Below are 125,102 nucleotides of genomic sequence, written 5' to 3' on the forward strand. Positions count from 1 at the left end.
CTTATGATCAATTTTATGTTGCATTTTGAGTACTACCTTGGCATTTAATAATTAATAGCATGGTGAGCATTTATTGGAGGTTAATAAAGCCAATTTAATAATGTTGATTGTGCAATGATATCTTGAAACAAATTGCAGCTTGTGAAACTAGCATTGCCGTAAATATTTAGGTCCAAAATATGCTCTCCCTGGAAATCCTTTCAGAGGAATGGCATGCCATTTATATCATAGTCTAAGCACGCGTAGATAAGTCTGATTGCACAAACATGACTGGACCACTTTTGGACCAGCAGAAGGCAGGACATCTACCATGGAGGCCATGGATGTTTCCAGTGGAGAGGAACAGGAAGCTCTGTTGCAGAAAGTTTAGATCTCAGACAAGGTATTCCAGTGTAAAAACTTTACATTTTGCAAACGCTCTAGCAATGGGGCTAAAAGATTGTAATCTAACTGTACCAAACCTTCAACATCTACAGCATTCTGAACAACTGTTAAGTAATGATAAACTCACCCTCCACCCCATAATGTTTAACTTGCTACAGGAACACCAACAGAAGAGACACTGGAGACATCAAGCCTAGAAGAGAATAAACTTTCATTAAGAAGATGCATGGCCCTTAGGCATAACACTTGCTGTCATGGCAACATCTTGATTATCTTCTGCTAATGGGGACTCTGCTTAACTAACCTAACCAATTCATTCCTCTTGGTAAAATATTTCTTAGGTTCTGGTTTTTGAGGGCAGGGGTTTAGGTCAGAGCTTTAGCACATGTGTCAAAATGAGTCTTGTAGTTTTAAAGGCATTTCCAGTTTAGTTTTGGCCTTTTAAGTGTTGAGACCATTCAAGCTGTACTAGAGTAATTGTGCCGTTCCGCCAGATTAATTTGGGCTGTTTGTGTATTGCTTGGGTAGACAGGGTTCCTTGATGTCATTCTCTTCCTGTTCTTTTAATCATTCCTGGTAATTGTTTGAGAATTTGAGAATTTCAGAGTGTGTCTAGATTTTTTGGAGTGGTCTGCTTGCCAGGTTAGTCAAATCCAGTCCCAAATCGTCTACAGCTTCATTATCTTAACCCTTGAACTGTGTTCAAAAAAGCTTACTAATTATGGTGTTCCCATTCAAAGCTGGGCTGCCTCTCATAACTGTTCATAAAGCAGTTATAAAGTATAGATGACCTAATGTTTTAAAATGTTCTTTTGACCACTTTTGTTCCTACTCATGGTCAAAAGTTCTACACATCTTTTTGAAACTGGTCATCTACAGACCTCATTTACCTAAAATGATACCACTTCTCTGTATACTGTTGAATCTGGCCTTTGACATTCTTTGCTCTTTGTTGTGTCATTTCCTACAGTCAGCCAGATTTGACCACACACACACCACAGATGTAAAAATTGTGAATGAAGCACATAGTACTGAATGGAGCCAATAATAATTAATTTTATGTATTTAGATGCCTGGCATGGAGGATGTTGTGAATCCTTACGGCAATAAAATGGAAGAAACATGACTATTACTGATAGAAAAAATGTAAATGTTTGAAGAGGTTAAATCTGACCAAAACACAATCCTTCAGTTAAGTAAATTATAAGGTATAGGATATTATGCTTGAGGTTAGGCAAGAAACTACAAATGTGTTTGAAAATCTCAAAATCCCTTACAAACCATTGTGCTTCTCACTCCCAGTTGAAAACAGCTACAGCAGACAAGACAGATCATACACGGTTCCCCACAACACTGCGCATATGTGGACCTGGAAAAGATGTCTGAGGCATGGAGGCGATAGGTAAGGAACGTGGGGCACACGGTCTGTCTGTCTGCCAGCAAAAAAACTCATTTTCTAGTGGAGGAGAAGAAATTAACAAAATGAGAAAATAACTCACAACTCAAGTACAGTAACTGTGAAAGGAAGGTTTTGGATCCCATTAAATGTCAGTTTGAATCCCACTGATGCATGTGCTGTACATTTCAGCTGTCACCTCTAGGCAGGTTCAGTGAAAACAGGCTGCTAGAACAACAAGTGCTCAGAACATACTGATGAGGTAGAGTTTCTGTGCCCCTAGGCTGATGCCTCTTGAATAAAGCCTCTCTGATTTTAAAAGCTGAACAAGGCGAAGTCGCTCACACCCACGAAATGGGTGTTGTTGGCATCTGCTGTCAATCATTAACTGATAGGAATCAAACATGGGTCGCTGCACTAGCCGATGTCTCAAGTGGCTCAACGATGAGGCAGCGACAGCATCTCCGCAAGCTGACATGGGTGTGTTGTGCTGTCAGTCGCCCTCACAAATTTCCATGTAAAAATTAAGAAGGTGTGAGAAACAAAATTTAAGTGAAACACACACACACATTGGCTGAAGCCGCTTGTCCTGAATGGTGTCGCAGCAAGCCGGAGCTTAACCCGGCAACACAGGGTGCAAGGCTGGAGGGGGAGGGGGCACACCCAGGATGGGATGCCAGTCCATCACAAGGCACACCAAGTGGGACTTGAACCCCAGACCCTTAAGTGAAACCATAGGTAACAAATTTTTATATATGATGTCATGCAGGGTGCAAAGTCTCAGGTGGCTGTAGCCTACAATAGAAAGGAAAGTTGCATTGGGTTCTTCTTCACTCACATGTTTGCCAGTACTTTGTTGTTAATTTCAATTGACCTGAAGACTTCCCCCAAGGCAACTTAAAATTTTATATACTAAGGTTCCCATTTCTACAGCTTGGTTATTTTTACTCTATCAATTCAGGGTAATATGTTGACCATGAGCATTAAAGCAGGATTTTGAACCCAGATTTTCTAACCACTACACAAACTTAGGATGTAGGGACACTAATGTCCACCCCAGAACCACTAAGCCGCCAGCTCCCTACCCCAGAGAATATATTTATTTAATATTTCTGCCTTGTGTTTCATCTTGTGAGATTTATTTTACTAGTGTGCTTGACAGGAGGGGTACAGTACCATGGTGGGTTTGGCCAGTGTCCGCTGTGTGGTGGGTCTAGGGTTCGAGCTCTCTTGGGGTGCCTTCTGATGGATTCATGTCCTGTCCTGGATGTGTCCCTTGTGCCCTGTGTTGCCGGGTAGGCTCTGGCTTGCCGCAACCCTGCTTGGGACAAGCAGTTGTTGACGTTGGTTTGTCTGCAGGGTCCATCTTCCTTCGCTATCCAGGCCGGGTCGCGGGGGCAGCAGTCTGAGCAGAGTCCTCCAGACTTTCCTCTCCCCGCACACCTCCTCCAGTTCCTCTGGGGAAACCCCAAGGCATTCCCAGGCCAGCCGGGAGACATAGTCTCTCCAACGTGTCCTGGGTCTGCCCTGAGGCCTCCTCCCAGTGGGACAAGCCCAGAACACCTCCCCAGGGAGGTGTCCAGGAGGCATCCGGAACAGATGCCCGAGCCACCTCAATTGGCTCCTCTCGATGCGGAGGAGCAGCGGCTCTACTCCGAGCTCCTCCCGGGTGACTGAGCTCCTCACCCTATCCCTAAGGGTGCGCCCAGCCACTCTGCGAAGGAAACTCATTTCTGCCGCTTGTATCCGCGATCTCATTCTTTCGGTCATGATCCAGAGTTCATGACCATAGGTGAGGGTAGGAACGTAGATTGACCGGTAAATTGAGAGCTTCGCCTTACGACTCAGCTCCCTCTTCACCACAACAGACCGGTACAATGATTGCATTACTGCGGACGCCACACCGATCCGTCTGTCGACCTGCCGCTCCATTTTTCCCTCACTCGTGAACAAGACCCCGAGATACTTAAACTCCTCCACTTGAGGGAGCAACTCCCCCCTAACCCGGAGGGGGCAATCCACCTTTTTCCGACTGAGAACCATGGCCTCGGATTTGGAGGTGCTGATTCTCATCCCCGCCGCTTCGCACTCGGCTGCAAACCTCCCCAGTGCACGCTGCAAGTCTTGACTTGATGAAGCCAACAGGACCACATCATCCGCAAAAAGCAGATGCTGCCATATACATGTCTTCTTTCTTGAAAATTACTGCAGCACAGCATAATGTTCACTGTAAAATGAGCCAAATATAATCAATTATCAAGAAAATATTTCTCCAGCTTTAATATTATTATTTTGTTACATTTCCAATATCGTGGCTCAGACAAACTGCTATAAACTGACATATTTAACATCCAGCTTCCTTTCTTGAGGGTTATCCAAACAAATACCACCCTTTGATGCAAGTGTATTTTCAGGAAGACATTCTTCTTTTATTCTTACTGAAATATATAAATTACCTGGTATATGGTCTAACAAGATCGACTGCTCTCTGCTGGAAGCTGCCAAGTTCATTTGATTAGAAAATACTGTTTGTAAAGCCTTCAGAATGTTTCACAAGTGAAATTTCTTATTCCCAACATAAATGTTAGCAGCTACTGTGCCTTCATAGGTTAACATCTGTCCTGGGACCATCAAGTATGGGTCCACCAAGAACATCTAAATATTAAACTGAACAATGAACCACAGTAACATTCCTGCTTTGTGGTGACTGAAACTGACTTTTTCATTTTGTGCGAAGAAAATACTCGAGGTTGTGAGCCTGAAGTCTGGAACATTTGGTGAAAAGCCAAGTCTCTGACTTAGCTTACAAATTGAGTAATTCAGTAGTTTGAGAAAAGGTTCCATTTGTGGATTAGGTGCAGCTAACACCATAGTGGTTAGTGCTACTACCTTTATGTCTAAAGGCTACCAGTTTAAATCTCTCCTAATGCTTCAGTACCTTTAAGCAATGTCCTGGCTCTAGTCAAGTTCCCAGGCTCTATCAATGGGTAAATAAGTGTAGGTAGCTTAGCATTGTATGTCTCTCTGGAGAGCAGTGTCAGCTCAGTGAAGAAATGTACAGACAAGTAAAAGTATACTGCCAGAACTTTTTGATCCTGTTGCCATGGTCTCTAGCTAATGACAAATACATATTTTTAAAACAGGTGGAAGATAGCAGATTGCAGTTAGCATTAGCATGACCTGCAGTTCTGGCGATGTGCAGGGTATGAAGGCATTTGTGGCAGTCTACATCACGGTAACAGTTCCATTTAACTAACCAATTATTGCTTTGATTTCAATGCAAAAATAAATATTTCAAATGCTTCAGATCCTATATAACACCACTGTGATTTCATTTTACTTATCAATGTATACTGTAAGGGGGGGGTGTGGTGGCGCAGTGGGTTGGACCGGGTCCTGCTCTCTAGTGGGTCTGGGGTTCGAGTCCCGCTTGGGGTGCCTTGTGACAGACTGGTGTCCCGTCCTGGGTGTGTCCCTTCCCCCTCCGGCCTTATGCCCTGTGTTGCTGGGTAGGCTCCGGTTCCCTGCGACCCTGTATGGGACAAGTAGTTCTGAAAATGTGTGTGTGTGTGTGTGTGTGTGTGTGTGTGTGTGTGTGTGTATATACTGTAAGGTCATTGTGAAACAATGCAAAAATTGCTTGTATCTAATATTTGTACCTTTGAGTTTGAAATCGAACTCTGCTTACTCCACATATGCACATACTTGATTGTCAAGACAAAGGTTGGAAATTGCTAGAGTAATGGTTGAGGAAATATACCTGACTCTAAAAGATTCAAACCCTAGTAGGGATGCTACTGCTGTACCCTTCAATTAAATGTTATTAGTTATTAATGTGGTTTGCTTCAGTAAAGCAGCTGAAGGATCTACAAAGCAGGTGTATTGTGTGTGTGTGTTATACACATATAATATGTGTGGCCTTAAAAGCTATTGCTTCAAACAGAAGGATGCTTGGTTCCTCTGCTTCACCACTTTTCTACATGTCACTGCTGGACTGCAAGTCTACATGCCATGACTGTGGAATTCTGCCTGAGCATCCTTATCCAAACGAGCACTTGGCCAGCTGGTAAATATTTATAGATGCTTTATGTCAAGATTTATGCTTCTGTCACTAGCTGTGGCATTTCATAACAATATCAGCTATATATTTAATTATTTCCACTTACTTTTAGCACATTTGCAAAGAGCAAAGTGTTCATATGTTTGTGTGTGTCTGTGTTTGTGTGTGTGCCCGTACATTAGCATTTACAGTGTTTAGCTGAACAGATGATGTCTGCCCATGCCTCGGGAGCACAGAACATGTGAGTCCTATGGCAGTATGTGTGATTTGGAGATTTTTCAGAAGCTGGAAAAAAGTGATGTACTTCAGCATCTGATTGATGCTGCACATCATTAGATGTGGTACTATATGCATAGGGCCTTCAGGTACATTACTAGTTACTGATGTGACTGCTATTGCTCATCCAACTTATCCACATTGTGTAAGATAAGAACTGGTCATCAAACATAATCAAAATCAAACTGGTACACTGCCATACACTCCATAATTGGGGGTTTGGGTTCCAAACACCTTCAGTCAACTGTGCCAAGATGTCCTAGGAAATACAAACTGACCGGCATTTCTTTGGGTGGGTTTGATGTTTAGGGTTCTCTTCCCATCTTTTATCTTAACCCCACCTAAGAAAAGGTGCATCTTGTGACACATACTGTATCAGAGGGATGTGCTTGTGTTCATACTTCTCCAGTTGTCATTGCTTTCCTATGAATAAATGAGTAACAATGAAATAGAATATTTGGCAGTGAGTACATTGGAATAAGAGTGAGCCTTTTTATCATGCCCTGTCCTTGTAGAAGGAAAAAAGAAATGAAAGAAGCCAATTCAAGAGACATGTTTAGTGTTTCAAAAGCACTCCACAGTTTTAGCGGAGGCATGCATGCTGGTGATGCATGTGGATTTGGGTCGGTGGAACCATATTTTTAAGAGATATAGAACTGCACAGCCAAGCATTGTGTCAACTGGTAGTGTAGTGGTTAGAATAACTGCCTTTAGACCCAAAGGTTGCAGGTTTGAGTCTCACCTCTGCCTGTTGTACCCTTGAGTAAGATATTTACCCTAGATTATTCCAGTAAAATTATCTGGCTGTATAAATGGGTGAATAATTGTAACCTTAACACCATAGGTTGCTTTGGAGAAAAGTGTCAGTTAAATGTAAGCTCTGTTTGTGATAATTGTACAAATGTGGAATGTATTACCACTCAAACTGGTTTCCACCCTCTGTGTGCATCAAGTAACTTTTCACCATGCAAGTGTTCCATGTAAATTAGAATGCACACTAAATTGTTTAGTTCAAAGATTAGTAGCCCAAAAATAGTACACATGGCTGATCCAAAGGCAAACTGATCCAAAGTCCAAAGACATGCTATTCAATTGGATGGATGACTCTAAAGTCACCCATTGTGTGTGTGTGTGTGTGTTTGAGTAACAGAAAGAGTGTTTCACTGGTGTATGGATGAGCAACTCATTGTAAGTAGTGTATCTAACATTTGAAGTCACCATGAGTGAATAAGGTTTGGGCTGATAACACTACATAAAGTTCACTGAAAGTCGCTTTGGAGAATGCTAAATGCTAAATGAATAAATGCAAATGTTTATAGAGTGTTTAGGAGCAGTGGGCTGCCACTGGCACTTGCAACCTCAGAGGTTTATTTTTGTCCTCTTTATGGCTGGAAGTTTTTTTGTTTTCCTCTCCTCAGCTGCACTCAGCCATTCAACATTGTTGTGTAACTGTCCTGCTTTAGTAATTGTTCAGTGCTCTTCAGCAAGCAAAAAACAAGCATATACAGTGGTCTAGAAAGAATTTCACTGTGAGGTTTCAATGATAACTATAAAATTCTCAGTAAAAAAACTTAACATGTTTCAATTTTTTTTTACAGAACCATCAATGATGCTACTATTTTTACTGTGAATTTGAACTATACCGCAGTGTATATAGTCCTACGGGGGGCGTCGTGGCGCAGCGAGCTTGGCCGGGTCCTGCTCTCTGGTGGGTCTGGGGTTCAGTTCCCGCTGGGAGTGCCTTACAATGGACTGGCATCCTGTCCTGGATGTGTCCCCTCAAGCCTTACGCCCTGTGTTGCCAGGTTAGGCTTCAGTTTGCCTCGGGACAGGTGGATTCAGCCAGTGTGTGTGTATATATGTGAATATAAGTGCGTTCATCCTTGCTATGGAAATATCGATCTCTTTAGACCTATAGCCTAACAGCATTTGAAACCATCAATGCTCATTACATAGCACACTATGTGGGAACAAGAGTTGGATACCACAAAGTGGTCGAACTTAAGATGGTTCTTCCACACCCCCCTCTATTGCTGCTGCCCTCAGAAACCTGCGCAGAATATAACCTCCAGTGTACATGAGGACTAGGAAAGTGACTCTCCCTGACCACCGTGGTAGTGAACGTGTCACAGTTTGGCATGCCTAGAAAAACAGGTAGCACTCTCCACTCAGGATCCAGGTTTGAATCCCACTTGCTGTAACACTCTTGATAAAGGTATTCACCGTAAACCTTGAATGACCTTGTTGATTGATTGGGTAAATCAGGGTAAGCAGCTGAATTTAGCAAGTCCTTTCTGAAAAATCATCCAGTAAAATAAACTAGAAAGTTATAATTAGCAAAGCATGTTATATTAATTCATATGCAGAACAGCACACAAATCCCAATTGTTCTCTTATTTTCATTTCATTTGTTAAAACGTGCTCAATAATCCATGCATAGCTGTTTCTTCAGTCTGGGCTGTTTTTCTCCTTATCAACTGGTCATGTCACTTTTCAGACACTTTGAAATTCCTGGTTTTCAGCAGATTAACCTAGAGATAGAGAAAGGAAAGAGCAAAACTCTCCCTGCATATCTCTAACATGAAAGATACAAAAATTTCAATCGTCTTTGTCCCTCACAGCACATTTTTATATTTAAGACGTATAACCCGGCACCTTGGTCACCATCAATACATGGATTTGATGGCTGGATTTTTTTAACAATCTCAAAGGAAACTTGGCCACATGTTGTACTTCACTGGAGGGAAAACACTACAAACAGTGACTTCTGGGGAAGTTTAAATCCCCATTAAGGCAAACATTCTGCTACTTTGGCTTTAAATCTTTGGTTCGATCATTAGTGGAAATTTCAAGTATCTGAAAGGAAAGATTTGCACTTGGAACACGCATGTTGTTTTGACACAGAGATTAACAAACACCCTTCAGTCTTTCTAAATACACCCTTTTCGGTATAGCAGGAAAGACCTAAAGGCGATAATCACAAAATCAAAGGTTAATGCTTGATTTGTATAACAGACGCTTTGATTTTCGACAGGTGCCAATTCAGCACTTATTCACATATATAGTCTTAAACTTGCAACTAGTAGGTGACAAAGTGGTTAGAGCTGCCACCTTGCACATAGAGGAGCCAAGTCTCCCATTTCTTATTGTGGTACCACTGAGCAAGGTACGTACCCCGAACTGAAACAATAAAAATTACTCAGGTGTATTACTGTGTAAATCACTGAAACTTAGCATTATAACTCAATCTGTTTAAAAGTGTCAATTATGTAAATGTAAATGTTGATGCTTTAACTCCCCAGAGCGTTTCTATTATTGTTTTCCTGAGAAGAATGCGTAATCTGAATGTTTCTACTACAAACACCCACCTGAATAAATGGCCAAAACACAAAAGTAAACAACAGATAATGAATTTTGCCAAAACTGTAGAAGAATGGTAAAGGAAGGCGACATGATGTGCAGTGGTTAAAGCACTGGCCTATAAAAATTATAAGACACAGCTGATGTGCTCCAGGAGGATGCTCATTTCCTCCCGTTTAGGAATCACGAGAGGTCAGTTATACAATAATAGCCACAAGGCTGGACAGCGGCATCTTTTAATCAGCAATAATGGTCACGGTCATCTAAACCCAAGGATCAACAAAACATTTGGTGAGTAGAAAATGAGTGCTGCAAATTGTAGGATTTCTAAATCAGGTAACAGTAGTGAATAAAGCTTGTTTGTGCTGTTTAACTGTGCTGTTTTTAAATAGCTATACAACAAAAAAAAAACTTTTATCAAAACCCACTGCAAGATAGAATATGGAACTCCAGTTGTAGACTGAACTTAATGACATACCTGTTATTTCTTCCAGACTCTCATTTCTCCCATGATCTAAGTGCATGAAGAACGTGTAAATGTTTATGTTCTATAATTTTGAGATAACTGTTGAATAATGATAAACCTTTATGATGCTACTTATGTGATGTAAATGTTTGTTATAATTTGGTTATGAGAAATAATCTATTATTGGATAATCATTTCTGTAAGTACTCATGTGATGTACATTGCTTCATGTGGTGGAATGTGACAAATTAACTGTGCTTTAGAATCATGTCTGCATCCAAGTCTCTCTTTCTGCTGATGTAATATACTTATTGTATTTTTCTGTGAGATGTACATCACTTTGGAGAAAAGCCTCTGTTAAATGAATAAATGTAAATGCACATTCAGTGTGGATTCAGTTTAGAAATTCTGCCAAATTTTGATGTTTCTGTGTGTCCTGTTGATCGTGGTGCTCAGGGAAACTTCTTGAAACTTCTTCTCTGAATGTAATCATTTAGTTGATTTTACTCAATATGCAACAAAAAATGTGTTGATGTTTAAATGTAACTGCATTTTAAATGAAAGGCTATTGATAGACTAAGGAGGTGTGGGCTTGTTAATTGGGTTCATTTAAGTTTGTGGAGTTGGTGCATTTGCAGCTTTTGATGGTATGTATGGAAGTGTGGTATTGTTTAATTGCAGTAGTTGAGTTTGGAGGTGCTGCATTTGTTGAGGGTAAAGGACATTTAACGTGTGGGGAGGAGGTGGGTCTGGAATTCCAGACTGCACTGTTGACACTTTTGGAGGTGTTATGGGCCGAATTCAACGAAATACTGATGAAGGGATGTGCTGAATTGCCAGCCTCAACGAAATACCCTTATTGGCACCCTGTGGTTGATGTGGTGGTTGGGTGGGAATTTAGCTGCTTGGTCTTGAGGCATGAAGATGTATAATGCCATTGCTGCATGTTTTTTTCTGTAGCTTCACGATGGAGTCAGTTGGATTGGGTCCTTGTGTACAACCGTCGTCATATGTGCATTGGGTGTAACATCCTGTCCTGTGTACGTCGAATGAACACCATATAAATAATATTCTGGTTTTGCATTTTATTTTAGCTTATTGCAGTATGCAGCAGAAGTGATCGTTCCAAAAGGCTTAGCAAATCTTTTAAAACTCATCAGTACTGTAATGCTGGTCCAACGCAACTTCTCTTGTACATTGTTCCATGGAGTCAACCATATATTCACAGACAGAGTCTTCGGTGTGGACCAAAACATTACGATACATTTTCTCGCGAAGTATTCTAGAATATTCAACATATGTTTTCAATATATTCAACACAGTATTCAACATACCTGCTATGCTCCTCCACATTTGCCCGCTTGGTGGTCCCACACATGAAAGGTAATGCACAAAGGTTCTCATTTCTGGCTCCATTGTGGTGGAACGACCTCCCCCTCTCACTGAGAACTACTGAATCTCTATCCACCTTTAAAAAGGGTCTTAAAACTCACCTTTTCCAGACTCACTTTGATCATGATCTATTAAGTTCATGTAATGTTCATGCACTATAACTTTGAGATCATGCCTGTTAAACAGTGGATAAACCTTCACGCAACTACTCCTGTAACGTAACGTAAACGTTTCTATATAATAAAAAAAATAAATAAATAAATAAATAAATAAAAACAACTATGAAGGAAGGGCTGCTGTGGCACACCGGGTTTGGCCAGGTCCTGCTCTCTGGTGGGTCTGGAGTTTGAGTCCTGCTTGAGGTGCCTTGCGACAGGCTGGCGTCCCGTCCTGGGTGTGTCCCCTCCCCCTCCAGCCTTGCGCCCTGTGTTGCCAGGTTAGGCTCCGGCTCACCGCAACCCCGCTTGGGACAAGAGGTTTCAGACTCTGTGTGTGTGCATGGGTGTGTGTGTGTGTGGTGGTGGCGCTGGGGGCTTGGTCAAGTCCCACTCTTTGGTGGGTCTGTGGTTCGATTCCCGCTTGGGGTGCCCTGCAATGAACTGGTGCCCTGTCCTGGGTGTGTCCCCTCCCCCTCCAGCGCGCAATGCTGTCATGACCAACAGCACCTGGCCCCAGTTAAGCACCTGGCTTCAATCGGAGAACTTGGCTATAAAAACCACCACTCAACCACTTCCCACTTCTGGAATCTCACTTGAGACAACCATCCCAAGTCCTGTTCCTCAGTGGTCCCCAGTCCCATTCCATGTCTCTTTGGTAATGACTGCCTGCCTTGCCCCCCCCCAACCATGACTTCAGAACCTTGCCTCTGTTCACTGACCATTCACCTGTCCCTGACCACAAGATCACATCTAATCCTTTGGTTCTGAATAAACAATCCTACACTTGGGTCCAGCCTCCTCCGTGTCCTCTGTTCATCATGAGAGAAGATTCTGCCTTTAACGTGGACCCAGCTGAGATCGAACATCTGTGGCATGTTGGCTCCGCTCAAAGAGCAATCCTCAGATCCCACGAGCAGGCTCTGCAACACTTGATAGAGCCCATGCGGGAGATCTTAAGCCTGCTCTGCCAGAAGAGAGATCCAGAGACTGTGACAATGCCTGCTCGTGTACCAGAACCTGTGTCATCATCAGGCACCGTTCCAGTTCCAGTGAACAAACCCAAGCTCGCCACGCCCAAGCCCTATGACAGCAATCCGGAGACGTGCAAAGGCTTCTTGCTGCAATGAGAGCTGGTTGTCTTGAGTTGGCTGCATGTCTACCACACCAGTTCCAATTGTATAACCTAGCTGGTGTCACTGCTGATGGGCCCCGCCCTTGACTGGGCTACGGCAGTTCTGCACCCAACTTATATGAACACTTGAGGAAGCAATTTGAGGCCGTCTTAATCCACCCTGCTACTGGTAAGACTGCCAACAGTCACCTGCTGACCCTGCAACAGGGTGCCCAGTCCGTCTCTGACTACGCCCTGTGAAATAACCTATTCCTGTGGTGCTGAATAAATGATCCTGTACTTGGGTCCAGCTTCCTCCGTGTCCTCAGTTGACCACGACAGATGCATACATTATATTTTCTATGAGATGTACGTCACTTTGGAGAAAAGCATCTGCTAAATGAATAAATGTAAACGTATAAATTTAATATGTTCCAAAGCCTCGTAAAAAAAGATTTGTGGTGGTAAAACAATAGTACAGAGTGAGACAAATCAAACTTTTGTTAAAGATAATCTCAGTAGCTGAATGGACACTGTTCCATAAGCTTGTACCCTATCAGATTGCGTGAGCTGTGCTTATATTTGAGGGGGGGCACGGTGGTGCAGTGGGTTGGACCTCGTTCTGCATTCCGGTGGGTCTGGGGTTTGAGTCCCGCTTGGGGTGCCTTGTGACGGACTGGCGTCCCGTCCTGGGTGTGTCCCCTCCAGCCTTACGCCCTGAATTGCCGGGTTAGGCTCCGGCTCCCCGCGACCCCTCTTGGGACAAGCGGTTCAGACGATGTGTGTGTGTTTATATTTGAGATGTAGCTGAAAACACCCTATGAAGTTGCCATGGAATAATTCTGTATATGAGCTTAAAAATTTTGTTCTTGGATACCAAGAGAAATTCAGACATATAAATTAGCACATACCAAAAACGGGGAGAACAACAAACCATCATCTGGATACAGAGCAGTATTTGGAACTATTGTCCACAGCTGCTGTTACCGCGACTAGAAAGAATACACTTTCCTCCAACTAATGGACATGCAGTAATTCTGCAGTTTTTACCTCTTACAGCAGTTGAGACATTTAAATTTCTGAGGAAATATGCAGACATAGCCTTCTTTCAGAGTTACACAGTGACTCAAGTCACATTATATGGCCATACATGTTCCAACCTATTGTGGAGTAGGAATGTTATACTGTTGTAAAGTTTCCTATGATAGACCAGTCGTACATCATGATGGAGTTGGGAAGATGGAGCTGTTCTCCTTCTTTTACGTTCCTGTTCAGATCAGACTGAAGAGAGGTCTTCATAAATTTCACTGGCCATGCAGAAACATGTTTTTTTAAGGTGCCACCGGAGAGTGTTGAAGTGATGGATTAGAAGCAGTGTGTGTTCTCTTTGACCCACAGATGAAATCTAGGCTGCTTACTGGTTGGTTGGCTGGACCACCCAACCTTTAACCTCTTCCGTCACACCTGCCAACAGTCTTACAGAATGGTGTTGTGTCTGTTGAATCCCACATGCCTCTCTCAGCAGTTTAGAGGTGATTTAGTGTTCCCAGTGACCCACTTTAGTGTCAGCTGTCTCTCTAGATTTCCTATGGATCTTTATTAAAGTTAAGGTGGTGACTCCTGTTTTCTCATATTTATGGCCTGCAGTGGTTCACTAGAGATCAAGAGGTCAGAGACCCAGCTTCTCAACCCAGTGGTGTTGAAATTTCCAGGGCAGCACAGCACTGTTATCTGCAATGTTGAAGTTAGCTGTTAAACCTGCTGTGAAACCTATTTGGTGGATCTGTCTTTTGATTATAAGGGTGGCAGGCTGGCAAAGTGGGCAGCACTGGCACCACACAGCAGTAGGCCTATGGTTTTGGATGTGTGCTGGTTTCCAGCTCAGTGTTTTTACAGCTCTGCATGTTCGCAACATGTCTGCATGTGTTTCCTCCCATAGTCCTAAGACAGATGCTTCAGGTAAATTGGTAACTCTGAATTGGCCTTTATATGTGAATGAGTTAGTGAATGAGTGTCTGTGTGTGTGTGTGTGTGTGTGTGTGAGAGAGAGAGATGGCCCTCTATAGAACTGACATCCAAACTCGTAATGGAAAATTTGATAATTGATGACATTAGAGTACTTCATCCAGTAAATCAGCTGGGTATTTTTACTGCATCAATAAATGATAACGTCCTGGTTCCAGGGAACTACAGTATTAGAATAGAATCGGGGTTGAGCCAGTAACCTTCAGGTTACAAGACATTTATCTTAATAATATTCCTTCTTCCCAGACTGCTTCCTGTAGTCTTTTTGCATCATAGACTTGTAATTAATAAACATCTACTTCCAGAGCAAAAGAACTGATCTCGTCGCAGCTGAGCTCGATGATCCCTTTGTATAAACTGAAACTACAGTGACTGAATAATGGAGTCTAATTCTTCCACTATACGTCAGCATCTTCAGCACCTCTTCAGTTTTTAAACTGAGGTTAACACCTAGACGGAAAGTAAGACAGTTGGTACTCCAGGTTGTTAACGGAAGTGTCAAACCAGTAAGACTTTTGAACTTTCAAGTTATTCACTCCTGCTGAATTTCAGCCAAGGTGTAAAATTAGATTTCCATTACCTCACCTTGGTTGAACTAACCAAGTCATTTATCCTTTGGGAAAAAGCTCCAGAGACAAGCTGTAGCAGGCTTTTTCCTAGACAATGTCTGGAGAAAACTCCTTAGATGTTTTTGTTGCTTTCTGTTGAGTCATCCCTCTTGGTTTGGCACTCTCCTGGCATGCAAAGCTCATTTTGAAATCATCAGCATACCAAGTCTACATTTAAACCAAAAGTATGTTTTAAAGAATTGGTTAGCTCCAACCTTTTCTTATATAAATCTTACATACAGTATATCTGCAATGCAGAAAATAAGAACACGTATCTGCGGAGGCAACTAGAACCTAGTGATGTGATAAAATTTAAAAACAATGTTGTCATAATTCTAATTAGTAACGCACAATTCTAATTTATTTTTAAAAACTGAATTGTTAAAATTGGTTAACTTTCATTCATCCATCTATCCATCCATCACAATGCAGGTTTTCAGCGGTCTGGAATTAATCCCAGAAACACAGGGCATTTGGCAACAGATGGATTACCACTCCATTGCAGGGAGAGCTGGCAAAAAAGGGACTTTTACTGAAAGTGACCGACAATTTCTTGGTAACAAATCCTAAATCCTCACCTTTTTACAAGATGATTCTGAAATTTTGAGAGCTACATAGGTATAATCCCTACAGGATTAACAATTTGGAAGGGACCTGAATGCTGAGGTTTATAATCTGCCTTTAGAACCACCATACCCAGGTTGTATACAGGTGGTCCCCGATTTACAATGGGGTTATGTTCTGCAAAACCTATCATAAATGGAAAATACCGTAAGTCAAAAATGCATTTAATACACCTAACCTACCGAACATCATAGCCAAGCATACATACAATGGCCATTAGGGGCTTGCCGCCTTCATACTGGGCACTAATCTTTAGTTTCTCCTCAGTAATAATTGACCTCCTTTTCTTCTTCCCATCAGTAGCAGTAGACGTAGATCGGCCTGTCTGTGACATTATCGATGCACAAAACGCAACGTAGATACAGGGAGATATCCCTATAGCGACCGCGTGGCAGACTGGGAGATGCAGATCGCTGCCGCTGTCCAGCGTCGCCAGAGAGTATCGTTCCGCATATCACTTGCTCGGGGGAAAAAAAAATCAAAATTCGAAGTACGGTTTCTACTGAATGTCTGTCCCCAGCCCACCATCATAAAGTCGAAAAATTGGAAGTCAAACCATCATAAATCGGGGACCAGCTGCAGTGCCTTTCAAACAAAGAGATAGATCAAATCAACATAGAAACCTTACTGGAAACACAACTGATGACAATGAGGTTATTGTGCTTTGGACGCATTACAGGAAGACTGGATTCTTTCGGAAAGAAGACGGTGGGAAAAATTGGTGGAAACAGAAAAAGAGGATGACAAGCAATAAGATGGATGGACACAGTCACAACGATGATGGACACACCATTTTCAGCAGTACAGACACAAGTGGAGAACAGAACATTCTGGAGACACTATATAGATGCAGGGACTTCCTTGCCCACTGCTGATTTAAGATGTATTTACCTTGTTCTGTTCTTTAGACTTCTTTTTTAGGCTCATTCTCAGTCTCCACAATTAAAACGAAGAGGCGCTCTTCTGTGCTTGCATAACACTTCCAACATAGTGTTGTTTACACTCAACACTGACAGCGTTGTTTTGGCAATGTCAGAAACTTTCTAACGTGTTTTCTTTGGACAAGAAGATGGACTGAATGAATTAAACATGAACCTCATGCCGAGCTGCATTCCACAGAAGGTTCAGAACCACAGTGATAAACAGTCTGAATTTATGATGGACGGTCCTCGGTGGAGATGTTCTCGCCCTTCCAGCGGACAAGACCTTATGGCTCTTAGTTTCCCGCACCAAAGCCCAGCGCACTACTCACGTGAGCACGGTTCAGGTAGCGGTTGACCTGTATGGCCTGTGGCGGGAGTCCCATATTTGTTCATGTTTACATGTGTGGTGACAGCAGCCATCTGCTTAGCGTCTGCAGAGTTGCAGAATTAGTCTCCAGCCAGGTTGCCGGAGCAGTAATTTTAACATTTTTCACCTGCATCTACATTAGACTAACAGATGTTCCAGTTCTGGAAGTTTCCTGATATTGTTTTTAAGTCAGTAAAGGGTATCGTGCTTGTCTTTGCGCTAAACTGGTGCGTGTGAATTATTTACCCATTTTGCTGTTTTCAAAGACAGCTGTTCACATGTGTAACAGGATTTTGCAGAGATGACATCATTAAAGGCTCTGGGAATGTGAGTAATGAGCCGTCATTCTCACAGATAAAAGACGACCGTGGAAGGAAATGCAAACAGTTCGGTACATAGCACTTTGGAATGTAACGTGCTGCACTACTGCGTGAGCGTCTGTTTGGTCATGCAGCAGAAAGCCAGCAGGTCCCACGCAAGGAATGGAGATGACCTGGTCCAAGCAGGATGTGTGGAGGGATATGGGTGGGTGAATTGGGGCAGTATGGAGAGACGGTGCATTTTCAGAAAATGAATGGAAAACCAGTTACGGGGAAAGCTTTTGAAATCCAGTAGGTCTGATTGACTACAGATGGATCTGAGTAAAATTTAGAAGAAAAAAAATAAGTCTAAGCATTATAAGAAGAAAAGGCTTTGGGAAATGCTTCCTGAGAATTTTAGCCAAACCTCAGCTGAGCTTTTTTTTCATTGACCAATAAGCTCACAGCAAACCTCTGATCTGAGTCTGATTCATCCATTCCCTAAGATCTAAGTGAATTTAATGCTTAATATAAGTAAGAATGTCTTAGGCCATGATGGAGAAAGAGATGCCATAATGTCACATCAGTGTACAGGTTTCCAGTAAATTTATTGAGTTAGTTGACTCACATACACACACACACATTGTCTGAAACTGCTTGTCCCAAGCGAGGTCATGGTAAGCCAGAGCCTAACCCAGCAACACAGGGCGTAGGGCTGGAGGGGAAGGAAACACACGCAGGACAGGACGCCAGTCCGTCACAAGGCAACCCAAGCGGGACTCAAACCCCAGACCCACCAGAGAGCAGGACCCAGCCAAACCCGCTGCACCACCACGAAATGACTAGCAATGTTGGGTTATTTACAATAAGTTTTCCATGTATACAGCTTAGTAATTTTACTGTATCAGTTCAGGGTAAGTACCTTGATCAAGGGTTCTACAGCAAGACCCAGGTCTTTTGAGTGCAACTCCAGTCAAGCTGCTCCGGGACTTGCACCGTGACCGCATGCTTTTTTCTGACTTTTCAGTATTTGTCTGCTTACCGCAGATTTAAACATTTCATTCTGTAACTACTCTGCACCCCTGTTTTTTACCTCAATTGCCCCCATAATTCATTAGCTGTGATTGTTTTTAATGCAAGGCAATTTACATAGCAGATACCTTCACCCATTTGTACAGCTGGGTATTTCAGAGGAGCAATAACCCCTTTGGAGGTCAGAACCTGCAGCTTCTAAGACTAAAATCCAATTCCGTAATCAGTAGAGCAGCTGCAGCAATGGCAGCATGGGGTCTGCTCCATGGCCACCAGATGTACAAAAAGGCCCAGGGCTGGTTCATTACCACAGAGCTCGGCACACCACAGCAGCTGTGGCACTCTGCATGTGCGTCGTCAATAAATCTTCCATCTAGCCGTGTAATGAAGGGGCAGCCCTCAGTTGCCCCAGGCCCCTTGGGGTCCGTGCCGGAGAGGTCACAAAGTGAGACGGCTGTTTCCAGACAACGTCGTCATCTGCAATCGCTCATCGGAATTCTGCCGGCTGTAGCAAGAGCATCGACGACGAGTTACTGGCCACTGGTGTTTGATGTACAAAAAACTTTAATCGTGTCCAGTTATTTTGTAGGGGCTTAAAGCGCCTGTCTTCTCTTCGTCTTACTCCGAGAGCTGGTCTTTAATGTTCGTGGGTGGCTTTTCCTATTTCCCGTTTATCCTCACGTCTGCAGTTCCAGCATGAATCATGTGCCTCCGTTGTTTATGCTCGGGCCACTTTGTGTGTGCTATTTACAGTTACTTTCTTGCAAGAAAAGCATTTTGGTAGATTTGTCAGAAGCCAGGTTATTCCAGACCCCCCCACAGATTTTGCGGTTTCGACCTTAAGGGCTTTTGGCAGCACGGCAGGGTGATGTTACGCGACGGTTGTGAAGATAACGTCCAACAGTTTGCATTTCTATATTTCTCCTATGTCCCTTTTTCGTGACAGTGCTCGATTTAATAATAATCACAAAATACATTCACAAAATACTCACTGGCAATAATCGGCAATAAACTCTTTGAAGGTTGGCTAAATTAAATAGCAATGCCGTACCGGCAGTTGTCTGTAAAAATACCAGTTCTTTAATTAAAAAGTCCTTGATATTTCAAACGTCCTGTGCAATGAACAGAAGAAAAACTGGAGAGCGTGCTGACGTTTCCATTTCTGAATAATTAAAGGTTGTCAGCGTTGTTTGGGTTAAGACTTATTTTTCCTGGACCTCATTCTTGCCGCTTTGTCTGAAAATGGTTTTTTCTTTAGTTTCTTCATGGCACACATTTCTCTGTTTCATTTGTAGAAAGGTCACACTACCAGGAGGGCTGGGACATATCATTCAGGTTGTCTTTTTGAAAAGGCTGCCATTTAGCTCTTACTCAATAAATGATGGAGCAAATATGCATCTTTACAGCATCTCCATTTCTCTCCACTTCCTTGGCTTGGACGTAACCGAATTTCATGCATAGGTGTGCTTTGCCTTGCTTCCATGTAAATATTTGATTTTGAGTATAGGGGGTATATTATGGCTTGCTGTGATGTAAAATTTATTACTGCTAACTTTTATTTAGCTGACACTTTTGTCCAGGTTGGATTTTTATATTAAGCTGCTTGGAACTATTTACCCGTTTATAAAATTGGGTGACTTTCACTTAGTGTTAGTACCCCCTAAGGGAAAATACAGCAGGGGCAGAGATTTGAACAAAAGCACTTTGATTGCCAGACAATGGCCGTAACCATTTTTCCACTAATCATCATCTTTTATGTATTAACCGGATAAAATAAAACTTGTGTGCACTGGTTCTCAGCTAGAGTGTAACCTGTGGCTGGAAATCATATGGCTTTGTATTCAGTATGAAAAAGTACTATGTTTTGCATGGTAGAGGACAAATAGTAGAGCACACAGGTGGGCCCTGCAATTCAGTGACAAAGATTCTGGAGGCAACACTACTGTGATGAATTTTGGAGGATCAAGGCAATGACTGAAGTTGTATCAATGGAAGCCCTTATGAACAAGTCTAACTTGTCTTCCAAGAACATGCAGGTTTTAAGAGTAATGCCTCGTAGAATACTGTATGAAATTATTGTAATTAAGATTTGGCTTCTTTATGAGATTGCTAGGATCATGACCGTTTTTTACACCTTTCTAGTTAAGTATCAGATGAATGACCTGTAGCAGACATAAATATGCTTTGCCACAGCTGTAACAGGGTACTACAATGACTAAGGCCTTTGTAACATCCGTTTTGCTGAATCTGATCTCCTGTTTAGTATATCATTATTCTGGTATTCATCAGGTTTTGTGTACTCTCTCATCAGATTAAGACCTGAGGAAACAACAGGAGTTTAGAGGTCTCAGGTGGTCTGAATTGTCCTGGGTGAGGAGGATCGGAGGAGCCGTTGTTCCGAAGGGCCTATAGGCCACCCCACATGGAGAGAAACCTGAATGCGGAGATGAGAATGCGGATGAGGGAAACAGACAGCAGCCAGGCCTGCATGAATCACCGGCCGGCCTTCAGATACAGTACCACCCAAAAAAGGCTCCAAGCTGGGAAAACCTCAAGAGATGTGGTGCCATTAGTGATTCAGCTTCTCCGCTACATTAAGTGTGCTATGGTGCTCTGGATCACTGTTGCCAATGTGCCGTTAGCTGCCCTGTTCTCCTCCCTCCCTAGATTGAATTTAGGCACGGATGGGGCCGTGTTAAGGAAATAATTTACCAGAAGATGTCAAAACATTCTGGTGGAGACGATCTCCAGCTTTCAGTCTGTTAATTAGACCACTTTAGTAATTCAGATTTTTGTCAAACATCTTGTATGTGATTACACTGTCAAACTATGTTGGTCTGGAAGATATTATAAAATGGGACAGCGATTAATGAATAGGGATTAACCTTTATGATGAGGCATTTTTTTGCTACGCGGTCAGCTTATCAAGGATAATAAATGCATTTCAACATTTTTTCCACACTTTCGGAGAAATAGACTACAAGGCTGTTTCATCTCATATCTCATCAGTTTGTGGAGTTTAGTAGATTGGATTCTTCTGGTCCATTTTATTATCATCATCTTCATCATCAACTTCACCAATGAGACCTACTTAAGATGGTAACATTTCACTTTGTCGTGCAAATTACAAACCATTTTTATAAGATAACTTTCTAGACCTCTAGGGCACATTCATTCCATGCCATAAAACTTTCAAGAAGGTGAAAGGTCACACTCCATTTACATTTATTCATTTAGCAGATGCTTTTCTCCAAAGTAACGTACATCTCATAGAAAATACAACGTGTTTATTACATTAGCAGGGAGAGACACATAGATGCAGATGTGTGATTAAGTGCAGTTAATTTGTTTCTTTCCACCATATGAACCAGTGTTCATCACATGAGTAGCTGCATAAAACTTTATCAGAAGTTTAACGCATCTAGTCGTGTGATGAACATTGGTTCTTTAACACTACGGTATATCGGTGTTACATGACTTTGAAGAGCAGTCTGAAACACCTAGGGATGTCAAAGAAAGAATGTGTAGGGTATTTTTAAATAACCAGAACAGAGGGAAAGAGAGGAAAATAACATTCAAAACTGATGGAAGAGAAGTATTGTAACTACTGGAAGGACGTTTTTGAAATAAGCTAGAAATGAAGTTAGTATAAAATATGAAGGGGCTCTTTAGGTACAACATGCATGATTTTTAAGTTTCCAAAAACATAAATATTAACCTGTACTTATCCTACACATATACAGTGAATGCGGTGAGTCAAGAGATTAAAACTGAACAGGCTGTGTAAGAATTAATGGATGATATGTGAAGATCCAGAATTATTTCTGAATTTATCCATGAATAAAACACAAGTGCACACTGGTGATTTGAATGGAATAAGTACAGTAAGCAAAGTACTTATATACTTAAAGGACTCAGGTTTTAATCTCCCCCCACTGTAGTGCCCTTGATCAAGGTATTTGATCAATCCTCCAACTGATACAGTAAAATTTCCCAGCTGTATATGTTGCAAAAAACAATTAAGTAGTGAAAACCTCACATTGTCGGTTGCTTTGCAGAAAAAAAGAAAAAAAAGAAATAATAGTAATAATTTGAAATCGACATCACAGTTCCTGCTTTTAATGAGAAAGTTCGTCCTGGTTCATAGAGTGTGTTCTCGTTCTGTTGACAGAGTTATTCTGCGTCAAGCCCTGGTTTCAGTCTAATCACACACACGTCCATAGTTATAGCACCTCCCCAGATTGTCGTTCAGGCGCAGGTTCACCATTAAACCTGCTGATTCAGTGTGCCGATCCCCCCCGCTGCTGGCTCGGATGTGTCTCTGAAGGTTTGGTTTAGCACCTTGTTAATTTATATTGTTCCCCATCTGTCTCCTGGTTCTCTTTCACAGCACCTCTGAGAGCCTACGGACGGAATTTCTCAGTTTTGCTCATCTTTGATGAAGTTTGGTGCTAAAAGAGGACACAGGAAAGGCAAAAATGGGCCAACAACAGCTGTCTTGTCTCATTTTAACACCAAACAGGAAGAATTCTTGAGATATATAACCGGTCTAAGCAACAAAGTTAACAGAAAACCAAATATTCACCCTCTGCATTAGTCAAAACTGACTCAGTGTTGGCTTCTTTCAAAGCTCCTGAAGGTGTCAAGCCTGACCCTAGGACCTTACTGGAAAACAATGACTCCCAACTCTGACAGCACATGCAGCGTAGCCCATGTGCACACAGCTTTGCTTTGACAGAAGAGAGCTACTGGGTCAGTTGGTGTGTTTCCGTCAGATGTTTATAGGCGTCTATATCTTCCAGCGTTTTTTTTTAAACTTTGCCTTCAACTTTCTGTCGTCCTTGGAAGTGACTGTTTCATAATGGGGCAAACATAGGCAATTGCCTAGGGGGTGTCGAAACCAGAAAGAGTTCTCACACACACACCTTCTGAACCGCTTGTCCCATACAGGGTCGGGGGGAACCGGAGCCTAACCCGGCAAGTCAGGGCATGGAGGGGGAGGGGACACACCCAGGACGGGACGCCAGTCCGTCACAAGGCACCCAAAGCGGGACTCAAACCCCAGACCCACCAGAGAGCAGGACCCGGCCAAGCCCGGTGCGCCGCTGCGCCACTGCACCTCCTTCTTGCTTAACAATAAAAAGAGAATATGTGCAATCTAATGTATTATGCAAACATCATTTGATGTTTCAGCAAAATGTAGGTAACATTTTTTTAAAAAACAGTTAGTCTAGTGTAAATAAAATATATCTATTTTTTTCTATATTTTATGAACCTCAGTCATGAGAATAAGTTTAGTTTTCAGTCATCAATATATAAAATATGTTCTGTACATGTCCATAAATGTGTTATCATAAATAAATACATAAAACAAACGAACAAATGAACAAACGAACGAGCTTTATTGCCAAGTATGTTCACACATACAAGGAATTTGACTTGGTGACAGAAGTTTCCACAGCACAGACAGAATGACAGTGATAAGACAGATGAGAAGGTAGAATATGTGAATAAAGGATTAAAAAATATATAAAAATATAAGTACCCAATATACAAAAACAGTCACTAGACATTATATGTATGTACAGGTATGTTCTATACAAATGCAAGGGAATATGAGTAAGACATGTGATGTGATAAATAGATATAATTATAAATATAAATAGCATTGTGTATTGCACTGGTTTACTCTCTAGGGGGGATTTAGCTGTTCATGAGGTACCTAAATTACATTTAAAAACACACACACACACACACACACACACACACACACTTTCAGAACCGCTTGTCCCATACGGGGTCGCGGAGCCTACCCGGTAACACAGGGCGTAAGGCCAGAAAGGGAGGGGGAGACACACCCAGGATGGGACACCAGTCCACCGCAAGGCATCCCAAGTGGGACTCGAAACCCAGACCCACCAGAGAGCAGAACTGCGGCCCAACCCACTGCGCCACCATGCCCCCACATTTAAAAACAGAATTTTTAAATTACAAAAATTCCAGAAAAATAATTTATTTTGCTTATAAATTTAAATGTTATTTTCTCTACTTGATTTCTATCTATTTAAATCTTAAAAATAATGAAATAATAGTTTCTTGTCAGATTCACATGCAAGGCTAAGGAGCACTGGACTAATTCTTGCCTAGGGGCAACAAAACCATAGTGCTTGCTGGTCTCTGGTTCTCTTCTTACTTGCCATCTGGCCAGTTTTTACTCATTGTACCGATTCTTTCGTCCTCTCATCTGCTCTCGCCGTTGTGTAACAGTGCTCTAACCCCCGGAGACCAAGTCCATACAGACTGTATTGCAGGATTCTATCCAGCACAGTAAAAAAAATACTTTGGGGAGTTTTATAGCCATAGCTCATAAAAGTGACAAAATCATTCATTGAGACCTTCTTAGAATTTTTTAAAACATGGATAACACCAATATTCAGAGTGTTCCCAGGAGGCTTTGAATTTTGTTGAAGAGAGCACTCAAGTGAAATCTTCCTTCTGCATGTGTAGAAAAAGACTTGCTAATTTACTTGGGAAATGAAGAGGACACAAGATGAAGCACGTATGATGAAGCGCTGAAGTCACGAAGCACTCAAAGTTAGACGGGAGATATTGCAAGGTGTGAACAGCAACCAGAGACAAGTTAAATAGGATGGTCTTAATACACACTGGCCCATAGAGAATAAAGACGACACTCAAACAGTTTACATTCAGCTGGAATTTTCTGTCATCAGATCAGTGGAAAAAAATACTAAATGACCAAATACACACACACACACTAGCTGAATCCACTTGTCCCATACGGGGTCGCAGGGAGTCGGAGCTAAACCCGGCAACACAAGGCGTAAGACTGGAGGGGGAGGGGACACACCCAGGATGGGACACCAGTCCATCGCAAGGCACCCAAGCGGGACTCGAACCCCACACCCACCGAAGAGCAGGACCCAGTCCAGTCCAGCCCACTGCACCACTGCACCACTGCACCCCCCTCATGACTAAATGTTAAAACCTAAATTATTGTTTTTTTTGTTCAAAAAAGACCTTTGTCCAAAACGCCTAAAATTACTATGTTTGCACACTTAGATACTTAAAATTGTCTACAAATTTATACTTCTAGGCAATCAATTCAGGGTCGGTACCTTGATCAGGGGTATTTAGCAGGAAAAGGGATTTGAACTTGGATCCTTTGATTGTGATGATATGGCTGTTACATCTATACTGCCTGCTCCAGCACAGCTGGACCCCACATCCTGTCACAGAAGAAACAAAAAGCAGCTGGGCACAAGGTGCATGAGGATGGAGGTGTGACCAGTGACATGCATGTCGTTCAAACCCTCTGAGCACTCCCAATGAATGCCCCAATCTAACCACAACTCTTCATACTCTGTGATTCCTCTTTCAAGAGCCAGTCAGTGAGGGCAGGGGGTATATCATTTATTTGACTTCACATGTTTTGATCAGCCCTGTTTGTTTATCGGACAGCTGTGTAGCATAAATATTTATTCCCTGATGTTTAAAAATGAGCTCCTTTATATCAGGACTTAATTATGCAGGCGAGCACAGCAATTGGGTTTGCACATGTCGCCTTTTGCACTGACGATTAAACAAGAAGCATTTGGCTTCGCGGCATGGCCTGATATAGCAAAGCCAAACTCCACTCTTCCCCCACCATGTTATCTTGATGTAAACCATTGATGTTTTAGCTTTTTTTTGCTTTTCGGTTTGTTAAATGGTATGTAATGGTGCATAGCCAGACGTGTGTTTGTTTTGAATGTGTTTGGTGTTGTTTGGTAACACTATGTTTATGGCCAGTCCACTGAGAGTCTAAACATGATGTCACCCCGTTCGGGAAAGGGAAACTTTGCGTAAAGTCATACAAAACGTCATTAATCAGCATTGACAAAGGACTGTCCTGTCTGGTGAACCTTGCTTACAGATACGCTATGATAAATTACAGGGATGAAGATATTCATGGGGACTTCAAATGAGGGGTCTTTGGAAAGCATTGGAGAAAAAAATCTCAGATTTGTAGGGGTCTATTGGCCTGGAATTCTTGAAAAAGCACCTGACTACAAGTTTGCTGTGGTGATATATTAAATACCCTGCAGACTAAGCAAATGGATGTCTATTGATTTTGGTTTGTTCGATGTAGATTCACCAACATCTTGTAAAGAACTTCAACCCTGCCTAGTTGCTGTATTTTCATTCATTCAGTCAACACCTTTGTCTGAATGAATTAACTAAGTTTGCATGCTAAGTGTTACGAGGAACCGAGGACGCAGGGACAGCTGGACCCAAGTGCAGGATCGTCCATCTGGAATCAAGGGGTCAGGTGAATTCTCGTTGTCGGGGACCGGTGAAGGGTTGGTTGATCGGCAGGCAGAGTGAAAGCAAGGGTCAAAGGACAGGGTCAGGGGACGAAGCGAAGGGTCAAAAACCGGAGACCGGATACTGAAAACAAGGGATGAGGAAGAGCAGGACATAGCACAAGAGGGCGGTTGTCTCAAATAAGATTCCACAAGTGTACAGGAGCTGAGTAGGGTCTTTCAAAGGTGAGTGGTTAGTAAGGTTTTGTCGACTGAGGTGCGGGCGTGGACGTGACACTAAGCTGCTTGCAATGATTTACCTGTTTATGCAGCTGTGAAATTTTTGCTCTGTAAATTCAGGACAAGTGCAAGAGTGCTACAGCAAGAGTGAGGACCTGAACCTAGGACCGCCTGACTACAAAATGATGGCTCTAACCTTTACACCACCTGCTGCCCCAATGTGCATTAATAAGTGCATGAACTCCTTCTCATTCTGCAGGTCCTTGCCTTTTTATAGTGCCCGTGGTGACTGCCAAACAGATGAATACCATCAATCTGAAAAGCTTTGGTTTCAGGGAAGAAGCTGCTTTTTTCTCGATGGTTCTCACTGTTTGGGTTTTTGGGTAAACTCCTCAAGTGTCTTCCTGAACGACAACTAACAGTGAATGCTGAAGTGGAGAGGAGGAAAAAATTAATCTCTCTAAAAGGGGATGAATAAATTAATGCAGTTTCAGTTATTTATTTAGTAGACACTTTTCTCCAAAGCAACTTCCAATGGATACTATGTAGTGTTATCAGCTTGCTTGTGCCATCGTGTTTCATCATTGTGATTCCAGTGATGGATTGGCATTCCATCCAGACTATACCCTTGCCCTGTGTTCCCAGGGTAGAGTCTGGACTGCCATAGCCTTGCATTAGAATAGCTTTATTGAAAATGACTGATGTATAATATAGCATAGTGAGTTTACTGAATTAACTAACTCAGATTCCTTTCCGACCTTAGATAGCTACACTGAAGCTTTCTTACTAAAGGGTGCAGTGTAAGATTAAGAGCAATGTATTATTATTTAAGATGTTTTCGCATCAAGTGCTGTGAGTTGGTCCCCGTCAAAGGCATGGGATGGTGAGCCCAGCTTTGCGAAGATTAAGGCCTTTGGCAGGGGGGAAAACAAAAGTGCTAGATGAAGGCAATATTGATAGTTTAGGTTTTGGGTGTCAAGTGGCCCTCTTATTAGATGCCTTTTCTTCTGCTGACCCTCCACCCACCTGCCCCTGAGAAACATTCACAGCACCCTTTCTCAGCTACTTGAATTTATACCTGCTGGCTTTTAATTTTTAAGGAGTCAGTGACCTTGTGTCATCCATCAGTTACCTGTAGGCCACTTGAGTCCCTCTGGAGAGAGTTCAGGGAAGGGTGATGAACCTTCTCTGTGATATGTGTGAAGTTATTAGGACTGTTTTATTTTTTAGTTTTAGTTTAGCTATGAGCAAACCTATGTTCGGCACCTCTAAGTCAAATCTGCATTGGGGAAAACCAAAAAGGGGTTCACTGAGAGCATTTTTTCGCAAACAGGTATTTACTTCCCAGCTGCAAAAACCTACATCACGGCAATAAGCTGAAAGACCAAGAGGGTGCTTTGCAAAGCATACGTACATCCTTTTGTCAGGGAAACTCTTCTCTGCGGATGATGTATAGCATCGAGAAAAGGCTTGATGTCACACTGTTTTCTCCAACACCGCCTCCAGGGGTAGCTGGTAGTGTAGTGGTTATAGCTGTTGCTTTTGAACCCAAAAGTCATAGGTTTGGTTTTCACCTCCAGCTGTAGGAGCCTTGAGCAAGATAAAGACCCTAAACTGCTCCAGAAAAATTACCCAGCTGCATAAATGGGTTCATAATTGTAAGTCACTTTAGAGAAAAACATCAACTAAGTTAATAAGTGTGAAGGTAATGTAACCAAGGGGGGTGTGGTGGCACAGTGGGTTGGACCAGGTCCTGCTCTCCAGTGTGTCTGGGGTTCAAGTCCTGCTTGGGGTGCTTTGTGATGGACTGGCATCCCATCCTGGTTGTATCCCCTTCAGCCTTGCGCCCTGTGCTGCCGGGTAGGCTCTGGTTCCTCGTGACCCCGTATGGGACAAGCGGTTCAGAAAGTGTGTGTGTAATGTAATATAACCAGTCTCTTCCAAAAACATGCACATCTATGCATGTTCATGTTCCCCTCCAGGAGTTCATTGCTCAAGACAGGATTTCATGGAGAGTTTGTTATCTGAAAAAAATGTTTCTGTGGGCGAGTCTGAAATGCACCGTACCTGGTAGGATACCAGAGGGACAGGAGGATGAGTGTGCCCCAAAATACCACCTGTGGCCATTGCCATTGCCCATCTACCTGCCTCTGTTAGGTAAAGTCACCAGAGCTCAGGTGCTACAGCTGTCAGCTTATTTTCCTGTGGCTTGCGTTATTATTCTTTATTCATTTATCTCATGCTTTTCTCCATGGTGACTTAAAATGTTTGTACACAAAGCTACTTACAGGGGTTTACTCATTTATACAGCTGGATAATTTTTACCATATCAATTCAGAGTGAGTATTAACGGTACTACAGAGGGAGCAGGAGTCAAAACTATTAGTCCAAGGTCCCCAGGCGCTCCATTAAGTTTCAAGGCCTTGAGCCAAATAGCTCACCAATCTCTACATGTCTGTCCATTCGTGTTTTGCTGTAGGACTTTCCCACAGTTTCGGAGCACCAGGCACCACCAGTGCCCAGCCTGCACACTTCGCAGGAAATTATCCCCCGCTGTTTCATCAGCTGCTCACTATTAGGCCCTACTCAATTTTTGCTTCTCTTTCTAAATGGAGTGGCCTCTTGTGTGGAAAAATCTTTATAAAAGGAAAACTGTGTTATAAATCCAGTCTCTGCAATTGGAAAGTGCAATGAAGGCTCCATTTGAAATGAATGCTGGTATTAATTAGGCAAATTGTACTTTTTTTCTGGTTCTCTGATGATTCTGGTGATAAATCCCAGCAAGCCAGCTGATGTAACTGTCATTTGATTGGTCAGTCGGCATCACGCTACCAAACAGGGAGGCTGGGAACGTTTGGAACAGTTGTCATCTGAGAAGTCACTTGGTCTTGGTGAGATTGAGGGCATGAGGAATGCAACTTGTGAGCTGGTAGTTGGATCCAGAGTCTAGGCTGAGACTCCTGTGGAGATGACAAGTCTCCGAATGTCAGATAAAGTTATCGTGGTCAACTGACAACTCCACAAACAGCTTGAAAAATAATTGCAAGCAAAATAAATCCACACACAAACACACGCACACACGCTGGCTGAAATAAATACAGGTCACTTAATTTCTGGGTACTAAATCTTCCAGTGGTTCCTAAGAGCTGAGAAATACGCTAGAAGACAAAAAAAAAATCTGAGAATTTGAAAGTACTTTGAGTTCGCAATTCATTTGTGCTTGTTTATTCTGTTCAGAGGTGCCGTTCAATTTGAGTTATTGCCATAAACAAGTACTGTTCTGCATCTAAAACACAAAGTGTTCCTTTGTATCTCCTCTCCTTGTATCTCTCCATTGGCTTCCTGTGGCTGCCCATATCAGTTTAAACACTCTGGGTACGGCCTACAGAACGGTCAAAGGATCTGCGCTCCAATAACTACAAGACCTGATCACTTCCTACATACAGCAAGGATGCTATGCTCATCAAATCTTGCTTGGTGGCAGGTGTGAGGGAATGAGTTCCCTTTGTTCCTCACAGTTTGTCTGTAATACATTCATTGTATTTTTCTGAGAGATGTACGTCGCTTTGGAGAAAAGGGTCCCCTAAATGAATGAATGTAAATGTAAAGCTAAAACTCTTTGCTGTTGAATAAACTTTTGTACATTGAGTTGTACATGACTTTCAAGAAAAGCATCTGCTAAATAGATAGATGTAAAAGTTTTTCAAAGACAGACTAAATCAGTGCAATTAGGATAATACCTGTGAGATTAATTGTAGACTAAACTTACAGCCAACACCATGGTCAACAACCACTTCTGTACACAAGGGCAGAACCAGATCAGATTTTGCTCTGCCCTCCCACCCACTATGCTGCGCTCACCGGGGTGTCCATGAGGCATGTTCCTTTGCTTCACTAAGATTTAATGTCTCCCTCAGACATGGAATACATGGATCTGCACTTTGTCTGTGTTCACTGCTGGGGAAACAGTGGTGTCTTACCATGGCCATTTGAACTTGTAATGGCCAAAAGGATTTTTTTCTTCTAGGCATATTTTGTAGTCTGTGATATATCCATCATGGAATTGCACAGTAGATTTATTCTTCAAGCACTGCAGATGTCCTTGCCACTACATAAAGACGACAGGCGGTGCACTCATTAAGAAACAAGACTTTCGGACCAAAGGACCGAGCATTTAAATGCCAAACAGGAACCTTCTGTTTTCAGTAGACGTCCAGCTGTGCAAATGGGGCAAAGGTGTACGCAGGTACCTTTAGATTAAAAATGCCATGCAAGTAAATCAACAATAATAATATATTGTAATAAATCAAGTTAAGGGATAGAGTCAGTCATGTACACATGAACCGGAGAGGGACCAAAAGGGATCTGGGATTCTCCTCAAGGGCTTAACAGCTTCCCTGACTCTTTTTCATCAGCAGCATCTCTACTGGGATACATGTGTCCTGTGTGCTGCTCCTAAATGCAGCGCAATATGCCTCCCAAATACATGCTCTCTCTCCCGCTGACATTCTCTCGCTCTCTCCTTCGCTACGATCTGTCTGTTGTGCACATAAAAACAGGGGCGTCCTGTTACCGGGCAGCAGCCCAACTTCAAATCACTCTGTGTGTGTGTGTGTGTGTGTGTGTGTGTGTGTGAAAGGGGGTGGCTGTTTAACAGCTCTGGTGGGGAGCAGGGTCCGACTGTTATTAAAAGAGAGGGATTCCTCTCTCCACGTCCTCTTTCACTCACCATCTCTCAGTCAGCAGCATCAGCTGGCTCCCCGAGGTGGAAGGAACAGGCAAGTCTCGGAGGGGGGAAAAAAGGGACAAATGAACGGGACCTCTTCAGAACAAAGGGAGAAGCAATTATTCAGAACCATTTCTTTCCACTTCTCTCAGAGATTTTTTAAAAATTTTCTTTTCTTGTACTTCAGTGTTGCCCGGTGGACTGACTGCGGGAGCTCAGCACGAGGTAAGCCAGGGAGATGCTTTTCTTCATCTGCATTGAAGTTCTCTGTGTAGAAACCCGGAATGAAAAGTGTCCTATTTAATGTGAAGAACACTGTATAACAGTGGAGCTGTCCAACTGGGAAAATTTGATTTTGAGCTTTTCCTGCAGGGACACGGAGTGTGTTATATTTTTCCATAAAAAGTAAATATCCGTTTATTAATGCTAATTTCTTGGTTCATTGAGTGAAGTGTTTTCAGGATATCTTACAGCCTGTATATCAAGCTATGTGTGATTTTGGAGAAAAGTGTTTGCCAAATGTATAAATGTATAAATGTATAAATGCAATTCATTATGCATTAAAATGTTTTATACTGAAACTGAATGTATGAATGTACAGTCGAGTCTATAATTAGCTGTTTCAATGAAGCGTGTTGCTGACTCTCCAAATAGTACTAATTATGGTTTATACAGGATGTTGTTAACATATCTGGTGCGTGCTGCAACTCCTTGGTTTTGCCTCCATTCAGAAATGGACCTTTTTGTATATAACTTGATTTCCTTTGTATGTGACAAAAGAAAATGTTGATTTTTGCTGTTGCACACACTGATGGCTGAGAAATGGCCCATGTGGTGGGATTGCCCTGAGCGTCTATCACCGTGGGAGGGGTTCTGCTGCCAAGCAGATCTTGCATAGTTGGAAGTTCTCAGATGGTAGTGTTTTTGATGGCGTCAAAGAGCAGGGCTGTAATGGTATACATATCTTGTGCGATCATGGGGTTTCAGCTGCTGGATCCTGCACACCATGCCCTTCCTGGCTTTGTCACTGCACGTTGGATGGGTGGTCAGATTGACAGGACCATGCTGGATGCAGACTACAGGATTAAGCGCACCCAAATGTCACTCTGAGAGCTCTTAAAGGGAGCTCTGAGTATGGAGAGAGGTATCAATTTTAGATGACATGGAATCCATCCTAGGGTGTCCACATTCAGGGACAGTGGAGTAAATCCACATCGGTAGGAGGATATGGCAGCCGAAAGCCACATAGACAGCTGTAAGGGAATATCATGCTATAAACAGAAAGACATTGATAATTTTATTTGGTTTCATCATAGTGTCAGTTATAATTTGCACACTTAGCAGATTTCCATGTGCAAAGTGGCTTGCGTACAATATCGTTACAATTTTACCCATTTAAGAAGATGAATATTTACTGGAGTTGTTGAAGTGATGTGTATCGCTCAAGGGTGTGACCTCCTTTCTCATTGTGGGAGTGCATTAAAGCTTCCCTTTCAAATAAACCACAGAATTTTCTGGTGCTTTATTTTAACCATTCACATACCACCAGGTAAGCTTTCTATTTCAGTGGCCGTACAGTTTTTTGTATCCATTTCTAATCTATGGATGACTCCACATCTCTGGTACCGCTGACTCAGGCATGAGCCCTGAAGCAGGGAGAGACAAGGTTTCCCCTGTGTAGCATCACCTCTCCAAAAGGTCCTACGAGATCCCTCGGTGGTCACATTTTTACTTTGAAGGAGGTGTTGGCCAAGATGTTGCTCTGATGCCTATGCTCTCACTTCTTCGACTCTTTCATTTTGTTAAAAGGACTTAAAAGTCAAAGCATCATGAACAATCCAGTTTGTGATCAATATTGACTGATTATGGGTGGGAGGGTGTTACAGGGAGTGGCACTGGTGCCTCACAGCCCTGGAATCAGATGTGGGACTCTAGCTGAGTGTGTGGAGTTTGCATGTTATTCGCATGTTGCAGTGGGTTTCGTCTTGTTGCTCTGGTTTCCCCTCACAGCCGAAGGACATATGTTTCAGGTGAATTGGTGACTCTAAAATGCTCGTTATGTGTGTGAATGTATGTGAATGATTGCTCAGCAGTGAACTGCTTTTCCTTCCAGGGAGTGTTCTATCTCACATTGTTTCCTTCTAGAATATGCTCTGGTCCACCGCAGTTCTGTACTAAGCAGATTTCAATAATAGGTTGATGGATGCATGAACAGGTTAGTGTGATGGGGAATGTAAAAAAGTTTGCATTTTACAGTTTTAGATTACACTGCTGTGTGTTGATTTTGAGGTTCTTTCTTTGAACTTGTGTAGGCTTTTTCCAGCTAGTTCATCTCTTTGGAGACAATCTGACAGCCAAGATACAATCGATCAATGAAACCGAAACCTGCTTCTTTCTATCTCTTATCACATTAACAATCTTCCTTCCAGCCTGTCAGCAGAATGTGATGAATTTCACATAATGTATCAGTGATGATCTACAGTGACACAAATCTTCAGCTATGCTGTAGGCACCACACTTTTGTCAATATGTACAGGATATACGACAACACATACAAACAGGGAATTCTGCTGCTCATCCAATAAATCTGGCCGCTAAAAATGTCTTGACAAGGCCGTATAATTTGTTGCACATGCGACCAGGATACAGATGGGGTCATTATGCTTCTGGAGACAAATTTGTCCTTTGTACAGATCTGATATGGGCATGAGCAACAGCAAGCGATAAATAACCTCTGCATTCCACTGCATACAGTTTGAAAGAATTCACACTGCACAAAAGTCCAAAGGTTATTCCCTATTTATTGCACTTAATGCAAAAATGAATTGGTTTTTAATTGTGGCAGGAAAACCTGCTGCTTGACCTAGATTAGTCTCTTTGGGTATGGGAAAAGTTAAAATCCCAACAATAAGATGATCTCTGTGGAAAAGAGTTGATGCAGGTTACCAGTAGTCAAATCTAATGCAGAGACAACAGCATTAAATAGTTACAGAATACTGATTATTTTTAATAACACAACCAGGACCATTTAATACTGACTGTTATTTAACTGATACTTTTGTCGAAGGCAAGTTATAATATTACGCAATCAGTTTTCCAATGATTTACCCATCAATTCAGGGCAGGTACTCTGATCAAATGTCCTACAGTGGGAACAGAGATTTGAACCCAGGATCTTCAGGCTCCCTCAATATCATGTGCATGTGGGATTGAAAACTGACAATTTTTTCCTTTTACTAGAAAATTAAGGATGCACTGCTTTCTTTAAGATTCATGCAGTCGTAAATCTATGTGTAACTAATGTCAGTCTAATATACTGTGATCATCATTGCTGGTCGACAGGTATTTAATTTTTCTATGAGCAGATAATAAGCATTGTCTTGACACAGGTGAACTACAGAGGTTTTTGGCACCGCAGCGTAGGGTTCTGCATGGTCTGCATTATGAAACCGTGAAGGATTTCCCCATGAAATTTGTTTGGCCAGGCTGCACTGTGCAATACCTTCTCAGAAATCTGCGTGCCGCTCATTCGGTTTTATTAGAACACCTCTCACACAGCATCTCCAGTTGTCTTACTGGGCAACTGATGGATTCAATCATTTTTAACAGTTCCTCCTGACTCCCGATTTTTCTTCCAGAGGTGACCAAGTTGACAGGAGGTGCCCAACAGCCTGCCTTGCCTACTGTGGGTAAACTGAGAACTCCCCAGGAGCGATCTTGCATTTCTGCACTGCTAGATGCCCAGATGGTTTTTTTAACATTTGTGAGTTACTAACGTGGGAGGAGGAAGGGGTTTTGACAGACCAAGAGGATCTGAGGTGAATGGGACTTTACTGGAGTGGGTGCAGCTGCGTTATGTATTTGTCTCCAGTTTGAGCTCCCCACAACTTGCACTTCATGGTATCCCCAAGATGGATCCTGCAGACCTACAGGGGCACGGGAGCAGTGAGGCTGGTGAGGCTGTGCCCCTTGGCCAAAGGGTAATTTAGCTAATGGACAGGGCTGCGTGCACTCCTCTCGCTGAGGCCTCTTCTGTAGACAAGGCAAAACAGATGTCTAGAACGTGGGGCCAACATTCCTCGCCCCGTTTCCATGCGGGGAAAATTCTCTCCCCTCTGCCAGGGCAAGGAGGAGTAATAGTGCTAATTCTGGATTATAGCTTAAAAACACACTGATTTTTTTATCATTTTCAGCCTCCTCCTTGATCGATTTCTTTCATGTATTTTGCAGAGGAACACCTTCAACGAACCCAAAATTAAATAAGGATTTCCAATTCAGATCTTATACATTTAAAATGATTACATACTGTGACAAACAAATTAAATACACAAATAATGAGATAACTTTCATTTTACTCCAGGACTTACAGCGTAAAATGAAAGTTAAACCCTTGTGAAATGCAATGAAACACAAGTCATCAAGTGTTCTGGTGCTCTCCATGTTTCTTTTAACTTTACGAGTTTGGGGACCCATGATGAAGGCTGTCTGCCGGGTATCTCTGACGTGAATGCCTGTAGAGCACTTGTTGAGACAGAACAGTTAGCACCAAGGACGGGGAAGATCTTCCAGCGGTCCCAGTCGACAGGCTGTCCAAGGCAGGAGTCGCACCACCCCCCCACCATCTGCTTATTCAAGTGTAGGTAGCCATGCCACCCTAACACATACTCCTAGTCACCCTTAGCAAACACCTAGTTGCCTTGACTCCCCCATGTAAACCCCTGCTTGACAGTGACAAAAGACTTGCCCTGGTGACAGATGATACCTGCAAGAAGGTGGAGAACCTGTCTAATTTGTCTGCGCTCAAATTTCACAAGACCGCCTGAGTGATGTGTTAGTAAGATGTTGAACAGCAAGGATCCAGACTAGACTTTGGCAAAGATCACAACAAAATATAACCAAATCTGCCAGCAAGGGATGCTTCAACTCGCCACAAGGTGGAAATATACACTGAGGGATATTGCTAGACTGGGTTTTACAGCAGGCAGCTGGAACCACATGTCCATCATGCTAGAATTCCCAATAGGATGAGTGGAGAAGAATGGGGGGGTGATTTTCATCAAACTCAGAATGATGCTGGGAAAATATTTTAATTCTGGACTTCATTGTTTTGAGTGGAAAATTGAGTGAAAGAATATTTCTGTCTAGCTAGGAGAGGCTGAGCGAAGAATGGAAGGGAAAGACATCATCAGTTTTAAATTTATGGTAGGGCAATGCAGAGTGAGAATCCTAAGCTGGAGACTTCATTAGTTGGGGTAGGGGTAGAGTGGGGCCATGGTCTTGATGGGCATGTAAAACATCTTAAATTTATCCCCACGAGCCACTGCACTATTTGTTAACCCAGGTGGCTACCTGCTACCTAAAACTCAATCACCTGCCCCCCAGGTTCATAATTCATAATTCAGTTCCGATTATGTTTTCACAGGCAATTAATTTTTATATCCATACGCTTTAGAAATCCAAATTTCATTACCAGTATGAAAATTGAAATTATTCTAAATTCCCATGAGCCTAGTTTGTTTTTTGTTCAGGAAATACGTTCAGTATTACACGGGGCACAGGACTTGGGAATTCCCAGTTCAACAGGCAACACAATCTCAAGTCTCAGAACTCACTCATTGCTGCTGGAAAATTAATGTCAGCCACTAATATATCCACATGCTGTGTGCTGGAATCTTAAACTGTTCCCCACAAGCACAGTGCAAGAAGATACTTGACGACTGCAGGACTAGGTACCGTTGGGGTGTTTACTGCCTTACAAAATGGTCACAGACCCACTAAGGCTGTTGGAACACCACATAGGAGTAAAATTTGCCTCGATCCGTGATATTTACATTTGTGCAATGGATAGACACTTCTCTCCAAAGTGTTTTGCAACTCAGTGTATTTAAAAAAGCATTCAAGAACAAATGAAGAATTTTACATGCAGAAGTAATTGTTAAAGTACACAATGATCCTGCCATGTTTGCCAGAGAACATTACACAAGTGTCTGCGTATGGAATTCATAGAAAATATAAACAACACCCTGAATGATGGAATTTCTGAATGGGTTTCAGCAGCTCTGAAGGATAGAGGGAGTTCATTCCATCACATACACAAACACACACATTGTCTGAAACCACTTATTCCAAGCAGAGTCATGGTGAGCCGGAGCCTAACCCGGCAACACGCAGGGCGCAAGGCTGGAGGGGGAGGGGACATACCCAGGATGGGGCACCAGTCCGTTGCAAGGCACCCCAAGCGGGACTCGAACCCTAGACTCACCAGAGAGCAGGATCCGGTCAAACCCGCTGCACCACCACACCCTCCCTCATTCTGTCACCTAGAGATCAAAAGTGAGAACCAGTGGACTTTCATTCTCTAACTCCTTCTGAGTGGGTCCATGTACCATGCAGGAGTACAGAAGGTGCTGTAATATATGGAGTGATCAGGTCATGCCGGTATCAGGCTGCAAATTTTTCAACCGTCTTGTAGGGCATAACCAGAGTCTTAACAGCAACCACTGACTTTTGCATGCATCTATAATAATGAATCATTAACATGTAACTATGCAAAATTTTACAAACCATTCCATCCATTTTATATAATCTCAGATTCAGTTAAATCTCCAGATACAGAAGGTATAAACATGATTTGCTTCAATAAATACATTCAATGAATAAATGTAACAATTATTACATGCTGCCTAAACATTTTTGCCATCACAGCTTTTTCATTTTCTTCAGAGCTTCACTTTGATGGGTTCCACAGATGCGTAAAGGAGGTTTTTTTCCTTCTTGCTTTAGTCAGTTTTGACTGCAGGCATGTTACAAGAACATTGTGCATTTAAAAGCTTTCACTGTCATGGCTATCCTTCTGTCAATGAATGGCTTTTCATTCAGCACTCAGCAGTGCACCACACAAAGTGTATAGAGACTGAAGCCATGTGTCTAAAGATGACCTACAAAACCACCGAGGCCTGATAAGTAAACTCAGTGCGATCTTCAACAAACTGACTATTAAGGTCAGGCTTTCCTAGTCTTTGTCCACGTGGTTTGCAGATCTTGCAAATGCAGGTTTTTCTTCTGGCTTAAAACCATCATCAGACACTATTCTTTATCTCATGCTTTTGTTTTGTCCAAGGTAAGCAAGCAATGTTAATTTCGTAAACGAAGTTATAACAAGGTCATGTTCACCTTATTAGTTCAGGGTAAGAACCTTGATCAAAGGTACCTCAACAGGAGAATGACTGAAGCCCAGTCTTTGGGGTCTCAAGGCAAAATGTTTTAACCACTATACCAGTTGCTGCCCCTGCCACTGATAGCCAGAGGGTTTAGATAAAAAAAGCTAAATGTGTTCCACCAGGCAAATAATTTGAAAAGTATAATTATATGCTTAAGTGCAGCAAATGAAGATGGATGCATTTTAAGGTTTTTAAGTTTTCCTCTTCACAGACAAGCAAGAATAAAAGAGGTGAACTAGGAAAGCTATCATGGGATCTGTAGGAGCACCAATGAGCACTTTTTGCAGATACACTCTGGAAAGATAAAACAGATGGACTGCTAGTGTATACACCTGCTACTTGTTTATCAAACAGTTCTTTCCAGATTAACTCGCATCACTTCAGCTGGACACGAAAAGAAACATCTCTGGTAAATGATCGATATCCATAACAGGTGTGTCTTCTTGGGATGTCGGCATGGACCTTTCTGATACTGAATGGAAAAGGACAGCAGGGTTCTGAAATAAGTCCTTCTACCACAGATTTGGGTCTAGACCAGGTACAATGCATACCTTCTGGGTTTTCTGCTCAGTGAAGATGTGGTTTTGCCATTTAGAGATGTTTAGCACTCATATCCCTTCTAGTTTTTTTTTTAAATTCTTTTCCCCTGTGTCTTCCATGTGTTATTTCTCCCACTTCTATTGGCTCAACACATAAGAAAGAAAGAGTATTGTGTTATACTAATCTGATTTTATTCTCATCCAACTGGAGTTAATTTCTCATATTAGAATACTGAGAGTGATTTGGAAATGATCAGAACCTAAGTTGGAAAAATGCAAAGTAATCACAGCATAAAGAATTTAGCAACCCATCATTAAAGTTAATTGCTGTTCAGCTCAAGTAGAACAATCAGGTGTCACTGGATATATGTCCCACATCCACACTTTACCGTCTGCCAAACGGTATATTTCACCTCAGCGCAGTAGGCTGCCAATTGGTGCAAACTGGCAGGTGATCTGGATTCCATGACCCATTTTCGAATTACGTGTCATTCCATTGTCGAACCCTGTCACCTGAGAGCCTCCGCAGGCGAAGTGAACAAGCCTGACCTGGCAGTGAAGAAGCGGATGATTTTCTCAGCTGGTGTAACGGTTATAGGTTCATTTCCTGTTCCAGTTTATAGCTTGCTGTTGGTGCTCTGATTTGAGCTTTTCGTCTATAAAAGTGAGAAAAACAATATTGAAAAATATTACCCATCTTTATGACTAGGTAAATAACTAAGTAGCTTAACACTGTCACATTGGAGAAAAGTGTCAGCAAAATGGATAAATATAAATGCAAATGTAATGCTAGAACTAGAGTGCTTTACTTATGTAGAGGTGAATGTGTGCACATAGAATGGGACAGGATAAAAATGTATCAATCCCTGCAAGGAAATTCAAGCAAACACCGGCTTAACATGACACAAAACAAGGTGCATGGTTATACTGAGATAATAATAGATAATAAATATTAACTGTGGCCTGTTGTGGGGCAGAAGTGGCCACATGGGCAGGACCCAGGCGCAGAACCGTAGGATTTTAATACAGGTTTAACTGAAACCAAGCAGAACAAAAACAAAAAAATAAAATTAAAAACAAAACAAAATAGACCCATTTTTGGGCAGCAGAAAGAACAAAACCAAAGAAACAAAAACCCACACTCTCCCTCTCCAAAACACCACAAAACCCTTCACCAGAACACCACCCCCAAAGTCTTCAGACCAGCTGCCTCATAATTCTTGAGCCCTTAAGTTTGCACAACTTGCTGTCATTATTCAGTTAGGATCTCTAGGGTCTCTGGGAGCTATCCTTTTTCTTTCTTTCATCTCCTGAACCGGGTTGGACTGCCCACCAGCTCACATAACAAATAAATAACATAATAACAAATCAACATTTGCAAGTTGCAGTCGTATTAATTTGTTAATAAGTTAAACTAGTGCAACTACTCAAGATTATGAAGACACAACCATGCAGCCCTTTGACTGGCATTACGGAGATAGATGGCAAATAATGAGTAAAAGTCAAGTCTTAGGTAAAGCAGATTGAAAAATAATAATACAATTTTAATAACACAATAGTCTTTGCTAGGTCCCAGAGTCTCTTCATGTTCCTTTTATTGATTGCTTACAAGCTGCAGCATGACACAAAGCTTATCTTTGCAGAGGAGCTTTCTTGTAGGCTTACCATCTCAGGTTATGAAACAAACAATATGTTAAAGGAAAAGCCATGAGAAATATGGTCAAAGGGTCAAGAGGAAACCACCTGCAACCCAGCTGAGGCTTTGATCTCCAGCCAGTTGCTTTGACATTGAAAACTGATGGGATTTTCGAGTCGCCAAGTCCTCGCCTTTATGTCTCTAGTTTCTCGGTTGCAGTTTCCTGCCTAGACCTGTTTGACATTTCAGAGGCCTATAAGCCTCTGAAACAGCTGTCTATACTTAGGGAATTGATCCAGGGAGTCACTATTAATGCTTTCCCAGCAACCCTTCAATGAGTTCAACTTGTGATTTGGGGATCTGGCATGGTGCTTTATACATCAGTCCAGAAACAAATGGGTCTCCCCATGCTAAAACCTGTTCATAGCTAGTGAGAGTTTTTGCTTTGAAATGCTGTGCAATATAATGTTGTAGTGCTGTGCAAATTATCATTTAACTTGACCATATCATGGTCACCTTTAAATCCCATGCAGGGATCTCAGGGTTTTGAACATTGAACTAGACTGTTCATCATGTTGCCCATGAGAGGAATTTAATGTGTCTTCCCAGAATTCAGAATTCTTCATTGGATTAAACACATATTTAACACTGGCTTAAGTGAACAGAAGTGTTAATTTATAAATGAAACTATTTGATTCAAGAAAAAATGTGTAACGTGAATGAAGAGCAGACATGTGTATATGAATTACTGTCCTACTGGGAAAACAGACCAGGCTTGCAAAGCATTCTTGATTTTGTCTAGTTTTCATGACGTCTTCTATCATTCGTCAGCTGCTGGATCAAAACCTGATTATAGGGTCCATTGGGAACAATCGAGTCGCAACCAGAAACCAGACTTTGAGAATAAGCCACTGGCCTGCAAGACTTTCACGGTATATCTATTATGCTGCTGAATGTTTACACATATTAGAGGAACAATGGAGTTGTTGGCTAAGTTATATATAGCCTACCATGAATTTATCTTTTCAGTGTGACAGAAATATCAATAGGCTGTTTTCACTTGTTCTTTTCAAGGACTCAAGTTTTATGTGAGCCTGTAGTCTATGCCAAATCTTCTTAGCTGGGTTAAAAGGGGTACAAGGCGTTTAGGTGCGCTCAGGAGCAGGGTTGTGTGACAGGCAACAGGTGTGGCATATTGTAGTTTCTGATATTTCAAATAAATAGAATGTCCAGGAACATAATAGTCCAAAAGCTGATGGTGCTAGATGTGAGTTTTTTAACAATTTTTTTTTCCTTATTTTGCAGAATAAAAAGGCTACTCTCATCTAAACAAGTTCACTCTAAATTTTCAACTCCTGCTCCTCACATACCTGAAACATAACCTTGGTGGCATCCACTCAAGATGGGGACAAGAGGAATGGTTTTAGGCTGCTTGGCCGTCATTCTTTTACAGCTCGTAGATGCTGGGCTAATCAAGAAGTTGATCCGGCACCAGAGGGAGACCCTGGCGCCACTTGCCAACACCCAGGCAAATGTTAATACTACTATTCCCAGCTCAAACAGGCCTGTGGTGTTCAACCATGTGTACCGAATCAACGTCCCTGCAAGTGCACTGTGCTCCGTCGATCTGGAGGCCCCTGCCAGCTCAGAGCTCCAACCTCCAACCACCCAAACTACCGAGCACACCCTGGACAGCGATAACCAAATTGTCTTCACCCACCGCATCACCATCCCTCGGCAGGCATGCGCCTGTTCTGACAGCCTCCCTGACCTGAAGGAGCTTATGAACCGACTGGAGGTACTGGAGGAGGAGGTGTCCACATTGAGGGACCAGTGTTCTACTGGAACAGGCTGCTGTGGAGCCCATGTCACAGGTGAGTAGGATCACACCAAACCTACTGCTCTGAAACCTATGAGTTGAACCTTCAAGAACTCAGGCCAGATAAGCTTATTAGACAAATGGCTAATCAGCTAAGAGTCAGAGAACTACAATTTCGGGACCTATGAAGGCAAATTCCTCTAGGCCTTCCTACTGTTAAGGCCATATGCTTTCAATTGATAACAGATTTTATGATTTTTGAGCATCACAAACAATGAACTCCTGTTGGCACAGGAGCTTTTTTTATGATTTTTCATGTAGTGGACACTTTTCTCCAAAGTTACTTAGAATATTAAGGCTACAATTAATTACCCCTTTATACAGCTGGGTAATCCCACCAGAGCAGTTTAGGGTAAGTACCTTGCTCAAGGGTACTACAGCCAGAGATAGGGATTGAACCTGTGACCTTTAGAGCTAAAGACAGTAGCTCTAACCGCTATGCTACTAGCAGTCCCTGTACTGTACCTTTTGCATCATCACTTCTGATGATTTTTACATTTCTTGCTAAAACAGTTTGGGAGGCTCTGTGGCTACAAAATGTATTGCCGTCCTGCTGACTAGCTATATATATATATATATTGCTGTTTTCCCTCAGGGGAATTGGGCACCAAGCCCTATTGCAATGGGCATGGTAATTACAGCATTGACACCTGCAGCTGCATCTGTGAGCCTGGGTGGAAGGGACCCAACTGCTCTGTTCCAGCATGCCCCAATGACTGCCAGGACCAGGGGCGCTGTGTGGACGGCGTGTGTGTCTGCTTTGACAGCTTCACTGGACCAGACTGTAGTGTGGCGACGTGCCTTGTGGATTGTGGTGAAAACGCCAAATGCATTGATGGGGTCTGTGTTTGTGCCGATGGCTATACCGGGGAGGACTGCTCACAGACTGCTTGCCTGAACAACTGCTTGGGCCGGGGCCGCTGCGTGGATGGCGATTGCATTTGCAAGGACCCCTGGACGGGCTTAGACTGCTCTGAGCTCATTTGCCCCAACGATTGCTATGACCGAGGCCGCTGCATCAACGGGACCTGCCACTGTGACAAGGGCTTCACCGGGGAAGACTGTAGCGAGCGTAGCTGTCCAGGAAACTGCAACGGCCGTGGCATCTGCGTGGGAGGCCGATGCATGTGCAGCACAGGCTACACAGGTGATGACTGCTCCACATTGACCTGCCCCAACAACTGCAACGGAAGAGGCCGCTGCTCCAACGGCATGTGCATCTGCAACTCGGGGTACCAAGGGGAGGACTGTGGACAACTGGCCTGTCTGAACAATTGCAACAACAGGGGACAATGCATCAATGGACAGTGCACCTGTGACATTGGGTTCCAAGGCGAGGACTGCTCTGAAATTTCTTGTCCCAATGGCTGCCTGAACCGGGGCCGCTGTGTCAATGGACAGTGCGTGTGCCAGGAGGGCTTCACCGGGGAAGACTGTAGCATCCGGACATGCCCCGGTGACTGCTATGGCCAGGGAAACTGTGTTGACGGTAGCTGTGTGTGCTATGCTGGCTTCACAGGGCAGGACTGCAGTGAGCTAACCTGCCCCAACAACTGCCACAACAACGGGCGATGCGTCTATGGCCAATGCATCTGCAATGAAGGCTTCATTGGAACTGACTGCCGTGACAAAACCTGCCCCAACTTTTGCATGGGCCGCGGTCACTGTGTGGATGGCCAGTGTGTCTGCTGGGAGGGATATGGTGGAGAAGATTGCTCTGAGCTTGCCTGTCCAAGAAACTGTAACAACAAGGGGCGATGCATTGGTGGAAGGTGCCACTGCGATGAAGGTTTTGTGGGGGATGACTGCAGGCAGCTCGGGTGCCCCAACCACTGCAGCGGCCAGGGTCACTGCAAGGATGGACAGTGCATCTGTGATGAGGGTTATGTGGGAGAAGACTGCTCTGAAGGTAACCGTAACTCAAAGTCTAAACATAACCTACTCACCAAAAGGTCTCTATAAGCTGTGATGGTTTCTAGTTGCTCATAAAACTAGAGTTGTAAAAAGCTGGTGTACCCTTGCAGGAAGCTGGCTTTTTTGTAATTGACATTGTATTTCCAAGATCGGTGGGTTGAGTTGTACTTCACGTTTTTTCTTCACCATATAGTAATTCTTGCACTACGAGAATGAAAGACTTGTGGAAATCTGGTAGAATGGGATGACTATGAAATTTGCTATAATAGCAATGATAGTTGATTTTGCCTTAGAGTTAGTAAATACCACCAACTCAGTCACCTTCAAAGCCACCCCACAGCATCACACTGTCTCCTTTCTGCTGAACAGTGGGAACCACAGGGGCATAAATTATGCAATCACTTTCTATGTCTTACAAATCCTAGGTGTTTGCATGTACACATTTTTAATAATCAGGCGATAAGGCCAGCATTCACTCCTCAAGGATCCAGGTTCAGTTTTTTGCCCGAAGCAAGTGTACTCAAATTTTTGATTGGTACTGTAGTTCTGGAGTTAGTAATCCTAATTGAAGTGGCCACCACAGACATTGTTTTTAGCTGTTTCTTCCAAGCTCTCAGAGCAACACAGGGACAGAGGCAGACTTACGAGACCTTGATCAAACTTAATCCATTCAATAATTTTTAGATCTTTCATTGGGTCAAAAGCAGCATACAGCTGTGCAAGTCCTAAGTATTGATTATGAATCTGGATCTGGCAGTTCCTCACTGTCTGAATAAGGAAAACATCTGACTGAACCTGCCATGAGAGACACTTTACTCCTACGAAGTCTAGCATTTCAGTCCTGAGTTTTATGAAAAGTGAATTATATTACGGAATATTGTTTCTGACTTATGTAGCTTTTCCCCATCTTGAAATATCATTACTCACTGAAATCAGAGTAGTGAGACAAAGGGCTGTAAGAACAAAGTGTTTTTCATGCGCCTCACAAGTAGATGATTTAAAAGCATTTATTTTAATCTGAAACGTTTTTTCACAGATATAATGAATGCTAAACATACAGATATAGAGCGAAACTTCATCACACATATGAACAATATTAGAATAATGTCCACATGTGAAAGTGCATTTTAAATAAATAGAGACTAAATCAACTCAGAATGTGACATATTGAAATGCAGTGATCTGTTTGGGATGTGCTCCTTCATTAGCGGAGATTCCAGTTGTCTTTGTCCCCAGATTCCCCATTAAGTATAGGTGAATGGAATCTGGGGAGTTTGACAGCATCCTTTCACCCAATTTTTCCTTAGTCTCTCCACCGAAAGACCTGACCGTGACCAAGGTCAACCCGGAGACAATGAACCTCACATGGAGCAATGACAAGATGGTGACAGAGTACTTCATTAGCTACATGCCCACCTCCCCTGGAGGACTGCAGATGGACTTCCGTGTGCCTGGAGACAGGAAGTCAGCCATCATTGATGAACTGGAGCCAGGCATCGAGTACCTGGTCAACGTCTATGCCATTCTGAACAACAAGGAGAGTGTCCCTATTAGTGCCAGGGTTGCAACACGTAGGTTGATCGTAAATACTGACCAATGTTGTGTGAAGTTCTACCATTTCTGTAAACAGGTCCACATTCATATTTTTTTCAAATTTCTTAAATCTCAGTTACGGGGTTAGAAATTGTGAGACAAATGTCCAACAGCAACTTCTCTCTAATCCTCCCACATCACCCTTCACCAACAGATCTGCCCACACCAGAAGGCCTGAAGTTCAGATCTGTGAAGGATACCTCAGTGGAGGTGCTCTGGGACCCCTTGAGCATCCCCTTTGACGGCTGGAATCTCACAGTCAGGAACACAGTGAGTCTCGCTGGGCATTATTGAGGAACTTCTCTGTGGTTAAAGCCTGTCCAGTGGGCAGAGAACTGAATTAGTCACCTAGAGGATGAAAGTTCATATCCCATTAGGATTACTGTTGAGAAAGATATGTAATCATAACCAAGTAAACATTCAGTTTGATGAACAAGTGTTTAAAATTACAAGCTATGCAACTCGAATTTAAACATCTGCTGAGTAGATAAAGAAATGTTATACTGGTTTCTGTCATTTGTGAGTTGACAGTCTGGCATTGCTCTTTTTCACAAGGGAGACACAGTGTTCATGCAGGTAGCCTCTTTCCGCTAGAACCCCACTCACACCAGTGGAGGAACTGGGTCACATTCGGGTGGAAAATTCCTCCAAAGGGCAAAACTGACAGCAGCACAAATTCTAGGAGACCGTCTCTGAAGCCTGAGGTTTATGGCTGTCGAGCTTCCTGAGCAGCTGCTGGCAAGGACCTTGACGGCCATAAAAACCCACGGGGCCTTCCCATTGTTCACCGGCCATCTCATAACTGAATGTGCGAACACTTAAACACCCTGGAGATGAGCCAGCCGCCAGCACAAACAGTCCAGCCTTTCATTGGTGTCTTAAGTCCCTGCCCTCTCATCCCGTCCAATCCACCCTATGCCGTCCACCTACCCTCTTACTTTGTCTGGCGGAGCACTTGGCTTTATTATCCCTAATAAAGTTTAAGGAGCTGCAATCTGCAATAAACATGCTGTATTTCTGTTCCAGAGCCAGATGGATAGTTTATGAGATTTTTATTTTGAGCAACGGTACAAGATACTGGACAATTTAAACACATTTATTTTAGACGGAACATCTGTAACATTTCCAATTTAAAGGGGCATTAAAGAGATAATGCCAGCTGGCACTGTACCCCAGATCTCACACTTATTTATTTTGTATGGCATGGATTTACTTTGTTGCTTAGCAGACTCTTTTTTCTTTCAAACATGGCTAACAGTCTAGCAGTGGGCATGAAAGCAAGATATTTTAACAAACAACTTGAGTTGGGGACTTCTCCCTTGGGTAACAATTTCTCCTGGGAATGGAATGGAAAGTAAAGGCGGTCACTCAGGCAATCCGCATCACGGGACCATTTGTTTCTTGTTCGGCTTTGCAGAAGGAGGAGAATGGGCAGATTCAGACCACTCTGCCACGTGAGAAGACTCGGTTTGAGCTGTCAGGCCTAGGCCCTGGCCAGGAGTATGAAGTCAAGTTGGGGGTATTGAAGAACAACACCAGCGGGCCCCCGGCAGTGAAGAAGATCAAGACCAGTAAGAGCCATTTCCATATCTCGCTCTCTCAATGAATTTTTCATACTTTTGCTGATATGAGGTATTTCTCCATTAAAAAATGTGTTTTTAATAAATACAACCCAATTCCAAAAAAATCAGGACAGTATGGGGTGATTTGTAAATTTACTTTGACTTGTATTCAAACAAAAACAGTATAAAGACAAAGTTTGTCATGTTTACCTAATCAACTGCATTGTTTTTTGAAATGCACTTTTGAATCCCTCCTTTCTGTTTTTATTAGCATTTTTCATACTGTCGCAGCTTCTTGGAATTGGACTTATTTACAAGTTGCACAAAGGCTAATGAGGCTTATCCCTCCATCCATTGTTGCTGACTGCTTGTCTTAAGCGGGGCAGCAGTAATCCAGAGACTATCTCAGAATCACTGGATGCAAGACTGAGGGGGGTTACACCCGGGATTGTATTCCAGCCCATCGCATGGTAACCACATGCACAGCCACTCACACACTACAGACAATTTAACATTGTCAGTTCACCTGAACTGCATGTATTTAGACTGTGGGAGGAAACCTGAGCACTCTGAGGAAACCCATACAGACGCAGACGTGAACATGCAAACTCCACACAGACTGAGCCAGATTCAAACCCTTAATAACCACACATTTGCTGAGGTCTTTCCAGGTTAAGTATGTACTTTCTCAACAGCACATCACTGGGATTCATTGCTGGGGATTTGGTCATTTTTAAATTCAAATGGGACCTCTGAGGTTCTCTGCAAAACATCTGTACTTTCGTCATTAGAAAAGCCAAAAAATTTGTATTGAACAGAGGTGGTTTCAGGTTCTTCACACTTCACTGGAAACAAAATGTCAAATCAAAGTTCAAATATTTAGTGCCAAGCACATTGTTTGCGCAAGTTAAGGTTCAGATGTTGTTGATCTACTTACAAGAACCTGTGGAACTTCTGATAGCTTTTGGTCCTACCAGAGGTTGACCATGGTGGTGACCAGAGGTAGTAAAGAAATCCATCAGTGTAAGGCACTGAGGAGTTTGGAGTGGAGAGACATTGTTGGCAGCTTTCCGATCTTCCTCTGGGAATATAGACATCAATTTTTCACACTTGCAAGTCTAAGCTGCCAGACATCCTAGGAGAGATTCCAAAACATGGAGAAACTTGTCTGTTAAACTCACGAGTTTTGGATGGAAAGACAAGTTTGATTCCACTACCTCTTACTGCACGTTTTTGAGGCAGAGCCGTAGAGAATGAACAAAGCAATGCAGTCCTTCAGGAACGTGGTGAAGAGAAGTGTGTGATCACAATGGGCTCAGCTGCACTTTGTCACATTAGTCTTGTGCTAAACTCCTCCAAACTTCCTACCTGCCCCATTGCACAGCCTGATTAGATTAATCAGAACTGCAATTATAGAGTAAAGGAGCACGTAGCGTCATCAGGGCAAACGGAAGTTGCCCACTAAAGCCATTTAATACTTTCATTTTTAATTTATCTTACATATGTTAGCATCTGAACTCCAAGTTTTATGTTATTTTCCTTAATTGAATTTATGTTTGGCTTATTGCTATTATTAATAACAACCATTAGCTAATACCTGGTGACTTACAATTTTACATTAGCAACTTCATCCATTTAAACAGCACTGAACTCTTACTGAGGGTGCCACAGTGAGTAGCGTCTGTGGAGTTTGTAAATTCTCCCTGTGTGTGTTTCCTCCCACAGTCCAAAGCGATACAGTTTGGGTGACTCTAAACTGCCTTGAGAGTTGTGAACGGCTGTGTGTTTGTCGTTACCCTGTGAAGGAATGGTGTCCATTGCTTCTGGCATAGGCTCCAGATCACCATGACCCTGCTCAGGCCAAGCATTTACATTTATTCATTCAGCTAATGTTTTCTCCCAAGTGAATTATAATGTTAATATACCTATACATTTACACAGCAGGCTTATTTTTACTGGACCAAATTTAAGTTATGTATATTGCTCTGGGGTACTACAGCCAGAGGTAAGATTCAAACCTGCAACCATTGGGTCTAAAGGTAGTAGCTGTAACCAGTATGCTACCAGATCTCCTAGCTACTGAAACTGGATGGATGGATGGATGGATGGATGGATGGATGGATGGATGGATGGATGGATGGATGGATGGATGGATGGATGGATGGATGGATGGATGGATGGATGGATGGATGGATGGATGGATGGATGGATGGATGGATTAAAGTGCCTTTATCAGAGGCAGAGTAGGAGCAGTGGGATTAAATCCCACAATGGAAATGGATGTCATCTCTTATATAAACTGTAAATTGTGTTTTATGAGCTAAAAAAGAAATAACGTCAAAGTTAGGAGACTTTTCACCTAAAGCTTCAAGTCTTACAGAAGTGATTGAAGTGCCAAAATATCTGCAGTATAAAAGCATGATACTAAATGAATATGCCAACAGTTGAAAATTGTCATTAATCCAACTGAATTTCAGAATATTCTGCTGGAACTAATTGCCGTTCTCACATCTTTCCACTATTGCTGGCAGGCTCCTTGACAATCCCCCAGGATATATAAAATAATTAGGAAACAGGTGCTTGGTGAAGAGACAAGTCTGTATTAAGATAAAATGTACCGACAATTTAAAAGCCTTTCAAAGTGAATGACTTTTTTTTCCCAGTAATAACAAAATGATTCTGCCAAAATGACTGTGGTGCAGCCTTTGTAGAAACTGAAAGTTTGAGTGCCTTGATCTCAAAACCTTCTGTTGTGTCAGTAGACAAAATTTATCATTTGTTTTGCTAAACTGAAGATTTTCCTCCAAATTTTTTTTCTACTAGACTTTCAAAGCTTATTTTTCAAAATTCCCTACCTCACACAATGCATTTGACATAGCTAAAACTATTTTAATATATGTAGATTTGTACCTGTAGGTAGAGAGAATATATCTATAAGCTGCATACCATCACTTAACCTGTTCCACAGAGATTGACGCTCCCAGGCAGGTGGAGGTCCGTGATGTTACAGACTCCAGCGCACTGGTCACCTGGTTCCCTCCTGAGGCTCGGGTCGACGGGGTCACCATCTCTTACGGGCCAAGCAACAACCCATCAGAGAGGCACTCCGTGGACCTCTCCCCTACAGACACTCAGTACCACCTGACAAACCTGAAACCCAATACAGAGTACCGTATATCCATGACTTCAAAACGGGGTGGACTGACAAGTGGTCCTGCCCTGCGCACCTTCAACACAGGTGAGACGGGGAGGGATATGATGCCTCATTATACATCTAAACAATCAAGGGTGTCTTTGATTCATCATCAAAACCACAGTCCAGAATATTCTTTTCACAAATGATAATAATTGAATCAAATTTTCTTCTCAAAGAACAAGCGTTTTAGTTATGATTGACATAATAAAGATTTGACAGTATTGGTTTGTTAGTGGTAAATTCCCAAGTCTTACATATTGGGAAATTCTATCATTTTTAGCAAGTTTTTTGACACCAAATGGTCTATTTTATATTTATTAATTTAGCAGATGCTTCCAAGGTGACTTGCAATGATTATTTACTAGTATTTAACTGATACCTTTTCATTCAAAGTGACTTACACCACAGTACTCTACCTACAGTCAACATACCAAGATAACGTAACATACACTGACAAACAAACACACACACACAACTCGTAAGTTAGTCACCAATTCACTTGAAACGCACGTCTTTGGACTGTGGACGGAGGCTGGAGCACCTGCAGACAACCTATGAACATGGGAAAAACAAGCACACAGATTGACACATGTGAACCCTCACCTTATATCCTGTGCTGTTTCTCAGACCTGGATGCCCCTCGGGACCTCAAGAAGGTGGGACAGACAGACAGGACCATAACTCTGGAGTGGACAAATAGTGAGACAGATGTGGACAAGTACCGCGTGAAATATGGCCCCATTTCGGGGGGTCCACACACAGAGGTGCTATTTCCCAGGGGACCCGGGAACACCACCAAGGCCACCATCACTGGTGAGTAAGAAACATCTCTATCCAAACAAAACCCTTTTGGAAGCTGTAATGTAGTGTGAAAATCAATAATTTACACTTACATTAACAATTTTCTCCAATGTGACGTACATCTCAGAGAAAATACAATTTGTGCATTACCTTACTAGAAAGAGACATAGCTGCAGATGTGTGACTCTTAAGTACAGTTAGTTTCCTTCACCATATACACCGACGTTCTTCACACAAGTAGCTGCATACAATTTTACCAGAATATCGCTGATTCCCGATCACCAATAATGGTGGCAATTATATACTTTTTTAAGAGAGGGAAAGAGGATTCATCTCAGAAACATTTGAAATTTCATTGTCTTGTTATTGATAACAAACATTCAGGAACACCAGTGAGAAACTGTAAACACTGTGGATGTGAGATTAATTAAATTCCACCCTTCTATTGTATTTCGGTGCACTTTACTGCCATCTGTTGACTGAGCAGGTCACCACAGGTTGCATTCTGTCTGCTACAGACGTATTTTAGACAAAGTGGCAAAAATGCAGTTAAAACAAACAGAAAACTCTTTGTGCTTTTCAAAATACTTGACTTTTCCTAAGATAAGAAGTCAGTGTAATTCTGTGGTGGATTTTTTATTGTTTTGAATCATATCACAAGCAAATTGTTTATTGTCTTGGAGGAACAGAAGGTCCAGAGGTATATACATCTCAGTACAGAGGGTTAGATGGTATGAAACAATCTGGTATGTGGAAAAAAGGATTTAAAATTCATAGTGTCAGAGATGGTTGATTTGAATTTGCATGAAAATCATTGTTGTGTGTAGAAATGAGTGGGTTAATCAATAAGAAGTGGTGGGATGGGTTTATTACCTTCAGGTGATCAATTGTGTGGGTCATTGTTCAAAAATCTGGTAGGTTAGATTTTCATAACAAGATTTTGTGACATGAGAGGGCTGGGTGGGTTGAGTAGCACAGCATGGTTATGAGTAGATTGCTATGAAGAACCTGGGTTTGATCAGTGACATAATTTTATAAAGGTCTGAGGCCTGGGATGGAGTATGGCATCGGAGTGACGGGCGTGAAGAGAGACCGTGAAAGCTTGCCTGCTACCATCAATACAGCCACAGGTGAGGGTTTCCAGTTGGTCTGCGATGATTCTCATTGTTTAGGAGCAAAGTGATGGTATGTATTACACATTCAATATCTGTTCATGATTTGCCAGGCGTTTACATTTATTCATTTAGCAGATGCTTTTCTCCATCTCATAGAAAATATGATGTATAATATTATATCCATGATTCCTGATCACCTTCCTATTACTATTTTTTTTGAGATATGTATAAACATTTACATTACATTACAGGAGTAGCTGTGTAAAGGTTTATCCAAGCATAATCTTAAAGTTATAGTGCATGAACATTTACGCCTTACATGACCTTAAGAGATCATGGGCGAGTCTGGAAGAGGTGAGTTTTAAGACCCTTTTAAAGAGTTTTACAGAACTTCAGTAGTACTACCACAACGGAGCTAGAACTGAGAACCTTTGTGCTTTACCTTTTATGCGGGGGACCACCAGGTGGGCAGATGTGGAAGAGCACAGCAGTCTGGTTGGGATGTATTAGATGATCAAGTCTTGTGGATAGCTGGGAGCAATTTTCTGGAGCAGGGTCTTAATTTGATCTGGGCAGCTATTGGAAACCAGTGCAGAGAAATGCGTAGGGGAGATACATGGAACGCTTTGACAAGTCAAACAACTCGGGCAGCAGCATTCTGTATCACCTGTAGAGGTCTGATGGCAGTAGCTGGAAGGTCCAGACAGGAGAGAGTTGTAGTAGTCCAGATGGGAAGTCACCATGGCCTAGACAAGTAACTGGGCAGAGTCAGTTGTTAGGAAAGGACAGATCCTGTGGATGTTATGCAGGATGTATCTGCAGGTCCGGGTTGTGGCTTCAATGTGCTGAGAGAAAGATAGACTTGAGTCAATCATCACTCCCAGACTCTTAGCCGAGGAGGTAGGCAAAATGAGTGAGTTGCTCAGTGTGATTGAGAGATCATGACAGGAAGGCAGGCCAGCTGCGAAGTGTAGGATCTCAGTTTTTGAGAGGTTGAGTTGGAGGTGGTGAACAAACATCCATGCAAAGATGTCTGACAGGCAGGCAGCAATGAACATGGAAATGTCTGATATGCTCCAGGTGGAAATGAGAGGAAGAGTTGGCTATCATCAGGATAGCAGTGGTAGTTGAATCCATGGGAGGCGATGACAGGCGGGAGGAGGTGTAGATTGAGAAAAGCAGAGGGCCCAGTACTGAGCCATGCCAGACACCAGTTGAGAGAGGTAGAGGAGAAGAACGGAAGCCCCACCGGACCACTTGATCAAATCTGTCTGATACATAGGACTCAAACCATCTTAGTGCTGTTCCTTTGATCGCAAACTGACTAAGAGAGGAGAGTAGAATTTGGTGGTTGACAGAGTCAAATGCTGCCAGGTTAAATGCTGACAGGTCGAGGAGGATGAGGATGGGAGGAGCACTGTCTTGGTGGAGTGACCAACTTTGAATCCAGACTGATATCCATCAAGAAGATGGTTCCGGGTGAAGAATTCAGATAGTTGATTGCAGGCCACCCGTTCTAGAGTTTTAGACAGAAAAGTGAGGAGGGAGACTGGCCTCTAGTTTTGGACTGAGTTAGGATCCAGAGAGGGTTTCTTTACCAGAGGTGAAATGAGGGCAGTTTTGAAAACAGATGGTAAGCAGCCAGAAGAGAGCGAGGAGTTGATGATCTTGGAGATGAAGGTCAAGAGTTGTGGGGTGATAGTCTGTAGGAGTGTCGATGGGATCGGATCTAGCAAGCAGGTGGTGGCTCTGTGTGATATCAGGAGGTGAGAGATTTCAGTTTCTGACAGTGGCTTGAATTTGGAGACCATGACTTCACACGGAAGTCCAGCATGAACAGGGCAGGGTGATGCTGAGAACTTGTCCATGATTGCGTTGACTTTGTCTTTGAAAAACAAAGCAAAGTCATCAGCAGTGAGAGAAGATGAAGGAGAGGGTGGCGGAGGACACAGTAGGGATGAGAAGGTGACAAAGAGTCTGTGTGGTTTTTAGTTGCAGACTGTATTTTGCTGTGGAAGAAGGTTGTTATAGCTGAGGAGACAGCAGAATGAAAAGTAGATAAGAGTTCTTTGTAGACATCCAGGTCCATATGAGTCTTGGATTTTTGCCATCGTTGCCCTGCAGCCCGGAGTTTGGTCCTGTTAGTATGTAATGCATCAGTCAGCTATGGGGTGGCACTAGGGTGTGCAGGCCTGGAAATTAGTGGACAGTCAAGAGAGGAAGACAGGGCAGAGAGGAAAATGTTAGTAGCATTACCTGTTGATAAATCTGAGAATTGAGCAGCAGAAGGGAGAGCGGACAGTGTAGCAGAGGCAAGGCAGGAAGACAAGAGAGATTTTAAGTTACAGCAGAAGGTGACAATGGGGGCAGAAGAAGGAGAGGAATTAGTGGTTAGGCAGGGTTGGAAGGAGATAAAGAAATGATCAGAGATATGCAGAGAGGACAGGACAGCCACAGTTACGGGAGAAGACAAGGTCAAAGCGATTGCCAGCTTTGTGAGGAGCACGGGATTGGGGCAGGGAGAAGTCGAAGGACTGCAGAAGCGACAGAAGGCCACTTGTATGAATGTCTTCGACATGCAGGTTGAAGTCACCCAGGAGAATCAACTGAGTGTCGACCCCTGGGAGAGAGCTCAGAAAGATGTCAAGATCATCCAGGAAGCGGCCGGGAGGGCCAGGGGGGCGATACAGAACAACCACAACAAGTGTGATTGGAGCAGTGATAGATACAACATGCCATTCAAAAGAGGACTGCTCATGCAAGCGGAGAGGGAGAACAGAATATTCCCACCGGGGAGAGATGAGCAGGCCTGTGCCTCCACCTCTGCCGAGAGGGCTGCAGGTGTGGCTGCGTTGTCTGTGGTAATCCAGGTTTCGGTTAGGGCCAGGAGGTCCAGTGACAGATGGGAGGCGTAGGTTGGTATGAAGTCAGCCTTTCTCAGAGCAGACTGGCAGTTCCAGAGTCCCATGGAGAGGGTGAAACAGGATGGAGGGTTTGACAGACGAGGATAAACCAGGTTGCTGTAGCAGCGAGAGCATCTGAGTCTTTGATGGTGGTGTCGCACAGTTCGGGTGCCATAGACAACTTTGATGCTTGACATGTTTGAAATGTTTTACGTTTGATCCCTCGTGGAACAGGATGTTGATTGCAGAACTCTTGTAGTAGCGGAGACCTCCCTCGGTGGATTCCCGCAGGTAGACTCCCTTATCTTTGCACTCTGAGTCTTCGCACTCGGGGTTGCTGTTACGTGTCACCTGCTGCTATTTGAACCAAGTTAATTCACGTCGGAGTCCAAACTGAAACTGCTCCGACAACAGTAACCAAAACAAACAGACACGATTAATTGAATCGAGAGAGTGGCACTCAGTCTACAATACAGTATTTTTAGCTTTGCAACCACCCTAACAAACCACAAATTAAAAGAAATAAATAAATACATACAACCGACAACTGCTCAAATACACAAAAGACTGCTTCTATCTATCCGTACAACTACATGAGATGAATGTGCATCGGGATATAACAGTAGCAACAAATAAACTTACCGGAATCACAACGAACTGCAGCAACGAACCTCTAACGCAAAATATAATGCACAATGAGATCACAATGCATATTTCTAGCACGATCTCGCTTGGTTTACACATGCGATCATCTGTCCACGTGTCCTGTTATAAACATGCTATAATTTGAATTCTACACGTTTACTATTTTCCTGACCGCATATTAAGTTCTCTATGGGAATAGAAGACGTGGTCCACACTTAACTGAACATAAAGGGAGAGAGAACACAAACAGTGTTGCTGTCTTGTTATAATACAGTGACTGCCACCCATTTTTTTAGCTGATACTGTTGGCGCAGCCATCTACGCATTAGAGAAATGGTAAATTAATCACAACTAACAGAGTACACACTCACACCATCGGTTTCCTTAAACCGGAAGAGAAGAACATTTATTTATATACGTGCTTCATCAGAACACATCACCTACAAAGCTCATGTGATCAATATGAGTACATATTGAATAGAACTCCCAACAGATACCTTTGTCCTAGGAAACTTATAATGTGATGTTTGTATACTGAACCCCCCCCACACACGCACATTTTCTGAACCGCTTGTCCCACACGGGGTCGCGGAGCCTACCCAGCAACACAGGGCGTAAGGCCAGAGGGGGAGGGGACACACCCAGGATGGGACGCCAGTCCATCGCAAGGCACCCCCAGCGGAACTCGAACCCCAGACCCACTGGAGAGCAGGACCCGGCCCAACCCACTGCACCACCACACCCTGTATACTGAACCACTTACTCATATGTACAGCTGGGTAATTTTCACTGGAGAAATTTAGGGTAAGTACTTTTATGAAGGGAATTGCAGTAGGAGGTGAGATTCAAACTTGGTTCTTCGATAACAAGGTCTCAAACAGCTATAATATGCTGTCCCTAAAATGGGTTTTGTCCCTTATAATTAAGTATTGCAGATTTTAACTAGTTACTTAAACTTACTGCACTTCATGGATTGTGTGATGAAGCCCCGGTACGTCCCACACTCAATAGCACACACAACAAGAAAATATATCAGTCCAAGTCTTCCTATATGGCAATAATCACAGTGATTTCTGATGAACATGTGACAGAATTATTAGTTGTGACATTATCCCCTTTTCCTTCACAAAGACCTAGATGCACCCAGAGACCTGGAGCTAAGCGATTCATCAGAGACCAGCCTCACCATCAACTGGAGGAGACCACGGGCCAAGATTGATCACTACAGGTTGAACTATGTCTCAGCTGACAGCCCGCAAGAGGAGGTAGTGGTGCCAGGTGATGCCACATCATACACCATAAACAGCCTGAACCCAGGCATGCAATACAACATCTCCCTGGTGGCAGAGAGGGGAAGACAGAAGAGCAACCAAGCTACACTTTCTGCATCCACAGGTGAGTGTGTGGGGTGAGTTACCATTTACCAAGCCTTGAGCAGACAGTACCTTCTGTTCTAGTACTGTACTGTGGCCTCGCACAGTGAGGTTTTCCCAAAGGGTTGCAGAGTTTTAGTTTGGCAAAATGTTTTCCATTTGTAGGTTGACCAACGAACCTGTTCTCTGATTATGTTTTGAGATAATGCTGTCGGCAGGGGAAAATTTGTAAAACACCGAAAAAAATGCATGAAAATTATTTTTGACTCATGCTCAAGCATGCAGTGTTTCGCAAAACTGTACAATTATAGGAAAATTAAAACGGCATGAGGGTAAAACACATTTGTCTTAAAAAAAGGTCTTTCTTACTTTTATTTCCACTGTGTCTTAGATACAGTACATAGAGCCAGCTCCTGTTGAGCACAGAAAACAACCTGTGATGACTGTTCTGCTGTCTTTGGAGATATCTTTGTGGTCTCCAAGGGAAATATTCACTCATCTTACCTGTTATCATCCCTTGAAATATGTGTGCAATTACTTCATTCTCATTTCTACATACAAAATTTGTGGGATAATTCTACTTTGTCCTTTAGCTGAATTGCAAAAATAGAATATTTGACACCCAATAAATGACATCCAGCTCACAGGGGAGTGAGCCCATGACCCACAGAGTCAAACCTCACCCAAGATCCGTTTCACAGCTGTAGTTAAATATTTTCACAGAATTTACTTGCTTGGAAAATAGTGCTATATAGAATATATTAGCAGGATGTCAGGAGTTACAATTCTGAAAAAGACTCATGGAAATATTTAGACAACAGTAAAAAGGTTTCGCTCACAGTCTACAAATGTTCTGTGGAGACAGATGGAGGACTTAGATTTTTGCTACTGGAGGAGAGTAAAGAAGCAATCTTCTGAGACCACCTTTGGCACACTGCAGACTTGAACTGGATGTCCAGTATGGTGTAACATACCAAACAAACAGGTGTTTCATAAATCATATCAACTATTCCATATGAACCGCAGGGTCTCTGTTTATTTCCCAGAGGGTCGTCTATCACAGAGAAGGGCTACACCTGATTTCATGCTTTCATCCTTGTGATCACCTAAGTCAAACCCTTAACTCTTAGCATCACGGTAACACAACTGCAAGAAGAACAGGGAACTGGGGTCAGTGCCATTGATGAGCCTCAGCTGCTGAGCTCTTCTGTTGATGTGGGGAGAAGAGCACGCAAAGACTGAAAGAATTTTATTTTTACCACAGCTTTACCCAAAGCAAATGTAAAGATGCCTACACCTTAAACTCTCCCTCATATTGATTTGCCTTTTCTGTGTTGTGCTTTTTTTCTTGTAGCATCTTTCACTCGCTATATAGCTGACTCTGTCCCTGAGCTCACAGCTACCAACAGCTCTGAGGAGAATAAGATTAGCTTTCTGTCTATAGATACCTCTGATCCCGAATCCTCAGGGATGGGGCAAGAGGATGAGAAGGGGGCCCTGAAAGTCTCAGGCATAACATCTGATGGATTCCTTCTCTCATGGGAGTCAGAGGCATATGTTGATAGTTACATTGTAGAATGTAGAGACGTCATGGGATTGTGGGATAAAATGGAAGTCAAAATCCATGGAGATGCCACAGGCACTAGAATCCAAGGCCTGAAGGCATCTACAGCATATCAAGTAAGGCTTTATGGAACAAATGGTATCCAAAGATCCTCGCTTCTTGAAACCATTGCTGTTACAGGTATTTACTGTTTAGGCTGCACAACAGCCAGCCTTTTCTTCTGCTCGCCTTTATTACATGAACCAGAGTAAATATGACATTGTTTCTTTGTTTCGACTGGGGGACTGATGCCTTGTATTGAGGCCTCAGCATGACATTCTCGCTCCCGCACGCTGAGGAGCATTCAGCATGGCATGACCTGGAGTAGACCTTGGCTTGCACGCCCAAGGCATTGACCATATCATCAAAGGGACCCGTCAAAAGTCCCCTTAGCTCATCCCCATGTGCATGCCTTAAAGTCCAGGCCTCAGACACAGAGTGGGTTGCTTTTTGTGGTTGGAAAATGAGAGAAATTTAAACTTTCTGTGGACAGAAGGAATCAAGGTCAGTTCCTAATATAAAATGTATGGCTTTGTTATTCGTAATTCAACAGCAGAGACTAAATGAGCAATCACAATGAGCAACTAGTACTGAAATTAGATTTACTAGAATTTTTGTGCCTCTGATTGCTTTTTAAATCAGTGCAGTTGGTCTTTAGGTATCACTTTGAAACAAATGTGGCATTTCCTTGAACAGAAGGGTTTATTTCAGAACTAAAATATTTGCTTAAAATGTGTTCTTCAAAGCACAAAGTGCATTGACTCGGATCCTGAACTCCACCACCAAAATGGTATTAATCCATAAGGAAAAATCCTGTAAACTGAATAGAATGAAAAAGTATGCAAAACAGTAATGTCTTTGAACTTAGAACAAAATGAAGACAATTTCTGTTTTATTTTTTCCCTTAACACCTGATTTCATTAGCTTACCCACTTCAACATGATCTTGGCAAACCATTATTTAAATGGTTGAACTACATGCAGGGTCACTTGCTAAGGTCATTTGCTATCAAAAATGTATCTTATCCATTAATTCAAAAAAACTGGTGGATTAGATCGTAGTATTTTTTTTGTTTCTTAAAACGTTCTCCCATCCCAACTCTTTAAAGCAGCTATTCACTCTGTTGGCCTATCACCAGCCATCCATTCCATCCTTATTGTCTTGACCTACCATGTGAATTCCAGCAACATTTTGAATATGCATCAGAAGGAAATGATTTTTAACTTGCATCTTGCATCTTGAAGCAATCTGCTTGATCGTAAATGCTGATGCCATTCAGCCATGCAACCAACCAGGAAGCAGTGATGATGTGCACATCTTCCTCTTCCTACCTTGAAGTGTGGCGTGTACTTCTGCTGCAGTGGACTACACGGCACCTTCAAAGATTAATGGGTCTTGTTTAGAGCCATTAATAAAGAGCAGTTTGGCATGAGTGGCTGTTGCATGCAGGTATCGGGAATGTATAAAAAGAGGGCATGTGTCAGTTACCTTGGAGGGTGCATTCCGTGTCAATGAAGATCTTGCTCATGTCGCGGATCGAGTGGATAGCGGGGCTTTGCAATGCAAAATACTTTCAAATCTCTTAAAACATCAGTAGATGCCAACAAATACAATGTTCCCTACAGGTGAATATTTTTTCATTTCTTTGGGTAGATCTTTTATCAGGTATGGGTGTTTTCTCAGCAGTGATGTTTCAAGAACTCTTTTCTGCTTTAGATTGCTCATTTTATTCTTCTTTTCCATTTTCTTCTGTCGGTAACCATCTTTTAATGTGTCAAATGTGCTTCTGTTTAGCACCCAAGTCTGGCCCGACTCTGGATATAGTTGCACTGAATGTGAAAAATGCACCCACGCCCACGTCGAGATGGGCACTGAAATCCACAGTCATTCCATCCGCTTCCTTTACAACAGAAGTTCCCTCAGTTCAACCCCTCGTGGGGACCACAGGTGCTGGGCCAAACCACTCCTCCTCAGACTTGCCAGGGGAGGTCATGCTCACTAGTATCAGCAATGTTGGCAGCCCAACTCAGTCGAGCCCAGGCACGACCCAAGCACCTGCAGATGGGTCTTTGGACAACTTCCTGGTGGAGGTGGACCCCAGAATGGAGCCCACTGTAACTCATGAGACCGGTATACCACTGATCACTGGGAGCCCTCCTACTGATGGCTCATCAACAAGCACTTCTTACAACGTTTCTGTGTACAGGATCATAGAGGCGGAACCGTCTCCATCTCCCAAAGCTGATTTTGTTACAGGTATTTGGTCGAGTCCTTGTTCATCTCATCATTCACCATCCAGATCTTTGTCTTCATTCTCCATCCATATCAACTTTCTCATTCATTTCTCAAGCTCTTCTTTCTGTACTCTTTAAATCATTTTGGCAAAAAAATTCTACAATTTGAATAACACAAAAGAGAAGAATAAACAAGTCCTCTGACATGTTTTCGCGATTTAACTTCTTCAGAATTTAAAGCATTAATATGCCCATTACAGTGTTACTTGTGAACATTGATTATTGATCTATTTGGTCTAATGTTTTTGTTAGAATCCATTAGCAGATTTTTACATTCTAGAAAACTGTGCTGCAAGTTTCAGTGAAGAATCAAAGCTCTATGGCCACCTATATACATACGTACGGTATAGGTTACAGGAATATCTTATGTCCTGTAATTATAAACCGTCTCAAAAAAACACCTAAAATCTCTTCTTGAATCTTTTCTCTATATCATCATCATCATCATCATCACCTTCTTCTTCATTCTGATATTGTCTATTATCATTATCATCATTTCACAACTTTCATCTCATCAAAATCATATACAGTACACTGTATATATTTTCTTTTCTGTGTAAGCTGCACATGTAGTTTCTCAGGGCCCTGAGAAAAATGGCCTGAAAAATATGGCCTGAAAATGCCTGAAAAACTACAGGACCTAACTTTATGTACCAAACCCCAATATTGTACCAGCATGAACTGTAGCTATAACGAACAGTGGATGGTTTTGAGGCTCTTAAATGTAGTATATACCAGTATACTATATTATGCTAAAGACCACATTATATGCAGTGAGACCACACGGCAGTGTGTAATGCTTTTGCTTAAATTCATCTGCATATTACTAACACCAATGTCTTTAAGGGCTTTTCTTGAATGTACAAGAGCAGTCAGTGATGTTTAAGGAATTTTAACTTGCAGATTTTTTTTTTTACCACAAGTCCTGCGCCATACATGCTCCTCTCTGTCATTTAGATAGAGTAGATATGTATCTATACACCCCAAATTAACACATTTTATTAGTTTCCTGTTTTGTCTTTTAATTGGCTTATAGCCAGTGTGCAATCTCAAAGTATAACAGAAACATTCTCTTTAAAGTCATATTGGAATCTCTGCGAAATGTTTAAAACAGCTTATGAATTTGCTTGACTAAAACTGTTTAATTTGACCAGTTCTTATTAATAAGCTTAAACCAATACAGTCCTCGGCTTAGGTTCCATGTGGTTGACGTGTGATATTCAGTTTTTGGATGTCAATCAAAATTAAAAAATATCATCCTAAGACTTTGAGGTTGCACCTGCCATCATACACATTGCATGAGTAGCACCTGTCCATTCAAAAGGTCAAGTTGTGCACCTGTCACCTTGATGTTGATGTGGTGTTTTTTGTGAACCAGAGAATGAGGCAGAGCCACTGGTGATGAACCTCACGGTCTCCGATGTGACGTGGGGCAGTTTCCACCTGTCCTGGAATGCAACTGGTGTGGTGGCGTTTGATGGCTTTCTCATTGAGGTCGCAGATTTGGAGGGTACCACTGAGAGCCAAAACCACACACTCTCCGGTGACACTTGGAGTTTGGGCATAACCCATCTGAGCCCCAACACTTCATACCGTATTTCTCTACGTGGGTTATACCGGGGGTCCCTCTTAGAGGCGACCCTCTCCGAAGCTACCACAGGTATTCACTACAACAGGCCCTGAAACTGCACACTTCTATCACACATTCCCTTGCTTCTCAACTTACATTTACATTTATTCAGCTAGCAGATCCTTTTCTCCAAAGCAACGTACAACTTAGACAAAAATACATAACTGAGACTTGTAAATGCAGACACGTGATTCTGAAATCACAGTTAGATTGTCCAATGCCATCATACACATTGCACGAGTAGCTGCATATAGAAGGAGTAGAAAGGTGGTAATGAACTTTACGTTTTTGGAGCAGATAGGAAATGAAGGAAGGATTGGGTCAGACGGAGATGTGTTTTGAGACCCTTCTTGAATATTGAAAGGAATTCAGCAACTCTGAGAGACAGAGGAAGATCACTTCTCCATAATGTAACCGAAACCAAGAACTTTCGGGTTTTTGATTTTGGACCTCTTGTGTGTGGGACCACCAAGTAATTAACTTATTACCAAGTTTTGACATGTTTGGTCCAAACCTGTGGTGTCAACCAGGATGGCTCTTATTCAGACTTGAGCATAAATCAATGCTGCAAAGATCAGGAAGGAAACATTTGGCACAAACCATTACTTTGCCTGTCCTTAAAAATGTGGCTTATTTCAGACATGCATATCTTTCTCATTCTCCGTCTGTTTTGTGCTCACATGTTTCCTGGCAAGTGTATGCGTATGGAGGGATGAGAACAGCAAATCACACACACGTTCTAAGTTGTGTTTGTTGTTTAATGGTGATTATTAGCCTAATTTCCAAGAATCATAACTAACTTAATTTAGTCACAATTTTTAACAGTTCCAAACCGCCCATTTGCCTTTTTGAATCCCTTAACCAGATGATTCTCATTATTTTCTGCGAAAACGTTCAAACATGCTACGACCTGTATACATCCATCCCCTTCATCCAAACCTAAACATAAGTCATACAATATGCATAATTCTCAATATCAAAGTCAAAAACTGAAAAGTATCACAGAGCAAATTGTGGCCATAATTTCTCAATGGTCAGAGCCATTACTTTAAGTATGATATTTAAAAATATACCCAAGAAAACGGACTTTGACCCTGACTGGCATACTACCTTCTAGCTATGAGCAGTTCTCAGCCTGTTTGCATGTTTATCATCTGGATCTAATCACTGATCTGAGTAGTTATTGCATTTGGCTAATGTGCGTATGCTGAGATTTTGGGTTACTGTTACTCCTCAGATTTTGTGGAGACTTTTAAAAGACAAAGTGTAAACAACAGTATTTTCTGCATTCTCTTTATCTGAGAAAAATCTGAATTGTGTTTATTTAGGTATTCCGTCACCTATTACAAGAACTCTATCTGATGTTCTTACTGACATTTTTGTCCTTCAGGTCTGTGTTGCTGTAACACTTCTGAGCATGCTCTATATGTTCCCATAGCAACATTTTAGTTTCACATGCATACCAAATCACGGCATCTTTTTCCTCTGCTGTTAACATCCATATGTATGCATCCATTTCCATATCTGAGCTAATCAAATACAGATGAAACACTTGAAATATGTTGCATAATCTGTTACAGACTACATTTACTTTTTGCCCTGAAATATGTTGAATTCACTGATTTCACAGCTCTGAACATTTCTGATGATCTGGAGGCCAATTTTGTATACATTGTATACATCCATAACCAAATGAAAAGTTGAATGTAAAACAAAATAAACTGAAAAAACCTACTCGTAAAATCACAAAAACCTTGACTTTAAAAGTCGAAAAAAAGAAAAATTGGATTAAAAAATACATGAAGCAAAACACCCAAGTAGGTCGTTGCAAGCTGTTTCCATTCTGTAATGAAACGTCTATGGGTGTTCCATGTGTGAAATATTTTGTGAGCCATCTGCTTTGACACCACAGTATGCTATGAAACGAGACCACCGCATCACTGAAATGCGTTAATAATTAAAGGCCATAAAAACTTTAGCTATAGTCTTAAATTAGCTGTTCAAAAAGTACTTCTAACTAATCCTATAGCAATTTCAGTGTTTGTTTTGGTCATTTGTTGTGTTTTGTCTGGGTGTCAGATTAGTCTGTAAAAATTAGGATAGCACTTCGTTTTTCACAGAAACTTCCATTTTGATGAACTGGTAATTGACGACATTGGTTGGCTTTTACAGGTATGAGTCAACAGCTAGAAGTAGATCGGACAAAAAGGCAAATGATTTCTACACAAGCACTCTAGTTAAAAAATTCACCAGGACCCACGAAAAAGCCATAAACCTTGCATCCCTCAAAGGGCATAACTGGGCATTGCAGATCTACACTGAATTAGAAGAATTAATTAGCAAAAGAAAGTTTTTATACCTTGCAATCAGATGTTTTATTTGCTTTCACAGCAATACATGCCTGGCAGAAAATTCAAGTGACATACTTCATGTTCTGCACTTATGAGACTTTTATGGTGTATTGTACCCCCTTTGAAGAACATTCACTGTGTCATAATGCCCTTTTGTGGCAGCATGCTTAAAAGGCAAATAACCGTTTCTTCCTTCAGTGCCGGAGCCCACAGTTGGTACACTCCTTGTTTCTAACGTAACTCCAGAGAGTTTCACAATTTCCTGGAACGGCACAGAAGGCAACTTTGAGGGCTATGTGCTGGAAATCATTGATTCCAACTGGCTGCTGGAGCCTACGGAATATAATCTATCCCACAATGCACTGTCCCACGACATTGAGGGCCTCAGCCCAAGCACTGACTATATAGCCTACCTCTACGGGGTTCTAAAAGGGGTGAGAACGCAAGCTGTCAGTACCGTTGCCACGACAGGTATTGCAATGCCTTTCCTTTTTCAATTTAATCATTTCCATCATAATCTGCCATTTCTTCCCAACCCGGTCCCCCTTCGATGTGTATTGCATTTACCCAGTTGACACTGAGATTTTATGAAATTTTAAGGCAAACTAAACTACAAGGCCATTTTTACTTTTACCATGATGGGGGATTGTTGGTTCCTTACAGTGGGAAAGTGAAAAATGAAATAATGTGAGTTGGCATGATACTGTAGGTAAGAGAGAAATGAGCTGCCCTGTTCCAAACAAACTCTGACTCTCCTCTCCTCTATTAGCTGCAGAACCTGACTTGGGCAAGCTAGTTGTTTCTAACATTACCTCAGACAGACTGTCGATCTCCTGGAGAACGGGCGCGAAGGCTTTCGATAACTTTGTCGTAGAGATCAGGGAGTCTGCCCAGCCCTTGCGGGCCATGGGGCGCACCCTCTCAGGGGCAGCGCGCTCCACAGTAATATCAGGGCTACGAGGAGACACGCAGTACAGCATCAAACTGTACGGCAGTACTGGCCGACAGAACACACCTCCCCTAACAGCTGTAGCCACCACAGGTATGGCTTGTTTTTTTTAACCTCTCACTCAGATGTATTTGTTGTCTGCCTTTATGCTCCGCTTTCCTGTGTTCGATTTTCTTTATTGGTAGGGTTGGTGATATAGCCTGTCTAGAGCTTGCTGGTGGCCGCTTCACCTTGAATCCCTTAAATTTGAAAGTATTTGGACTGTGTGTTTTGATACAGTCAAAAATGTTGTCTCGTATCCCATTCCACTTAAGTATCCAGTAAATATGAGATTATGAAAGCATTTAAAAAAAAACTGCACCCAAAGTAAAAAATATTATAGAAAATAATGTTTTCCATCGTACAGGGGGTGCGGTGGCGCAGTGGGTTGGACCGCAGTCCTACTCTCCGGTGGGTCTGGGGTTCGAGTCCCGCTTGGGGTGCCTTGTGACGGACTGGCGTCCCGTCCTGGGTGTGTCCCCTTCCCCCTCTGGCCTTACGCCCTGTGTTGCCGGGTAGGCTCCGGTTCCCCGTGACCCCGTACGGGACAAGCGGTTCTGAAAATGTGTGTGTGTGTGTGTGTTTTCCATCGTATGTCTATATCTTTGAGATTTGTGTACTCATTGGTTTTTTGCAAGGGTATTAGATGTTATAATATTGAAATGGTTTTTCCAAACCACTTCATCTGATCACATCCATAATCTGCATCCCCTGTAGTTCAAGACTGTCAGATGTGAACAGATACCTTCTCAAATTCTTCTCAGTTTTATATATGTATAATGTGTATAGTGCTAATGTACCCTGAATAAATGTTGTAAGAGATCACCTAAGTTAAAAAAATGGTATTCTTCTTTTGCTCAGAGCCAGACCCTCAGCTAGGCTCTCTTGCAGTGTCCAGCATAAGCCCAGACAACTTCACGCTGTCTTGGAGCAGCGTTGCAGGTCACTTTGATGGATTTGTTGTCCGGGTCAGTGACTCAGAGCAGCTGTATGATACACTGGAGCTCCAGCTCCCTGGAAATGCCCGAAACAGCACTGTGGCAGGTCTGGTGGACGCCACCGCCTATGACATTGAGCTATACGGCATCTCACACGGCCGCCGCACCCCTTCCCTCTCAGCCCATGCAACCACAGGTACTTTGTAGCTTCTCTAGCTCCCAGCATTTTCCAGTCCAGCATAGTCCTATAGCTCGGATGCTCAGAATCAAAATATTTTTCAGCACTGAAATAGCTACTGGGCATTAACTGATTCTCAGGGAAACCGTTTTCAATTTTCCCTTCTTGTACTGTGCACTTTTATATACTCAGGCTTGCTTTTGCCTTTTTTCTCTGAGCTAATAGCAAAGGTCAACCTTGAATGTGCTTGTACAACCTTGCATGCTAACATGTCTAGTCTGAGCTAAAAGTTAACATTTACTTTAATCCCAGTCACCTGAAGTAGTTTCAGGGCACCACTGCCATGCACTGATTTTATGCCTTTGAGTACACTGACAAAAATCAGCTATTGGAAAATCCTGTTGTTTAAATTACTGGTTCTGTAATTCAGCATTTAATAGCCTTCAATAAACTTCATGCATCAGAACAGCTGACCCCATAAGAAGGCTTTTCTGGATGTGCAACTTGCTTGCTGAGAGCAAACATTCAGAAACGTGCAAGCGTGCGTTGTCTGCTGCATGTTGACAACGCATGAATTAACACTTTCTCGAGATAGCAAAAGAAAAATAACAGTTCACACCTGTCCAGAAGATTATGAGCAAAGCCTTTTCAAAACTCATTTCATCAGGAGGAAGTTGAAAAGTAGCCCTTGACTTGTAAGCGTGAAATACGCAATTGAAAATAGCATTTTGAAAAGTCAAGGGTTTCATGGAATTATGTACTCTTTTTGGTTCTGTTTCTCGTCACCTTCCCAGCCTCTGTCCGCTACACTTCTTTTTCAAACTGCCTCGGATGAGCCGCTGACCGCCACAGCCCAACATAAAGCAGACATATCGCCTGCAGCTAACCGTTCTGCACTCTGAACCCTGCTATATGCACTAACCCAGCTAACCCTTCAGTCAACGCAAGTAACAACCTGCTTGCATTGTTCTCCACTGCAAAATGAGTGCGCCCATCTGAGTGTATCTTACAGCTGTCGTAAACGCATGGACCTAGATGGCTGGACCTCAGAAAGTTCAGAGGTTGGACTTGCATCTATCTCAGTTTCGCCTGATGGAACTGTGTTGGCAATGTTTTTCATAGCATGGATCTACTGTGAAGCTCTCGATTAAAATTGTGCTCAGAATTATTCAGTAGCGGGCAAAAAGGCTAAGTCTAACATTCATTATTTATCTTCATCGATGACAACATCCAAGCCTTCAGCATGAGGTGATTTAAAACGTTATTCTGCCAGTTTGTAGAATGTATGGCCAATTTTGTTTTCCATAGTACAACTGCATTTTTACTGTGATGACAATGTACACAAAGAGCCACTAGAAATGAGAACTAAGGCAGTTCAATCTCAGGTTATCAGACTGTTGATTTTATTTAGAGTGCTTAATAATAGATTGTTGAACTGTGAAATATTAAATAGCAATCATAATTCACGGGTCAGCTTTTCTTAGAGCTTCCAATCTGCTAAGCAAAAACAATAAAATTATGTGGCATACAGTGATCTGTTTGTATGAGGATAAAAACATACAAGAATCATTCATGGTCTTCGGTATTTGATATGTTTCATATTTAGCCACATTGCTTGAATGAGTCATTGCACTTGATGATTTATTATTTGGAGTACGGTATTAATATCTGTAATTGAGAAAACAGAACCAAAAGCTAGACAAGTATTTTGGAATGCAGAAATTTGTTAATATTGTGTTCTCATCTGCAACTGTCCTTCCCTCTCTTGTTTCATTTCCCTGTTCCTGTCTTTCTCTATACGAAATTAAAACTGGCTGTTCCCTCTAGCGGAGCTGCCCAAAGTGGAAAACCTTAACATTTCTGAGATAAGTCCATTTGGTTTCCGGGTGTCCTGGACGGCGCGGGACAGAGAGCAGCCTGGCGAGTTTGACCACTTTCACCTTGTGGTCACAGACTCTGGCTGGCTTCTAGACCCCCAGGAATTCATAGTACCAGGCAATCAGACCTCCCTGGACATCCGGGGTCTGATTACGGGAATAGGCTATGAGGTCCGGCTGACCGGGGTGACCAGGTCGGGACTGCAGTCCCGGCCACTGACCACGGTGGCCGTGACAGGTACCATCATTCCACACAAACCGAGGGCTCTCCACCAACGCACTGGGATGTTAGGAAGGGCGCCAGGTCACAGGGGACTGAGCTGACCCCCTCAGCAAGTGCACAAATCAGGAAAAGGCTGGTCAGTATCCTTTTTGGTCAAGTTAATACTGCTGACTTCCACACGGGCTGATTAGCAATGCAATAAAAATATTCTGAAAGCTAAATCGAGTAGGACATCCTTACATCAATGTACATCAGCCACCCACTGGTTTTAATGTGGGCCTCAGTGGCAAGTACCTCAGTGTGAATTTTGGGGGTCAGCTGTTTAATGTGGGTTCATAATGTGTTGCATTAAACAGCATTGTGTTTCAAAACATAAATGTACACCTGGCATTGAATGCTTTGGTAGAGAAGCCTCAACAAACAATTATCTCCATCATTCTTATGTCTGATGACTCTAGCTGTTTGCTCTACCTCTTTCAACAGACTTTTTTTACCCTTTCCTTTCTTTTTCCTCCCACTTCTGCCTTGCACCCTTTCAGTTTTGTTGACATGGGGCTCTCATGCATTTCCCCTCAAAATATGGACAAGCAATCTGTTTGCCGTATTTTCAACTGTGTTTTCCTCCAGATTTTTCTCCACTGCATGACCCAGTCTTTTGTAGTGCATCTCATAAGCTGAATATTGTGCATTTTCCAGTGCTTTGAAGGACCAGGATTCCTGTCTCAGCAAAATATTTTTTAAAGGGCACCAATAATTTTCTGTGAAAGTAATGAACATGGGTGAGTGTTTGGTTCTAAGCACGGGGGGTCAAACCAAAAGTAATGGCCACAGTGATAATGTCAAAGAATACCTGACAATACTGAAATATGTGGTATTATAACTAGTAGTTCTGTGGTCTCACAACTTAATGGAAAATTACAAGCTGCTTCAGTAATGTGTTTGCATTTCAGTTTGAAAAAAGCTGACAGGTGATTACCGAATTTCTTGAGAAATAAATCTCTGCTGCCATTTCTCCGAACTTCACGTCACTTCCCCTGATATTGATTCTTTCACTGATGCTTTTTTAAAGAGAAGTTAGTGAGTGACCACTAGAGACTTCCTGTGATTTCTGTGTCTTAATGGGCTTGACTTGTCCACACATGCATTTCCATATGTATGTTGAAGTCATGTGTGACGCCTTATGGATTTACTCCTTCACAAGAAATTGTCAGTGGAGATTGTCAAAACAACATGTACATCATTTACATTTACATTTATTCATTTATCACACACTTTTCTCCAAAAGCAATGAACATCTCCGAGTACAATACAAAAAGTGCATTGCATCAACAAATGGAGAGGTTTGAATGCAGACACATGATTCTAGAACACAGTCACATACCACTGTATAAAGCAGTATACATGACATGAGTAGGTGCACAATAGGTTTTTTGTTATTAAACAGATAACATAGTACATGTTTATTGAGCACACTGGAGATCAGGGGAGAACTGCATCTGCAAGATATGAGTTTTGAGACCCTTCTTGAATATCTCAGTAATTTTCTCCCTCACTGAAATACGTACCTGCAGCATTTTCAAAAATATAAACACGTTATGTTTTAACAGATAGATGGAACTGCTATGTACGAAAGTATACATTTCAACACTGTCAGGCATTTTTTGGCAACCCTAAAGTGCTCATAACTTTTGGTTTGACTTTTGTGGAAAGCAGTAATCATCTTTATGAGGGCTTCGTATTTTTTACATTTGACCAAGCACTTTGCGAATACCTATATAATTTCAACTTTTAACCATTAAGTAGTGACTCACTGTGCATTTAAAGTGGTTGGAGTTTTTCTATCAGCAAAGTGCCCTTTAACTTCTGAACTCAGCGATGACTGTCCTCTTCCAACCTCCTGGCAAACCACTGTCAACTGGGAAACACAGCAGCATCAACGAGGCATTTTCAGCATGAAATGTCGGTTGATTCATGAACTTACTCTTTCTATTTAATCACTAGTGAATGTCAAGGGGCGTCTCAAATGGATGCATGGAGTTAGAAGGTAAAAAGTAAGCTGACATTTGCTTTGTCAGATTTCCTCTCAAAGACATGGTGACAGAACCAGTGGAGCAAGTTGTTGAGCATAAGTCAGTGAGCAGCTCTTATTTCTGGATATTCAATGTGATTTACAAGAAAAAGGAAAATCATCTCATATTCTGCCCTCTGTCAATTCGGTAGAGTCGATTGTTCCAATTATATTGTGAGAATTACTCAACTGCTCTACTGTGACCTCACGTCATGTCTCAACTAACAGGAAAGGTTGAATCCTAACCTTTGAAAGCATGCTGATCTGCGGAGACTGATGAAGTACATTAATCGAGCTGATTACTGTTCATTCCAGAGTACTCACTCATTTGCATCTAACCACTGTAACGACCAACATCATCTTCATCATAATCACCATTCTCATCATCATCATGCAATGAAAAAAGTTTGAAAATGTAACATTTAAAGGAAAAAAAAAGTTTCCCCCTTGTCATCCAGAGGCCGAACCTGAAGTGGATCACCTTTTTGTTTCGGACATCACCTCTGAAAGTTTTCGGCTGGCATGGACCGCTGAAGACGACATCTTTGATCGATTTTTAATAAAAGTCAGGGATTCCAAAAAGATTGCACATCCAAAGGAGATCAGTGTTTCTGGTGCAGCGAGAACCAAGATCATAAAGGGTCTCAGCGGAGGCACCGAGTACGACATTGAACTGTACGGAATGACTCTGGAACGACGTTCCCAGCCAGTGATGGGTGTAGCTAGAACAGGTATCTTCTCCCACCAACATTAGTTATTATACAACTTGTGAATGGATGTCAAGGAACCCCAGTGTGCCTGTTAATTCTGCAATTCTACCTTTTCCTCTCTGATCCATGCATACTGTTACACCATGAAAGTTATTATCAAACTCCATAACGTTTATCCTCACCTATATCTACTTGCCTGACGACCAAGCGCATGTAGTTTGTAAATGGATTGCGGTGACCTGATTATGCTCTTATTAATCAATAACTGTGCATATGTGCAATTTTACTCCCCTAAAATGTTCAGTCAAATCTGAGGTTTGTTTATTTGTGCCGTGAACCATTTGTGTCTTTTCCTAGCGGGTCATTTTATCAACCATTTCCTTTTTGTGTCTTTTACATTTAAAGTCTGCATGCTCTTGACTTCTGTTGATTGCTCATCCTCCTGCACCGGTTGCTCAATGTCTTCCAAGGAATGTCTGCTCTGTGTTTTGCTGCTAGGTCATGTGACTCGGTAAGATAACTTGTCTTTGGTATTGAAATTGATACCGGCTTGTTAATATTGCTTGGCAGTGAAAAATGTGATGAGATTTAATACCTTGCATTTCATTTGCAAACTCATTATTTCAGCTTTGGACTTATTGGTATGGAGTCAATATAATGTTCAAATGCGGTACTGTGATCGCTTTGTGTTGTATTAAGGTGTGGTTCCATTTGTCCATTGCCATAAGAATGACATTATAAAGGGCAGGTTCTAAGATTCCCTTCAGTCTAATATCCACTGGAGATTTATTACTTTTTTGTCTTCTTCTGTGCTGCCATGATGCCCACCCTGTGACAGGTCTTGGGTCCGTAAGAGGCATCAGCTTCTCAGATGTCACCAATTCCTCAGCCAAGGTGAACTGGAACAAGCCCCGTAACCCAGTGGACAGCTATCGAGTCATCTATGTCCCGCAGGGGGGAGGTAAGTGTTCAAAATGCATAGCTGTTTCATGTGCTTCGTGCTAGTCTTTGGTTGGCACAGTCTTTCAGTTCGCAGTTCTGAGCAGGTTTTACTGAAACTGTCCGTTGTAAGCTGCTGTGACAACTCTCAACAGAAGCAAAAATCATGAGACTTGCATAATTATCCTCTGAACACATAGTGGAATACTGAATTCTCTTAAAAAGATGGTAAAAATTGGAAAAAAAATAGAAAAAACACAAGAAGGGAATGACAAACAACCAGATGGATGAGCTCAATCACAATGACACTGTTCTTTCAACTGGTAAGGACACAAGTAGAGGAAAAAACATGCTGGAGGAACTCTGTGTGATAACCAAGAACTGACATTGACAGAATTGGGTTTAAAACTGCAACAAACGGTTTCAGTGGCAATGTCTTGGGTTGGTTGTCACTTGCACGCTGAGCCTGAAAGAAAAGATCCAGAGATGTTTCCAGTGGAATCATCCAGGTCTGTTACGTAACCCTTGCCAGTTATTGTCTCTCACAAGGAACAACACCCGGTCCTGTGGATCTTCAAGTCTGACATTTTAATGTGCTAAAATCCATATAAAATACAGCTTTGTTTCATTCACATTAACATCATTAATTCTGCTGATAGATCCAAAAAAACTTTACGCAGTGGGCAAAGGTTCAGGAAAACTTAACATCCTCTTCAATTCAGCAAAAGTTAATTTATGGGCAGTCAGCAGCCAGGTAAGGATGAGAACATTATGATTTCCAGGAAAGAAACACCCTGTGAGAAACTGCAGTGCCTTCCATTGCTTATTTCTTGAATTGTCTATTTATATAATACAGCAAGGAACTGGTTGTTACTAAACAATTGCGCAATAAGATCAGTTAGCTCATGCATTTCTCCAAAGCAACATGCAATGTTAAGCTACCTACTCTGATTTACTCATTTTTTACAGCTGGGTACAATTTTAGTGTTTAAAATTCCATTTGCAGGACAATTTATACTGTATCAATTCAGGATAAGCACCTTGATCAAGGATACTACAACAGGAGCTGGGATTCAAACCTACAACCTCCTATTCCAAAGGCAGCAGTTCCTCCTCAATAGCAAGAAGACAGCATGAAAAAGAAAGACAGTGTTTCTTCGGTTAGGGAATTTCTGTGTCCCAACACATGACACAGTCAAACATTCACTGTGTGACCTGTTCACAGGAAATCCGTTGACCGTGATCGCAGATGGGTCAGTTACCGAAGTTCAGCTTCCCAATCTGACCCCTGGAGTGACCTACGAGGTGACCGTTGTCACTGTCAAGGGCCTGGAGGAGAGTGACCCTGCCTCTAAAACTGTGACCGCAGGTGACTTTGTCACGTGACATTGATGATCAAAAGCCAGATGCAGGCGTCGAGAGAAATGATGCTTCTGCTGCCAACACTGGCTGTGTTGGGTGAAGCCGTGTTACTTATAGACATTTTGTGTGCATGCACTCGTCAGGAAGAGCCCATGAAAGAGCTCTGAATGTGTGCGTTGGTGCATTTCCCCACCAGCTTTGGATAAGCCCCGTGGACTGACTGCCGTCAATGTCACTGACAGTAAGGCCCTGCTGCTGTGGCAACCCGTCATTGCCAACGTGGACGGCTATGTCATCGCCTACAGTTCGGACTCAGGTGAGGGAAGGCGGCAGGCTGGATTTTGCCGTGGTGTGGCATTGTAGGCTTCTGGGGAAGACGGATGACCCTTGATGTGTGGTGTATCCCATAGCGTCCCCCACTGTGGAGCAAGTGTCTGGGAACACCGTGGAGTTTCAGATGACCGGTCTGACGCCAGCCACCAAGTACTCGGTCAGCGTCCGCTCAGTGAAGGGTGGGCAGAACAGTGATGCTGCCAACACTGAGTTCACCACTGGTGGGTTCTGCTGAAGCCATTTCCACTTTAATAAGTGATTTTAATATCTAGGCATTTTACTAGCCATAGTGACCAAGACGGATGGAAAATAATTTCCCCTCTACTTCAGGCATGGATGCTCCCCGTGACTTGAAGGTGGCCAACATCCAGGCAGAGAGCGCCGTGCTTACGTGGACACCGCCACGCTCCAGCATCGAAGGCTACATCCTGAAATACGAGACACCTGACGGCACTTTGAGGGTGAGGGTGGAGCGCAATCTCACGCCAGGCCTCAATGTTGCACCATCTCTGAAGAAGTCTGCCTCTCCACAGAGTTTATTTGCAAGCCTATCTCCTAACCTTCTCATACCTTCTGTTATGAGTTTTTTGCTAACAATACTTCATAAATTACCAAGTTCTATCTCTGACAGTTTCTACGCTCTTTCCACTGACACAGCAACATAACTACGAAATTCAAATTTCCTGCTTTAAGTACGTTGAGTAGGATTTGAACTCTCCACCTACAGGTTACAGATTTCCTGTTAAACATCAGTTTATGAACCCTCATGTTTTGTTCCTCATCGTTTAGGGTCTCTGACACCGCAATGCTATATGTCTACAAATCATAATAATAATTTTACATGTTTGTTTTCTTTCCTGTACAGTAATTAAAACCCCGTAGACAGAAAATGATTGTAGCCTTAATCCTCTCTTTTGCAACAAAGTAGGCATGTGCATTTCAGAAAGGAGATGAAATCCATAAATGACCATAAAACATTAATATTATCTCAAAAAATTAAACATTTCATAGTGTATATGTTATTTGGACTGTACCTGTTGGGATGGTGGTACAGCAAGTAGCGCTGCTGTCTAACAGGGTCTGGGTGGTGCAAAAGGACATGGGTTCAATCCCTGCTCAGTCTGTGTGGCATTTGCATGTTCTCCCCATATTTGTGAGGGTTTCCTCTGGGTGCTCTGGTTTCCTTCCACAGTCCAAAGACATGCTGTTCAGGTTCCCCCATAGTGTGTGAGTGACAGAGAAAGTGTGTTCCACTGATGTATGGATGAGTGACCATTGTAAGTAGTGTATCTAGCAGTGTAAGTCACCACGGTGAATAAGGTGTGTGGGCTGATGACACTACATAGAGTTCATTGGAAGCTGCTCTGAAGAAAAGCATCTGCTATGTAAGTAAATGTACATGAGCAATTATATATTTGTCATGTTTTGAAGACATTTTTTGTATCCTATATAGTAACATTATTTGTGTTTCTGATCAGTTTGACCTCAGAGAGACCAACCTGCATAAAAAAAGGAAATAAATTCAAATAGACAATTGATCTAAGTCCACATCCAACAGGCAAACCATGTACAGATATACCATATATTCACATACCCAGACAGACTGCACCGTCAGACACAGACCCATGTTCCCTAGAACCAAGACCTCAGGAGGTTTCCAAAAGATCCCCAGCTCTTCACGCACACATTGTCTGAACTGCTTGTCCCATACAGGGTCTCGGGGAGCCAGAGTCTAACCTGGCAACATAGGACGAAAGGCTAGAGGGGGAGGGAACACACCCAGAATGGGACACCAGTCCAGCACAAGGCAACCTAAGCAGGACTCGAACCCCAGACCCACCAGAAAGCAGGCACAGGCCAAACCCGCTGCACCACTACACCCCCTAGATCTCAAACAGAACTTATATAAATTTTTTCCGTAGTGGCTATCAGCAACATGTCATAGGGTCAAAAATCACAGCACACACAGTTCCCTTAAAATTAGGAAAAGTCATGAAGTGTCAAGCTGGTCAAAGAAAGTTCAGTCTGTGTTTTGATCTTTCAAAGTCTGTCTGTCTCACGAACCCCAGACATAAAATGAGGATTAATTATTGTTTGGAGAGGAAATATACACATGGGCAGAATATTTGCATGGTGTAACTGGTGTATGATATGGTTGTCAGAGCTGAAGTGCCGTCTGGCTTTTTGTGTGTTTCTCCAGGAAGTTGCCCTGAACCCTGAAGCCACCACCTACACTTTGACGCCCCTCAACTCTTCCACTCGATACGTGGTACGACTCCAGGCCAATGTCGGGCCAAATAAGAGCCGGCCTGCTGGTGTCACATTCACGACTAGTGAGTTCCGTCTGGATGCTGGTTCCCGTCTTCTCCCTTTGTTCCTTCTCTGCCTTTCGTCCTGCCACTATGAGACATATTTTAATGGCGCATTTAAAAGGCTCATTCACTCTTTGTGTGCCTGTGTGTCCATCCAGGTGATATGTTATACAACCACCCGAAGGACTGCTCCCAGACCCTGCTCAACGGAGATACCTCCACTGGTCAGTATATCATCTACCTGGGAGGACAAGAGAATCAGCCATCCCAGGTGTTCTGCGACATGACTACCGACAGTGGTGGATGGATTGTGAGTTTCCAGTTATCCTTTCCAACCATGACTGCATCATTATGAAAGTTTCAATCCTCTGCTCTCTGACTCTGTTTTGTGCTTTTTGTGCATAACTCCAACGTCACATTTACTACCAAGTCACAGTCAATGAAAGCTTAATTATACAGCGGTCCCTTAATTTATTTCCTGGTTACATTCTGTAAAAACATCAAGCATAGCTGCGTTAAATAAAAGTAAGACTTTTATTTTAATATTTTAATTAACTTCAACCTACGTTAAAACAACTTTAAAATCGGTGAAAATTAAAAGGTGACGTCTCCACAAACTTTCACTCAGTGCTGATTGTAGACTGATTCATCCTGCAAACACATGCAACATTTTTTTTTTTTTTTTTTTTAAATTTAACCCACAAGCTGTTAACACCATGAAGTGGAGTTAAACCAAAGCATGTGAAACCCCTGTTCATTTCACGAGCACTCTATTTCCATCTCAGTGGGTAAATATGTCACTCATTTTAGAAAAGTGATGCAATAGAAACGCAATTTGAAAAATAAATAATTGTCTGTATCTATAAAAATGTATAAATCCACCATTCATAATACAAGGAACCAATGTAGTTTTTTCTGACTTAGAAGAAATCTTGGGCAGTGAATATACGTTTAGTGTGTATGCAGTTCGCAGCAATTTCTCCAAACCTTGTTTTTCACTTGTTTATGTTTGTAGGTATTCCTTAGGCGCCGGAATGGAAAAGTAGATTTCTACAGGAACTGGAAGAACTACACAGAAGGTTTCGGAGACCCAGAAGATGAGTTTTGGCTTGGTAAGTTCTCCAGACTTCCCATTCAGCAGTCTGCAGACTTTCATTAGTGGCTCACCGCAAAATCCCTTTCGCACCAGGCCTTGAAAAACTCCACAAGATCACATCCTCCGGCCAGTACGAACTCCGAGTAGATCTCCGTGACCAAGGGGAGTCCGTCTATGCCCTGTATGACAGCTTCAGTGTCCTCGACGCCCGCAGCCGCTACAGAGTCCGAGTGGGAAGATACAGCGGCACTGCTGGTACGCTCTTGTCCACCACTACCTCCTGAGCACGAAGGTGGTAAACACCTACTTGACGTGGTCTCCTAGAAGCTACTGTCCCTTAAGAAGTCATTGAGTCATACCCTATTTTAAGGGGCTAATCTGACACACACACACTGGCTGAAACCACTTGGCCCAAGCGAGGTCACGGCAAACCAGAGCCTAACCCAGCAACACAGGGTGCAAGGCTGGAGGGGGAGGGGACACACCCAGGATGGGACACCAGTCCATCACAAGGCACCCCAAGAGAACTCAAACCCCAGACCCATCAGAGAGCAGGACTAGGCCAAACCCACTGTGCCACCACACCTCCTCATGTGGCTAATCTGATTATATTATTTATGTTTATTCGTTTAGATGATAGTTTTCTCCAAAGCAACTTTCATTGTTCAGATGTCTTCATTTTACAGTAAGAACCCTGCTCAAGGGTTCTACAACAGTAGGTGGGATTTGAACCTGTAGATCCAAAGGCAGCTGCTCCAACCACTATGCTACCATAATTGAAACTATTACTCTTTCATTTCTTGCTATTCCTTTTTATCCAATGGGATTTGACAGTATAACTGTGGATTAGATCAATTTATCCTTGTATTAATCCTAAGGATCTGCTTACCAATTAGCATCACACTGAAGGACACCAACCCATGTCACATTTTCATCCATTTTTCAAATTGACTGTTTCCTACATATTTATATAACTATAATGGCATTGCTGTGCATTTCAAGAGAAACCATATTTTCTGAAGTATCAAAAAAACTGAATTTCCTGTAGATTGCCTGCATAAGGACTTCCATCTTATTGCCTTTAACCACTGTGCCACTGTTGTGCGTATTTCGGTTCCGGTCATCTCTCCTACCTCCTCTTTCAGGTGATTCCATGACGTACCACCACGGCCGTCCTTTCTCCACCTACGACAAAGATAATGATATTGCGGTAACCAACTGTGCCCTGTCCTACAAGGGTGCTTTCTGGTACGAGAACTGCCATCGCGTCAATCTCATGGGAAGATATGGTGATAACAGCCACAGTAAGGTAAGTCAGTGTTATACGAGGATTTTCAGATTTGTGCTTTTGTCCATTTCAGAAAAAAATCTCCTTTTTGTCTTTGTTAGAGTTTTTCAAATACTTGATAGTATTAACATGTTTTTTCAAAGGTGAATTTTTTTTAGTAAGGGGGGCATGGTGGCACAGTGGGCTTGCCCAGGTCCCGTCCTGGGGTTCAAGTCCTGCTTGGGGTGCCTTGTGATGGACTGGCGTCCCATCCGGGGTGTGTCCCCTCCCCCTCCAGCCTTGCACCTTGTGTTTCTGGGTTAGGCTCCAGTTCACTGCAACTCCCCACTCGATACAAGCAGTTTCAGCCGGTGTGTGAGTGTGAGAGTGGATTATTAGCAAACTAACGGCACTAACACTTTGGCCATTCACAGTATTATTTCCACTGAAAAAAATTAAAAAATTGCTTCACACATCCTGGGCTGTGGGTTTGGACTTGGGATTGAATCTGGATCAGTCTGTCTGAGTTCGCATGTTCTGCCCATGTTCCCCCACAGTTCAAAGACATGTGTTTAAGGTGAGCTGGAGACTCTGAACAACCCGTTGTATGTGTGAGGGAATGTATATGAGAGACTGGCACCCAGTCCTAGATGTACACTGCCTCTTGCCCTATGCTTCCAGGGTTGACCTCCACATCCCTCCATTGGACAAATGGTGCTTAATAATGGATTGATAAATAATTTTTTTTGCCTCCTCTTGAACAGGGTGTCAACTGGTACCACTGGAAAGGCCACGAACATTCAATTGAGTTTGCAGAAATGAAGATCAGGCCAGTGAATTTTCGGAACTTAGAAGGCAGAAGGAAGAGATCGTAGACCAGCATTTTCACCACACTAATCTCAGCCGGAAAAATCACTCAAACCCTCCCAACCACCACCACGGCCACCATTGAGAGCACAAATTTGGGCGGCCGATCATTCAATGCTCCACTTCCTCCAAAGCAAAGTCCCTCCAAAAAGACATCATCACCAGTGAAAACTACTGAAGCTGTCATAGACTTGTGCTGTCTGGCATGAGATACCCACAAGCATTGACATATTTGGAAAAAAGAAAATCTCTGGTGCAATATGGTGGTTAAAATTTTTATGACTATACTGTAACAAGACATCTAAAAAGAGGAGCTCAGGAGCTTTACTTCTTAATTCTGATTTTATCATCAAGGTTTGTTTGTTGAATGATTGTCACTCACAGTAACTTTTGTTCCTGTTTTTGAGGGCAAGAAATACATGTTAATTTTTTTTTTTAAATGATTTGCACCAAGAGCTTTTCAAATTGCTTCTTATCGGTTTCAATTCCTTGCTGTTTTTATGCAGTATTCCGCCCCCCCCCAACTCTTAGTGGAAGTTTCTGGAAGGTGCAAAATAAGAAATGAATAAGGTTGTCAACTAATTTTATTTTGCTTGTTTGTATTTCACTGTTAGTCATTCCCAATCTGTCCTCCTTTGTCTCTGCTAAAGTAAAGTTTTGCCTTCAGTGTCTCTGAACTGAACAGGTCATTTGACCCATTGGGGCTGGGTGAACAAAAACAAAGATGTGGAATTTTAATTTTCTACATGCAAAAAAAAAAAAAAAAATCCACCCCACCCTATCCTAAAAAATTTAAAGAAAAAATTTCATGCTGAGATATTTGTATTGTAGTAAGCCAAGGCAGGACCTCCTACTGAATAATATATTAAATTGTCAGAGTACATGTTTTTATGACATTGTTTGAAAATTGTGGATAAATAAGGGACTTTACTTCTATAAATGACTTACAAATGATGGAGATGGTTATGCAAAATGACAGGAATTTCAATTATAACAAAAATCTATCCCAAGACCACCAAGAAGTACTTTTTGTCACTAGAATTCTCCCAAAAACAGTCATTGCCGGTACACTTAATCTACTGAGAAATCTTTGTAAAGATTACCTTTCATCTGATTGTTTCTTGCAACCCTTATTACAATAAAAAACAAACTTTGTTTTAAAATGTTTTCTTTCGTAAGTTCCTAATTTGTGAAACGTGGCTTAAAAGTCATGACACATTTGTGTACCGAATACATATAAAATTTTACAAGACTATAAAATTTAATCTCAATATGCTTGAACTGAGGACTCCACATTTTTTAAAATGTATCATTTTCAAAAATGAGACTGAAACAACAAAACCAGCTGCCATTGTCCTGCACTGACATCCAAAACATGTCAAGTTCACCAGGATGTTATCAGAGTTTCAGAGTAAACTTTGGTTACTCATACCCATACCCTTGTTTTCTTCAAGCATCCGCTGTCGAATAAATCACTTAGAAGGACATATCCACACTATTTCATACTTCATCAGTCAGATAATATGAAATTATTGTCTATTAATAATAATGTCTGCAGCCACACATTTGTGTCTAAAAGGGCCATGTCACTGTGACATTAAATAAATAAAACAAACTTTTCAGTTCAATTCAATTTATTTTTATAGAGCTCTTCTCACGCAGTGACACAGAGTGCTTTAACAAAGGCATAAGGCAAGAAAAACCAAACATCAGTTAAAGAAACATAGAAGACAGCTGACTACTGACTATCATAATATAATGCTTTTATAGAGCTATGCGTAAGCCTACTGGCCACGGAGGAAAGGAACAAAAACTCCCAACTGAAAATCGAGGGAGAAAAAAAAAAAAAATCTCTGGGGGACCAAGGGCGAGTGGTTGCCCACCCCTCCTGGGAATTCTAGACTAAGTAACAATTCTAAGACAGTTAACAAGTGATAATGACATTGTTGCTGTATGGTAGCTTGAATTTTCAGCTCAGCATGGTACAAGATGTCTCGTCCATCATGGTAGATGGTCATCATCTTCAGTCGGCATGGGGGTGCGTCTGCGACCGCCGACCGGCCTCCTCAAGTCTTAGCTCAACAAGAAGAAATAGTTAGTAATTTGCAACTTAAACAAGTAAACTTCATTTGCATTGGTATAGAGGTGGGAAAAACAAACACAGCCAAGTGGAATTACATTTCATTATTTTAAGGTAACTTGCATCCAATGAACAAAGATATCAGCCTGAGATATAAGAATCAATGATGTCTCAAAGGCAAGCCAGAGCAACACCATGTACTGCCTTATAGGTAAAAAGTAGGATTTTATAATCAACTCTAAATGTGACCGGGAGCCAACGCAACAAGCTTTTCTTAATGTTTCAAGATACATGAGCACAGAACAAAATTTTCTTTAAAGGGCCTGCTTTTTAAACAATTCAAAATCATGATGGCTACCCAGAGCAGTAAATCGTAACTGACAGCCAAAGCAGAGTTTTTTATAGTCATACAGCCATCCAATTTCAGTAACAGCTTGCCCTGAGCAGGGTCGCGGTGAACCGGAGCCTATCCCGGAAGCACCGGGTGCAAGGCTGAGAGGTGGAACACCCTGGACGGGACGAGTTTTGTGAGACGTTCATGAAATTGACGTGACGTCGACCAAATGAATGACACATTCATGATCTTATAACACTGCCTGCTACTCTTGAGTGTAGAAGAGGTTCTTTCTCCACAGACCATGTTAGATTTCCGCAAATGTTGCTCATTTCACTGTGCAGAAGTAGATAACCACACTCCTATATTCCTGCTGTAACGATGATGAGGTTTGTATTGTGACGATGAATGGGAGACCTGAGCCGGAAGATCTTCATGGTCATGAACCTCTACCAGCGCTTCTACGTGTCCGTTTCACTAAATGTTGGAAATACTACAGTATATGCTTGAGGTTCATTTAACTTCATTTGAGATCGAAGGACACAAGAGTATGACTTCCTGCACTCCCAGATTCCTGTTATTTATGTTATTATCCATTAGTAAAGCTTACACTTCTGTCCAAAAGAACTTACACTGTACAGTAAGATACATAACAGTATTTACACATCAAATTACATGGGAACTTCATGAAATTCCACAGAAAACTAGACAAGGTGGCAGCCGTATACACACAGCAATACAGTGTCAGAACAAAATCATAAAGATAAACATACTAGAAGAACCACACTGGAAGTAAAACACATTCCGCAAGTAAGAATACACAATAATAAACAAATAAAAGGAAATAAAGAGAAAATAAGAAACAAAAAGGAACAAAGTAGCACAGACTAAGGTAAGTACCAGTTAGCTACACAGATACTGTATAAGCAGACAAGGAAAAGATCATTTCCGTAGATTATATTCTTCTTTTGATTCTCTTGGTGACTTTACTGTGTGGTTTCTTTTAATTAGTTTCCACGATAAATGCCTGCGTCCCTGATTCTCTCGCACAGACCCCAAGTGTCCGCCAGATGGCGCTGTTTCCGCGTTGTTGGGTGACCGGTTATCCCGTTCAGATGACGAAACCACTTTAATATGCTCGTTTATTTAATTCCGCTATTAAATCCATATTTTCTGTTTCCAGACGAGTCGTAAAAAACAACCAAGTAGACGTCGTTTAACGTCAACGGAAAAGTAAGGGTTTTATTGCAATATAAAACCCTTACTTTTCAATATTCGACCCGATTTTGTGTTGAGACTATACTTGTAAATACTTGTCTGAAGACTCAGTGGGCATAACATTAAAATCTGATATTTTCACTGAGAAATTGACTTCTAAAATCATAGAGAGACCCGCGGGGGCGCGTCTCGTGTTTCCTGCTTCCAGAAGAGGACACACCTCAACGCACCTGCTCAACGGCGCCATCATGACTGCAAGGAGAGTCCCAGCACCACCTTGTGGCGGAGCGGGGAAGCGCAGCTCCGCCTGGAGCGCAAAAGCTGTAGGAGAAACGCGCAGTCGAGCAGCGCACGCGGCGGAGGAGCGAAGCTAAGGAGCGGATCGCCACCAACTTTGAGAAATTCCTTCCGATCCCATCTGTGAACCCACGCAGGTACGTGGATAATGGTTTAATATGAACGCTTTACTGGATATGTGTTCTAATTACATTCAATACGACCCCTTCGTAAAGTGTATTATTCTAATTACCGCATGTAATCCAAACACTTAATTGACTGGATTTTCTAATTGCAGTTTAACGCAAACTAGGCTGCACATACTGATTACCATTTAATATAAATACTGTGGACTGCATCCTCTAATTACCGTTTAATCTGCACACTTGGTTGTCACTTAATCTAAAGACTTTATGGACCACATGTTCTAATTGTCGTTTATTCTGATAATTTCGGCTATACTGCGTGTTCAAATTGAAATTACAGTGTATTTAATCTGAACACTTTGTAGACTATGTTTTAATTACACCTGATCTAGACACCTCGTTCACTGTGTTTTTGCAAATATCTACAGCTGGTGAATGTGCCTCTGTGTGAAGTACCTGTGAAGGTGTGTTAGTGATGCTCTTGTGTGTGTGTCATTGCAGCACAAGGAGATCTGCATCCCAACACTTCGGAAGTGCTGCGATTTTTCTCTCGGGTCTCAAGATGCATATGAACACATTATTTAATCAGTGGAGTGAGTAATGCGTCTCTTCCAAGTCTGCTTTTCTTTCCTCATTGGTACCATTTCCTTAAATTCAGTGTCTTTTTGTTTTAAGAAAACTGTTGATTTCTGTCTAGTTTGCGCTAAATTACTTTTTAGACTTGTATGCTCGTACTGCCCAGGTGTGTTGATTTCATTTAACTTGTTCCCCAGCTTATATATATCAGGCATCGATGCCAGAAAGGCAAATGATGTGAAACACAGTGAGGAGTAAAGACAACTTGCTGTTTTCCATAAACTTTATTTGTACAGTTCAAGCCAAGTACCTGGATACTTCAGCAGGAGTGGAGCTTGAACCAACAACCTGTCTGTGTCCTTATCTACTATGCTCTTTCCTGCCCTGTACTGCCTGTATTAAGGTATATGTTGCAGGAGAAAGCAACAAATGATGAAATTAAACATCGTTATAACGGCACAACAGTTTTTATGTTACAGCCTGTGACAGGAAATATTAATCATCAGGGTCATTAGTATGCAGACAACCGCATAAATGGCAAAATCCGCCACAGCTCTGGGCGGCAGATGATTTGCAGCTCGTTTAGGGAGCGATCAGCACCTAAATGCATACATTATATACAGAAAAGGAGAATGTGATGCAGTTGTGTGTGGAGGAGATGGTGCCAGATTTCATGAAGGCGAAATGGGGATTAATTTAGAGCCAAAGGTTTGCTGGTGTGGTTATGGTTTCGCACGTCCCTGAGCTTGAGATCAGGGTGGAAGAGAGAAGTCATCGGTGCCAGAACGGAAAATGATGTCCTACTTCCCTACCTGTTCTGTGCCCACGAGGACATTCTCACCTGGATTGCGAGCCGCGGTATGGCGGCCGGTGTAGGTTTAGATTGCCGTGTGCGAAGGCAGAGGGAAGCGTGGGAGAAGGAGCTGGCCTGTAACCAGTCATTTACATAACTCAAGGGACCAGCAGGGCTTTCAGCCTCGTTTTATTTACTTGTTTAATGCTCCGTTACTGTGTGTCTGTAAAGGAGTGTGATTGATGGCCTCAATGCATGTACTTGGTTCTAGTCAGGAGTCCAAAGTCTTTCTCTTTGGCCCAACTCCTGGTCCACAGTTGAAGAGGAACTCAAGACAATATCCCATTATCCCCGAAGCATTTAAGGAACTGCCAGGTCCAACCCCGAGGAAGGGTCGCAATTGCAAAGCTTAATCGCAGTATTTAACCGCCATTCCTTCGGTAAATAGTGCCCAGCTGTGTCGGTGAGCCAACATGGGAAATACTTTACAAAGTGTTTCAGATAGTAGCGCAGAGATACGATGCTGCAGCTCGCCGATTCGGACACGTGGACTGTAACACGTCGATGCATATAAGATTTTGCAATAATGCGTCTCTATCTAAAACTTCGTCCGTTGTGGGTCGCATGGCACTTTTCTCCAAAGTGTCTGTAAATATTAATGTAATTGTTGCGTGGTACTTGTGCAGGCAAGGAGAAGCCCGTACTTTTATGGTGGGCATCGTCTGGGTATAGTAGGGCATCAGACTTTAAGTGGCCAACCTAACATTTGATGTACAGCATATGAAGAGTCCAGCCCCATACCTTCTCTATTTGTGGCTGCTATAATAATGTCTGGTTAGGCAGAGCCTTTCAATTCAATATCATTTTGAAGTGAGCTGATATTTATTCTATTACATAATCCTGAATCCCTCCCAGCATTCAAAAAGGGTAAATGAGTCCAACACCATCCGCTATGGTTATCTATGCATTTGCTATTTAAATGTTACTTCTATAGGAAGCTATTTGAGGGATGTGAACCAGCGACGTGGTGGTGTCAGAGAATCTTGATAATTCTGTATCTGTCTAAACCTATTTGTCAGTTATTGATTTTCTTTATCTTCTCCATGTTCAGAAAGGCATCCCCCAAATTCATACAATGCAAATTATATGCAGGAAAGCCTTAATTAACCGGTTTAAACGGATGCTAGGCCAAATAACAAATAGTTGTACGGAAATGTTGTATGTGGGGATAAAAGAAACGTAAGTCTGGAATAATTCTGAAAACTATTAATAATATGCTAATCACTAATTGAATATACAGAATGTTCAAGGCATTTAAAAATGATTAAAGTTTCTTTTTGCTCTTGCTTGTAGTTAGGTCGTTTCATTGACTTCATTTTTTTTTCTTCTGTCTAAATCATAAACTCTGAAGCCAGATGCTTATGGTCCTCATATACTGTTAAGCAGTCAATTTTGTTATCTTCGTATCAGTTGGTCTTGTAGCGGCTCAGATTCGTGCACCTTGAAGTAGATGACGTCACGTGGTATGTTGGGCACATGGAATATTCCAGAATGTCAAATCAAGGCTTTTACTGTATTTTAACTCTCCCATTCTAACTCTGTACAAAATCATCTACTAGTACAGATCAGTAGCACAGAGTGGATTTTTTTCAGTCCACAAAGTTGTAGAGTTAGTTGCGTTGCTAATATCCTCACGTTTAACATTTGAAATGACACATCGTTTTCCATCAGCCTGTAAAGGGTTTTGCAGCTCAAAAACCGCCTTGCCACCATAGAAAGAGCTCATGGGCGAGAGGAAGAGTCATTTTATCAGTTACATGACCATATATCAAAAAAAGCAGTGACATCAATACATTCAGAACACGGTGAGGACGGGTATGTGAAAGCACTTGGTTCACCTATGAAGCTTCCAAAAAAATGATATTGTAGAAACCGGCCGGTGGGTGTGAAGTTCCCGCCACGTTATACTCGAAGGGTTAAATGTGTCGGAGACGAGTCTTGAGCCGTACTTAGGGTTGACGTTGGTTGTTGTTGTGAGTTTTAGTAGTTTGGTTAGTTTTACGTGCCAAGTACCTCCCCCTGCACTCACAAGTCTGTTCCTGTTTCGTGTGGGGTTGGGAATTAGGAGTGCGATGGTGGTCACAGGCCATAACCAGTGTAAGGGAGTCCCTCAGAGTGGGGCCTTCTGATGCAGGTCGTCTCTGCAGGGACTCGCTCTCGCACGCTTGGCTGCACGAACCCCAAAGCAGTACGTTGGCGCTGTGCATGCACAGATTTGACTGGGGACTCCGGAATGCCTCCGCACCCACGTTCCGGTCATCCCGGGCAATGACCGTGGGACTGAACATGTGGGTGAACGTGCGCTTCTGCCAAGTCCCGCATGAACAAAAACACTGTTTTGAAATGAAAGACCAGTGAAGAGTGGACAGCTATTCTAAGCATTCAACAGCGAGCAGCGCATGGTCGGAAAGACCAGATCTGCAGCTTTGTCGGCATAAAACGATTGCCCCGACACATCATAGCAGCGATGAGCAAAGGAAAGTGTGAGTACTGACACTTGAGTCTTGTTGCAGCAACAATTCATATATGCCTGGCAAAGTTATATTCAGCGGTTAATTTTTCAGTGTCTTAATCACTGTGGAAATGGGTCAGTAACTTGAACTGCTGAACCCAGAACAAATCAGCATTTTCCACATGCAGTAGTAGGTTTCTGGTTCAAATCCCCCGGTGGGGTGCTGCTACTACACCCACCAAGAAGATACGTAATCTCAGTTGCTTCCTAATTTCTTTAATTCCTAAACAAACAAGTGAAACCACAAAATCGGCAATAAATTTGTGATCTCTCCCAAGCAAATAATGAAATGTTAAATGTGACGTATACAACGTGATTAGGTGTCATGTTACAGGCCGTTTTTTTGTTGCATGGACTTAATGGGTTTAAATGCATTTCTGTGACAAGTGGCCCTTGGAGATGCTTTACACTAGTTACCCTCTTTTTTTAAATTTTCCACATACTATGCATGCACGTAATCTCACCAGCAGAAAGTATGTCACTTGAAAATGTTTAATGGTATGATGGATGTCTGTATTTACTTTCTCATCAGCGCTTTATTAATAATAACCCATAAGCATTTTTTTTTTTTCTTCCCCCCCTGTATTGTGGTACTTGTGCCCCAGGCAGCAGTTTGCCTGCAGAGAGTCACGTTGCTGTGGGCTTGTGGAGGAATGTAATTAAATGGGGTGCTGGGGGCCAGGGGGCCACGGTTGCTCCGCTTTGGACAGCCTGCTCTTCAGCTGGTTACTGTGATTAAGACTCTGCAGTACAGAGAAAAATATCCAGCATGCCTGATTCGGCCTTTAAACCTCATATAGTTGTGTTTGTGCACAAAGTTACTTGCGCTGATTTATCCATTTATATAACTGGGTAATTGTTCTTTCGATTCAGGATAGGTAACCTGAGCAAGCATATTACCACAGAAATGGAATTCAAACCCAGGACCTTCACCAAAAAGACAATAGCTCTAACCACTGTGCCGTCTTCTGGTGTAATATGCACCTGCACTTAAGTACCTTTCTCAGGTATAAAAAAAAGACTTGTAGTTAAGACATTTGGGTCACTAGTCCAGCTCCTCAACCACAATCGCCACTTATTTGCGTTAAGATTTTGCAGTGGTCCAGCAGAAGTCGGTGTCATTGTGCAAGTAATGGATGCATGATGGGGCAGCTGATGGCGTGGTGGTTGGAGCAGCTGCCTTTGGCTCCACAGGTTGCAGTTGTTGCCTTGCGCCCAATGTTTCCAGGATAGGCTCCTGCTCGGGACAAGCAGTTATTGAAATTGGTTGATTGGATGTCTGATTGCAGTGTCCCTATAGTCAAAGGCTTTATTGTGATTCCCCCCCCCCCCCCCGCCTTCCTTCCATCGTTTGCTTGCATGGTACAAACATGTCTCTCAAGCCATGTTTTGCATTCTGCAGTTTGAAATGGGATTCTTTGAATTTTGCTAGAAAATGTGGCTGTGTCCACAGAAAGGGAGAGCAGCCAGCTCTGAGGATGGATGCCTCCCCATCCCAACCCCCCCCCCCCAGGCTGGTTCAAAAGGCCACGGAGCCAAACCCTCCATTCTATTAACTATCATGACTGCCGCGCCAGCGGTTCATTAAGCATGCAGCGCCCTGCTTTATGGGGCCAGCAAAGCAAACTGTTGGTCCTCCCATCATGTTCACTGAACAGTTTGTGGTGGAAACAATAGTCAGCATCTTATTCATACCAGGCTTAATTTTTCACTCCCATTCTGCAGGATCGCTTTCTGTAACACTGAAGAAGACAGCATGTGGGACCACATAAAATAATAATTTTTAAATGTGTGTTAATTATGCATGTATGTGGAAGGTTATTTTTTAAGTGCCCAAATGTGAAAAGAATTATTTAGCTGGAAGTATTGTGGTTTTGGACACAGACTTCTAAAGTGTGAATATTGCAGGTGAAAGTCCTACTAGAGATCATGCTCCAGTACTCTTGAGTAAAGTACCTAAATCAGGATTTGTCCTGTAAATGACTAAGGCATATACGTGACTGCTTGAATTGTAAGCTGCTTTGGGTGAAAGTTTATTTTAAGTGAAATACTGTGTGCGTGCGCAAAATGTATATAGCAGAATGTCGATTTTCCACACTAATTGAGACCAAGGATGGTTTGGTTAATCAAACATAAATGACAATACACTTCTCCCCCCCCCCCCCATATACTGGGTAATTAAACCTATAATTAAAACTTTCTACACAAGGTTATAAACTGTTTTTAGACATGAAGTATTCTTAAATTTTTTTTTTTTTCTCCTCTGTGTAACAGTTGATTTTGGAAATGGTTTCTAAACCAAAATGTTTTGAGAAAACAACGTATATTACATGTATTCTGAACTTACCTAACCCTGTTATACATGGTTCCAAATCATATTATATAATTTATTTTTTAAAAGATGACTGACTTCGGATAATCTTCATTCTAATACAAACTCAGAATGAAGATTTCTGATAAAAATTTCAAACGAATACGGTGTGGAGTTGACACCGACTGTCCCTGCATTCCTTTGTCCAACCCCAGCTCAGATCCCCAGCTTCCCCAGGAGGTGTGAGGTGGACGTGCCTCAGGAGCCCAGTAGTCCCACGCTCCGCGCCGAGTCATCCGACTGCTACGATCAGGGGGACCGGTGGCAGCACCTGCGGACAACGGTCCGCCGCCTCGAGCTCTGGGAGAGCTTCTCTGCTGAGCTCGTGGGAAGCGGCTTCTTCTCCGAGGTCTACAAGGTAGGAGCCCCGTTGGAAGCCGCCTTCTGCAGTCTGAAGGCCAACAGCTTGCTAGAAGAGTTGCTGTGTGGTCCTGTTGGGAGACATTCCTCAATGTTTCTATTTACCTGAGCTTGTTGGATGGTTATCTGCATCCATCACCATTGTGCTGATATCTGGTTTCTGCATCGGTGAGCTCCTCGGGGCTGGCTCTTGTTGCACGCTCCTTGCATCTCACTTCTCTGATGAGCAGAGCAAACAGAAATCGAAAGTACTCGCTGTTTTTCCTTAACGTGCGTAATTTTGAATTGGCACCCGTTTTGATCAAACTGAACCTGTTCTGCATGTACTAGTATGTGGAGAATCCTACCCCCCCTTTTCTACATGTCTGTACACCGGCGTGATCCGGACCCGCCATTCAAAGGAGAGCTCAAGACGTGCTGCCTGAAGTGCTCGCATACCCATCATGCACACCGACATTAACTCTGAGCACGTTAAGGGGCAAAGTTGTGCTTATCAAAAAAAAAAAAAAATTGGGTTGCAGTCTAGCTGTAAGAATTAGAGATTAGAAAGGTCCCCCGGGGCTGCTAATTATAGCGGAAGTACAAAATATCTTAATACAGGAAGTCTTAGAATTTCGCAGAACTTTGCACTGTTAATATGGACCAGAGAAATACTACGTAGAGTGAAGAAATGTATAGCAGGGGATTCTTTTCCTATGAGAAATAATGGAAAAATGAACAGAATGACGGCTTCACTTTATTTGGCAAGTATAAATGCACATTTTGTGATGCCGGTAAACAAAAAGTGGGCTGGTGCTCCGCAGAGGCAGACAACGTGGAATGAAACATCTCAACTGAAATAATTAGCCATTCCTGTATTTGATAAAATTCCATCCATGAAGTTATTCTGGAAATTTAATAAAATATTAGTTGCTGTATTTGGTTGATTTCTCATTGCATTGTCAAATGATTGTATCACTGAATCAAATGCAAGGGGTAAAAATACATTCTCTAGCAAGCATGGAGTACTGTACCGTAAAAAGATGTATATCGGTAACCCCCACAAGTTTCCATATTTTTGGAATAGGAGTTCTGTGTATTTTAAGAGTTCTTTTAAATGTTTAACATTGTGTGTACTGTCACTTTAATTGTGTCATGCTCTCTACTAATTAATATAGTTAGTTTTGTGCATCAGCCCAAGTGGGGTATAGGGCACCAACAATAGTTTGCCAAAGACTTTAACGTAATGGTACCTTTTATTTTTAAAAAAAAAAACACCCAGCATATCAGGTAATGGTGGGTGATGAATTGTAGTGCCTGACCCGTACGTTCCTCCGGCATAGATTTAAAATCCAGGTCAGAGTGTGTGGAGTTTGAGTTTTCTTCCCATGTCTGCAATCTCAAGACTTGTGTAGAAGAAGGTAATGGTTAACCATTTCCTTACCATCTCTTGCCAAATGAGTGATCACCATTACTCGGCTGTGACTCCCTACCCTACTCTTTCAGTTCTGAGTTAAAATGCATCCATCTAGCAATCTTTCTGCAGAGCTTTAGTGTCTGATAGGGTCACGAATAAGGTGCCATGTATCGGCAAAACGACATGTGCAGTATTGTGGGTACAATCTATAATGTGTACCCAAAAAAACTAAGATTCATTGTTTCTGGAATGTGAATTTGCAGTTTTTTCTCCTCTCTCCTTCCCCCTCCCGTTGTAATTTTTACCGGAGCAATTGCGGTTAAATACCTTGCTCACAGGTATTGCAGAAGGAGGTGGAATTTGAACCCGCAACTTTCAAGTCAAAAGGCGGCAGCAGCAGCAGTAACCACAATGGAACCTATTGCCCGCAGCTGACTTGTTGTGCTTACATAAGTGCAGTTTGTATCTTAGAGGAAGATGTGATTGTCCCATGTCCAACTGTCGTCGTCATCCTTTAAAACATTTGTGGCCAACCCTGTAATTTTGCCAATTTAAATTCTACTCAGGAGAGATACCTAATCTAGTTGGGGGAAGTAATTAAGCCCTCTTTCTCATTGACGGTCTCACAGTGGAATCTGCCTTGACCCTTCAAATCCTCAGCCAGGGACGTTTTTTTTTTTTTTTTTAAAATCAAGATTTCCTTTGCAAATTCAAATTGGGTGGTCTTTAGAGGATGGACTTTCTCAAGAACCGGTTCAGCAGCACAATGTCTTGTCCTACTTCTGTACTTCAATATTTACATCTTTAATCCATTATTAGTTCTAAGGACTTTAGGTGTTAGACGTTGCATAAATAGCTCCCATTCTTGTTTAAATGTAATAAGACAACACACTTCTACCGTTGCGAACACGTTCGCGCTGATCTGGAACACTGCATAGATAGGGATCTCTTGATTGGGTAGGGCGGTTCCTACAGCGCCTGCCAAGGCCGCATCAAAGGAGCGATGAGGGGAACGGGTGCATCACAGAGACCGGCTGCCATGAAAGAAAAATGGTCCCTGAAGTGTCACGGCCTTTAGAAAATCAATGCCTTTGGAAAAACGCAGAGGGGCAAAAATACTGGCGTATTGAAGTCTTTTTAATAGGAGATTTTCGCAACTAATTAGGGTTCCTACTGTTGCAGGAAGGCATGGCTCTAGCATCTCATGATGACATGCATTTCATGACTAATGGTGATGCAAAGTTTGTGTGTGTGTGTGTCCTGATCTATTATGCTGGGGAAAAAATACTGTTCTAATGACAAACATTGTTTAGCTTCAGATGCGAATATCGCCCCCTGTTGGTCAGGTTGTACACAAAACATCGCGGAAAGTCATGGTGGTGAAGATCTACAAGACCGACGTGGACCAGGACAGCATCGTGCGGGAGATCAGTCTTCTGCAGAAACTCTCGCATCCCAACATCGTGAGGTGAGCTCCTTTGAAATGTATTCCCAGCCTGTCCTCGCCACCCGCGCCAATGAATAATTTACCGCGTCCGACGCCAGTCCACAGCTGTCATCGTGTGCCCTCATTAAAGTTTCATTTCAGTCTCAGATCTGAGTTGAGGCCAGTTTGACCCCCACCGTCCAGCGACAGAAGAACGCTTCCACACTTCAGTAGTTTTTCCATTTAAAAAAAGAGAAGGAAAAAAAAAAAAACTGCAGCTGCTACTGTAGCAGGTGACCTGATTGCTATTAGATTGAACCCCACTCCCAGTGCTGCTGTAGAACCCTTTAGCAAAATAAATTTCTCTAGTACAACTACCCAACAGGGATGAATGGGTCAAATATTATGAGTGGCTTTGGATAAGTTTCAACTAAGCACTGGCAGCAGGTGGTGAGCTGGATAAAGCTGATGCCATGCAATCAAGGGATGCGAGTTTAAATCTCAGGAGTAAATGACTATCTTAGTTTACAAGCCTTTCCGTTTATTTACTTAGCTTACTCTTTTCTCCAAAGTGACTAAGAGTGATTCATGCTTTTATATGGCTGGGTAATTTTTTACCGTGCGAGTTCCGGGTAAGTACCATAATTAAGTATGCTACGGCAGTAAGCGGGATTCGAACCTGCGACCTTCAGATCTATATGGAGCTGCTCTTAGTGCTGTACTGTTTGTTAGCCTGCTACGTGATTAGGATGGTAATGGTCACTGTGGGAAAAGGTGTCAGATAAATACTAGTTGGAAATAATTGGAAATCTCAAAAATGGGTGAGAGCTATAACATGGTCCAGAACTAAAAGTGATTTAGCAGGGCTGCAGTGCAGCAGGGTGGGGAGTGTCTCAATCCAGCTGTACGCTCTTATCAGATAACATGTACCTGTTCTCTATCTGAAATTAGGTTTCACACCTTTCCTCTCATTTGGCTGTTCCCACTTTGCCGTTTCGGCTTGCGTCACTCAGTTACACTAACGTTCTTATCAGAAGTCATGCAATCTGGTTAAGCACATTAAGAGCTGTTTGCATTCATTTGGCGGAAGCGTTCCTCCAAAATGACTTGCCGCGAACAGCATGAAGTGTGTGGCTCATGCCTTTTCATCCAAGGTGACTTGCAGTGCTAGGTACAATACCTGCAGTGAATCACTGCTCTGTACACCAGTGGAACACACACACACACACACACACACACACACACAATGGGCAATTAATAATCAATTCCCTTGAAACGTGTCTTTTTGATCTGTTGTAGGTATCTTGGCATTTGCGTGAAAGATGATAAGCTCTATCCAATTTTGGAGGTGAGTGTCACTCCTGTGGGTCTGTTTGAACCTACTTGATTGGCTGGAACTTTTTCAAAAAAATATTTAATGCTGCTGATGGAGGTTGGGTGATGGTGGGGTTGGACTGCACTGCTGGCTGCCACTGTCTTCACTTCTAATTCCATCCCACACAGTATGTGAGTGGTGGATGCCTGGAGGAGCTTCTAGCCAGAAAGGATGTTTCCCTCAGCTGGAGGGAAAAGGTGGAGCTGGCCTGTGACATCACCAGGGGAATGATCTACTTGCATTACAAGAATATCTATCACCGAGACCTCAACTCCAAGGTGGGTATGCCGAGCCACCGCTGCACCGAGGCGGAGTGACGGTAAAGATCTGTTTTGAAATGGGTGTCACGTGGTCATACGGCACTTCAAGAGACACGGATGAAAGGGTTTTGGTATTTAGATCTGCTCTGATATTTTGGCAGGAGTTGAGTCTTCATGAGAGGATATAAAGGCTCAGACCCCCTAAATCTGTGAGGTCTGGTTTAGTTACCATAGTTCCCACAGCACAGTCACATGACCTTCAGGCGCAGGGACCGTGGCAGTCCATTGTTCTACTTATGTGTCCTGACACTAGGCAACGACTTCCCACTGAGATAAATAACGACTGGGGAAGGGGGGGCAGATTATGGACATCAACAGAGTATTCTAGAAGATCTTGGGTGTTTGATCTATGCTTTTGTTGGACCCTTTCGGTGCCATCAGGCACTGCCACCTAGCAACCAGGCCGTAAAGCCATCTCAACTGTGAATGGGGTTTCTTTCCTGAGGCCTGCAGTGTGTTTTTATGGAAGTCCTCAGTAGGATGGGTGTGTTACACATAGCCAGCCAAGGGAAGTAGGGGGAAAACTACGTACGCAGAAATCAAACCTTCTCTCCACTACAAATCCAAGTTGTGCCAGAGCTGATGTAAGAGGCTATATGAGGGTTTGGCAATGGAGCACAGTAAGACCCACACCCCGGAGTAATTATTGTAATAACAGGCTACTGAATGGAGTCTGGAGACAGCGGTTTGCCCATTTAATGCAGAACACATGGCTCTGTTCTTGGACCCATATCGTTTTTGGGTGGGATGACTTCTCCCTGTAATCGAGTAAGAGTTTCTTACGCTTTGCAGCTGATGACAGAGTAGTAAAGCTGAAGCTGTGGTTGAGCTCTTACTGCTTGTGCAGATGAAAAACAGGTCCTCACTGGATCGTTACCACAATGGGCAGGTCGCACGAGAAAGATGTTGTTTTGAACAGGAGTGTAAGTCTCAACGGGCATCTGGAAGGACCAGTCTCCTAAAGCTGCTCTGGCTGCTCTCCTAAAGCTGCTTTTCCTCTACAAAGTTTGTTTGTTTAATCACTCTTTTTGCCTTCGGTTTAAAAATCGTTCATCCATGATGTTTTCTCCGTCCCTTTTTTATCTCGGGGGGGGATAATTATCCTGCAAGTACTATAAAAGAACCTATTTAACTTCGGAATAATGAAATATGATGTCATCTGTTTCCACAGTCTGCTGGTTTTCAATGTTATCCATGAAAGTGCAAAGTACAGTAAAAGCAGACTTTTAAGCTGCACAATAGTGCCTGCTTGTGGCTGTATTACAGTATGTCCACAATTTCATGTCTTCAATGAAGGAGGCAAAGGACCAGTGAGTCTTGTTCAGTATATCCACTATGTGCCATGGAAAGTCAAGTAATTTCTCAAATATCTTCAAGGAGAAATATAAGGCAAATAATGAAACGGAAGCGGAATGATTGCTGTGTGTGTGTTCCTCCAACGGGCCCGCTTAATCTTCTCCTGCATAGAACTGCCTGATCAGAGTGACGGCGCGCGGACGCGAGGCTGTGGTAACCGACTTCGGCCTGGCCAGGGAGGTGGGGGAGCTTATGGCCAAGGACCCAGGGAGGAAACTGTCCTTGGTGGGTTCTGCCTTCTGGATGGCCCCCGAGATGCTGAGAGGAGAGCCATATGATCGCAAGGTACTAAACTTGAGAGCCTTAAATGTGGTCTTAGCTCTTTAGCCTTTGTGGTCTTACTTTTCTTTTTATTTATTTCTATGCCTGAATATTTTATTTGTAGAATAAGCAGTGGCACTAAACAGCAACACACATGCACATTGTCTGAACCGCTTGTCCCAAGCGAGGTCACGGGGAGCCGGCGCTTAACCCGGCAACACAGGGCGCAGGGCTAGAGGGGGAGGGGACACACCCAGGATGGGATGCCAGTCCATCGCAAGGCACCCCAAGCAGGACTTGAACCCCAGACCCACCAGAAAGCAGGACCCAATAAAACCCGCTGTGCTACCGTGCCCCTCATAAACAGCAACAGTAAACTGGAAATAGAGTTCATAGGCTAAAAAGTGCAATTATATTTGCTGAAATATAACAATTTGGAAAGCACAAGACCACTGTAGATATCAGCTGAAAGTATAAAATACTTCTGTATGAGCTGGACACCGATAGGAATCCATCCAACCTTTTTCAGTAATCACTTGGTCCAGAGCCTGTCCTGGAGGCAAAGGGTATAAGGCAGGATACACCCTGGACAGGATGCAAGACCGTCTTAGGGCAAACGTGCACATGCGTGCTATTGGCAGCTCTGAGCCACATATACACCTTAAAATACATGTTTTTGGGCTGTGGGAGGAAATGCACACAGGCACTGGAAGAACATGAAAACTTCACTTAAACTGAACTGGATACAAAGCCTTGTCCAAATCCACAGCCTAGGAGCTGTGAGGCACCAGCGCTACCTTCTGTGCCACCTCATCACCCTTACTGAAGGGAATGTTCCAATAATAACCTGGATTTCAAATGAGACCAATGACTTCAGTTTATCTGTACTGAGTTAAACCAATTGATTTAAGTGACTTGTAATGTACATTTTGACCTCTATGCAGGTGGACGTTTTCTCGTTTGGCATAGTGCTTTGTGAGATCTTGGGCAGAATCCCAGCCGATCCTGAAGTCCTTCCCAGAACACAGGTAATGCCACTGGGTGGGGTAGTGGTTCACCTATGGAAACTGTGCATCGAAGGCTCCAAGCTGAAATATGACTGAGTAGATGAACACGAACACACACATGCATATATATCATCTGAAACCGCTTGTCCCATGCGGGGTCGCAGGGAGCCAGAGCCTAACCCGGCAGCACAGGGCGTAAGGCTGGAGGGGGAGGGGACACACCCAGGATGGGATGCCAGTCCATCGCAAGGCACCCCAAGCGGGACTCGAACCCCAGACCCACCAGAGAGCAGGACCCGGTCAAACCCGCTGCGCCACCGCACCCCTGATAAACACATTTTAACAAATGACTTCACCTGTTTATAGGAATTTTTAAGTATAAATGCATTACTCTTGTTTAAGTAGACTTAAATAGTGTTTTTCCTTCCTAGAAAAATTTAGCTTCTAGGAACTTGCTACATGTTTTAAAAGCACTTTATGTGAAGCCTGCAATAATTTTATTTGGCTAATTGAAATTATTTTTTAATGTCTTGTTCGGTGCCGTTGAGCATAATTAAACTTGTTCTTAAGCATTTGCTGTGCTGACATTATTCATATTTTCCTAATGAATACTTTTTTTTTATTTCAAGCTCACAGTCCGTAACTAATTGTTCTGTTCTTCCACATGTGTCTGAAAGGGAAGCAAAGTCAATTTAAGTCAACAATTGAAGATCCAACAATTTATTTAATATATAGTAACGGATGAGGTACTGACAGCTACCATCCGTTTTTTTTTTTTTTTTTCTTGCATAAAAATAAGGAGTTTTGCCAGGATTTGTTCAGACATATTTTCTTAATACAAGAAAAGATGTATTATGGGTGTGTATTCCTCTGGCTGCATATTGTTTCTTATCCTTATCATGCCATATACAGTATATAATGAGCAACAGGCAGCCTAATGGTTTGCATAAAGGTTGCAGCTTTGAATCCCACCTCTTGTGGTAGTACGCTTCAGGAAGTTGTTCACTCCTCATTGATACAGTAATTACCAAACTGTGTAAATGGTTTAATAATTACAGATAGTTTAACATTGTAAGTCACTCTGGAGAAAAGCGTCAGGTAAATGGAAAAAATCAAAATTTAGCAAAAAAATGTCCACCTGGGTGACCTGGATCATACTTGTATGGGACGATCAGGATGGCTTTTCAGTTCTGTTCACGTTAGTGGTGAGGGACCCAAAATGTGTTCTCTTCACCATACCATGCGTGGCATCCAAGTGAACCACGGCATCCTTCAGGTTTTTGAGCACTTGGCCCATATCAAACCACGGGCGTCTCAAAACGTCGTCCTTGTGTCCGCCAGGACTATGGTCTGGATAGAGAGGCCTTCCAGGGAATAGTACCAGGCTGTCCACAGCGCTTGCTTCAGCTGGCTGCCAGCTGCTGCCAGGTGGGTGTGCTATTTTCCTATTTTTGGCACTATGTTTCATACATCATTTAGCTGAGTCACTTCAGCACTTTTTTGGGGTGGGGATAAAATGTTTGTTTTTTAATTTAAAAAAAAAAAAAAAAGTGGTACTGTGACATATCAAGTGTTCTTCATGATGAAGAGTGCTTTGATTCCCCCCCCCCCCCCCCAATAAACTTGGTGTCTACCTCTGCTTTGCCAGTCAGATCTCAATGCGTGGATGTAACTCTACCAGGGTAATTAAACCATGAAGTGTAATTAAAACGGGTTTATAGTTTCCATTTTGAAGAGTTGTTTTGTAATCAGTTTTGTTTACAAGTATGTGTTATGAATTTTCATATATTGGAATAATTTTTATGAAAATTTCTGTTTCTGGCTTCCCTGGGCCAGGTGGAAGCCTTCCGAAGACCGTCCTTCACTGAGCTCCTGGATGGGCTCGAGGATATGGCTGAGGCCATGAGGAACTCCGACACAGAGCTGAGAACTGGGTGAATGGGAGGAGTTGTGGCCTCTTGGCACTGCCTCCAACTGTGGAGGACCCAGCAAGGACCCTAGGGAACCCCAGAGTGGAGCTGCTTGGACAAAAGGGTGGGGGTGTGGCCTCCTGGAAACTGGAACTCCCAACTCTGGAGTTCTAAGCAAAGGCTCTGAGGAGCCCTGAATCAAAGGTGATGTCTGGATGAAACGGAGCAGACGTGGCCTCTTCTCACCACTCCCAACACCCAGCAACTCCAGCGTGCCAAACCTGTCCAAAGAAAGGGGACTGTGGGCTCGCAAGAAGCTAAGATCTGCACGTAGGTGAAAGCGTGCGGTGTGGTGCTGGAGCCTTGGGCAGGGAAGCAGACGACAAAATGGTATGGTGTAAAGGCAGTGGTTTTCTTTTCTTTCCTCACAATCTTCCTGTTGGACCATTGATCCTCCTTTAGGGGAGGTCAGCTCACCACTCAGAACATGTTTGACCTTATCCAAAGCAACAAATTCGCAGCGGTTCGGCACACTCGAGCACTTTCTGCAAGCCCTAAACGGTGCACGACCCCTGACGATTCACACCGTTCCTACGTCACTTCGTTTTTATTCTGCTTAAGATAAGGCACCACGGGCTCCTTTTCGCCTTACGTTCGCCATGCATGGATAAACACGAAAAAGTCCTTTCAGGTTTCGAGAAGGGACCTAAAATGCGTTGCATAATTTTAAAGGAAAGCTGGAGCGGTCCGAAAAGGGAAATTGAGTGAGTACAACCCCGAGAAAGGCCCTCATTCAACGTCATGCGGAGAGCGGAATCAAAGCAAAGCTTTCTGCTTATGTAAGTGTTCATTTACACATCTGACCAGTTGCCCTACAGAGACTTGTTTACTGGATTTGTCATCTAGGAGAAGCCTAATAAATTTAATAAGAAGGATACATGAGGATTACCTTTTTAACGTGATGACATAGGTGTTTATGGGTCTCTTCTTGAGCTCATCATTTGAGCAGTGTGTAGTATTTAATTGTCAGAGAGAGAGAGAGAGAGAGAGAGAGAGAGAGAGCATGGGGAGGGCAACAGAAATACAGCTGTCTTCCCTTTCATCTCTGGTTACCTGGCAACCATCACTTGACCATGATGATTATTCATCCTGTATTTATTTTGTCTTATTTTACAAATCTGTGCTCTCCTGTAAGACATATGTTTCGTTATTGGTCTTGGTAAGGAGCTTCGACTGAGGGAACAAAATTTTTAAAAATTAAGACATGGGTGCTCTAGGGGATTTTTTATTTTTTTTTTTTTTTTTTTTTCCCTTCTCCTTCTGTCACCTGTTGCACAGGTAAAGGATGGAAATGGAAAGAAGTGCTTTGTCACCAATTTCCTTCTGTTCCGCTTTTACACACATTGTCTTGACTGCTAGTAGTCCCGTTGGCCGGAGACAAAAATGAAAAGCATCAGGAGTGATGTATATTTATTTAGCTTTTTACTGTTACAGAATCGCACATCTTTTAATTGCTGGCTGTTGGCACTGTGATGCAGGAAAATTGAATGAGACAAATTGTGCTGGTTGACTCTTAACCATCCTTAGCTTTTAAAATCTGGTTGTTTATTTTTGCACTGGGTTCTTCCATATGTTTTTCCAGGCTTTGGCCTTGATCTGTCTGATGCAGAATTGTGCGGAAGTGTAGAATAACTTGCCTTGTAGTATTAGCATTACCTGTAATTTTTTTTTTTTTTTTTTTTTTTTTTTTTTTTTTTTTTTTTTTTTTGTGTGTGTGGGGGTAGAAGGTGACCGAAGAGAGGAAACAATGTTAAAAAAAAATTCACAGGGGGTCCAGGAACAACTGGTGTCCCACTTGTCTTTGCATGCAAAGGCTACACAATTGGGGAGAAAAGTATTTCATCCCTCAATCTGCACTTCTTGAACTACATGCACAACCTTGGCATTTCAGTATCCCTGTGCATGATAAATTATGACTATGCCTTTTGAGATAATCCAGAAATGAAGACAGCATTGGAAGAGGGTCAACAGTAGCAAAATGTTCTATAATACATCTCTATAGATGAGGCCCCTCCAGCCTCACGCCCTGAGTTGTCGGGTTAGGCTCCGGTTCCCTGCGACCCCCTATGGGACAAGCGGTTCCGAAAGTGTGTGTGGATGAGGCTATATCATTCTGAAGTATTTTCTACACATTTTTACATTCAATTAATTTGGTTGATACTTTCCCCTGTGTTAAACTACCTGTAATAATGTTCCCATTTATACAGCTGGGTAACTTACTGGAGTAATTTATGAAAGTACCTTGACTACTACAACAGGAGGTAAGACTGAAAAAGTCTAAAGGTGGTAGTTGTAACCACTACACCATCTGCTGCCCCTAACAGCTGTGCGGGGAGGGAAACGGTTTCTAGGGGATGGTTTTGTCATGTGCAACATTCTCTCATGCTGATTGCGCATTTGTCCTCATGGAAGAGGTCTGTTTGTATGCTAGCTGGTGAGGAAATTATGTAACACTCATAATTATGACACATTTTGAGAAGTGTGAAAAACCAACTGATAGGAAACACAGGGGGAAATGTAACTACTTGCTTCAAGACCTAATGTGAATTTCATTGGTACTGCCCCTCCTAGGGACTTGAACCAGCAACCTTATTCCTGACCTGAACTGCTTTTCACTGGTTCTATTTTAAGACTTAAATGGAAATATTTGGGTTTTTTTTTTTTTTTCTCCCCTTTGGATCTAGGATGACATGCAGGATTCCTAAGCTAAACATCTTAGTATCCTTTTCCGTAATGCTCTTCGCACCTCTATGATGTCCAGCAACAGCACCTTAAGACACCTTTTCTCCTGTATAGTCACCTAACTTTACTTTCTAAAAGGAGAATTACAAGATGTGCATAATTTTTTGTCATTCCATTTTATGTCATGGATTCAAGAGAAGCTTGTGCTTTTTCAGCTGACTGATAATGAGTGATGGGTTTGCCACAGGCTTCCACAGCATTGTTCAAGTCTTATCGCTGTGCTTTCAACATGATATTAAGACCCACCTTAACTCCCATGCATCCGATTTAATGCTTCTCGGGCACTGCTGTCTGTTGCTGTAAACTGGAACTCCAGAGTAAAATGTTTTTTTCCCTAAAACGTGCTCAAAGGCGAGATACCCATTCCTTTTTAAAGTCTTTGTTCTTTGCTCTGTGTGCGATTATACTTTTTTTTTTTTTACTAGACCCCAATTTAAAAAAAAAAAACACTTTTTATGCATATTACAATGGAATACAGTGTCTTAAACTTATTTTGCATCTGATTTTATACCTACTCATAGATTTGCATGTCCAACTCTTCCTCTGAAAGCTGCTGTCATGTCTTTGTTTTGTTTCCCTAGGCTGTCTGTGTATCTAAGATAGTGAGACAGGTTAACAGAGATAAGTAGGAGTCAAAGAAAAAGGTAACTAGTACAAGGAGAGTGCTAGTGCCTAGCATCTCCCAGGCTTGACATTTGGACATTGGTTCAAATCTACCTCATTGTGTGTGGCATTTGCATGTTCTCCCCAGGTTTGCCTGGATTTCCTCCCAAAGACCTGTGTTTCAGGTCAGTTGGGGACTCTGTTATCAGTAATGCATGAATGTTTGTATGATTGCACACTGATGTACTGGTGTCTCACCCAGCATACATTTATATTTCTGAATTGGCTCCAGCACCACATGGCCCTTTGATGGCTAAAGTTGAGAACTCACGACTGCTACTGTCTAGTACTCTATAATAGGGGTCAAGGTGATATATGATACAATGCTCTCCTAATGATGAGGGATAAACTTTAGATAAAGTGCTGTGGACAAAGATGTTACATTAAATCTCAGCAATAATACCACAAGTAAAGATGAGAGCAGGATCCTGAAGCTACTGAGTTACTCACTGATGAGCTGTGCTCTCCTTTCACACTGTGAGCTAGCCCCTACCTTGTTGGCTCTGTTCTCTGACTTACCTTTCAACATAGCACAAGTTTATGAAGTGTAACAGATTGACCTAAACTAAAGAACCAAATCCTAACAGCAGTAAAGTTTTGCTGTTGCTAAATGAAGGCATGGCTGGAAATTTAAAGTGACTGTTTAAAAATTTATAAAAAGGAAAACAGCTGGAAGGGACAGAATGAAAGAAAGGAGTTGGCAGCCTTTTCTAATAAGGAAGTCTCGCTGCTGTTTAAGTCTAGACTATCATTGCCTACAGCATGAGTGCAGTGTGAATATAAAAACATTCCCTATGGACTTCAAGCAGCACCCAAATCACCTTAGCTTTCATATATCAGCTCCAGGTAGGAGACCCAACCTGGAGTGTGTTCTGTCACATACTTAAAACACCAAGCAGAAAACAATGTGTTTCCTTAGTGTACACATCTTACATAATGTATATGGTGTTTATCTAGGTAATCTTGAAATTAACTCTAAGCTCCGCTCATCAATCTGTGTCACCCTGGTAGGTCACTCATTCAGTGAAAACACCCTTCAGTGCCTCTCTTTCCATTATAAATGGCCTCAGAAGTGCTGAAGTTAACAAAAAGCAGACAGCTGAATGAATTAAAGGGTACTCCATGTTGCCAAGTTGGTGTAAATCGGTCATGTGGCAGAGACCCATTAAGGAACCCACAGGCCAAGGCTGAGCTCATCGGACGGTGCGGTGGCAGGTCACCCATATCCTACTCTCATCTGTATTCTACAGGGGCTTTGCACCGCTTCACGCCTCCCTAAAAGGTGCCTTGCCTCAATATCACCCTATCCGCAATGGAAGCCCAGTGGCCAGCAGCTACACGTACTGCTCTGTTGATGAGACATTCCAGAGATGGAACGGGAGGGTCTTGTGATGGCTCAGGTGACAGAGCAGTTTTCTAATTGAGGACTAGCAGCAAAAGCCATTGAGGACTAACTGGCTGGAAACAGCAGCCAAGTATGAGAGCATTTTGATAAACAGCAAGAGAAGAGTAGATCTGTGTGCCAAGGAAACCCACAGGGAGAGAGAGCAGTGCAGAGATCATGAAAAATTATAGGGGTGATGACTGCAAAAAATGTGCATATTTATACATTTCCCCTATCCATTGTTTTCTGTAGAAAACAGCAATTTCAGAAAATATTAGTAGCAAACTGAAGATTTTAAGTTGTTTTACATTTTTTTTTCCTTTAAAACTCATGGAAGCCTGAGTCAGCATGGTGTCTCAGAGACTTTCAGGCATAGGTGAGAGCATGCATAAATACAGAAAAAGGTAAATGTGATGCACGGCAAAATTTTCCAACTGTTAGCTTATAGTGAGACTCAATTTTAGCTCTTTGCTGACTATCTAAAAATAACAATGGAGAATGAGAAAGGGACTGGGTGATAATTTAATACAGGTAACACCTATACCCAGCTGGATATTCCAGTGCAGCAATACAGTATAAGTATGTAAGTTACATCATATATTAATTCAGCTGGAGAGAGAGCAAAGTGAGAATCAAATCCCAGTCTCCCGCCCTAAAGGCCCATACAGCACCTCCAGTAGGTGTAGCAGCCATGAGAGCATTGCTCATATCAGGAATCACCTGGCTGTAAATCAAGTGCAACATATTAGTATGTATGTCATACATCTTGTAATCAATCATACAGCCACAGGAAACAGATGTCAAAAGATATGTAGATGAGTAGGAAACCCAGTATTCACATGTTCTGTGAAAGAGATAAGGCTCCCGGTCTGAAAGTTACTTCAAAGTGGGAAAGGCTAAACGAGGGAAATTATGAAATGAAGACTTTTAGAAGAATTTTTTTTGAAAATATAAGAAGGTGAAGCTGGTGGCATCATGAAGTGAATCGAAGGATGTAATGGTTGACACAAGAAATTATGCAGGACAGTTTGAACACTAGCCAAGTGTCTCATGTTCGTTAGAAGATCGAAGACATGGTATAGATGAGGGCAAGAGATTTCATCCCACATCCTGAAGATGGGGGTACTAACAGAGGTGACATCAGCAGATGTACATGTATGCCAACAACTGGCACTGGTGTGGTAAACACCACAGGTACATTAAGTAATTTAGACACCAAGTGTGTGTAGATCTATATAGTATATATCTATACGGTTGAGGTTCTTGAATAAACTGTGAGAAACAAGGCCTTATTCTATACACAATATAATTTAATCTACATCACCTCTGCGGCGTGCAGAAATGAGCAAGCAAGAGGGGCAGAGAGAGAATGAAATTGTAGCCTAACCTTAGAAAATACTTTCCCCAGGATCAGTTGAGCATAAGAACGATGACAGTGTTTGCATGTGTATCTAGAGGTCACGGAACCCAGACAACGATGGTGTACGGAGCTGAAGACAAATAAAGAGCACAAAGAGAAGAATGTCTTCTTCCATAAAAAGAAAAGACTTTAAAAAACACCCACAGGCAGCCAAATGAATAGCACAGAAAGAACAACCTTGTCTCGTCTGAAGAAGGGCACAACGCAGTAGGAAAAAAGTGTATGCAGCTAACCTTGAGGAGCGCTTGAACGTACAGGAGACAAGACAAGTGGAGGACAGCTGAAAAAGTAGAATGCGCGAGAAAGGGAGGGTTGCTTGTACTGCATCGATTGTTTCCCATTAATTGCTTGTCACCGTGAAAATACACTTTCAAACGGAACGGCTCAGAATTATAATTCCTCCCAGCGGGCAGTGCCTAGCCCTCTCTCAATAATGAAATAACCTCTCACACCACTGCAGCTGCTCAGCACACATGCATCAGGGCATTTGAGCAAAGATGAAAGGAGGAAAGGAGCCAAGAAAAAACGGAAATGACAAAGCTGAATTGTGTCTATATATAGTGTCTACATAGAGTATATAGCAAGAGAGATCACCAGAGCCACCTTGGCCCTTCTTACTGGTCATACACTGTCTCAAAAAAAATGCTATATCACTTGAACGGTTCCAACCGAGCTCCTTCAGCAGTCTTACACTCAAAACCAACTACGCTTCTCTCTTAAGGGAGGCACAGCAGGTAGCACCGATGCCTCCCGCAATCCAAAGACACGTGCTTCAGCTGGACTGCTGACTTTACAATGTCCATAGTGCATGCCCATGTGAATAATAAGTATGTGATTTATCCTTCGATGGACTGGCTTCCTGTCCAGGGTGTACCCTGCCTCGCTCCCTAAACTTCCAGAATAGGCTTTGGACCACCGCGACCCTGCATTGGACAAGCAGTTGAGGAAAATGACCCTGAAGGAAAGCAAAAGCTGACCTCCCCAAGAATATCTACAGCCCAGCAGTCTTGTTCACCCGCAGATGATGCCTGTTTAGGTTGACTCATGCGAGCAAGTTATCCATCGACCTGGCAAACAGCACGGTCTCTGCGGATTAAGCAAACAAGAGCACAGAGAATTAAGTAGCCTGTAATCATTTCCCCTCTCCAAAAGAACACAATTTGCTTAAACCAAATTAGCCGTATGAGTTTAAAAAGCAAGAGGCTAATTTCTGCATATTACACAAGCCAAATGTGAAACAACTTGGCTTAAATGACTTATTTATAACACCCAGTGAAGCACATGAACTCAGTGACGATTAACAAGTATAAAGACAACATGGAGTGGGCACAATAACACCAATGCTGTTAACACACACACACATTTTTTGAACGGCTTGTCCCATAAGGGGTTGCGGGGAACCGGAGCCTACCCGGCAACACAGGGCGTAAGGCAGGCCAGAGGGGGAAGGGACACACCCAGGACGGGACGCCAGTCCACCGCAAGGCACTCCAAGTGGGACTCGAACCCCAGATCCACCAAAGAGCAGGACCCAAGCCACTGCGCCACCATGCCCCCCTATGCTGTTATCAATAGTACATAATTTAACGTCAGATTGAGGCTTCACTTTGGTCAGGAAGAATTGTTCAGCTGGGATTATTAGTACAATATAGCTTTAGTGATATTCTCTTTAAACGTGCCAGTATTGAATCTACCTGCTGAGCTGAATGACAAGGTCTCCATCGTTTATAACAGGCTAAGAGAACACAAGAAACACAGAACCCATTTCTGCTGTATTGACAAGAGGACTGTTCCATCAGCCCTCACTTTATGCACAGTTAGTTAATATTAATATTATTATTAACCATTAATTTACGGAGAACTTTGGCCAAAGCGACTCGCAATGTGAGATTTGTACACCAATCTACTGACAATGATTTACCCATTTACAGAGCTTGGTCAATTTGGTCCTTCGTTTCAGAGCAAGTAGCATCATCAGAGGTATTATAGGAGGAGAAGATATTCAAACCCAGGTCCCTCAGTTGCAGATGATCGTTCTAAAGTCTACGTCACCTTCTGCCATATTGATGCTTGATTCCAGGCCTGCCATTTTGGTTACGATAATACAAGAATCTTTCATGAGACTGATAGCATACTAAAGAACAGTCTCGGACCCATCGCAAAGAACTTAAAGTCTCAACTCCATGCTCCTGATCTCCACCAATGTTACCTGTGGAGACATTATCAAAGAGGCAAAGTGAAGTTTGAGCTGATAGGTGGGCCAGCTACACGTCAAGCGAGCCATTCTGCACAATGAAAGTGAACATGGGACACAAGAACGCAAAGAAAAGGGCTGACGGAGAGCGTTGCTGCCTTCCTGACTCGGCGTGCGAAACCTCAGCAGAAATTAGACTTGCCGTGGCACTTTTGTATGATACAGTGCACTTTGTGGCTAATGGCTGAACACTGCAACCCCAGTGCTCATTCATCAACGGCAACATTTGTCCTCCCGTGGGGAAATAAAACCAGCAAGGCAAACAGCTCGAGGTGCAATCAGCATTCCAAAACACTTCAATCCCCCCCCCGATTAGATTTTCAGAAACCTTATGAAATCCCATAGCATGGTAACCGCCTTGAACAGGTGTGCGGCATTTTCCGAATTCCTCACGCTGAAAGCTGGCACATGCTGTTTCAAAAGACTCCGATATTATCGCCAAAGCTGTGGAAATCATAACTGAGTCATTCCTCAAATGAAAAAGGCACCTTAATTAAAAAATGTAATAGTCACCCTTCAAGCATTTCGTATTCAAAACTCCCCGAAAAATATTTAATGTCTGTAAATCGAAGGTAGCTTCACATGTGGCAGAATCTAGGATATGGAATCTGATAGCATTTACTGGCTTTATGTGAATAGGCACATTTAAAAAATCTTCCTGAAATAGTAGTCAATTTGTCATCATAAAAAAATGCTTTCATGTGAGTTCTGGTACATAGTCGAGTACAAATACATTCACGTTGCGCCTACTTTCAAAATCGCTCGTGTGGTGTCAGGTTCCACAGAAACACCCTCTTCAGCTCCTTGGCAGTCATCGGTTTTTGACACACATCCACGCTCAAAATGGCACTAGATCTGATGGCAAAATCACCAAAGTGGCAACGCTGCAGCTATGAGCAGCCACGCCGTACGAGGGCTGTCACTGTGTCACTTTGCTTCGTCTCGGCGCGCAGTTGGATAATTAGTCATTGTTTGCGGGGAAAATAACATCGCCTGGCTTTTGCCAGCAGAAATTAGCTCCTGACTCGAAAACATGCCAGTTGGTAAATTATTCACACCGGCAAAAATACCATGTGATATACTATTCTAGTTCTGGGCCAAAACAAAACTGGACTGCTTGTATAGACACCCCACAGATCATGATTACATTTATGGTCTAATATAATTAAGCTGGAACAGGACTGTCCCCTTGCACAAGAAACCATTTACTAACAGTTTGATGCATCGCACCTCCACCCCCCTGTTGCCCTGGGTGAAATTAGGTGGCCACAATTGAGGAGCGTAACTAAAAGTGTATTAGGAAAGGGAGCATTTGTTGTAAATACAATTCCATTTCATTTATTTTTAGAGAGCGCCCTTCTCACGCAGTGACACAGCGCTTGAACACAGGCATAAGGCAAAGAAATAAATACATCAGACAAAGAAACAAAGAAGACAGTTGACTACAGACTAGCATAATATATTGTCAATGCTTTTATAAAGCTATAAGTGCGCCTACTGGTCACGGAGAAAAGGTACAAAAAACTCCCACTGAAAGTCGAGGGAGAGAGAAAAAAAAATCCTCTGGGGGTCCAAGTGCCAGTGGCTGCCCACCCCTCCTGGACATTCTACATTAAATAGGACTTCTAAATCAGATTACAGGTAACAATGGAACTGTTGCTGTATTGTAGCTTGATTTCCCTATTCAGCAAAGTACTTCTCTTCCATTATGGCGGTCGGTCATCATCTTCGGTCAGCATGGGGTACGTCTGTAATGGCCAGCCAGCCTCCTCAGGGCTTATTGTAGGAAGCCAATACTCAAAAAACAGAAATTGTTAGCAATTTATAACTTAAAGAAATAAGTTTAATATGTTTTGACACAGAGGTGGAAAAACTGAAACACAGCCAAGTGGAATTAAATTTCATGGTGATATGCCCAAGTGAACATGTAAGTCTTTAGTCTAGATTTGAAGACTGATGACGGGGCATTTTTGACAGTAACTGGTAGACTACTATACTGATAGAGGTTTAGCTGCTCTATTGCTAGAGGCACACCCTCCTACTGAGGTCTTATTGATCACAGGTACTTTAAGATAATCCTCATCCAATGAACAAAGATATTGTCCTGGCATATAAGAATCAATAAGGTAAGTTGAAGGAATGCCATGTACTGTCTTATAGGTCAAAAGTAGGATTTTCTAATCAACTCTAAGTGTAACCGGGCAGCATATGCAGCAATTTCAGTACATGTCTTATATGGTTGTACTTCCTAGTTCTAGTGACAATTCTCACAGCAGCATTTTGTACAAACTGTAGCCTGGATACAGTCTGGTATGGACAACCTGATAGTAAAGCATTGGAATAGTCCAGCCTGCTTGAAACAAAAGCATGAACCAGTCTCTCAGCATGCTGCCTACATAGGAATCGCCTTGATTTAGTTATTTGTTAACTGAAGGAAATATAACTTAGTCAAAGCATTTACATGAGATACAAATGACAGCTTTCTATCCAACAAGACACCCAAATCCTTAACACAATCTGTACGCTTGAAGCTTATACCATTTGTAGTACAGGCTGGTGTCATTGTGTCAAGAGTTTTGGCATCACCACCCACCACAAGTTTAGGTGCTCTACAGCTAAAGGCACACCCTCCTACTGATACTTTAAATTAATCTGCATCCAATGAACAAAGATATTGTCCTGGGATACAAGAATCAATAAGGTAAGCTGGAGCAATGCCAAAATTGCCTAGTAGGTCAAAAGTAGGATTTTCTAATTAACTCTAAATGTAACTGGGAGCCAATGCAGCAATTTCAGTACTTGTTTTGTTGGTATTTAAAGATAAAAAATTTTTACTCGTCCACAGTTTTATATTGGTAAAACAATTAAAGACACAACATGTGAGGGGTCATCAGGCTTATACAAAACATATTGCTGTGTGTCATTGGCATATGAATTTAAACTTACGTTGTGTTTACGAATGATGTCACCAAATTATAACATATAGATTGAGAACAATAATGGACCCAGCACAGAGCCCTGAGGTACACCAAATCGAATCATACAAGTTCCAAAGAGTCTCATTTCTTATGATGTGTTGCTACAGCACAAATTCACTCTGAATTCAAGAACATAGAAAGCAAAACCAATATGTAATACCAGAAGGTTGTCTTAATACCATCTATTCAATAGTCTGGTTGGTTCCTCAGCAGGGTATTATGGGTTTAGATTCCACAATTCATTCATTCATTCATTATAAAAACTGCTTGCCCAATTCAGGATGATGGTGTTCCGCATACCAAGGTTACGAAATACTGTGAAGAAAACAACAGGGTTACGGCTGGGATTAGGTGTTACGGGTTAGGGTTTAGGGGAAAAATGCTATATATTAATTTTGTGCAAGAAAGTCAACACCATTTTTAAAGTGCTTTTTTTTAAAAAATAAAGAAAAAAAGGTTTGTTTCACTTTAATATTTAACCCCAGAGGAAACTGTTGGGCCGAATCATGGAGTCAGCAGGTAAGAGCATGCTGAGTTTGAGAAAAGAGGTACCATTACCCTGAATCCAGGTTGAAAATGTTTTACCTTAGAAGTCAAAAGATGAAACATGTAAAAGAAAGCTGAGGTTTTAATGCGTCGATCTGTGTGCTGCCTTATATGTATTGAAGACTGATACAGACAGGGAATTTCTGACAGTAACTAGTAGACTATTCTACAGTTTCAGTGCTCTATAGCTATGTGGTAGTGCCTTCCACAAGCATCGGTCTGCACTACCCTCCTTCGTATTGTACTTGCTCTTACACTTTGCAACCTGCTACCCTTGGTGTCCAGTTTGGCTTTCCGTATGGAGAACAGTAAAAACCTACGAGAGCCTGTGGGAAGTTTAAAAAAAAACTCTTGGAGGCATAAAAAGAATACAGGGTTTTAATGAGAAGCAGCTTTTGTGCTAATTGCATCACTAGATAATAAGGAAAAAGAAACAATTGTACTCTACTGATGGAGGGAGGTCTGTGCCATTAGTGTTAGTGTTAGGTTAGGGGAACAATAATCCTATCCCTGAATTTGCATCATCTAAGGTCTAATATCTTCAATCATTGCAGTTTGTAAACTTTCTTTGCCAATAAATAAGATTGGAATCATTCACTCCAATGTTTCTTCCTGTTGAGTAAGAATAAACTGAATCCTTGATTCTTTCTGCATCCTCAGCCTCTAAATACATGCCACTCCCAAATGTACAGTTCACGCACAAAAGTGAAAGCTCGAACTTGCATCACTAACTTTCATTATCTGCAGAACATTTCGTACATTTATTGTAGCAAATAATTTACTCTAGGAGGCCTGTAGATAGTTCAGTACTGCAATCATCTTGTTTTGAAATGGAATGGAGCACCATTTGAAACTTGACTGGATTTACCAAAACTCGACTTCATAATTCATTCCAACAGTTCGACGTGCATTTAACAAAACATCTCCCATTTCGCAAAATATTTGAAGAAATGTCTTTCAGATTTTTGTCTTAAAGGGCTATGATGAAAAATATTGGGAAGAACATTGAATTCAATAGAAAAATATATTTCCTTAAAATAAAGGAAATTGGAAGGAAATTACTTCCTTGTTGATGATTTTAACTCACCTTCCTCTTAGCAACAAGAGAAAGGTTTTGTATGTGAAACAACACAGGATAGTGTTTGTAAAAATTTGACAAAACTAACAATTTCCGTTGCCAAGAAACCATAAATCCAATGGGAGCACATTAGTGACAAAAGGCAGAAAGCTGAATAACAAGTGGCAGTCGTCATCCAGGCTGAAAAGGGCCTTGTGCAAATTTGTTTGACTTCAGAAATCTATAAGAAGTCGAACTGCTGGCATTGAAATGCCTGCGGGACATGAAAGCAGATTGATTGCCATTGTAGCGCATTTCGCTAGAACGCACAGGGCTTCACACTTCATTGTTCCATGTCACGATCAGGTCCATCAGCCCAGTGGGCACCTGAGAGACTTTCTCAGGCCTTCTTCTAAGGCACCAGCACCATGTTCCTCCTCCACCTCTCATGGCAGACAACGAACAGGAAAACATGGGGTTCCCTTCACTGTACTGATAGTGAAACAGTGGGCAACCGTGAAATGATATCGAATACATTTCTAATATAATCCAATCATAATATTTGTGTTAGAGTGGCAGAGATCCCATCCGTGGAGGCGTTCAGTCCTGCAGCCTTTCGACATATGCCCTTTCATTAATGCCTAAATGACACATGAAACACCAAGATATCGTACCTTCCAGTCAAAGTACTTTAAAAAAGTAATTAAGGGCTGGGATTTGTTGAAAGCCTGCACACCCAGCAGTCCACAAAGGAGAAAGTGGAACACTTTGACCTATACATACTTACCTTACACTCACTCTGCAGTACAAATTAAAAACAACAACACAATAAATAATAATAAAAATAATAATAATAATAATAATAAAGTAGGCATTTCAGTGTCCCTGGATAAAGATCTTCACTAGAAAATCAACACAAAAAGCATTTTGTTTTGGCTGAACTGTGGTGCATTCAGACTGATGAAGGTCATCATTATATTGTTATTTGGTTATTTAGCTGACACTGTACACAAAAGCGACTTCCGGTATTACGCAGTTCACAGTCATTTACCTATTTATATATAGCTGGGTAATTTCTATGCTGATGCAATTTAGGGTTACCAACTCACTGAGGGGTACAACATCAGAAGGTTTGAGTGCAAGAGGACAATTGCAAAAAAAAAAAAAACTCATTATTACAGTACATTATTATTATCATTATTATTATTATTACTACTACTACTACAAAATCAGGCTTGATCTTGGATCCAGCAAAAACTGGCCTATGGCACATCAAATCATTTGGAATAAAAGAAAATAGAAATAGATTGGGAATCTGAGCCACGTATCAATTCACTGAATGCAGCAAAGCTTCAGAAGTGAACTTTTAAAAAGCAGATCTGCATACATATTTATTTTTTTGGGGAGCAAGGTGCTTGGAGGGATGGGTTGAATTATGGGATTGCACTGTAGCATAGACCATGGGGTTCGCTCAAGAGAGACGACAGCGGATTATTATTATTGCCGAGGAAATGCAGGAATGTGATAATTCCTTGGCTGCATTAATTCCAGTCGCATCACCGTTTCCTCTCCTCTCAGGCCTCACTCTGATCCTACCTCAGTGTAAAAGCGAGGTGACTGATCTCCACTCCTGGGCTTAATCTAATTAACATTGAAATATCTGAGACAGAAAAAGCAACGAGAAAAGAGGCGCAGAGAGGGATCACAGGAGACAAAATCTGAGCTGCATTTGTTCATCTTGGTAGAAGAAAACTAAAAAGTACCTTATACATATTTTTCTCTCCTAAAAGAGTAGATAGTTGAAATTTCTGAACCTTTTCCATTTTGAAAAAGTTCACCCCTCCAGGTAATGCTAAAAAAGGCTGTGCTTACTAGAAATATACTCTTTCTGGCCAGTTGTTGATGTTTACTTTATGCAATGGTACAACAGCAGGACTAGTTCCATAACCACTGTACTACCGGTGTAAAGATTAGTGAATCACAACAGAATACTGATGTGCCAAAATAACAAAGCATTACTTCAGTTTTAGGAAAATGTTGTGTCAATACCATGTATTGCCTTGTACACATTGGCAAATGTTAAGAAAACTGTTGGAAAAGTTTTAAATTTAAATTTAGATCAGTTGATCATGGTTGTCATACCGAAACATCATACAGCAAAACATGTCCCCCACCTCATCATTCGCCATTTTTATTCATTTGTACTTCCACAATTATTGCTGACAAGTTGAAAGAAAATAGTCTAAAGTTTTAGTTTGACTGACTAAAAAAGTTTATTATTTACTTATATTTATTTACTAAGTCATCTTACCTCTCTATACAACTGGATATTTACGATAGTTTGCATAGAAGAACGCTGGCTTAAGAATCATTTGCTCCTCACCTGGACACCGAAGCCTGAGATCTTGTTACTTAGCTACTACATCTTGGTGTGCCAGAGAGACCTTCCATACAACCAAAGGGCCATACACAACCTTCAGGACTTCATAAAACCCTCTGTGGTCACCTATGTTTGCGCAAAGCTGAGTTCTTTCTGCAAGGTTGGTCCACCACTCGTTCTGAATCTCTTGAAATTTGCGCTGGAGATTGCAGCATGCAAGGTGGAAAGCTGCTTTCTTATCGGTACAGGACAGCTGAGCAAAAGTGCAATTGGTGGGCGCATCTCTTCCACCAGCAATTCTTGGATCTCCTGATTGTTTTCATCAAACCAGTCTTTGTTCTTCTTTGTGGAAAACCCTAGGACTTCTTCAGAGGTCTACAGAATGGTGGTTTTTAGGTGTTCCCAAAGCACTTCTGAAGAGAGGTCTGTGGGGCAGCTAGGACCCTCGAGTCTTGACTGAAGATTCGCCTGAAAGTCAGATTTCACTTCAGTTGACTGGAGGTTCCTAACCTGAAACTTCTTCCTTGGAGCCCCTCCCCTCTTTGGCTTGGGTTTAAAGTGGAGACAAAGATTGCAGCACATAAGACGATGACCCATCTGACACTCTGCGGGTCTTGGGTGAGTAAGACGTCTTTAAGGTCTCTCTTGCGCATCAAGATGTAGTCTATGAGGTGCCAATGCTTGGACCGAGGATGCATCCAGGTTGTCTTCAGACTGTCTTTCTACTGGAAAATGATGTTGGTAACAGGGAGTTGCTGCTCTGCGCAGAACTCTAACAGAAGACACCCATTGTCATTGCAGTTTCCAAGACCATGTTTTCCAAGTACTCCTTTCCAGGCTTCTGAGTCTTTGCCTTCTCTGGCATTAAAGTCACCAAGAATGATGACCATGTCGTCTGCAGGGTTGTTCTGTATGTGGTTGCGCAGATCAGTGTAAAACTTGTCCTTTACTGCAGAATTTGCTTGAGGAGTTGGGGCGTACATGCTTAAGTGTGGTATGCTGCTTGTTTCGAGGTGGGAGACATATGGAGATGATGTGGTCTGAATGACCCATTGGCAGGTTTTCACGTTTTATGGCGATGGAGTTCCTGACCATAAAGTGAATTCCAGAAAGGTGTCTGTCAGCCTCTGGCTTGCCTGACCAGTAGAGGATGTAGCCTGCGCCATGTTCTTGAAGGCTGCTTTTCTCTGGGAAGTGGACTTCACCAAGAGCAGCAATGTCTACATTTAGCCTTGAAAGTTCATGGGCAACTAGAGCAGAGCACTGTTCTGGGCAACCACTGTCTGCTGCATCAAACCTAGTTCTGATGATCCAGCATGCAAGCTTTAGTCCTAGCACACCTTGTGAAGCTGTTATGTGCCTTTTCTTTGTTATGTGTTATGTCAGTATCCTTCTCCTAAATGGATGGCTTGACAGGACTAACGAGCTTCATCTGTCTGAGTTTGGAGTCAGAGTTGTCCTTCTCTTAGGCTGGCTGCCAACCAAGGCTAAAGAGTGCGGCCTACCCATCTAGTTATACTGCTGGACATTCAGTTGCTCCATGACAAAGCAAGCTCCATGGAAACGGGGGGATCAATGAAAAGGTGTTGCTACGGACGCAGTAATGCAGGAGAGAAGTTTGCAGTGACCTCCTGCCTGGATAGCCAGATAGCGGCCACGCAACGATCACTACACAGGGAAGGAGAGGCCACTTATTGTGTGTGCACTTTCTCTAGATGAGCGGGACATCTTGGCCCAGACCTCATCCCCCCCACTACATTACATATATCCCTGTTAAATAACAAATTAATGAAATCAGGACTTTGATCATGAGGTAAACAATAAACAATGAGTGGGCAGGAGCATCATTTTAACTTAATGTTAATATATTGACTTAATGCAAACCCTCGATAGCCTTCAATATTCTACCATTTTATTGAACTATTCAATGAAAGTGTGTTTTGTTCCCTTTGATTTTATCAAGCAAGCGGAAAAGTGCTCTTAGCTCAAAACACTACTTTGCAAATATAACCCCAAGGTGCAGTTATTTTTAAAGGTCTCTCAAGGAGGACTTACAAGATTGTTTTTACATGGGGCCGAGGCTCCACTCAAGCGGTCCATCTCTGACCACAGCATCTCGGATGCATCTGCATCTATGAGCAGGCTCATTTTCCATTGAGGTTGATATTTACGTTTATCCATTTAGCAGATGCTTTTCTCCAAAGCGATGTACATTTCTGAGAGCAATACAAAAAGCGCATTACACCAACAGAAAGAGAGATTTGGATGCAGACACATGATTCCTGAGTACAGTTGGTTTCTCACAAGCTACCATATAAAGCAGTATACATTATATGAGTAGCTGTACATAGGGATTTTTTTAAAAATAATTAAACAGATGACATAGTAGAAGTTTATGAAGCGCATAGGAGATGAGTGAGAAGTGAGTCTGAAAGACGTGAGTTTTGAAACCCTCCTTGAATGAAAGGATTCAGCAGTTTTGAGGTCATTCCACCACAATGGAGCCAGAACTTAAACCTTACTGCTTTTGATTTTGGACCTCATCTGTATGGGACCACCAAGAGGGCAGAGGTAGAGGAACATAGCAGTCTGGTTGGGTTGTAGCAAGTAACCAGATCAGTTGATGGTTTTAAGTTTGGTTTCCACCTGCCCTAAAGAGTTACCAACTGAAGGGCTTTGGTACAGCCATGTACAAGAGGAGCCTTGTTTATGGCCATTCCCAGTGAACTCCCCCTTTTTGTTTCGCTCAAGGCCTCACCGCTCTCTTTCTCAACTTGCCTTCATTATTAGTAATATTAAGGTGTAATGAGGTCATTTATAACTTCAGCCCAAATGAAGTTCTCTGACTCATTATTTTTAATGAGTGATCTGCTCAAAGGGTCTTTAATTGCACCACGAGCTAGCTATTAAAAACAGAAAACATGCGAATATATTAAGTAATTCCATGTTACGGCCCTTTGGGGAATTAAAAGTAAGGGAATGGCTGACCTAAATTTTTGTCACACATAATAGTTTTGTTTGGTTTACCTGTTTCTACCACCCTAATACTTAAATTTTCAGCTTGTGCAGTTTTTGCACTTTTTATTATGTAATTCCATATAATTATTTACATTCACATTTATTCATTTTGCAGATGCTTTTCTCCAAAGCGATGTACATCTCAGAGAATACAATTTGTGTGTGATTCTTAAGTTGGTTAATTTCTTTCCACTATATGCACCAATGTTCATCACATGAGTAGCTGCATTAAACTCAATAGACGATTCCTTATCACTTCTGACAATTTTTTTTTTGATACACAAACATGTACGTACAGCAGAGGAGCAGCGGCTGTGTAAAGGCAGGATCATAAAGTTATGGTGTATGAACATTTACACCTTACACGAGCAATTTTCTGTTATCTGTTTTGTTCAGTTAAAATCAATGCACAGAAAAGCTTCATAGCAGTTTAATCCCGCGGTTTCTATCTCTTTAGTTTTTACGGTAAGATGTGATCTATCATAATACATCACATGCTGGGTTTCAGGACATCCCACAATGTCGCTGTTATCGCGGCTCATGCTGAAATTGTTATGAAGCTGTCCGAGACATTACCTGTCTCTCTCTAGCGCCTTTGCCTCTTTCTGGTTGACATTGTGATTTCCCAAAAAGACTCTTTGGGCCCTTGCATCTGTGTGAGGAGTGGATGCAGCAGGTGCAGGTGAACGGGATCGGGCCACTGAGTCGTAACAGCATTTACGGGGCGGGCAGGAAAGCGAGGTGTTTCGGCCACATTAAAATTTATCGCCTCAATGTGACGGGGCAGAAAGAGTCAGAGAAGTTTATTAAAGAATAAACCAAGCAGCGCTACGGGGCAGATAAACGGAACCGAAGCGGGAAAGAGAGTTAGGGCCCTGGTTTTTATCACAGAGCTTCAGCTGAGAGTCTGGGTGACCTCGAAAATGGATATGAATCACGATGACGCTGAGGTGACTCTCAGCTCTTCTTGTGTCCTCCAATATCCCTTCTTTTATCCCTTCTTTATCGCCACATTTCCACTCTTTGTAATAAAAAAAGTGAAAAAGGCTTGCACAGCTGGAAACTTCCGCTGTCATATTATTTCATCACTCACCTGACACTTTCATCCAAACCTACCAGTGGTTCCTCCCATTCTTTAACTGTGAAATTATACTGCAAGAGCCCTTGTGAGTCTATAACATCCTGTTTACAATTCCACATCCTTAACTGCTGCCTTGTGGGGAAAAAAGCTGTCTAGTCTAGTAAATTGGCCCATCTGCTTTTCTGAAGTCATTTCTCAACGCATCCCTATGTGAAAAAGCCCACCGCTTCAAAGTCAACTGTGTTAACCTATGCAGTTGCAACATAATAACTATCATATTTTTCCAAATTTAAATGTCACTCTCCATCATGCTGTCTATTAAGGAAAAATAGAAGCACTGAGATGTGTTTCCATGTTAAATTTGTTATGTTGAAATACAGAGCAGTAGGTTCCCCTGAGGACCTGCCCTTCCTGTACTTTATACTGATTTTCTTGTGAAAATAAAATTACTGGAATGGGCTACAACCTGTGAAAAGCAAAATAGGTAAAATGTTTAGTTCACGTTCCACTTTTCCATGCATCTTTTCACATTCCAAAGGAGATCATAGGGAGACTTTTCCATTTTTCTTTAAGTGCTAATGTTTAGTTTGTTAAAAAAAAAAAAAAAAAAAAATTAAGTCATTCTGCTGAAATGTTTTCAAGACTTTGCAGCTTTCCATCCTCACCTTCCTTTGAGCTTTGCCCTTTTTGTTGTCCCATTAAACAAATATATCTACATCTTGTACCCTGCAATGGACTGGCATCCTGTCCAGGGTGCACTTCCACAACCATATGCTCAGTTCTTCTGGGACAAGCTCCGGATCCCTGCAGTCCTACTCAGGATAAGCAGTTATTGAAAGCGGATGGACAGATCTATATCCTGAATGTAGGAAAACCGAAAAAATAAATAAATGGTGACATTAAGTATAATTTTAATTTTCTGTCAGGATGTTTATGTCTAAATTCTTTCAAATGTCTGTCTGTTGTGGTCATCAAAAATACGTACAACATACATACAATACAATACAATTATCAGTCTGGGTCTATAAACCGAAAAAAAAACACACAAATACAATTTTTCAATTTACAACTGGGCACATTTTACTGAAAAAAATGGTTTAAAAACAACTGATACTCTCTGCACCAGCAGGGTAGTGTAGCATAGTGCAAATGCTATGGGAAATCAGACAAACTTGACTCATAAATATAGTCTAAGACAATGGCCCTACTGCTGAATGTTTATCATCATATTATTAACAGAGGTTAATTCAAATGAGGTCAAAAATAGAACCACTGGAAAGGTATAGCTTATTTATTATAAGAAACATTATCTTAAAAAAAATAAACGTACCTGCTGTTGTGTTCCCCTCATTGAGGAATCTATCAGCTCAAACTGGGTAAATGATGAATTCCATCTCATAGACCATCTACGGTCTTATATAAGATCTACTCACTGTTATGCTAATAAAAATAAATTTATTTCAGATTATGGCCCTTGAAGCAGATTGTACACATTGCACCCTTCCCTCACCCACATACAAACACACACACAGAAATGCACCCGCTCACCGCTTCTCCACTTCACCTCTTCCAACATCCAATCCTTCCACAAAATCAACAAGCTCCAAGGAAACCAGCAACCTTTTTCCGCTGGCGCCGGGCCGTGTAACCTCAACGGTGTCACTCAATCAATCACTGTCATCTAAACCAATCAGCTCTCCCTGCCAAGCTCCAGGCAATCTGTCAAATTACATTGGCAGTGGTGAGGTGGAAAAACAACAAAGACAGACCAAGAGAAAAAAAAACTATTTCGACTTGGGAACTGAAATGCATGAGCAAGAAGAAAAGTATTCCATTCCTGTTTTGTAGGAGAGCTTTCATTTTTTACACAACTCTTTTTCACCCAGGAAGCACATCAGTTTAATGGCCTAATGCATAGAATCTGAGTCACCCATCCACTCTACATCCTCCAGATGATACGGCATACAAGGGGGCCAAGACACCATGTATTGCATTTTCAATTAGTCATCTAATAAAGCAATTTCACTTCGGCCTCGTACCATTTCATCAGGAATTTATGTCCTGTTTCTATCATGGATTTATGTGCTATGTGGATGGAATACAGATTTGTGTGTGTATGTATATACTGTATATACTGTACATATTTTTGCAAATGTTTTTATCCAAAACACCTTAAATATCACACTGTATGTATTTACCAAAACATTTCCCGATTCCTTTACATTTCTCAAATGCACAATGGCACATTGCTTATTTTATTATCCTTCATAAATACCTACATGAATAAATTTCCTTGACTACCACACTACCCATTAGTTGCTCCTTTCAGTTGGACATGGAAAATGAGTGTCAGTGGCCCACGACCCCATACAGAATGGAAACGCACTGCAATATAATAGGCATTGCTCTAACATGTGTAATATCTTCCATCTGTTTCACATATGTGAACATACTGAACTCTTTTTTTCCATTACAAATTTATACATATTCTCAGATAAACGTACAATGTTTTGCATACAATTTCTTCAAAAAATATATTGCAATATATTGTGTTTTTGTAACGTGGAAACTGCCATCAGTTGGCATAGTGAAGGCAAAGAGGAACCGGTAAGTCGTTCTGCTAGATGTTCATTTTCAGTTAAGGGATGGTGTAAAAAGCTGCACTATACATAACTACACTGGCAGGCAGAGAGCTAATAATGTCTCCCCTTGCTTACTCTGTAAAGAGAATGTGTTCTTGTGATGAGCAAATATATTTTCAAAGGAATGGGTTTTAGACCAACAGTGGGGACCAGTAGATCACACTTGTCATTGAAGTGTATTGTTGTTGTAATAAAAGGATATAATGGGTCTGACTTAGAGCAACCCATTTTACCTCACTCCCACGAACAATCTGATTATCAATGTGAAAAAATACGAAGTTCCATACCTGAGGAGAGAGGCATGTTCAACTAAAAAATAAAAGGAAAATAAGACAGTCTTCAGTAACCCTAACCGCAACCCTAAGGAACCAGGTGGATGGTGTTACAGTATCTATTGCTAATGAAGAGGTTCCATGAAGGAAAGTGCACAGCCTTATAGGGTGTAGGATCGCCTTTCCAATCATGCTTGCATCATGGCTTCCTCCTCTGCTCCCATAGGGGACTAGGTCTCCGCAGCACCATGGCAACAGGCCAAAAAAGGCCCCTTTGAATGCATCGTTGAGGCGTCCCTAGAAACTGTGTGGTTAACACGCCCCTGGGCAAGGGGGCTGGCATGTGCAGAGGGGTCGAGACACTGTCATTGACTCAGTCGTATCAGTACATGGCCACAAAGCTGTTATTCAGAGCATCAAATGTTTTTGCATAAGCACGTTAAACAAACAGTCTAATAAGAAAGCAAAACGAAAGAAATTAAAAAGTTCAGCGATGAGATGACCAGTGTTTCCGTTACAACAGATTTTTAGTTTTCCCACAAAAAGCAAAAACTAAGGGCCAGCTAGCCAGTCGGCCAATGAGCAACAGTCACCATGAGCACCACTGGATGACATTCCTCTGTAGAATGCTTCAGTGTTAAAGGCGGAAATTGAAACCGTGGTAAACATGGCTGCAGAGTCACAGGAAACAGGATTAAGTGACTTTCCTCCCCCCCGCTACAGACGGGAGGCGCTGTGCCTGTGCTTCTCAAGATAACATTTTAAGAACCCCGCAGAATTCGACTTCCACCCCCGACCGTGCTTTTGCAACAAACAGTCCACGCGGCACTAAATTCCACTCCACCAAGCAATTTTTCAGGCACAGGAAATGCCGCCGCACATGTCGGGGGGGGAGAAAAAGGTGCAATGGGTTTTTTTTTTTTTTTTTTTTTACCCCAGGGTAAATACATGAAAAAGAAAGGTGGCTGTTTCCCCTCATTGTTTTGTCATTTCAGCATCACTGGTAGCCAAAAAAATCCCATAATCTGCAGTATGTAAAAGTGTCTGAATATGTAAATGCATATATGTGTGATAAAATCAAATTAACTACACAATGTGCAAGAAAAATCACATGTACTGGTAGGTAAGGCACAAGCAAGAGTATTTTTTTACTTCTTTCATCAGTAAACACCCAGATTATTTCAATTGAGATTTCTCTCGTTGCAATGCATTATGGGGTGTTGACAGACAGACACATTGCATCTGATTAAATCAATTTTGTGGTTCTGGCTTTCCAGGAAATATATATTTGTGGGGTTCGATCCCAGCCTGGGGATGCAGCGAGGCCACTGTAAACATGTGAGCAAACAGAGGACATCTTAAAGCTGCCCACGTGAAAGGACACACATGAAACGTCAACCGCGAGCAGTCGACACGCTGCTCTGAATAGCCATGCCCGTGTAGCAGCTGCACATGAAGCCTGCGTGGAGAGTTGCTGAGCTGGAGAGCACATGCATAAGCACACACCTGTGACCAGGTGACCAGAAAGACAAAGCAACTGGAAAAAGTCAAGGATACTCACTGAAGAAAATGGAATGCCCACCCATTGGGCAGCTAATGAAACCTAGCACGAAACACCTCATCATGCATCGCTGCTGGGCCCAAGTGCTGGTGCTGCGTTCTTTAC

At 42.3% G+C, this 125,102-nt stretch overlaps 2 protein-coding genes across 3 annotated transcripts; both read left to right on the forward strand.

Moving 5' to 3' along the window:
• The first annotated feature begins 31,862 nt into the window (after positions 1 to 31,862).
• Positions 31,863 to 81,708, forward strand: LOC108922696 (tenascin-like). 2 transcript variants are annotated; one of them, XM_018732992.2, is made up of 23 exons: positions 31,863 to 31,975; positions 42,451 to 43,019; positions 43,620 to 44,933; positions 46,246 to 46,509; positions 46,686 to 46,801; positions 47,949 to 48,102; positions 51,062 to 51,331; positions 51,917 to 52,102; positions 53,131 to 53,220; positions 57,885 to 58,148; positions 63,402 to 63,683; positions 72,735 to 73,007; positions 73,825 to 73,947; positions 75,151 to 75,294; positions 75,484 to 75,603; positions 75,698 to 75,841; positions 75,951 to 76,081; positions 77,821 to 77,953; positions 78,091 to 78,242; positions 78,948 to 79,044; positions 79,122 to 79,283; positions 80,174 to 80,337; positions 81,060 to 81,708. In XM_018732992.2, the coding sequence occupies exons 2-23, from the start codon at positions 42,548 to 42,550 to the stop codon at positions 81,168 to 81,170; spliced, it is 5,166 nt and encodes a 1,721-aa protein (XP_018588508.2). In that variant the 5' UTR covers positions 31,863 to 31,975; positions 42,451 to 42,547; the 3' UTR covers positions 81,171 to 81,708. The 2 variants fall into 2 exon arrangements, with proteins under 2 accessions (XP_018588508.2, XP_018588507.2); XM_018732991.2 differs by lacking the exons at positions 63,402 to 63,683; positions 72,735 to 73,007.
• A 3,421-nt stretch (positions 81,709 to 85,129) lies between these two features.
• Positions 85,130 to 99,208, forward strand: LOC108922645 (dual specificity testis-specific protein kinase 1-like). The gene is made up of 9 exons (XM_018732879.2): positions 85,130 to 85,228; positions 85,718 to 85,809; positions 91,684 to 91,886; positions 94,631 to 94,752; positions 96,010 to 96,058; positions 96,214 to 96,363; positions 97,873 to 98,046; positions 98,967 to 99,050; positions 99,194 to 99,208. Exons 2-9 carry the CDS (start codon positions 85,779 to 85,781, stop codon positions 99,206 to 99,208), a joined length of 828 nt encoding a protein of 275 aa, XP_018588395.1. The 5' UTR covers positions 85,130 to 85,228; positions 85,718 to 85,778.
• Positions 99,209 to 125,102: the final 25,894 nt, after the last annotated feature.

The sequence above is a fragment of the Scleropages formosus genome, chromosome 6 (genome assembly GCF_900964775.1).
Source record: "Scleropages formosus chromosome 6, fSclFor1.1, whole genome shotgun sequence".
Lineage (NCBI taxonomy): Eukaryota > Metazoa > Chordata > Actinopteri > Osteoglossiformes > Osteoglossidae > Scleropages > Scleropages formosus.

What these genes read in the sequence shown, in the direction of transcription:
- LOC108922696 (XM_018732992.2), top strand. Translation starts at nt 42,548, where the DNA reads ATGGGGACAAGAGGAATGGTTTTAGGCTGCTTGGCCGTCATTCTTTTA. An exon ending in GGGAGAAGACTGCTCTGAAG is followed by an intron (nt 44,934 to 46,245) that starts GTAACCGTAACT and finishes ATTTTTCCTTAG; the next exon opens with TCTCTCCACCGAAAGACCTG. An exon ending in CCGACAGTGGTGGATGGATT is followed by an intron (nt 78,243 to 78,947) that starts GTGAGTTTCCAG and finishes TTATGTTTGTAG; the next exon opens with GTATTCCTTAGGCGCCGGAA.
- LOC108922645 (XM_018732879.2), top strand. Translation starts at nt 85,779, where the DNA reads ATGCATATGAACACATTATTTAATCAGTGGA. An exon ending in TCTTCTCCGAGGTCTACAAG is followed by an intron (nt 91,887 to 94,630) that starts GTAGGAGCCCCG and finishes CCTGTTGGTCAG; the next exon opens with GTTGTACACAAAACATCGCG. An exon ending in TCGCATCCCAACATCGTGAG is followed by an intron (nt 94,753 to 96,009) that starts GTGAGCTCCTTT and finishes GATCTGTTGTAG; the next exon opens with GTATCTTGGCATTTGCGTGA.